At 57.6% G+C, this 127,799-nt stretch overlaps 15 protein-coding genes and 1 long non-coding RNA gene across 36 annotated transcripts in view; 8 read left to right on the forward strand and 8 right to left on the reverse strand.

The window, feature by feature from the left end:
- Positions 1-6,669: 6,669 nt before the first annotated feature.
- Positions 6,670-20,523, reverse strand: ZBTB7B (zinc finger and BTB domain containing 7B). 6 transcript variants are annotated; one of them, XM_033082875.1, is made up of 4 exons: positions 15,455-15,893; positions 13,847-14,857; positions 8,826-9,829; positions 6,670-8,083 (listed from the first exon to the last, which is right to left on the reverse strand). In XM_033082875.1, the coding sequence occupies exons 3-4, from the start codon at positions 9,818-9,820 to the stop codon at positions 7,663-7,665; spliced, it is 1,416 nt and encodes a 471-aa protein (XP_032938766.1). In that variant the 5' UTR covers positions 9,821-9,829; positions 13,847-14,857; positions 15,455-15,893; the 3' UTR covers positions 6,670-7,662. The 6 variants fall into 6 exon arrangements, with proteins under 6 accessions (XP_032938766.1, XP_032938768.1, XP_032938765.1 ...); XM_033082877.2 differs by lacking the exons at positions 13,847-14,857; positions 15,455-15,893 and adding an exon at positions 20,445-20,523; XM_033082874.1 differs by lacking the exons at positions 13,847-14,857; positions 15,455-15,893 and adding an exon at positions 19,041-19,120.
- Positions 20,524-20,620: 97 nt separating this feature from the next.
- LOC117008806 (mothers against decapentaplegic homolog 6-like) lies at positions 20,621-23,583 on the reverse strand. 2 transcript variants are annotated; one of them, XM_033082879.1, is made up of 4 exons: positions 23,482-23,583; positions 22,719-23,129; positions 22,491-22,589; positions 20,621-21,883 (listed from the first exon to the last, which is right to left on the reverse strand). In XM_033082879.1, the coding sequence occupies exons 2-4, from the start codon at positions 23,107-23,109 to the stop codon at positions 21,348-21,350; spliced, it is 1,026 nt and encodes a 341-aa protein (XP_032938770.1). In that variant the 5' UTR covers positions 23,110-23,129; positions 23,482-23,583; the 3' UTR covers positions 20,621-21,347. The 2 variants fall into 2 exon arrangements, with proteins under 2 accessions (XP_032938770.1, XP_032938769.1); XM_033082878.1 differs by having other exon boundaries at positions 22,476-22,589.
- Positions 23,584-24,876: 1,293 nt separating this feature from the next.
- FLAD1 (flavin adenine dinucleotide synthetase 1) lies at positions 24,877-28,637 on the reverse strand. 4 transcript variants are annotated; one of them, XR_004420383.1, is made up of 9 exons: positions 28,472-28,637; positions 27,624-28,383; positions 27,026-27,173; positions 26,734-26,832; positions 26,456-26,645; positions 26,007-26,080; positions 25,422-25,925; positions 25,228-25,314; positions 24,877-24,992 (listed from the first exon to the last, which is right to left on the reverse strand). XR_004420383.1 is itself a non-coding variant. In XM_033083007.1 (7 exons), exons 1-7 carry the CDS (start codon positions 28,631-28,633, stop codon positions 25,790-25,792), a joined length of 1,569 nt encoding a protein of 522 aa, XP_032938898.1. In that variant the 5' UTR covers positions 28,634-28,637; the 3' UTR covers positions 24,877-25,789. The 4 variants fall into 4 exon arrangements, 2 of the variants coding, with proteins under 2 accessions (XP_032938898.1, XP_032938899.1); XR_004420382.1 differs by having other exon boundaries at positions 25,228-25,925; XM_033083007.1 differs by having other exon boundaries at positions 24,877-25,925.
- Positions 28,638-28,939: 302 nt separating this feature from the next.
- Positions 28,940-29,822, reverse strand: CKS1B (CDC28 protein kinase regulatory subunit 1B). The gene is made up of 3 exons (XM_033082786.2): positions 29,715-29,822; positions 29,253-29,380; positions 28,940-29,182 (listed from the first exon to the last, which is right to left on the reverse strand). The coding sequence occupies exons 1-3, from the start codon at positions 29,771-29,773 to the stop codon at positions 29,130-29,132; spliced, it is 240 nt and encodes a 79-aa protein (XP_032938677.1). The 5' UTR covers positions 29,774-29,822; the 3' UTR covers positions 28,940-29,129.
- A 118-nt stretch (positions 29,823-29,940) lies between these two features.
- Positions 29,941-40,164, forward strand: SHC1 (SHC adaptor protein 1). Of its 6 annotated transcripts, none has more exons than XM_033082783.1 (13): positions 29,941-30,021; positions 35,668-35,829; positions 36,056-36,126; positions 36,432-36,495; positions 36,756-36,875; positions 37,305-37,358; positions 37,474-37,525; positions 37,699-37,825; positions 37,924-38,092; positions 38,284-38,344; positions 38,465-38,632; positions 38,718-38,980; positions 39,243-40,164. In XM_033082783.1, the coding sequence occupies exons 2-13, from the start codon at positions 35,671-35,673 to the stop codon at positions 39,369-39,371; spliced, it is 1,437 nt and encodes a 478-aa protein (XP_032938674.1). In that variant the 5' UTR covers positions 29,941-30,021; positions 35,668-35,670; the 3' UTR covers positions 39,372-40,164. The 6 variants fall into 6 exon arrangements, with proteins under 6 accessions (XP_032938674.1, XP_032938675.1, XP_032938672.1 ...); XM_033082784.1 differs by lacking the exon at positions 29,941-30,021 and adding an exon at positions 30,043-30,112; XM_033082781.2 differs by lacking the exon at positions 29,941-30,021 and adding an exon at positions 30,228-32,118 and having other exon boundaries at positions 38,468-38,632.
- Positions 40,165-40,496: 332 nt separating this feature from the next.
- Positions 40,497-42,342, forward strand: PYGO2 (pygopus family PHD finger 2). The gene is made up of 3 exons (XM_033082785.1): positions 40,497-40,620; positions 40,699-40,748; positions 40,824-42,342. Exons 1-3 carry the CDS (start codon positions 40,497-40,499, stop codon positions 41,895-41,897), a joined length of 1,248 nt encoding a protein of 415 aa, XP_032938676.1. The 3' UTR covers positions 41,898-42,342.
- A 121-nt stretch (positions 42,343-42,463) lies between these two features.
- On the forward strand, positions 42,464-46,028 carry PBXIP1 (PBX homeobox interacting protein 1). The gene is made up of 11 exons (XM_033083027.2): positions 42,464-42,538; positions 43,060-43,138; positions 43,357-43,465; positions 43,550-43,617; positions 43,711-43,855; positions 43,949-44,161; positions 44,245-44,268; positions 44,351-44,424; positions 44,506-44,631; positions 44,720-45,705; positions 45,788-46,028. Exons 2-11 carry the CDS (start codon positions 43,079-43,081, stop codon positions 45,843-45,845), a joined length of 1,863 nt encoding a protein of 620 aa, XP_032938918.1. The 5' UTR covers positions 42,464-42,538; positions 43,060-43,078; the 3' UTR covers positions 45,846-46,028.
- A 1,418-nt stretch (positions 46,029-47,446) lies between these two features.
- Positions 47,447-48,871, forward strand: PMVK (phosphomevalonate kinase). The gene is made up of 5 exons (XM_033082825.2): positions 47,447-47,564; positions 47,706-47,769; positions 48,321-48,473; positions 48,541-48,670; positions 48,767-48,871. Exons 1-5 carry the CDS (start codon positions 47,482-47,484, stop codon positions 48,817-48,819), a joined length of 483 nt encoding a protein of 160 aa, XP_032938716.1. The 5' UTR covers positions 47,447-47,481; the 3' UTR covers positions 48,820-48,871.
- A 1,053-nt stretch (positions 48,872-49,924) lies between these two features.
- On the forward strand, positions 49,925-71,870 carry KCNN3 (potassium calcium-activated channel subfamily N member 3). The gene is made up of 8 exons (XM_033082823.1): positions 49,925-50,759; positions 53,529-53,624; positions 56,704-57,122; positions 61,907-62,048; positions 63,671-63,781; positions 65,070-65,197; positions 65,369-65,438; positions 65,868-71,870. The coding sequence occupies exons 1-8, from the start codon at positions 50,043-50,045 to the stop codon at positions 66,162-66,164; spliced, it is 1,980 nt and encodes a 659-aa protein (XP_032938714.1). The 5' UTR covers positions 49,925-50,042; the 3' UTR covers positions 66,165-71,870.
- A 4,228-nt stretch (positions 71,871-76,098) lies between these two features.
- Positions 76,099-80,493, reverse strand: LOC117008686. Its single transcript, XR_004420340.1, has 3 exons — positions 80,472-80,493; positions 79,517-79,681; positions 76,099-78,385 (listed from the first exon to the last, which is right to left on the reverse strand). It is a non-coding gene; the product is annotated as an uncharacterized LOC117008686 (long non-coding RNA).
- ADAR (adenosine deaminase RNA specific) lies at positions 79,676-93,125 on the forward strand. 2 transcript variants are annotated; one of them, XM_033082672.1, is made up of 15 exons: positions 79,676-79,969; positions 82,544-84,049; positions 85,282-85,468; positions 85,546-85,703; positions 86,103-86,244; positions 86,428-86,633; positions 86,793-86,949; positions 87,890-88,061; positions 88,649-88,742; positions 90,079-90,207; positions 90,313-90,446; positions 90,903-91,085; positions 91,508-91,620; positions 92,064-92,191; positions 92,501-93,125. In XM_033082672.1, exons 1-15 carry the CDS (start codon positions 79,908-79,910, stop codon positions 92,739-92,741), a joined length of 3,612 nt encoding a protein of 1,203 aa, XP_032938563.1. In that variant the 5' UTR covers positions 79,676-79,907; the 3' UTR covers positions 92,742-93,125. The 2 variants fall into 2 exon arrangements, with proteins under 2 accessions (XP_032938563.1, XP_032938564.1); XM_033082673.2 differs by lacking the exon at positions 79,676-79,969 and adding an exon at positions 81,213-81,415.
- Positions 93,126-95,129: 2,004 nt separating this feature from the next.
- CHRNB2 (cholinergic receptor nicotinic beta 2 subunit) lies at positions 95,130-98,291 on the reverse strand. The gene is made up of 6 exons (XM_033082675.2): positions 98,155-98,291; positions 97,474-97,619; positions 97,329-97,373; positions 96,981-97,090; positions 95,902-96,862; positions 95,130-95,385 (listed from the first exon to the last, which is right to left on the reverse strand). Exons 1-6 carry the CDS (start codon positions 98,195-98,197, stop codon positions 95,215-95,217), a joined length of 1,476 nt encoding a protein of 491 aa, XP_032938566.1. The 5' UTR covers positions 98,198-98,291; the 3' UTR covers positions 95,130-95,214.
- Positions 98,292-98,758: 467 nt separating this feature from the next.
- Positions 98,759-106,546, forward strand: UBE2Q1 (ubiquitin conjugating enzyme E2 Q1). Its single transcript, XM_033082674.2, has 13 exons — positions 98,759-99,199; positions 100,338-100,442; positions 100,702-100,806; positions 101,111-101,161; positions 102,990-103,130; positions 103,672-103,756; positions 104,163-104,223; positions 104,743-104,833; positions 104,924-104,982; positions 105,231-105,279; positions 105,436-105,531; positions 105,655-105,721; positions 106,121-106,546. Exons 1-13 carry the CDS (start codon positions 98,774-98,776, stop codon positions 106,150-106,152), a joined length of 1,368 nt encoding a protein of 455 aa, XP_032938565.2. The 5' UTR covers positions 98,759-98,773; the 3' UTR covers positions 106,153-106,546.
- Positions 106,547-109,194: 2,648 nt separating this feature from the next.
- On the forward strand, positions 109,195-113,624 carry SHE (Src homology 2 domain containing E). The gene is made up of 6 exons (XM_033082559.1): positions 109,195-110,121; positions 110,729-110,855; positions 111,665-111,973; positions 112,406-112,556; positions 112,661-112,780; positions 113,191-113,624. Exons 1-6 carry the CDS (start codon positions 109,738-109,740, stop codon positions 113,375-113,377), a joined length of 1,278 nt encoding a protein of 425 aa, XP_032938450.1. The 5' UTR covers positions 109,195-109,737; the 3' UTR covers positions 113,378-113,624.
- Positions 113,625-114,116: 492 nt separating this feature from the next.
- IL6R (interleukin 6 receptor) lies at positions 114,117-117,593 on the reverse strand. 5 transcript variants are annotated; one of them, XM_033082809.2, is made up of 10 exons: positions 117,454-117,593; positions 116,535-116,780; positions 116,329-116,452; positions 115,813-115,997; positions 115,573-115,733; positions 115,359-115,503; positions 115,234-115,277; positions 115,035-115,113; positions 114,844-114,952; positions 114,117-114,766 (listed from the first exon to the last, which is right to left on the reverse strand). In XM_033082809.2, the coding sequence occupies exons 1-10, from the start codon at positions 117,539-117,541 to the stop codon at positions 114,577-114,579; spliced, it is 1,371 nt and encodes a 456-aa protein (XP_032938700.1). In that variant the 5' UTR covers positions 117,542-117,593; the 3' UTR covers positions 114,117-114,576. The 5 variants fall into 5 exon arrangements, with proteins under 5 accessions (XP_032938700.1, XP_032938699.1, XP_032938698.1 ...); XM_033082808.2 differs by having other exon boundaries at positions 116,329-116,470; XM_033082807.2 differs by having other exon boundaries at positions 115,234-115,503.
- Positions 117,594-118,309: 716 nt separating this feature from the next.
- The window catches only part of ATP8B2 (ATPase phospholipid transporting 8B2), a 9,509-nt gene continuing 19 nt past the window's right edge, over positions 118,310-127,799 (reverse strand). Inside the window, exons 1-27 of one of the 2 annotated variants that reach the window (XM_033082930.1) lie at positions 127,739-127,799; positions 126,923-126,981; positions 126,136-126,249; positions 125,890-125,988; positions 125,672-125,733; positions 125,483-125,555; positions 125,046-125,116; positions 124,820-124,899; positions 124,467-124,625; positions 124,300-124,388; positions 124,031-124,227; positions 123,102-123,310; positions 122,881-122,924; positions 122,640-122,805; positions 122,383-122,571; positions 122,060-122,175; positions 121,743-121,907; positions 121,554-121,665; positions 121,324-121,429; positions 121,069-121,210; positions 120,801-120,984; positions 120,388-120,611; positions 120,023-120,106; positions 119,596-119,841; positions 119,372-119,510; positions 119,162-119,292; positions 118,310-119,071 (exon numbers count right to left, since the gene is read on the reverse strand). The exon at positions 127,739-127,799 is cut by the window's right edge and continues 19 nt beyond it. In XM_033082930.1, the coding sequence (XP_032938821.1) occupies positions 118,784-119,071; positions 119,162-119,292; positions 119,372-119,510; positions 119,596-119,841; positions 120,023-120,106; positions 120,388-120,611; positions 120,801-120,984; positions 121,069-121,210; positions 121,324-121,429; positions 121,554-121,665; positions 121,743-121,907; positions 122,060-122,175; positions 122,383-122,571; positions 122,640-122,805; positions 122,881-122,924; positions 123,102-123,310; positions 124,031-124,227; positions 124,300-124,388; positions 124,467-124,625; positions 124,820-124,899; positions 125,046-125,116; positions 125,483-125,555; positions 125,672-125,733; positions 125,890-125,988; positions 126,136-126,249; positions 126,923-126,981; positions 127,739-127,769 (3,579 nt within the window). In that variant the 5' untranslated portion in view covers positions 127,770-127,799 and the 3' untranslated portion in view covers positions 118,310-118,783. Of the gene's footprint in view, positions 119,072-119,161; positions 119,293-119,371; positions 119,511-119,595; positions 119,842-120,022; positions 120,107-120,387; positions 120,612-120,800; positions 120,985-121,068; positions 121,211-121,323; positions 121,430-121,553; positions 121,666-121,742; positions 121,908-122,059; positions 122,176-122,382; positions 122,572-122,639; positions 122,806-122,880; positions 122,925-123,101; positions 123,311-124,030; positions 124,228-124,299; positions 124,389-124,466; positions 124,626-124,819; positions 124,900-125,045; positions 125,120-125,482; positions 125,556-125,671; positions 125,734-125,889; positions 125,989-126,135; positions 126,250-126,922; positions 126,982-127,738 lie in introns of both variants that reach the window. The other variant, XM_033082928.1, reaches the window with a different exon arrangement.

A 127,799-nucleotide genomic window follows, 5' to 3' on the forward strand; every position in this document is an offset into this window, starting at 1 on the left:
AATTTTGTCTGAAGCTCCCATCCTGCCTGTGATAAAGCAGGAGGCAGTTCATCAGTAATCAGTGTTATAAAATTAGAGCAGTTACTCTCAAATTTAAGGAAAGCTGCCCTGGATGTCCAAGTTAAACTTTCCAGGAAGGTACATGCCAGCTGCTCCATAGTCACTACTCTGAAAAAAAAATTAAATAAAATAATAATAATTATAGATTAGTTACAGTAAAAACCTACACACAAGTTTTTACATACTGTACTTGCAGAAATATACTCAAGGTATGTGTTTGCTGTGTGGCCTACAAAGCACAAGGAACCAGCTTGTGATAAGGGAGGAAAATAGGAGTGTCATCTCTGAGCAGTAATACATACAGTTTGTCCCAGTTCCTCCAGCTAATATTTTTCCAGGCTTGGGAACCTGATGTGGGATAATTGCCAACAGAGATTGAAGGGCTATGAATTGCTTTTTACAGATTGGACTTCAATTTCATGTTTGATTTGTGGCACCAATAACAGAGTTCCAGTGCTGTGCCCCCTAAATAAGGCACAGAAAATCATCAAATATACCTGAAATACAGGAACTTGAGAATATGATGCTAACAGAGGATGTAGAAGGGGAGAATGCAGAGTACAGAACCATACTGTGTTGTCAGGGATTGTTATGTAAATGGTCATTTCTAGGTTAATAGGTTGCACTCCCAGCACAGAATCCATTGGTGTAAACAATTCCACTTTTTCTAACATTTTGGAAGAGACACCATCTGGAAGAACTTCAGTCCTCACCATGTTTTATACTGGAGGTACAGTCACAGTATTATGGCTTGGAATTCTTTCTGTTTCTTGCAGTGCCCAAATTACAGCTTTAATTCATTTTTCCATTGGGTTGTGATGTGTAGCAGAGCCTTGTAATGCCTTGGACCAAAATCCTAGAGAATTTTTCTGACTTTTCAGCCCAGTTGTGTGCCACAATCCCCGAATTGTTACTTTCAATTCAAAAAGATTTCCTTGCCTAGGAGTGTGTAATTTGGCTTGCTCAATGAAAACATTTTTGCAGTTATCAGAGGCTCCTTCTTGTTTCTTTGTCCATTGCCAAACATCTTTCTTCCTAGTCCATTTTTACTGTTATAGCATTTGCCAAATATTATCTTGGTGTGAGGTGACAGGGGGGTTGAAAGAGAAGAATTTTTTTGCACAGGCATTGATTTCATCAATGATGAAAATTTTTTGCTGTGGAGTTCCTATTCATTTCTGATCATGGGACACTGACTTTCACAAGATCATTCCACATTTGTTTTCTTGTCACACGTGAGGTTTTTACCAGATGATTTTCATTTACCACCCGCACAGCTGGTTCTGAAATTAGAGCCCCAATTTCCCCTAAGGTATTTGCTAGGACTCCTATATTACTCTTAGCTCTGTGATGGCTGGTGTAATCAAGGTCTTCAGTGAAACCAGCACCTCTCTCAAAAGGTGTATTTTGATACTTTTAGCTGCTGCTGCCCCATCCAGACTAGATCCTGTAATTAGAGCATGAGCCATCCCCACCTGCTGCAGGAAACTAAAACCTTCTGCCTTGCACATCAGCTTCTGAGGGATGGCACTAATTCACTGGTGTCTGCATGTGCTGTTTAAACTGCTGCACACAGCTCTTGATGCAGCACAGGGGTGGCAAACAGGACCCCTGATACTTTGTCGCTGAGCACATCCCCTGTATATCTGATCCTTAATGCCTGTAGGGCTTCATAGATTTTTTTCACCAATTAATAAGTGGACAGACACAGTCCCACTATTCCAAGCTCACAAAATCCATATCAGCTTGTATTCTCCTCACTTCTGCTGATAGATCTCCAAAAATTCCATTTTGGAATATAAGTGCACCCCTCCATCTAACAGATCCCTCTGCCCTTCCATTTGTAGGAGGGGTTGTGCTTCTCCCACCTCCCTTTCTGCTGAATCTGGCTAAAGTTCAACCTTGGAGTCTGAGGACTCATTCAAGACATTTCCATCCCATTTCTAAAGATCCTGTGAATAAGATTGGGAAATGGAAATCTTATTTTGCCCGTATCTGTACAACTTTTGTTTGTGATCATTATGGGCCACCACATATTGCTGCTCTGCAGTCATTCCACACTGCATTGCTGCTCATAGCACCACTGCTCTGGAGTATAATTAGATCTTGTGTGTTTGCCTTTGCATCTTGTAAAGTCCTGACTTCCTTCTCCATCTCTCACATTGCTCTGCAGTGCTCTAACTTCATGGTCCAAAGATCTAAGGGCAGCTAGCAGCCATCTCTATCTCCCCTCTAACTTGCAAGGCTTTGATGCCCTTCCCCAGAGGGCACATGCAGTAAATACTCGTGGGCTGGATCTCTAAGGGAAGTTGCAGCCCATGACTACAGATGATCCATAGCTTATCCATAGCTTTAGATTGTGGCATTTATGGGAAATGTGGATCTGTTGCTCTTTGAAGTGTATCAAAGCAGGTGACTGGCACCTGGGGATTCACCCATCTCTGCACAGGCAGAAGAAACGAGTATCCTGACTGTGGATGTGATCAGTTCCAGGCACACTATGGGAAAAAACCACTTTGGGGACATTGTGGTGACTCAGATGGGGTGGCCATAAGGCCTTGCCTAGATCATCTTGCTGCCCCTGGCAATGGAGAATCAGAACAGACCAGACTCCAGCAGGCACCAGCCAGATGATCAGGGACTCCTCCAAATCTTCTTCAGCATTATGGCAGTGAGCAAATCCAAAATGCTCCAGAGATAATCAAGCAAGAGTGGATAGGTGGATGGAATTGTTGGATTGGCAAGTGCACTGTTGTTCCTTTTTCATATTGCTTTTAAAAAAGGTGTAGATTTATCAGTGTAACTGAAAATCTCCATGTAAGTCACAAGGAAACACTGGGCAGTGGGCCTTAATCAATCAATGGGATGGGAGCAGCATAACTGCTTAAGGGCCAAACTTTTTTACCATAGAAGAAAAAATATTGATGTTAAAGAAGGAGGAAGAAGAGGAATGGTCTGGAGATTTGGGCTCTTGGCCTGAATGTGTTATTTGTTGAGATTTATAATGGTGGAGGATTTTGACAATGAGGGAAGGAGACCAGGGGAAAATATCAGGGCATGCCCAGTTGATACTCTGGTTCCAGTAAAGCTGGGGAATGAAACACCAGATTTTTGTGTCTATAGTGGAGCCACACTTTCAGAAGTAACTTGCTGCAAGGGCCTGCTGAGGAAAGTTCCAGAACAGATTTTTTGGGCAGCAGGAAAATGAACTTTGTAGCCACTCCTACCACCCATGGCATGTATAGTTGGTGACATTAAAACAACTCATCTGTTTCTGTATATGCCATAATGCCCCCTTCGCTTTCTGGGATGAGATGCATTTTGCAGCTTAAATGCACAAAACCTTAAACCTTTTCTGAGAATACCATGCAACTTCACATTCCAACTGAGATAGGCTGGAAAGCTCAGATCTGCCTGTAAATGTGTAAACCATCAGAGGACATTGGAGAAAATATTCTGGATGCCATTTCAAATGCAGTGATCTGCATGGGCCATAGGAAAATGAGGTAAAGCAAAGAATATGTCTCCAGTTAGGAGAAAAAACTCAGAACCAAAAGTTAAACCATTAAGAATTAATAAATATCCTGTAAAGACAGAAGCACAAAATGGTCTGGAACCACTGAGATACACATTCTTACAATTTGGCATACTCAGACAATGTCAATCTGACTTTTAGATGCCTTTCTCCAGGTAAAGAAGCTTTGTTCTCGAGAGTGCAGATTAGTACAAGAGCAATCAATGAAATATGCACAGATATACACCGAACTGTACCAAATCCTTATGGCTTGTTAACCTTAGTGCTGGAAACAAACTTTTGTTTTACTGTTTTGGCTTTAAAGGTTGCTTTCTCTTTTATCTCAATAGATGAACAGAGCCAAATCATCTTTGCCTATGAATGAGAGAATCCTGTGGCTGGAAGAAAGATGCAGTTGCACAGTGCTCCCTCAAGGATTCAAAAATAAGCCCACTTTATTTGGTGTTTTTGGCAAAAGAAGCAGAACAATGGAAAAAAGGTAACAGTGTTCTTTTACAGTGTGTAGATGCAGAAACAAACCTTTTAGAAAGTGACCATAAGCCTGCAGAACATTTTGGGACTGTCCTGGTTTAGAGGACAGGTGTCTACTAAGAAAGGCAGGAGCCCCTGTTTGAAATGGAAAATGTAAACCCCCTCCCTCCAAATTATTATAATTTTGAAATTAAGGGGCGCTCAGGCAAAGATATGGGAAGAGGAATAACAGTTCTTTACTAGGGAAATTAAAATAGAAATACAGTATTGCAAAGAACAAACCCAAACACTGCCAGAGTCAGAGTACAACCTGACACCCCATCAGTCTGATTCACTGGTGACTGCATCCTCCTGCAGTGACAGACGTGGTTCTGTTTAAGCAGTGCTCCTGTACAAGGTGCAGTTTCCCTCCCAAGGTCCACTGATGATGTGGAAAGGCTCAGATTTCCTCTGGAATCCAGTGAAAAGAAGGCTACTTTGGTGTTCCAAATCTCAGTTTTTATCTAGGTAGGAAAGGTTTGGCTCCTGCCCCTGTCTGGAGCATCTCCCAATGGGATGATGGAATTTTATCAGTCATGCAGAGGGACTTAATGGCCCATTAACAGCCAATATCTTCCTGGATGAAGGATGGGTTGTGAAAAGATAAAGAACAATGCCCCACCCAATTTTAACAGATGGCCCATCAGCAGAATATCTCCCACAGAGATAAGGATCACTGTCCCACCTGGTTTCAGCAGATGGTGATAGAATACATACTTTTGTTCACATCCTGTATTCAACCTAAGACAGGGACTTTCTGGAATTTCCAGGAAAAAAAGGTAAGACCAATACCTTAGTTTTAAGGTATCAAAAGGACAATGCAGCTCCTAGGACTAAAAGACAACTAACAGGAGTTTTGTTAGTGGCAGGATTTTGCCCCATGCAGGTTCAACTTCATGCTTATGGGCTGTAGCACCCATCACCTTAATGATGGAGGAGGCCCAGAAATTCACTTTGGGATGATCACTAACTGTACTAGTCCCACATGCCATTGCTGGCTGTTCAGAATCCAAAGGGACATCACTGCATCTCTCCAAGCTGACTGGCAAAACACCAAGCTGTGCAAATGGACCAGGGAGAGAAGTAGTCATGTGTGTGACATCAACTTTAAGCCATTTTGCCCCCTACTGAAAAGCAAGGACCTTTTCAATAAGTCTGGCTGCAGACCACGAGCAGTCAAGATGCCAAGATTTAAGGGATGAGCCTTTGAAAACAAATTATGTTGATGTAGATTTGTGAATACAGGTAAGTTACCTCTGGTGGGATAGAAGAGATCAGTGGTATCCCTGGGGGTCTGTGTCAAGGACCCTCAGGATGGCATTGACCCACAGAGCATCACCCCATGCCCACAGGTCTGCTGCTGTCACCCACCCGACTCCTTGGGCATCTAGCTGCCTGACCTGCAGAGCAGCTGAGTTTCAGTGCCTACATCACACCTGGCTGCAAAGGTAGGATCCCCCACAGCTTGGGGACCCCTCCCTAGAACATTCCATGTCCTCCCTGACAGCCCCATTTTCCGCAGGGTTGTATTGCAGTGAGTGCTACAGAACCCTGAACAACACCTGCTCCGTCTGCATGGCCCCCCTGAGCTTCCCGGACTCTGGGGATGAGGAGATGTGAGCAGAAGGGTGCTGGGAGCCCACCCGAACCTGGGGGGCCGCAGAAGGTGGGGGGGGCTGCAGCTCACCCTGCCCTCTGCCCCTACAGGGACTCCAGTGACGAGGAGACACCGGAGCTGTGGGTGGGTGCTGTGCGGGCGCTGCGGGGCCAGGAGCGAGGGCGGCAGCTGCTGCAGCGCATCAAGGACATGATAAAGAGCAGCAGACCCCTTCAGAATGGCTGAAGGAGGAGGAAAAAGAGTGAGGAGAGTGACGTGGGTGGCAGATTGCTTTGCAGGTGAGGTGTGGCTGCAGGGGTGGCAATGTCCCCTGTCCCACCCAGCACTGGGGATGCTGGATGCCAACACTGCACTCGTCTCTCCCAGCAAGATTGCAACTACCAGCAGCAGGCCAAGAGCAGTGAAAGTGAGGGTGAGGGCCAAGTGACAACAGGATAGTGTCATGTGGCAGCAAAAACACAGGTCCAGGTGCTTGGATGTGGCTGGAGCCCCACCAGTGCAGCATAAGCTGAGAGCCACTGGGTGGGGAAGGGCTGGTGAATAAATCACCTGGTTCTTGAGGCACCAGAGTCCTGGTACTCTGAGCTGGCATCCACCATTCCACCGTGGTCCTGACCTTGTGATACCCCAGCTCCATGCTGTCCCTGGCTCCCTCCCTGCTGTCACCCCAGCCTCTCAATGCCCCGTATCCCCATTCCCACTGTGCCTCCAGCCCCTACACATCCCTGTCCCCAGCTTTATGGTGTCCCCATTCCCATCCCTGTGGTGCCCCCAACCCCACCCCTCGATGTCCCTCTCCCCACACATGGTGCCCCCCTCCCCATCCTTGCAGTGCCCCAGACTCTCATTGTTCCTGTCGCCAGCCCCACAGTGCCCCCAGTCCCGAGCTGCTCCAGGGTGGGCGTGCAGAATAGATAGACAGCTGGACACGGGGGAAGTCCCTGCTTCTCCGTTTATTACCAAGCAGCCTTCGTTTAAAAAAAAAAAAAAAAACAAACACAGACATACAGACAGGCAGAGGCGGCCCGGCGGGGCGGGGGCCGCCCGCCCATGGTTTGTTTGGTTCCTGACACCAGAGAGGTTCAAGTAGCCGAAAAGGTTCAAGTTCACCATAAGGCACTTTAAAGCCATGACGGGAGCAGAGCCCCCCCGGCCCCATCACCCCTCCCGGCACCCCATGGCAGATGTGGAGGCCGGGCAGCGCTGGTGGTTGGCAGCGGAGGGGCTCTGGAGGGGGGAATATATTACATCATCTTTTTAAATATAGATAAAACTCTTATTGTAGACAAATAGTGCCGGTCCCCTACACCCCCGGGGAGGCTGCGCCCTGCGGGGGGCATGTGCAAAGGACAGAGGGGTGACCGTGGGGGCCCGGCCACCCCAGGGAAGGGGGGTCCCACAGGGCCGGGGGATTTCGGAAGGGGGAAGGGTCCGGGGGGGGCCGGGGCTGCCCCACACCCGGGTGGGCTCACCCGAATAGTGCAACCAAGAGAAAGCAGCCGGGAGTGCAGGGGCGAGGGGGGCTCGCCGGGGGAGGGGCTGCTCAGAGTGGGGAGGTGGGGATAAGCTATGCACAGCGCAGGACAGTGCCCCCCCCCACTGGGGAGAGGATGAAGGGGTTCTCCCCACCTGGGGGGGGGGGGGTGTGGGCCTTGGTCCATGGGTACCCCTGCCCAGTCCTGGCATCCACGAGGGGTTTGGTGGGGGGACATCCAAGTCCCAATCCCCCCATCACCCACCTGGGCATGACCAGGTGGGCCCGGGCATGGTGGGGGGGGGTGGTAGGGGCCCCCCCACCCCCTTGTGCAAATCGGCCGAGGGGAGTTTCCCCCTTTGCATAACTAGGAATGAACCGTGACGGGAAAAACAGGAACAGAAACCCCAGTGGGCACGGCACAGCTCAGCATGGAACGGCACGACACCTGCCGTTACACCGGCCCTATGCCGTCTCCACCGGCACGGTGCCATCTGGCTGCGGCCCTTCCTCACCCTCCTGCTCCTCATCCTCCTCCTCGGGCTGCCCTGGAGCCCAGTAGCGGGCGATGGAGAGGCGCAGCCCCTCCAGCCGCCCGTTGGAGAGGTCGAGGCCAGGGGGCCCAGCGGGTGGCGGCGGGGGCTCATCGCGGCGGCGGCGGCGGGTCCGCACCTCCAGGCAGTTCTGGCCCTTGAGGTGCCGCTGGAGGTGGTCATCCTTGGCGAAGGCCTTGTGGCAGAGGTAGCACTCGTAGGGCCGGGCGCCTGTGTGCAGGTGCATGTGGTTCTTCAGGTCGTAGCTGTGCAGGAAGCGGGCACTGCAGTGCTGGCAGGAGTAGGGCCGCTCGCCTGTGTGCTTCCGCATATGGATCTTCAATTTGTCATTCCTGGAGTTGGGATACACAGGGAGATATTGGCATTGAGGAGCCAGCATGCCATCCAATCACAGCAGGGAGGGTAATGGTGAAATGCTGAAAAATGCTGAAAGCCCAGCAGCAGGGATGCTCTGCAGGGCACAAGGGTCTGGGTGCTGGACAGGGCAGGGAACCATGGTACAGCTGCATGGCTGAGATGCAGCTGGCTGCTGGCAGCAGGGATGCTGCAGGGAACCCCAGGCTGGTCTGGCAGCACTTACATGGTGTGGAAGACTCCCTTAGACCTGCACCATGACTATGCCAAGCTGGCAGATGAGGTGTTATGGGTGCCATCAGGTATCAGGCCTTGGCAGCACTCAGAGTGCAGAACACCCCACTGACCTGACTTCACCAGCAGGTATGGCACTACAAGGGGTGCTAACTGGGTACCTTAGGTCAGTCCAGCAGCACTCATGAGATGCAGAAGGCCCCATAACCCCACTGCACCACAACAGAACCTGCATGGAGGATGCCATTGGGTACCCTGTGTTGGTCCAGAGCACTCATGGGGTGCAGAAGACCCTCTGAATCTGCCTGCACTGGCAGGACTGCCATCAGCTACCCCAGTTTGGCTCAGCAGCACACAGGGGATGCAGAAGACCCCATGAACCATGCCAGGCCTGCAGCTAGATCCCAGCAGGACTGGCAGGGGAGTGCCATAGGGGCTGTCATTTGGTACACGTCAGGTGGGGAGAGTCCATCCAGCAGCACTCACCGTGTGAATCGGACTCCACAGACCTGGCAGGCGAAGGGCTTCTCGCCCGTGTGCGTGCGCATGTGGCGAGGCAGCTTGCCGGCGCCATGGATGACCTTGTGGCAGACAGGGCACTCCTGGGGCATCTGTGAGCGGCGCTTGCGCACCAGCTTGTCAGGGCTATCCAGCCCAGGCGCCAGAGACTCATGGTGCAGCGAGCTCAGATATGCCATCAGGTCGGGGTCGATGGCGTCATCATCAGAAGCAGCCTCCTCAGGGGACAGGGGGGGCTGGTAGGGGAAGGGGAAGGAGTGTGGGGGCAGCTCCTCCTCCTCAGGCAGCTCAAAGCTGTCGTAGGGCAGGGGCAGCCCCTCAGGCAGAGGGGGTGAGGGCAGTTGGGAGGGTGGCGGGGGGCTGCCAGAGCTCTCGGGCTCAGTGGGTGGCTCCTCGGCATGGTTGTTGAGACGGGCACCACGGGCTTGCAGGAACTTGCGGGTCTTCTTGCTGCGGCGGGGAGTGGGGCGGGGGGGTGGTGGGGCAGGCACCTCACCCTCGGGGAGGGTGGAGAAAGCCTCCAGGTAGCGGCGGGCGCGTTCGCAGTCGCCATCATCGGGGCCAGGTGCCTCCAGCCCACTGCCCTGCAGGATCTCCACACAGGCAGCGATGACACAGGGGATCTCCAGTAGCCTGGCAGCACGCAGAACCTCGCCCATGTTGGCGCTGCTTATGGTCAGCGTGGCCGTGTAAGCAAACTCCAGCAGTGCACCCAGTGCCTCTGGCCCCACGAAGTCCAGCTCACAGACCTCCTGCCCTGGGCCCGGCCCTGCGAAGAGCTTCTTGAAATAGCGGCTGGAGGCAGCCAGGACAGCGCGGTGGGTGCGGTACTCCAGCCCTTGCGTCTTGATGGTGACGTCGCAGAGCAGCCCCAGCTGCCGTTGCTCATTCAGGCAGCTCAGCAGCTCGCTGCTGTGCTCAGGGAAGGGGATGCCGATGAGGTCGTCCTCTGGGCTGGCCATTGTCCTCACCTGCAGGAAGAATAGGATGCTGCCTGACTGATGGAGGAACAACACTGCAGCTGAAGCATCACTGTCATGAAGTGAAGGCACAAGGAACCCTCCATGTGCACGCTGGTGGCACTGGGGTTTCAGTGGGACACTAAACTGGGGCAGGCTTGGGGCCCACAGTCTGCCCTCAGTTGCCTCCGTGCTATGTAGAGGTTGGCGGGCACAGGCCCCCCACCACAGGCCCCCCACCACAGGCCCCCACACTTCCTCCACTACCACCAGCACCCAGCCGTCTGCGCCGCCACAGCAAAGGGGGAAATCTCAGCGTGGTGCCTTTGAACAGCACTAAGGCGCAGCACTTCCTGTGCCAGCCCACCCAAAATCCCCCCAGCCCAGTGTCACAGCCAGGCGCACCCACTGGCTCCCAGCACCCCCATCCTGGGAGCGTGGGCCTCACTGGCAGCAGGCACAGGTGGGCGGGCGAACGCTGGGAAGAGCACCCTGAGGGCCGGGGGCCGCCCCATGGAGCCCGGCTAGGCTGGGAACAGGGGCCACACTTCCTGCCACAGCAGATTAGGATCAGCACCCATGCCACCGGTTCCTGCCCCCGCTCCTGGTCGGGACTGGGCCCCCTCCCTCCCCCTGTGCCCCAGCCCGGGGCCACTCCTCGCCCAGCCAAGCCCAGCCTGCGCCAGCCAGGCCTTTCCCACGCTGCGGCTGGCAGAGCTTGGCCTCAGCCCTAAACCCGGCACTGCTCGCATTCCCACTGTGGTCCCCAGGGTGCAGCAGGGACCCGTGCGTTCCTGTGGAGTCAGCACAGGTGAGAAGGGGGAGCCCATGCCCCTCACAACCTGCAGGCAGGGGGCAGGCAGCAGTGGCTGCAACCTGCCCAGCTATGGCCCTTGTGGCCAGCCAGGCTGCTGGGTGACACCGTCGCTGCTGGGTGATTAGCAACTGCAGTCCAGGGGAAGCAGAGCTGGGTACCACCTCTGGTTTGTGGCTCTTGGTGCTGCCAGAGTTGGGTCACGCCAAGTCAAACCATGGTGGACAGCGGCATGTGGCACTGGCCATCACCAAGCCATGCCAGGCAATGCTGAGCCATGCCAGGCCCATCCACCCCAAACCCATCGTGCCGTGCCAAGCCACACTGTGCCGTCGGCAGGCGGGCGTGGGGGACGTGCCCCCTCTTGCCCATGGAGGGGCGGCGCGGCCGACGGCCCCCGGCACAGGGGCCCATCCCCAAGCCGGCCGCTCCCTGCGCTTGGGCGGCTGCCAGCTGGGGCTGCCTCGGCAGGCAGCTGGGAACGGCCCTGGAGCAACCGGCTGTGGAGCCGCCCCAGCCGCTGCCGAGCAGGCCCAACCGGCATGGCAGGCGGCAGCCGCCCCTGAAACCGGGAGCCAGGCAGTGCCGACCGCCTGGGATGCTGGCGCCAGCACCCATGGCCAAGCCCCCCTCCTTGGCAGGAGCCCATCCCAGCACCAGTTGAGGTCCCCTCTGCCTGCTGAGGTGGGGGTGATCGGATTAGGGGTGATTAAACCATCAGGGCCCTGGGAGCCAACAGGCAGTGACAGCCCCCAGTGGGATTAGGCAGGATTAGCTGCAGGGGCAGGATTAAGCAGGGGGGCAAGTACCCCATGCCACAGCTTGGGCAGCTGGAGAGGGATGACAGGGATGTGGCACCTGCCAAGGGTGGCCCAGAGCCCCACAGACCTCGAGGACTGGTGCAAGCAATGGTCACAGGATAGGGTGGCACTGTGTCCTCCAACACTGCCTCCCCCTTAGCCATGGCACCAGGACAGCCACCCTTCTGCCCTGGTCCCCACAGCACCTCCAGCCCCACCTGGGCACAGGGCACTCACAAGACAGATGGCACCCACTGGCACATGCCTGAGGGGGAATCTGGGCACAGGGCAGCAGCTGAGACCCCGGCACATCCCAGCAGGTGGCAGGGTGCTCTGAGGGACGGGCACGGGCACCAGCCTCACCATGTCACAGTGCAGATGGACACAACCTCAGTGCTGCCAATGCCACAGAAACTGCCAGCAGAGGTCTGGTGAGGGAGTTGGGACCCCTGTGAGCAGCTACAGGACTCGATGCCAGCAGACACAGCCGCAGGGCTGGGGCAAGGTGGGGGCGAGGTGGTGGTGACAGGAGGGGGATTTTCCATCGCACCAAACCGCCCGTTACGGCTCCTTTGCTGACACCCCCACCCCCCCGCACATCCTCCTCACTGGAGCGAAGTCACATGCTGAGCGGGTGCTGCCGTCGAGGAGATCACCGCAGTGATAAGGAAATGGCAGAGGATGAGGTGTGAGGGGACTGGAGCCGCCCCCAACATTCCCTGGCTGGTGCTGGAGATGATGGCTGGGAGGGAGCAGGTGGAGATGCCCATGTCCTCCATGTCCTCGCCGTGCCAGAGCTCTCTCAGTTACGTCAACGCTGTGGCTGGGCACATTTCAGCTGCAGCAGCCGAGTGGGACTGAGGAAAGGGGGAATTGCTCCCCGTGCTGAGCTGGCTCCCGTGCAAGGCGGGTGGCAGCAGGAACAATGTCTGCCCAGGTCACCCTGACATCCCTCTGCCAGCCAATGCTACCTGGAACAACCAAGGCCAGGCTCCACCCAGCTGCCAGCTCCCTCCATCCTAGGAGTCCAGACACCCAGGCAGAGCCATGGACAGTGGGGTGGGGACCCTGCAGCACCCATCCTGCATAGGCTGTGCCCCACGACACCAAGGCAGGATGGCGCCCTGGATGAGGACACATTGCCAGCCTGCACTGAGCACTGGGTCACAGCTTGGGGATGGTGGGATTGTGAGGTGGAAAGGTGTGTCTAGGAGGGATCTCCCCAACTGTTCCCCCATGGGGAGAGAGGGCAGAGGTCCTGGGGAGCACAATCCCCCACCCTGGGCTGCTGCTTTCGGTCACAAGAGTCACAAATGCTGTCGAGGGACTTCACAGCCCCACTGGGGAGAATGAGTCATCCAGGAAGGGGAGCGCAGTGCAGTGTCACCCTGGCCCCTCACCCCATAGGGCCCCTCACCTTTTGGGAACTAGGACATGGACCCAGGAGTCCAGGCTGTGCAAGCACTGCCCCTGCTTCTGCCCTGCCTGAAGCCAGTTGGGAACAGCAGTGGCCCTGGTTCCGATGGCCACAGGGTGGAGGGTGGTGGGGCTGCAGGGCAGGGGCTGTGCAGCCCCTCTGTCTGCCCAGCAGGGAAGGTGGTGGCCAGGGTCTGACTCAGCTGGTGACCCTTAGCAAGCACATGCTAGGGGTCCCATTGCTGGAGGAAGTGGGGAAAGCAGCACTACCCTTTCAAAGAAGAAAAGAACAAGTAGAGACAAAAGGAAATGGTTTGGAGATGAAAGAGGATAAACAGCACTGAGAGCGAGCCCCATGGCACTGCTCAGGCCCCCTGATACTGGCCAGCTCACCCATGGAGCTCCCAGGCACAGCTGTGTGCTGTGCAGCCATGGGACATTCGCCATGGGCACTGAGAAGGGGGCTGGAGCGCTGTGAGCCAGGGCAGCCTCAGCACCCAGCCGGCCCTGCAGCCGGGGCCCAGTGCCAGCCCGGCACGAGAACTGCCACAGAGGCTGGGCACAGGGCATCCCTGTTACGGTGGAGCAGGACTAGCCATGTTGCCACAGCCACTCCTGGCATCTACGGCAAGGACAAGAAGCAAAGTCCCCATGCTGCTCACCCAGCCTGCTGGCGCTGTGCTGGTATCCTGCTGCCAAAACCCACCCCACTGCCACATCCAGTTGCCTGCTATTGCCACTGTAGGGTGTGGGCCCTGCGCTGCCAAACCAAAGTGACCCAGATCTCGCCACTCGTCCCATCCCATCCCACCCCATCCCATCCCACCAGCAGCAAGGGTGGCGTAGGGCTCAGGCAACACAAACATCCTACGGCTCGCTGGTGCCGAAGCGGCTGGCCCAGATCTCCTAGTGCCCAGTGGTACCACACTGGGTCCCCACCACCCTGGCAACTCCCTCCACCATACCAGGCAGTGATGGCAGGGTGGGTGTGTAGCTCACCTGCCCCGTGTCCTGGCGTGGCTCAGCGCTGTGTCGCGGCCGGGCTGGCGGCCCGCGAGTGGCAGGGAGGGGAAGGCAGGGTGCTGTGTGAACTTGGCCCCGCTCCCCGCTGCACTTGAGCTCAGGATCCCACCTCAAAAGGAGTCGACGCCCACACCCCGGGTCACGCACCTCCCAGCCCCACTTCCCAGAACACACACGGCATTAACTCTTTGTGGCCGGTACTGCGCCGTGGGGCGCCAACCCGGAACCAGGCAGGGGGCATCCCCTGGCCCACTCCCACGGGAGAAGATTCCCAGCACTGCCAGGACATGCACACCGTACCATAAGCATGCCTTCCCCTCTACTAGCATTGTCCCCAAGCCGTGTGCCCCTGCCCCCCATGCCAAGGCACCATTCAGGCCCTCACCTTCTCCTCTGCCGCAAGGCAGGGCGCTGGGTGCTCGCCACTGGCCATGGCCAGCCTGGCCGAGCTGGGAGGGCGCCTGCGCTTGGCGGGAGCAGGGCAGGGCTCGCTGCAGCATGCTGCAGCCTGCCCAGCCAGCCCTGGAGCCACCCCCCAGTCCCATGGATTCCTGTCCTGCTCTACCCTTGGAATGGGTTCCATGGGGAATGTGGGAAGGAATGACGGCCCAGCTGGACTATGCTGCCTGATCCCCTCCACTCCCTGGGCAGGGGCACTCGTGGGCTCCCCAGCCAGGCTGTAGATTCATGCAATCCCCCCCATAATTACACCCTCTGTGTCCCCAGCTAAACAACAATTAGCAGCCTGGAGAGTGCGCCCCACACCCCACCACCAGCACCAGCACCCGCCCAGGCCACCCACGCCAGACCGGTCGGGGGCACCTGCACTGCAGCACCCTGGCATGGCCCTGGATAGGCCCCAGGCACCATGCTGGTGCCGTCTGTAGCAGGAGGCCAGGCAGAAAGGGGAAGAGCCCCCACCAGCTGGACAGCAAAGGGCCTCTGGTGTCAGCAACACTGATGGGAAGAGCTGGGTTGTGCAAGAACCTGTGGGCACGCAGTGGAGATGGCAGGTGGGCAGAGGGGCATCGCCAGTGTGCCCTCCATTGCCAGTGTAACCCCAACCCCAACCTCTCCCATCACTGTGGCATGTGCTGGGCAGGAGCCAGCTGTGGTACCACGAGCACAGACAGCACACAGTCAGTGGCAGCAGGGCTGTGGGCAGAACTGCCCACCACACTGCCACAATGCTGCAGGCTGACCAGCTGCCTCAGCAGGGGGCACAAAAGAGGGCACAGCCCTGAACAGCATCCGTGAGAGGGAGGGAGGACAGGAGGGAAGGAGGAGGGATGTGGCACCTGCTGCCAACCCTTCCCCTGCCCTTTGTTCCCCATAAAGGAGGGGAATGGCGCCAGTCCCCCCTGGCCCAGGTGTGCCAGGTGCTAAGGGCGGGAGATAAGGTGGGCGAGGCGGGCAGGGAGGGGCATGGCACAGCATGGGCACGCAGCCCTGAGTCAGGGTTCCTACTGGTGGCCAGGATGGGGTGAGTCACCGTAGGCCCCCCCACCCTGGGGGTGTCGCAACCACCCAGGCGCTGGCCACAAACTGCTGCTTGCCCTGGCTGGGGGGCATCAGGCTGCCTACCTGGGGGGCCAGCTGGGGAGGTGCTGGCCTTTGGGGAAGATGGGCTAACTTCCATCAGTCCATCCATCCATCCATCCATGAATACATCCATCCTCCTCCAAGCTACATCCCTGGTGTGGCACCCTGACCAGTGGCACCAGTGATGGGACACGGCCTCATCCCAGCTCCTCTTCCAATAGCAGGATGGGCAACTCCATCTCCTGCATCACCTCCTGACACCCAGCAGCACCCTGACCTGCCAGGGCATCGCGTGCCATGGCCACATGCTTGCCCATGACAGAGGTGACCAAGGGCATGTGGCCTCTCTGTGTCACCTCTGGACTTCCTAGTGTGCCAAGGAGGTGGCTGAGGCACAGGCAAAAACCTGCAAGGGGGGAGGAAGGAAGGAATCCAGGAAGAAAGGGAGAAAGGAAGAAAGGAAGAACCGAAGAAAGGAAGAAGGGAAGAATGGAAGAAGAGAAGAAGGGAAGAAGGGAAGAAAGGGCTGTGCCAGTCATCAGCCTGGGACAGGCAGGCTCACCTACAACTGGGCCTGCTCGCTGGCCCCAGGGTGAGCTGGCTCGGGAGTTGCTGGCCCTGCAGCACAGTCACGGGAACCCCTTGGAGGGCAGCCAGACCCCCTGGGTCCCACTGTGCTGCACGGCCCCAAGAGGCCCCCCCAGCTGGTGGCACCTCCTACTCAATATGCAGGGTTCATGTCCTCACAGCACCTCGGGGACTGAGCATCGCCAGTGGCACAGGTTGGGTCCCAGCGCTCCATCCTGGCACCAGGGTGGTGCTGGTCCTGGTGGGGTCACCTGGCAAGGACAGTGCCCAGCCCACAGCCCCCCCTCCACATCCTCCAAAATAGCCCGGCTTCCGCCCCCACGGCAGCTGCCTGCTGCCAGCTCCCCGCTGCCCACGGCTGATCCCAGGGAGGGAAGGGGGGCAGGCGATTCTAATCCCCCCCAGCCCCCCCCCCGGCCCCCCCTGAGCCCACACAGCAGTGACAATGAGGCCATGCCCGCCACAGTCACTCCAACCCACACAGCGCTGCGGATGAGACCCCAGCCAGGGGCAGGGCGATGGTCCCATGGCTCCACAGTGGAGCAGGCATGGGCAGCCTCTGTGGAACCCCTCTGTGCCCACCACGATGTCCACACCACACCAGATGCCTTGTGCCACCCAAGCAGGACCCAAGGGTCTCTTACCTTCTCTTCCTTGGCCCTGCAGAGGGGCTGACAATCCTCCTGTCCACCCTTGCTATGACTCCCAAGCCCCGTGTCCTGAGGGCTGCCCATGGGAGGGGAATCAAAACAAAACTGCTGGGGTGTCACTGTACCCAAGAAATGTCAGCCAACACAGCCACACTCTCCACCCTGCTGGTGTTCAGTGTAGGCAGGCCTGGCACCCACCCTGCCCAGGACCCAGAGCCTGGCAGCAGGACCCCCTTACCCACTGCCCACTCCACCTGCTGCCCACGGGGCCTGGCGACACGGCAGAGACAGCTGGGCAGAGCGGAGCACACAGTGCAACCAGGGCTGCGGGGAGAGGCCAGAGCTCACCTGACCTACTTCTCCTTCCGCATCACCTGCTTTCATTTTCCCTCACCCTGGCTGGTCCCCCTGCCTGCCCATGGCTCCATCAAGTCGTGCCACTTGCTCTGGGGATACAAATCATCCAGGCACCATGGCTCCCACTGCACCATCCTGCATGCCACTGACCTCCCCAGCCCTGGGCACGGAGCATGGCCGGGTGCACCGGCCACAGCTCCAGCGCCACCACCCCCCCTCTGCCTGCACGGCTACCCAAGCACCATCTTCCTGGCACGAAGCGAGTTTGACGGGTCTCAGCCCAGCCCCTCGCCAGGTCCTCTGACCGCCCTGGGGCTCGCTGGGGTGTGGACATGCAGCTCTCGGGGCATGTCAGGGACGCCAGCGCTGCCACGGGGAGCCAGGCGGGCGCCAATGCTCCAGACGGGGCGGACGCTCCCACCGGCACCCTGCCTGCTCCCGCCGTGGAGTTACCATGGGAAGGCAGTGCCGGTGGCGCAGGGGGAGCGCAGGCTCCCGGGGGCTCCCGCCAGCAGCCCACATGCTGCCAGGAGAGATTTCTCCTTGGTTTCATCATCCGCTGCCTGCCCTGAAGGAGAAGTTCCTGCTTCACGCATGGGGCAGCAGCCACCCCTCGGGGGCTGGGGTGCAGCAGGGGCTGTGCTGGTCCCGCAGCCCCTGCCGTGCCCACTCCGCCCCCGTGTGCTCCGGCCTGTCGCGCTCGTGCCACGTGTGCACCGAGGGTGCACGGCACCAGCTGGCAGAGAGGCGCTGCCACAGCCTCGGGCTCAGCACCACAGCGCTGGGGGCAGCCTGCGCCCAGGCAGGGGGTCCTGGAGGGACCCCAGGACCCAACTCTGGTATGCCCCCCCCACATCTGTCACCTCCCTGTGCTCACCTCTGCACCCGTCCCCAGCATGGGCACTCCCAGTCCTGCTGCCCCGCTCTCTGCTGTGCCAGAGTTTGCCCTTCTCCGTGAACCCACTGTAAGTTCCTGAGCTCAGTCCCTCCCTCGGCACTCAGCACCAGCAGCACCAGCATCACCACTGAAGCCTTGAGTCGCCGCAGCTGTCGCCTGCCTCCGGCAGTGCTGGGGATTCCAGAGTGCTCCCCACTCCTACTAGCCCAACTCTGGTGGGGGAAACCGAGGTACAGTGCGACTCACCCCACGACAAAACTGGCACTGTGTACCCTTCCCAAGCGAACGCAGCCACGGATCGAAGGCGGCTGTGGCCCAAGACGTGGATCTGCTCCGGCGGGAGGGTAAATACCGCACCCCGCCCCGGGCAAACAGCGGCCGGGGGCAGCCAGCCAGGGGGACGAGGACAGGTACGGCAGGGCTGGGCGCACGGGGCAGAGTCCACCGGTGCTTGGCAGGTGCTACCACGACACTGATCCCAGGAGACCACTGCACAGCCGAGCAGAAGCACCCACTGCTGCTACCAGTGTGTCACGTCCGGGGCTCACCAGCGTGGTACAGCGCGCTGGGACACTGGGATACCCTCCAACTCTAACAATACCGGCGGAGAAGAGGCTCCCTGAGTTGCCTTCCTCCTGCAACTGTGCCGTCCCTACCCGGTGCACCCGGCATGCCGCCAAGCTGCTCACCATGTTAGGAAGGGCGGGGTGGCAGCACCCAGTCACCCGTGGGAGACCTGCGGGGGACCCTGGCTGCATGGAGCAGCACCGCAACAGGACCAGAGCGGAGCCTTGGCAGCCGCCCCGGCACGCAGCGGGCACCTGCCGATGTCACAGATTTCCCGCAGCCCCGTGCGCAAGGGAGCGGGAACAGCGCACGAGTGACACCCCCCGCCCCACGGGCGACGTGTCCACCGGCTCCGGCGGCGGGCGGGGACAGAGGGGCCGTGCAGCGATCCGCACGCCAACCGTGCCTACCCGCTGCCCGCAGGCGCTCAAATCAACGCGACTCACCGCAACCGGGCGGCAAAAGCGTTCGCCGCACCGGTCCCCGTCCCGATCCCGCTGCCGGTGGGTCGGTACCTCCGCGCAACCCTCGTCGGTGGGTCTGTCCACTCCCACCCACCGCCGCTCACCTGCGCGCCCCGCCCGAGCCACAGACCGGTCCCGGAGCCACAGCCCCGCCTCCGCCTTCACCTGCCGCCGCCGCGCCCCGCCCGCCCCCCGGCCACAGCCACCGCCGCCGCCGCCGCCGCCGCCGGGGCTCCAGGAAGCGCCCGCCCCCGCCTGCTCATTGGGCAGCGCGCCGGCGGTCACGCGTGCGATTGGTGGGATGCCCCGCCCATCATCCCCGCCACACCCCCCTTGGGGAGGGCGGGGGTCTTGCGGGCCCCCGGGACCGGGGTGCGCGGGTGGGGGGCAGCTGAGTCAGAGGCGGGTAACGGGATGGGGCGGGGGTCGGTCCCTGTGGCCTGGGGAGGAGAGTACAAGACGGCCCCGGTGCGGCCCCACCGGCGCCGAGTGCGGTGCCAGGCGCCGAGCGCGCCCCGCCCGCTGCGGCCGCCGAGTGCCGGGGCCGGCACGGCACTGCCCGCTCCGCCCCGCCCCGCGGACACGGGGGGGCGGGGAACCGGGCATGGGGGGGTAAGAACCGAGAAGTGTGCACCGATGGAGAGTTTCGAGGGCCGGGCACGGGAAACCGTGCATAGGGTGAGGTAGGAGGGTGGAGAGCCGGGCTTGGCGGACCGGGCACCGAGAAGCGGGCACCGGGGTGCTGGAATGGCGGGCACGGGGGGGACGGAGAGCTGGACACGAAGAACGTGGCATCGCGGGGTGCCGGGCAGGCGGGGGCGCGGCGCGGGGAGCAGCCCCCTGTTCTCGGCGGCGCTGGAACGGGGTGCGGCGGCCCCCAGCGGGGTGGCTCCTTCGCAGGTGCCTGGGCGCGGACCCCGCGCAACCTGTTTGGCCGCTGCCGGCTCAGGGAGGCAGTGGCGGCCACGGGGCTCACCTCGGCTCACCCCGGCCCCCCCGCGCCTGGCTCGGAGCGCGGCCACTGCCCGGCGCTAGCGGAAAGTGTGAGGAGCCACTGCCGCTCTGGGGCTGCCAAGGCAAACACGGCCCCGCGCAGACGTTATGTCAGTGGGTGGGGGGGGCCGCGCCGGGGCACCGCGCTGGGGCTGAGAACGGGACCCCCCACCCCTTCGCCAAGGCCCCCGGTACCGGGCACCTGCCGCCGCGCCTCGCCCAGCCACCCGCTTCGCTTCGCCCTGCTCCGTCCCTCTGACCGTGCTCCTGCATCCCTGTCGAGGGTACCGGCCCGCCAGGCTCCGGGATTCCGCGGGGCGGAGTGGGGAGCCCACGCCACTGCCTCCCCCTCCGCGCCGCCGCCACCGACCCCCGGTCCCATCGCTCCCCGCCCGTCCCCTCGGGCCACGGTTCGCCACAGCCGCTGCGCTCTGCTGCTGCCTGCGGCTGTGCTCCGGTGTCTCTCTCTCTCCCCGCTTCTCCCGAGGCGACTCCGACGGTGCGGTCGAACTCACCTCTCGCGACGGGGCCAAGACCGGGGCCGGGCAGGGGCCGCGGGCTCAGCCGGGCCGGCGGCGTGGCAGGAAGGACCGGGTGGTCATCGCGGCCCGCGGCAGCTGCCTGCAGAGGGCACTGCCGGTTCCCGAAGCCGAGCCCCGTGGGCGGCACTGATACGCGTAGGGACACGGGCGTCTCTTGGTGCCGGTGGCACCGTTTATTTGGGTTAAAAACAGCAGACACGATTCGGGCAATCGGGGATGCGGGGCTCCCCCATGCTGCCCGAACTGTTGAAGGACTCCCCCAAGGGGCCTGGGACTCATCTCGGGTAACCCTGAACCGGTCCCCACCCCAGGGGTGCTCACCTGCCCCCCGCCTCTCATTCCACCTGCCCCACACCAGATGCTCTAACCTGCCCCACGCTCCAGCTGTGCTCACCTGCCCCACCCTCCACGCGTGCCAGTTCACTCCCATTCCTTGTCTACAGTCACATCCAGGCCCATAGCTCCCCACCTCCTCCTCACTCTCTCCCACCTCCCTTCTCTCCTGCTCCTCCTGTCCCCACTGGCCCTGGCTTCCAACCCCCAGGCCTGGCCCTGACAATGGGGACTCCTGCCTCCTTCCTTGCCTTTTTTACAAAAATAGATAAATTAATATAAAGTTGAACATTAAAATAATAAAATTAAAAGAAAATAAAAAAGGTATTAAATAGTGTCCTGTCTCATGGCTGGTGGAAGCAGGTCCTGGTAAAGTGGTGAGCATGCAAGGGGGGCACTGCATCCAGTCAGCACTCAGACAGAGAGTCCCCAGAGCCAGGACAATCCTGCTTCAACACAGCCATGGAAGTACAGTAGAAGGGCCCCCCAGCTTGTGAACCTGCTTTGGGGGAAGTTCCCTGGCATCCCCCACCAGCCCCAGCCTCAGTGTGGCTGGTTCAGCAGGACCTCAAGCCAGCATGGGCAGGAGGTGATGAACTGCCGGGAGTAGCAGGGTCCCCAGCCCTTGGCAAAGCTGATGCGGACACTGTGGGGGTCACAGGGTCCCTCCCTAGGTAGCTGCCAACCCTCTCTGTCCCCCGCCCACTCGTAATCGAACACCTTTGCCGAGTAGCCAGGCAGCACTTTGAGAACAGTGAGCCTGCAGGCACCGGGGGGGCTCAGGGTGGGCGAACTGACAAAGATGGGGTGCTCGCTGCGGTTGTACACCCAGACACCACCTGGCTCCCGGCTCAGCAGCAGCCCCCGGCCAATCTTGCCACGTGCTCGCCGGACGGCGCAGCTGCGGTAGGCAGCTGGCAGCTGGGCCAGGCAGAACCCACTGCCCCACGGCAGCTCACAGAAGACATTCACTGATGCCTCATGCACGGCGTAGAGGCGGCCCACGCGTGTCCGGTACTCCCAGTAAGCCAGTTTACACCAACAGCCATCCTTGATGGTGCTCCATGACAGGCTGGTGTCTGGCAGGGGAGAGCAGAGTTGTCACCACCGGGACATGACTGAGCCAAGCAGCTGGACGGGCCAAGGGGAGTGGGCACAGAGGGCATATGAGGACAGATGGGTGGATGTGGCGCACCAGGGATGCCTTAGCACGGGGTCCTGCACTGGGTGTGAATCTCTGGAGCTGTTCCCAGTCCCCAAGTACCGTGCACAAGGGGTGGGGGAGGGCTGTGAGGGGGGCTGAGTGCAGGGGAAGGTGGGGCAGTGGCAGCTGGTGGCCTTGGTGGCCAGCAGCCAGGCGGGAGCTGGGGCTGTGTGCGTCAAGGCACATTGTGTGTGTCCCCATAGGCAGTGCTTCCTCCAGCAGGGAGCCTGGCGCTGCCAAAAATAACAGGAGCTTGGGGAGGGGGGGGTGTCTGGCCTCAGCAGGAACCCCTCATCCCGTGTCGGAGTCTTTTCCTCCTGCTGGGGGTGACTGCTGGCTCCATTCCCTGATTTTCATGTTCTGTCCCCTCCAATCTCTGCTTCTGACTCAGGGGTTCAGCCCTGCCCAGTGCCCTCCTGCCTGCTGGGTGTGGCAGAGGATTGTGGAGCGCGGTGGGCACATCTTACCACACCAGTCCCCACCGTTGTAGCTGAATTCCAGGAGCTGAGTGCTGGGGTGTTGGGGCTCATCTGGCCAGGAGGGCCCACAGGATGCCTTCAAGTAGGGGGGTGGCGGGGTTTCTGTAGGGGAGAGAGAAGGAAATGAGAGGCTGGGAGTGCATCCTGCCCCCCTGGAGCCCTCTGGAGCCCTGAGCCACCCCCAGAGCCTGGGTGGGCAAGGCAGCCTTGAGTGTTGCCACCAGCACTCACCAGGGACAGCCAGGCGGCTGAAATGATGGGGGTTGCAGCATAGCACAGCCAAGTCTCCACAGGACCCCTGGCCCCCAGCACAGTAGCAGAGGTGCTTGAGCTCATGGGACTGGTGAAGGTCAGGCCAGCGGAAGAGACGACAGAGCAGGACTTGAGGGGGGACCTGCTTGACCCCTCGTGGGTCCCCCCGTGGTGCCAAAACACAGCCAGACTCCCAGGCGCCTCGGCTCTCCACCACCTGCACCAGCAACTCCAGCTCCTCGTCCTTCAGCTTCTTGAAGAGGGCATGTGCCGCTAGTTTGAGGGCACTGGGGCCATCCTCGGGGCTGGCTGCCGCACAGCGCTGCCGCCACAGCCTCCGCACCAGCCCCGCACGGCGGGAACGGAACATGGGGTGGTCGTGGGGACCACCTGCAGGATGGAGACAGGCATCATCTCCCGTGCCCTGAGAGGGCTGTGGCTCCAGAGGGTCCCAATGGGGACCCTGCTGCACCGTCCTGTGTCCTCCCAGATCCCTGGCAAGGCTGCTTTGCCTGGGTTTGCTGCTGGCAGCCCCGCTATGAGGTGGGGTGCCGCTTCAAGGGGTACTGGCATCCCCAAGGTCACATCAGACACGATCCCAAAAACAACCCCCGCTGCTGGAGAACCTGCCTGTGCCGAGACAGGGGTCCATATGCTCCTGCCCACAACGCCCCCCCGCTCCCCTCTCACCCCCTATCATGGGGCTGGACAAGGGGTCCCTGCAGAAGAGGGTCTGACTCACGGTGGGTGGTGGAGGTGGGTGACAGGCTCCAGGGCACTGCATGGGGCTGTGCTCTCAGGGCGGCCGGCACTGCTCTGCCCGCCACACGTCACTGCCTGGACTTTTTCCTGTGCTTGGACGCTCTCCCCTCCCCCGGACCTTCCCGTTTGGGGAATTCATTGATTTCCCTCATCCCAGCCAGCACTGGGGCTGAGCCACCGCCAGGGCTACCACATCAGGGCTGCCATGCCAGGACATGGCAGGCATCAGATGCGTGGGCTCCAGTGGTCAGGGATACCCAGCACCAGGCTACCAAGGCAGCTGGGCACAGCCAGGAGGCCAAGCAGCACCACAGACACCAGTGCACAACCACAGGGCAGGGTCCAGCTGAGCGGCTGATGTGGGCAAGGGGAAGCTCTGATGCACAGTGGCAGGGCACCATTGTGGCAGACCCCACCCCTACTCGTGTCCTCACAGGAATCATCGCAAGGACCACCTAAGCCCCTCGTGGAATCTCAGGCTGGGGTTGCTGTTGCTCCTCAGTTCTCGACCGGGCCCCCCCGCAAGCAGTGGGTGAGGGTGGGAGCCTGCTCCATAACAAAGGAGCTAATGTAAACGGGACCCTTATCCCGCGCCAGGCCAGGCTTCCTGCTCCCGACTTCCCGCAGAGATAAGGGAGGCCACACTGGCGCCAGTGCTGCTGCCGAGGATGGGGCGTGCAGAGCTTCCCCTGTGCTGCAGCACCAGCACGGGCAGCAGTGGGGCAGGGTGGGCTTACGGACCCACAGCTACCCCCACAGCCACGCTCTGGTGCCACTAGTGTGTGGCACCACTCCCTTCCAGGCTTGTAAAAATAGAGCTAGAAAATGTGGATCTGACTCAGTCTCTCTGTGGAAAGCATTTCATAAAGTGTAGCATCTTCTGATGCCACCTCACCAGGTATTTGACCAAATGCAGACTTACATTTTTGGCCAATCTCCTTCCTGCCATGAGAGATATGTGCAACATATGCAACAGGAGAGTTTCAGAGGACCAAAAGTTTTAAGTAATAGAGGAGAAAAAGCATAGGGCAAAGAAACTAATTGTGAATTTTCTGTTATTATTATTTGTATTCACCAGAATTCTTTACAGATAGCCCTATTAAATGGAGCATGGCATCACATTTGCTGTAGCTCCCAGCCAGGCTGTGCACATTGGAAATATTTTGCTTTAGCTGCTTCCCACAAACTGAAACAGGAAATGGCCAGGAGTGGAGGAGCAGGCAGGAAATGCAGGCAGAACCCCAGCTCCCCACTCTTGTCCCTCAAGGGACATGGGGACCCTCAGTCCTGGACAGGAGCAAGGGGTGCACTGGAGTGCCTTAGTGCTACCCAGGGCTAGGATTGGGAGGTTTGGGGAATCACACAGACAGACGCATTCCCAGGCACTGCTCAGGTTTATTGGGGTCTCCGATCAGGGGGAGAGCAAGCTGGAGCAGAGTTTCAGCGCCAGAGGTCCATCAATTCCATCAGCACAGGGTAACAAGCACAGTCCTGGGGAGGGGAGAGAGGCACAGGGGGTAACAACCCACTGACCATACCAAAGCCACACCCTCTCAACCCCCAAAATCATCATAGCCAGGCTCTCTGTCTCCCCTCAAGCATCATGGCCGGGCCCTTTTCACTCCAGGAGCACCATGGTTGGGCTCTGCCACCCCCAAACACCACAGCCAAGCCCCTGTCATGTTCCAAGCACCACGTCAAGTGAAGCTGCAGGCAGGTCACTCACCAACAGCATCAGGGCAGGCAGGGGATGACAGGGTCCTGAAACACTGGGGAGTGCCTTCCCTAGTCCAGCAGCTCACGGATGCACCAGCTGCAGAGAAGGAGGAAGATGCATTCCCGCAGAAGCCGCAGCAACCAAGAGCCCAGGCGCAGCCCCAGGGAGGTGGCAGAGGGTGCTGGCAGTGCCAGTGCCTGTACCCGTGCCACTCGCTGGGGAGCACCACGCAGACAGGCTGCCATGGCCCAGGAGAGGTGCATGGCCCATGAGGAATGAGCAGGATCTGACACAGTGGGAGAGGCAGCAGTGGTGTCATGCCCTGGCAAGCACTGGAACCTGCTACATTCTCCACATTTCCAAAAATTCCCCAATAGTGGGTGCAGGGAGGGGGCACAACCTGGGGACCCTTTTGTTCCTCCCACTCCTGCCCCATGGAGCCCTCAGGGCTCAACAAAGCCACGTGCCAGTGCAGTGCAGACTGCAGCAGGTTTATTTAGTGCTGATAGCAGCAACTTTATTCAATGTCAGTCCCAGCAGCATTCCATGGAGCCTCCCAGAGCGTGGCCCTTCACTGGCGGGAGGTGCGCTCTTCTTCCTCATTTTCCAGCTCATAGGCAGGCCGGTAGCACTCCCGGGCCTGAGCATCAGTGTAACGTAGTGCTGGGTTCTTCTGTGTGTTGGTCATGCTCCCCAGGGATGTGTAGCTGCAGAGGGAAGAAGGAGCTGCAGGACTGCACCCAGGAGCACTGGCTGTGCATGTGAGAATGGCAGCACTGGGCACTCACCCCTTGTCATAGAGAATACAGTAGGGGACAAAGAGCTTGCGAAGGAACTCCCAGATGTCCCGGTACGTCCAGTCCTGCAGGCAGAATTGGGCAGGGATTGAGGCAGAGGCAAAAGGCTGTTCCCTTGCCTCCCAAGGAAGCAAGTCAGACCTTCCTGGAGAATACCTGGGACAGCCAGATGGTCATCAGAGTGCTACTTTACTTCCCAGCCCCTCCCCAAACACAGGGAAACCCCCCAGCAGGCAAGAATGAGCCCTGCCAAACAGCACCCTGCAGCAAGGGGCACCCACAGCTGCACAGTGGGGCAGCAGATACTCTGGGAGAGTGAGAATTGTGAGAGAAGCTGTCCAGGATGAGAGTGGATCACTGCTGGTTCCCAGCCCCATTGGGTCCCCCTGTCAGGCCCTGTGGCAACAGCCCCAGTCCCAAAGCAAGTAGAGGCCACGTACCAGCAAGGGGTTGACCCGCATGTACTGGGGCCAGTCAGGGTCTGTCACACACATGGGGGTCAGGGTGCATGAGTAGGGGTCTGTCCGCCGTGTTCCCATCAGGACAGCCTCCAGCTGTGGCTGCTGCTCCTTCAGGCGGGCCAGTGCCTCCCGGATGGAGCCCTCCACAGTGCAGAGCTGGATCCTGTACCTGCACAGGCAGGGTGGGCAGCTGTCTGCAGGCTGCAAGCAACACTGCACACCCTCTGCGCTGCAGCTCACCCCACTCTGCCTCCTACCTCTGGACTGTTGCCTGAATGAACTGCTCCATTTCAGGGAATGGGGACACAATGCGAATGTAGAGCACCTGCAGCTTCTTCTGCCTGTCTGGGAACCGCCTGCAGAGAGACCCAGTGCAGCTAGACTCTGACCAATGGCAACTGGAGGCAAGGCAGCATCCAGCCCCCACCAGCTAGACCCCAGGAATCCACTCATTGCCTCAGAGTCGAGCAATCAAGAGCCCCAGAGCCCTGGCCAGGGTCTGCAGGACCCCTCAGCCTTGCCCCAGCCTGGAGCCCCACGCGTGGGTACCTCTGCACAGCAGCATGGACGAGGTGCAGCAGGGCTGTGCAGTCCTTGCCCCCGTTGAAGCCCACGCAGAGCTGGACCAGGCTGTACTGGTCCAAAGCCTCCTCGATGGTTCGCAGGGCTGCTGCCACCTTCTGCCCCAGGGCTGAGCCTGCCAGGACAGGACAGTTGGTGCCTGCCCAGCTCATGTTCCTTGAGCATGGCCCCAGGGCCTATGGCACTTCACCCTCTGGATACATCTCTACCCAGGCACATAGCGCAGCCATTGTTGGTGCCACAGCCAAGAGTTTGTTCAACCCAGTGATCTGGGCCACAATGTGACAGGGATCATGAGGGTACTGGGGAGCTGTGGCACTGTTGCTACTGCTGTACACTGTGCTCTCAGCCCCTGCCACCACCAGCCCCAAGGTTACAGGTCCCACTCCCACCTGTGCAGGATGAAGCCCACTGCAGCCACAGCACCCCTCAAGCCTCCCAGCATAACACAACACAACAGGCAAGCTCTGCTCCCAGGCTGGTGTTCCCACTGCCCCAGCCCTGACAGGCTGCACAGGAGAAGCGTGGAGGCACAGAGCTGTGCTGCAACACCTCTTTCCGGTACCTGACTCAGCCAGGCCATAAACCTCCTTAGCTGCTGTAGAAACACAGTCTGTCACCGACGGCACAGCAACACCCGGCGGCAGCTCCCTCATCAAGAAGCCACACGCTTCCTCCAGGTCCTGCTCTGACTCTGAGTCCAGGGTCAGCTTCACACGATAGTAATTACTGGTCCAGTCTGGGTAGGAGCCCAAGCTGACGCGGCCCCGGAAGGCGGCATCAGCGCGGTCCAGAACGGGCGCAATGAGTATCTCATCGGATGCCACATAGATGGTGCGGGAGTGGAAGTGGGTCTGTTTGCTGTGAAAGAGGTGAGCAAGGCCATCCAGGGCACGCTCCATCAGTGCCGGGATGCCAGGGAAGATGTAGACATTGCGCACACTGACTAGCGGGTATTTGAACGTGTTGCCAGTGTGCCCATCTGTGCCATAGTTGAGGCGGGAGGACTCGGGGACACGAGCCAGCTTCATCTCAGGGCACTGCACCTCCGTCTTGCCAAAGAACTTGTGCACCAAGGCCACCAGCTCGGGATGAAGGACGACCTTCTCCCCAAAGGCCTTAGCCACAGCCTCAAAGGTCACATCGTCGTGCGTGGGGCCGATGCCCCCGGAAGTCAGCACGTAGGTGAAGCGGGCAGCAAAGGCGGCCACCTCACTGGCGATGGCCTCCACGTCATCGGGCACCACCGAGATCCGGGCCACACTCACGCCAAGGGCACGCAGCCGCCGGCACATGAAGAAGGAGTTTGTATCCTGCGTGTAGCCCTGAGGGGAACGGAGACGGCCATGACGGCGGGGGACCCCGACCCCAGCCCGCCCCAGCCCCGCAGCCCAGGCCCACCCCCGGCCGCACCTTGAGAATTTCGTCGCCGATGACGATGATACCGGCGGTGTTGGGGGATCCCCGGGCCACCGCCGCCGGGCCCGAAGTAGCCATGGGGCGACAGGCGGCGGCGCACAGGGGCCCGCCCACTCGCCCCGTAGCCCGCAGCGCAGCCCGCAGCACCCCCCACATGGAGCCGCCCGGCCTCCCCCGCACACCGCGACACCGCCCCGCGCGCTCATAGGCTGGCCCGCACGTCCATCACAACCCGTCGCCAGCACCTATTGGCCGAGAGGCGGGACCTGCGGGGACGGAACCATCGCGGGGGGGACGGGGATAGCGGCGCGGCTCCGCCTCCATGGCCGTGCGCGGCGGGCCGGGGCACGTGCACCTCCCTCTCCGGTGGGCACGGGGAGGGCCCGTCCGTCCGTCCTGCCCCCTTCCCCCGGGAAGCCCTCACCCTCCACCCCACCTCCTCCCGGCACTGCAGACACACAGTTGCCAAACATAACTTTATTGAAGCTTTGGAGGCATCGCGACGGGAAGGGCCTCCGAAACCAAGGCCGAGTCGCCAAAACGGCGCCCAGGCAGCATCGAGGGGCAGGGGGTGAAGCCCCTGAGAAATGCGGAGGAGGAAGGTGCTTGCTCAGCGTGGAAGGACTGGGAGCTTCGGCACACCAGAGGCCACTCACTTTTCTGGCTTCTTGGGCAATGGCCGTCGGAAGAGTAGGATGTGGGGCTCTGCGGGGCAAAAGAGGTGACGGGTCAGGCCGTGCCCCCTGGGCGCCACCCGCTCCCCCGCGGGGCTCACCTGGCTCGTGGATCATGTAGTGGACCCAGCCCTGGCTCTGCTGCACGCCCAGGTTCCGCCACTCCGACTCCGACAGCAGGTGGGTCTTGGGCACCAGCTTGGCGATGTCCTTGGGCAGCATCACGTGCCTGCGCCCCCGCATCTCAGTTAACACCGGGGCACCCCAAACAACCCCTCATTCCCCAGGACGGAGATTCCCTACCGGGGAATGGGACGAGCACCATGACCCGATACAGGACCATTATCGGGCCCGTCCGTGTTACCAGGGCAATTCCCCTCTTGATTCACTAGGGAGCCATGACTCGCCTACCACTCCCCTCCCACTAGCGAGCCGTTAATAGCCTCTCCACCCCACCGTTTTACGTTATCGAGCCATTTCCCTCCCTCGCCCCGGTAAACCTTAACCGAGCTCCCTGCATCTTTATCAAGCAGATGTTACCAGGACCCCTTCCCGCTCCGTACCGGTACTCAAACTCCTCATCATCGTACTTGTCGGAGTAGTAGATCTGTTTGTGCGCCATGACAGGCCCTCCCTCAGCGGCCGTTGGCGCCCCCGCCCCCCGCGGCGCTTTCAAACACCGCCGCCCCTCGCTCCCATTGGCTGGCGCCGCGCCGGGGCGGGGCGGGGCGTTTTCCCATTGGCCGACGCGCGCGCGACGCGGCGAGGCCGTGGCGCCGCTTCCCGCGGGCCGGGCGCAGCCTGTGATTGGTTCGCGGCGTCACGTGACATGGGCGCAGCGGGGCCACGCCGGAGGGGCGCGGGCCGGAAGTGAGTGGCGGCGAGTGTGGCGGGAGTGGGGGGGGCGAGCGCGGGAGCGGCGGAGAGCGGCGGGAGACCCGCGCGTGACCGATGGTGCCCGGTGAGCGCGCGCCGGCCGGGGCGGTGAGGGCGCGCGCGCGCGGATGGAGGAGGGGGGACCCGCGCAGGGCCCGGGATCGAAGGCCAGGCCCCGCGGTGCCCCCGCGTCCGCAGTGTCGCCGGACTGAGGCCGCATCGCTCGCCGCCGCCGCCGCCTTCCGCGGAACGAGTGGGGGTCCTGCCGTAACCGCCCCCGAGACGCCGCCTCTCCGTGTGCTGTGAGGGCCGAGCCGCCCTTCCCAGCTGCCTCGTTTGCCTAGCGTGGGGGAGCCTATCTGTGGGGCAGGCCCGGACCCTCCTGTATGCGGCCCCACGGGGGCTGGAGGAGCCGGTACCGTGCTGTGCTGAGATCTTGCGGTGACCCACCCGACGTGGCGGCTGGTTGTGTGTGCCTGGGGCTCAGGCTTGCATCGCCCCACCCCGTGCTGGTGTAATACACGGGAAGGAGGTGTAGAGGTGCTCCAGGGTCTGGGGAGATCCCTGAGCCCCAAAACTGGCTTGACCTTCGGCAGGGATGGGGCACCGGCTGGGTTTGGAGGGTTCCTCGATCTCTGTGGTGCTGGAGTCTGCCCTCCTGTCATCCTGCCTTCTGTGCTTCAGAGTAAGGCAGCAGTGAGTACCTGGAGTCTACCCAACTGTTGTGAACAGGTAGCTGTTGTCTCTTGCAGATCTGTGTCTGCTCTCCAGCAGTGTGCTGTGTCCATCTGTTCTTGCTTCTTCCCTTGAATCTCTTAGATGGGGTCATCCACACAGACCGTGGTTCCAAGGAAACGTGACCTGGGCCCTGCTTGCCACGTTGGCACTGCAGATGTCTGTGGGCAAAGGGCACTTCTTGTCAGTGCTTGCCAGGGCTGCCTTGGCATCAGCCTGCAACAGGGGCTGAAGATGCCATCTCTTCTCAGCCAAGCGGGGCATGAGGATCCACCCACTGCCCTTTGGAGGGGGAATGCCTTGGCTGGGCCACCTCTGGAGCTGTGCAAAGCCGTGTCCCATCCTCAGGAGGACACAAATGGGCTTTGGTAAGGCTGGGGACTCCGGCTCCAGGTCCAGATGCTCCTTCTCTGCCATCAGCCTCGGTGCCCAGTGTCCAAAGGTTGTCCTGGTTGCCATCTCTGCTTGGCAGTGGTGTGCTGCAGGGGTTGATCTCCATGGCCATTGCCAAGCATAGCCCTCCTTATCTCACTGCCTTCCAAGCTAATGGTGACAGCTGGCACAGGCTGGAGATAAAGGCACGATTGCTGCCAAGCAATACATTATGTCTGCTGCCCTGCACTGCTTCACTGGCCTGGCCTTGATTGCCTTAGCTGGGCAGTGGGAGTGGGATTGAGAAGAGCAGCAGCTCCTGATCTGCTGCTGCTTTGCTTGCCTTGTTTTTCCATCGCAGAGTTTCCTGTCTCTGCCAGCTCAACCCTTCTAGACTCTTTCCATGATTCCTGTCTTCAGTGGTCCCCTGGGAGGAAGGAACACAGCCCTGGGGGCTCTGTGTATAATTTTGCATCAGGGTGCCAGCTGAGGGCGTGGAGGAGGGAGCAGCTCTGCCCCACTGAGTTGCCTTCACTCTCCCTCCTTGTGTGTGGCTTTTCAGTCCTGGTTTTTTGGGCTAGGCAGGGATTGGTTCCGACACTTGTCTTGGGTCACAGAGTGACTCTTGGCCCCTGATACCATTTGCCAGTAGCAAATGGGGGCATGGCTCAAGCAGTGCCGAGCTCAACCTTGTGTTCCTGTCCCAATGCATCCCATCTTCATCTTACTTCCACTGGGAAGAAAGTGGCTTCCAGGTTTCTCTCGCTCTCTGTGTTAGGAGCACATTGCACAGCCCCATCCACCTGTGCATGGAGGAGCAGGGTCTGCCTTTGGCACCACGGCCCCCACCTCAGCGGGCTGGGACAGGGCTGGCTAACTCCCTGTTTGTCCCCGAACCGCAGGTCGGAGTGCCAGACGAGAGGGGCTGTGTCTCTGCTCCCTGCCCGGGGCCTGCCCTGCCCTCCGCCGGCGATGGAGTATGTGGTAAGGACTTCGGTGGAGGGCTAAGTGGCTTCGGTGGTGGATCCTGCCTGCTTCCTCTGCCTTCTCAGAGGTCTCCAGCCTGTTCCCCAGATCTCCACTGGCATCTCCTAATCCCATCTTCAGAATCAAGGGGAGGTTGCGTGCAGGAGTGCATAATTGTTGTTTGATGCTGCTGTGATGTGTGGGGGAAAAAAATCAGCTATTGGCTAGATTTGAGTGTTCTCCTTTGCTTCACCCCTGCCTCAGAGGTTCAGCATTGGCTGCAGTTGGACAGAGGGGGTCTCCTGCCCGGGGCAAGGTTTGTACGTGTGGCCACCTGCACCTTGCTGCGATTTCTTGCCAAACCACTGGTATGTTCCAGCCCTCTGACTCAGCTCCCAGTTTTTTCCAGAGAGGCTGTTGGTAGTGGAGCCCTGAGTGTCTCCACTCTGTTTCTCTTCCTTGCTCCAGGTAGTGTGTGAAGTCTCAGTCTCAGGTCCCTGAAAGTAATCCACATCCCTCTGTTTCTTATGATCCATTGTCTCTCTGTGATGGCAGGGCACATGGAGCAGCTGGGCCAGGACGTGTCCCCAGAGATCCTTGGGGGCAGTTCTTCCAGGTGCCCTGCTCCTACTCTGCTGCACAGGCAGGAGTTCCTGGCATCTGCCTGGCAAGGGGAAGGGCTGTAACCTGTGCTGTCGGGTTTGGGATTGCCTGTTCAGGCAGGGCCAGTGTTCTGCGCCTTTGCACATCTCCAGGTTTGCCTTCTGCACTCAGAGGTGACTGGGAGGGAGCTCTGATGCCCTGGGGTGGACTCTGGGGCTGGGGCAGCTACGATGGTAGCACCTCTGGTCTCTGAGGGCTGGGAGCTGTATCTTGTCACAGGCTATTAAGTGATGTGGATAGACTGGCCTCAAAGGTTCTGAGAAAATCAGGAGTTACTCTAGCTTATAAAAGCAGAGATGTGTCTGAGCAGGGGCTTCAGCTGGGAGGCTCATGAGCTCTTTGCTGTCTGGAGTTGGTGGCTGCCCCAATCCCTGGGGTGGTGGCCAAGGAGACACTCCTGCCTCTTTGCAATTCCCTCTGCTCTTATCCTGAGGAAGCACCAGGGCTCTCAGATCTGCCAGGCCAGGCGAGGCCAGGCTGGTATCAACCAATAGCCAGTCTGTGGTGGGCAAACCCCACTGCTTTGTGGCCACTTGATGCCGCCCAGACAGGCTCCCCTAGCAGCAGGGCTGCACTGGCCCCTCACCGGGCCAGCGACTTCCTGGCTCCGGGCTTCCTGCTTTTCTTCAGAGGAGTGGTGCTGCGGCCACAGGAAGGTCACAGCGCCGAGCAGCCAGCCAGGGGCCCCTGGAGGGGACAAACACTTTGTGGAACAGCCAGCACGGGCTCTCTGAGCCTGTGGGACCACCATGGCTGAGGTGGGGGGGCTGGCGTTCACAGAGCTATTGTGCATGGCCAAGGAGATGTTTCAGTGACGGGCCCACCGTCATGTGCCACATTCTCACATCAAGTAGGTGGCAATTTCTAGCCCTGTTCTGGCTTTCCTTTCCCTGTCCCCTGGCAGTGTGCCAGGCTTTGTGAAGTGGGGCAGGCAGCTGCCAGTACCAAGTAGGGGTACTGGGGAGAGTGGTACTACTCTCCAAGCAGGGAGAGCCTTTTTCTTGGCCTGGATTTACCCAGTTTTGGTTCGGTGGCCAGAGCACCTGGTGATTGGTAAGGGTCTGGTTTGTGGTGTGTCAGGAGGTTGAGTTCTGTCTGAACTCCTTGCCTCATCCCATAGGTGGTGGAGGGGTGGGGAAGAGCTCTGTCCCTAACTGTGGCCAAGGCAGCACAGTCGGGCCCAAGTTTCTGCTGCATGCAAGTGCGTCAGGGTTGGGGAACAGGGGAGACCTGCCCCTGAGCCCCCCGATCCACAGGTGGGAGCTTTGCCCAGCTCCCCGATGTTGAAGGGACCAACTTTGCCCCCGGCACGTTCTCGCCGCCCGCTCCTGCTAGCTCCGCCTGTGACCTTGATTTTTCTGCTCCAGATAAGCCCTGCGTCCCCACCCCTCGCCGGGAGCCCCTCCTGCGCAGCGCCCCAGCCCCAGCGCAGCGGGCAGAGCCTGCCCCGCCGCCTGTGAGTCAGCACAGCTCTTCCGATCAGCCGCAGCCCCTTCATCTCTTCTCCCGGGAGGAACAGCTGGGATGCGGGAAGCAGCAGCGATTAGCTGCAGCCTCTCCCACAGGCTCCCCACCACCACGGCTGGGGAGCCGTGCTGAGCCCTACCTTGCCCAGCGCACAGCCTACCTGTATCCTACTCCTGGCCGTCCTCCTCTTTCTCCCACCAGCCCTCCAGGCAAGATCTGTGCTCACAAAGGACTGCATGTCCCTGTATTCCAGGAAGCTGCGAGCACTGGTGTCATCTCAGCATCGCTGCTCCCCCCGGCAGAGCCCGGCAAGCCAACAGCAGCTGCTCATCACCGGCACGTGGGTTGCGCGGCGCTGGCTGCCACAGAAGGACCTTGTTCCCTCCTGGACAGTGCTCGGAGCAGGGCTGGGATGGGCTTGGATGTGCTCTGTGTCTGCCTCATCTCCGGGCTTTAAATATTCATGCTTTTGATTTTCTCTTAGCGGGCAGCAGCACAGGGGCTGGAGTGAGCTGTGGGGCAGAGGGTGGCCGTGCTGAATCCAGCAGCAGGGCAGAGGGAGCTGGATCTGGACTTGGATGAAGATAATGGGATTTGTTGCTATCCCAGTGTTGGAGTGGCGAGGGGCTTGAGGATCTCCAGGCTGGGGACAGAGCATTCTGAGCTCGCCTCCCTGTGCCAGCGGCTCCCCAGGGTGTCGCTGCGGCCCCATTTCCTCCCTGCTGTGGTGTGCTGCTCTCAGTCTGAACGGATCTGCACATCCTTCCTGACGCCGATCAAGATTGATCGGCCGTGCCTGCGCAGTGCCAGGCAGCCCCTGGACCCACTGCCCAGCATCCCACGCCCAGCTCTCCCTGCCAGCCATGCCGGGCTGGCGTGGACCTAGCGCAGAGCTCAGCCGAGGCTTCTGCTTGGGGGCAGCTTCCTGGCGGCTGCGGGCACTCGGACTCTCTGTGGGGCCCCTGTGAGGCCTGGCTGGCTGCATCCACCCTACTGCCACTCTGGACAGGGCAGCTGTGGCCCTTCTCACTTGTCTCCAGCATGGATCTCCTGCAAAAGAGCAAATACAGCCACCTGCGGAACGAGTCTGTCTCCTCTCCAGAGGAGGCTGTAGCGGGCCTGGGAGTCCCGCCCTCCCCAGTGGAGTCCCTTGCAAGCATGCGGTCTCTGCCTGGTTCCCTGTCCTCCTCCTCCCTCAGCCATGCTGCACCTCTTGGGGAGCTCTCACCTGAGCTGGAGGAGAGCCCTACCACCCTCTGCTCCTTCTTCCCCAAAATGGCCAACCTGAAGCTCTCCAATCCCGCCAACTTGCTCAGCTTGCGGGGCTCTTCAGCCAGCAGCAGCCCAGGGGAAGCTGGTCCCCTTGGGATGCCAGCACTGGTGCCAGGGGGTGCTGCCAGCCCTGGCTCAGTGAGACCTGTCACTGTCTGTTCCCAGGATATGAACAAGCTGAGCTGTGGGAAGAAGACGCGGGTGGAAGGCGGCCAGCTGGGGGGTGATGAATGGACCCGCCACGGCAGTTTTGTCAATAAGCCCACCCGTGGCTGGCTGCATCCTGATGACAAGGTTATGGGCTCCGGGGTCTCCTACCACGTCCGGGTGAGTGCTGGGGTGTGGTCACTGTGGGGATTTTGGGACCTCCTGGTGATGGGATGCACCATGCTCTTTGGGGAAGGGGTGGGGGACAGGGTGGTGTAATGGGTAGTGAGATTCCCAGGGAAGTTAACTGCTGCAGAGCTGGGATGCTTGAGGCCCCAGCCCCTTCCCTGGCTGCATGGGGGACAAACTCCATAGCTAGCCAAGCTCACCTTGCTCTCTTGCACAGTACATGGGCTGTGTGGAAGTGCTCCAGTCCATGAGGGCTCTGGATTTCAACACCAGGACACAGGTGACCAGGTGAGCTCTGCCTCTCCCCAGGGGCTGCTCCTTTTGGGGAGGGGTGAGGAAGTTGTCTGAGTCCCAGGAAAGCCCCTGGTAACATGTGGGGCTTTCAGTGGGGGCCAGGGGCTGCTGCAGCCCATCAAATACTAATTCCAGTGCTCTTTGCCCAGCCAAAGAGCCCCAGCTGGCACTGCCTGAGAGCTTCCACTTTGTCTCCCTGTCTCTCCTGTGCTGATCCCTGTGTCCTCAGTCCTGTGGCTGGGGGCTCTTGGGGCAAGGCAGGCACTGTGGGGACTGACATCTCACTGTACTCCCTGCAGGGAGGCCATTGGGCTGGTGTGTGAGGCTGTGCCTGGTGCCAAGGGAGCCGTGAGGAGACGCAAGGTGAGGCCTGGCTGGGAAGCTGCTGGGGGAGAGTGCATGGCTAATTTGGGCACAGGGCCAAAGACCACATCCCAGCCCAGCTGGCAGTGCTGTGCTGGTCAGCCCAGGGCTCTGATCTCACAACTGAGGCTTGGGCCATGGCCAGTGGTGAGGATAAGGTGCCCATCCCTGCTGTTGAAGCAGTGGGATGTTCCCTGTCCTCCTGCTGCTGGTCTGTTTGGTCTGGGGACCCCCTTCTGTACACTACTGTTTGCCCCTAGCCCTGCAGCCGCTCCCTGAACTCCATCCTGGGCAAGAGCAACCTGAAGTTTGCAGGCATGCCCATCACCCTGACCATCTCCACCAGCAGCCTCAACCTCATGGCCTCAGACTGCAAGCAGGTGAGAATGGGGAGGGGTTGGGTTGGCTTTGGACAAGCAGGAATCCTCATGTACCTCACCCCAGGTCTTGCTGGGGCAGGGGATGCCCTCAGCCTCCAGAAGAAATGTCTGGATGGGTTGTGTGATGAGTGCCCACCTCCCTGCAGTCCCTGGGGCTGAAGAGGTGGGAGGAATATCCCATGTGTTTTGTGGGATCTCTCCTGGAGATGGTGAGACCCAATTCTTCTTGCCTGGGGCCAGATCTCCTGGTTTTGACCCCATTCCTGGTGATGTCCCAGTCCTTTCCTTGGTGGTCTGTGGCTCATAACGAGGATTCTCGAGGATTTTGAATCCTCATGGCAGGCCAGCCCTGGGAGGGGAGGGATGTGCTACCTCTGGGTGAGTGACAAGAAATTCCTGGCTGTGTCCAACAAGCTCTCCACCTTGCAGATCATTGCCAACCACCACATGCAGTCTATATCCTTCGCATCAGGGGGAGACCCGGTGAGTACTCAGGGTCCCCATTCATGCCCTGTGTAGGGGCCTCTCCTGCCCTTTTCCTGAGGTCTTGGGCCCAGTGCTCCCCAGCCCTGTCTCACTGCTGCTGTCTCACCCACAGGACACAGCTGAATATGTTGCCTATGTTGCCAAAGACCCCGTCAATCAGAGAGGTGAGGGTGCTGCAAGGGTCCTCAATGCCAAAACCCCTCGAGGTGTTCAGCTCAATGCAGGGGGGGGAAAGTGGATGACCCATAAGAAAGCTCTGGGGTGTACAGGGCAAGTTCAGGGGTGAAGAACCTTAGTGCTGGAGTTCCACAGTTGCATCCCACCATTTTCTACCCAGCCTGCCATATCCTGGAGTGTCCTGAAGGCTTGGCACAGGATGTGATCAGCACCATTGGGCAGGCCTTCGAGCTGCGCTTCAAGCAGTACCTGAAGAACCCTCCAAAGCTGGTGACCCCGCACGACAGGTCAGAGCAGGGTTGTGTGACAGGGAGAAATGTGGTTTTGGAGAGGGGGATGCAGCTGTGGCTGCTGTCACAGGCTTATCTGTACTGTGCTCTCCCAGAATGGCAGGGTTTGATGGCTCTGCCTGGGATGAGGAAGAGGAGGAACCAGCCCCAGATCACCAGTACTACAATGACTTCCCTGGCAAGGAACCTCCCATTGGGGGTGTCGTGGACATGCGGCTGCAGGATGGGGCTGCTCAGACCCCAAATCACTTGGGTGCCACACTGGTGAGGCTCTGGGCATGTCCTCTTGGGGAGGCACCAACTTGTAAGGGAGATGTAGGGACCCTGACTGGGCCATGGGTTTTGCTGAAGGTTATTCATGTCTTCTTGGTGTCTCTGGCAGCCTGGGGTGTGGGGAGCAGGAAGGGGGATGAGCAGGAAAAGGGGTGGGGGCTCATCACTGCCTCTCCCTGCAGCCTGTTGGCCAGTTATCCAGTGGAGAGTATGACCCCCAGAAGCAGCATGCTCCTGCCCAAGGTAATGTGATGGGTGTGACCAGTCTCCATCCTCTTTCATGGATCCCACTTGCTCCGATGGTGGGCACTGATGGGGGTCCAAGGTGGGCTGAAGCCCTGCTGACCACAGTGCTCCTGCTAGCAGGGAGAGAGAAATACCCAGCTCCAGCAGGCACATCTGGCCGCACAGACCTGTTTGATGACCCATCTTACGTCAACGTGCAGAACATGGACAAGACACGCCAAGCTTCAGCTGCCAGCAACCCAGCCACAGCCAACGGCAGCACACAGAGGGACCTTTTTGACATGAGTGAGTGGCACAGTAGCTGCTGCCAAAGTAGTGAATAGGTGGCTGTGTGCTTGGTCATGGTTCCCCTGCTCCTCTCTCCTTGCAGAGCCCTTTGAAGATGCCCTGCGTGTGCCCCCATCTGTGCCTGTGGGGCTGCCCCCTGCCCAGGTGGTGGCCTCCATGGAGGAGCAGCTGAGAAGGGAGCCCTGGTACCATGGGAAAATGAGCCGCAAAGAGGCTGAGAAGCTGCTGAAGGTGAACGGAGACTTTCTGGTGCGGGAGAGCACCACCACCCCGGGCCAGTATGTGCTGACTGGCTTGCAGGGTGGGCAGCCCAAGCATTTGCTGCTTGTCGATCCTGAGGGAGTGGTGAGTCCATGTAGGGGCCTGGGGATGGAGCTTGGGACAGTGGGGGGAGATTCTAGGGGTTATGAGAACCACCAGAGCATTTGGGTTTTGCACTGCTCATCAGGGGACAACTCCAGGCTGAGTTTGGGGATGGAGAGGGCCTGGTGGAGCACGGGTTTGAGGCTGCAGCCCCAGGTCTGTGCCTTGCCTGTGCCATGGGGGGTGGTGACTGGCCTCAATGGGCACTGACAGCCTCCTGAACACTCCTTTTCTGGCCCATCAGGTGCGGACAAAAGATCATCGCTTTGAGAGCGTCAGTCACCTCATCAGCTACCACATGGACAATCACCTGCCCATCATCTCGGCCGGCAGTGAGATGTGCCTGCAGCAGCCAGTGGAGAGGAGACCGTGAGCGCCCAGAGACCCCAGTGCACAGCACCCCCAATGCACAGCCCTCTGGCCGTGTTCCGTGCCCCAGGGAGCCCTCAGACTCTTCTAGGTGCTCCAACCAGGACTGAGCATGGACTTGGCTGAGGACAGGGCCTCTCTCCTTTCACCACATGGAGCTGGTGGCCATGGGGGGCTCAGGCTGTGAGTGCCTGCAGGGTGGGGAACTGTTCTTGCAAAGTCCCTGCCCTTTCAGCTCCAGCCTCTTCAGAGCAGCTCAGCTCCTACCAAAACCCAGCCCTGCTGTCGTGCCACAGCCGTTCTTGTGCTCACCAGCACGGGCTCAGACTGGCAGGGCTGAGTCCCCCTGAGGCAGCCTGTCCTTCTCTCTGGCCCCTAGGCCAAGGAGGGGGCCCATGGGGGGCTCTGCTCCTCCAAGCACGAGGCCCTCGACTGTACCGGATCACTTTATGTGTTAACTCTGTGCCTTGACCCTGCAGGTCCCACACTCTTATGCAAGGGCAGGGGCTGGTTACAGAGCCTCCCCCATGCTCCCAGCACCCTGTACCCCATCCGTGACATGCTTGTGCTCCAGGACATGTGCCACCACGTCCCCTTCCTCCCTGCCCGTCCCGGCTGGGCACGGGCAACTCTTCTGCACTTCTGGCAGCCCCGGGGGGTTGGCGGGAGGACCCCCCCCTGCATGCACAGTGTAACTCCCCCCAAGCCAAAGCGCAGCCCTGCCCCTCGCAGCCCCAGGGCCCTGGCCCCGCTATACCAAAGGAACTGGCGGTTGTATTAAAGTTGGTATTTCTCTAGGCCCTGGCTGGTGTGAGCTGGGGTGGGGGTGTCACTGTGGGCGGGTGGTTCCGCCTTGTGCAACCCTACGGGCGGTACATTCGTCCTTCTTCTTTCCCTCCCCCCCAGGACCTCGTACGTGGTTTGTCCCGTCTGTTCATTTCACCGCCCTCTTCCCCCTCCCGTCGCGCTGCACTTGGTTAGGTCCGGCCGAGGGGTGGGGTGGGAGTCTGCGGTGATTGACACAGCTCGCGCACTTCGCTCCGCCCCCCTCGCGCGCGCGGTGTGATTGGCCCCGCGTGGCTTCCGGTTCCGGTCGGGCCATGGCGGCGACGCGCGCGCTGTGAGGGCTATGGCGGCCCCGCACGCAGAGAAGCTGGAGGGAGCGGTCCCGGCCCCGCCGCCCCCGCCGGGGCCCCCGCACCCCGCGGGCAGCGCTGCCGCCGGCGGGCCCGGCCGGAAGCAGGGGAAGGCAGGTAAGCGTGGGTGGGCCGGGGTCCGGGTGGGTGGGGGTCGCCCCGGCCCCGCTGACGCGGCCTCTCTTGTCCCCGCAGGGCTGCAGATGAAGAGCCCCGAAAAGAAGCGGCGCAAGTCCAACACGCAGGTAAGGCCGGGCTCGGGGCGGCGCGGGGGCCGGGGACAGGCTCCAGCAATCCTGACCGCCACCTTCTTCCCGCAGGGCCCTGCCTATTCGCACCTCTCGGAGTTCGCCCCGCCGCCCACTCCCATGGTGGACCACCTGGTAGCCTCCAATCCCTTCGAGGATGATTTCGGGGCCCCCAAGGTGGGGGCGGCTCCTGCCCCCTTCCTGGGCAGCCCTGTCCCCTTCGGCGGTTTCCGCATGCAAGGGGGGATGTCGCCGCAGGTGCCCCCTGGTTACGGCGGGGGTCCCCAGCCGCTGCGGAGGCAGGCCCCCCCTTTCGCCCCCGGGCAGATGGGCCCGGCCTTTAGCATGCCTCCCCAGAATCCAAACTACGTGCAGCCGGGGGGCTTGACCTTCGCTGGGCAGCCCTTCAGCCAGCCCCTTGGACAGAACTTTAGCCCCCCGATGGGGCAGCTCATGCAGGGGCCTGTTGCGGGCTTCGGGCCTATGATGTCCCCCACTATGGGGCAGCCCCCGCGGGGGGAAATGGGTCCCGGGCCAGCCCTCAACCCCCCCGGGGGGCCAGCAGTGGCTCAGCGCTTCAGCCAACCCAGCAACCTCTTTGGACAATCGCCCATGCAGCGCCCCGGGCAGAACATGCCACCCCTGCCCCCCACAGCCAGTCCCTTCCCTGGGGCGGATCCCAGCTTCCCTACTAGCAGCGAAGAGGGGGGCAAGAACCCTCCCCCCAGCACCTTCGCCCAGGAGCAGCACTCGGGATCCCCCGCCACTGTCAATGGGGCACAGCCTGGGTTTGCCCCCAACAGTGCTGGCCGCAGTGCCAGCACCCCCGAGACCAATAGCCTGCCACTGCCACCCCCTGGCAAGGCCACCAGCACCTCGGGGCACCAGCCACCACCAGGGCTCGTGTACCCCTGCGGGGCCTGTCGCAACGAGGTGAACGATGACCAGGACGCCATCCTGTGCGAGGCCTCCTGCCAGAAGTGGTTCCACCGAGAGTGCACGGGGATGACCGAGAACGCCTATGGGCTGCTCACCACTGAGGCCTCTGCTGTCTGGGCCTGTGACTTCTGCCTCAAGACGAAGGAGATCCAGTCAGTCTACATCCGGGAGGGCATGGGACAGCTGGTGACCGCCAACGATGGCTGAGCCACCATTCAGCTGCCATGTACAGCTTTCCCCCACTGATTTAGGACCAAACCCCCATTTTTTGTAGCTGTTGCCCCCCTGCCAGCCAGAGAGGCACTGCCATGCACTGGCTGTGGCTGCTCACCGGGCACTGCTTGCCACTGGGACCCACCAGGGGATCTGGGACGGTGCCGGCTCTGCCCTTGTCAGCCCTTTGCTGTGGGCAAGGCTCTGGCCCCGGTGCACCGGCTTTGTGAGGGCTGAGGCTTCCTGGTGCTCCACAGTGCTGCCCCCAGTTAGGTCATTGCCCTTGCAGAGGGCACCTCCTGGGCCATGCAGCAGTCCCGGTGCCCCTTGCTCCGGTGCTCGGGATGATCCCAGTACCCGCTCCCCACCCCACGTCCGTCCGTTTTAGCCAATCGTTAACGGAAATTTTTGTACCGTCGTTATAAAACTCTTAAACGCGCGTGTCGGTGTCTGTCGCAGGATCCGGGGGTGGCGGTGTCTGTGTGGGACCGGGCGGGGGTGCCGTGGGGAGGGGAGTGTTCGGTACCGGCGGGGCCGCGCCCGCTGTTCCGCCCCCCGCTCGCGTCACGGGCCCGCCCTGGCTCGGGGGCGGTGCGGCCCCGGCGAAAGTTCCGGGCCGGACGAGGAGGGTGCAGGTACCGCCCGGGGCACGGGGAGGCGGCTCCGCTGCCAGGCCGGGACCGCCATCGGGACGGGGCTCGGGGGAGCCGGCGCACCTCGGACGGAGCCGTGGGAAGCGGAGAAGAAGGGGTTGTCAGCGGCGGGGCAGTCACTCCCAGAGCGGGTCTGGGTCCTGGGAGGGTGTTGGGGGAAGAGAGGGGTGGGGGCTGCTCCAGACCCCCTTCCATGCTGCCGCTTTGCTGTGGGGCGGTGCGATCCCGACCTGGGCCCCTGGTTTCTCCACGCCAAGCTCTGCGTCTGCCGTCCACCTGCTGGGCGGCATCACCGGCTAAAAATACCCCGCGACAGCAGCTGGTGTCAGTGGGGGTGGAGCCGCAGAGCCGGTGCACCGGGACGGCTCCCTAAAAGCCCCCCAGCCACAGGCTGGAGGGACTGGCTGGTACCGGGACCATGGTTCTCCTGGTCACATCCAGCTGGTGCTGGGAGCTGGGTCATGTCCCACTGTCTGCGTGTCCGCCCGTCTGTCTCCTTGCAGGTTGCACTGGACTGACCCTATGGCGGAGAAATTGGATCCCCGAGATTCAGAGAGCAGCTGGGTGCTGGCAGGCAGTGAGGTGAGGGCTGGCAGCCCCCCAGAGCAGACCCTCACTGCTTGAGATCTCTAGGGCAACATCCCAGAGCTGTGCATCTCATGCCTTGGGGGCTTAAGGCTGCCCCCCAGAGCTGGAGACCCCTGGACACACCTCCAGAGCCTGCCTAAGGCTGCAGGCAGAGTGGGGCACATGGAGGTCAGAGCTAAAGGTGTCTCTCCCTGTGTCCCCCCTTCCCCTAGGGTCTGCCCATTGATACGGTGGGTCCAGAGCAGGACTCAACCTCCCATGGGTCTGACGATGAGGAACTGGAGGAGGAGAAGGATGAAGGCACCAATGAGACAATCACAGGCAGGCAGCCACCATGGGTATGGGGCAAACCTGGTGTCACTTTCCTGTGCCACTGTCTCATCCCCATGCTCTGCCTCTCCCCAGCTGTGACCACCAATGGTGCCACTACCTTTCCCAGCCAGACCTTGTGCCCTGAGGGCAGCAGGCAGGGGGTGAGTCGGAACCAGGAGACCTGGGGCTGAGCTGGAACTGGTGGGCTGCTCCCGACAGAGGGACACCCCATGTGCTGGTGCCTATGTCTGCAGGACCCAGAGGAGTGTGAGGACTCCAAGGAGTGGGCAGTGCCTGCCCTGCATGACTCTGCAGAGCCCAGCAGGTTGGAAGGCAACGAGCAGGAGGAGCCAAATGCTGAGGCTGAGCCACAGCCCTGCCCTGACACCCCCCAAGCAGGTTAGGGCCTCAGAGGGGACTGGCCTGGGGGAATGTGTGCTGGCTGTGTTTAGGTGTAGACCTTCCCTGGAGGTCTCCCCCATCTCCCACTAGGGCCAACAGTGGAGGACGTGTGCTGTACCAGCAGTGACAGTGACATGGAGGGGCTGCGGTGGCGGCAGGGCCACAAGCCCCATGCTGGGCCCCCCACTGTCACCCCTGCCCCACACCAGGGAGCACCAGACAGTGGTGATGATGGGCTCAGTATGAGCAAGTACCTGCTGGGTGCCTTGGCAGTGGTTGCTGTGGGGCTGCTGATCATTACTGGTAAGTGGGGGGTCCCAGTGGCTAAGGCCCCAGGGACTGGGTAGGGTCCAGACATCCCCCTCATTGTCCCCTCCTCTCCCCAGGTGGTATCTACGACGTGGCAGATGGTGAGTACAGGTGACTAACCCACCCAGGCAGGGGGACATCTTGCAGCACTCTGGATATTCAGACCCATGTCCTTCTCTGCAGACCCTGTGGAGAGTATGAGGAGCTGGGACTTTGCTGCTGGGGAGCAAGAGTCTCTGCTGTCCATAGACAGCAATGTAAGGAGGGATTTCAAGCCCTGAGTGAGGGCAGAGGGTGTCCTCAATGCCCTCAGGGCTCCCAACCTTCCTGTCCTCCAGGACTCTGAGCAGAAGCTCCCTCTGCCAGATGCTGGGGACTCACAGAGTGTGCAGTCCATGAGCCAACTCCTGGACAAGCTGGCCAAAGAGAACCAGGAGATCCGGCTCATGCAGGCAGAGCTACAGGTTGGTGCCCAGTGCCATGTCTCAGTGCTGTGTCCTGGTGCTGCTCTCCCGCTGCCACCTCTTTCACAGCCCCCCACCCCTGCTCTAGGCCCACAAGGAAGATCTGCGGGCACTGCTGCACAAGAGTGAGGGTGAGGCAGCAGCAGCCGGAGCGCAGCAGCAGAGCCTGGCCGCGGAAAACGCGCGGCTGCGCGCGGCGCTGGAGCGGGAGGTTGCCGCGCTGCGGGAGGCCCGGGCTGAGCTGCGGCGCCTGCAGGCTCCAGGGGCACCAGGCAGCCCCAGGGAGCCAACAGCAGAGCAGCCACGTGCCACAGGTGCACCAGTGCATGGCAAGGCTGCGGCACGGCGGCACAGCAGTCTGGAGTCGTTGCGGCGGGAGCTAGCGGACACCCTGGACCGTGCGCGGGGCTCTGGGGATCACAAGGGGCTTGTGGAGGAGCTAAGCACCCTGGAGCAGCACCTGGCCCAGGTGCTGGAGGCAGAGGGGTTGGGATCCTTCTCCACACCCTGGAAGAAGCCATTCAAGGTGGAGAAGGAGAGCAAGTGGCACAAGCAGCATGGCGCCAGGGGGTCCCCCCATGAGCAGGAGAGGAGAGAACATGGCAAACCCCACAAGAAGGATCCCCGAACCCCCCGTGAGCACAAGCCAGGCAAACCCTGGGGGAAGCCGTCTCACAGCCACCCCCATCACAACCACCCCCAGCATGGTTCCCATGAGTTGCCCTGGCTCAGGCGGTACCGGGCACCACAGGGCTGTTCTGGGGTGACTGACTGTGCCCACAAGGAAGGCCGGGAAGTGCTTGGGGCTGCACTGGAGCCAGTGCAGAAGGTGCAGTTCCTGCAACTGCTGGAGAGCTTCATGGGGCAGCTGGGCTTGGGGAGACAATTTGGAAGGCTGGCACCACAGCTTGATGGAGCCTTTAGAGCTGATGGTGTCTTTGCCCATGACCGCCTGCGGTTTGTGGATTTTGTGGATGATGTGGAGGACCTGCTTGAGGACGTGGCATGGCAGGAGTGGGGCAACAAGGAGGCAGTTGATGGCTTTGAGGAGTACATGCTGCGGCACTACAGCGGGTGAGCTGGGGTGAGTGGTGCTGGGGGGTCCCCCAGGGATTCCCCCCTCCTGCACCTCATCACACCTCCCCTTCTCTTGCAGCACCTCCGGGAATGTGTGGAGCCAGAGAGCCCCGAGGCAGCATGGCACACGTGGGTAGAGCCAAGGGGGCAGTAGTGGAGGAGTGTAGTGTGCCAGCACCCCCAGCAAGGGCTCCCCACATGCTGTTTGTGGGGGTCTGGGAGCTACCACTGTACCCTGTAGGGCCAAGTAGGGCCACATCCCCAACTAAATGCACTGTGTGATGCTGCACTGCCACCATGAATAAAGTCACTACTGGGCAGAGCTGTGTGGGTGTGGGGAAAATGGTGCTGGGGGTGAGGGGAAGGGAGGGTGCTAAGGGAAGAGGGCTGGGGGAATGGGGGTTCAGAGAAGGAATAGGCCATGTAACGGGAGAGCAGAGGGGATGAGTGCTGTGGGCAAAGAAGGTGCTTGAGAGGGAAGGAAGAAGTGCAAGGAGGAGGAAGGGCCGCTGGGGGAGAGGGGTGCATTTGAAAAAGGGGGACAGAGAGGAATATGGTGTTTTGGAAGTGAAGGGGATTGCTGGGGAGAAGAAAGGCTGTTGGGGACACAGGGAGAAAATGGGGATTTAGAGGGGGAATAGTGAAGAGGAAAGGGGAGTGCTGGAGGAAGTGATGGACAGTTGAAAAAGTGAGGTGCAGAGGGGGAATATGGATGTTGAGGAGGAAGGGTGCTCGGTGAGAAAAGGGGGTACTGGGGGAAATGGATGCTGGGAGAAAGTGGGGTGCAGAAGCAGAATATGGTTGTTGGGGGCAGAGTGCTGAGGGAATGCAAATGTTCGGAGGAAAGGGCATTTTGGGAGGAGCAGGGCGCTGGGGAAAGGGAGTTTCAGAGGAGAATGGAGGGTGTGAGGAGGAAGTGCGGGCGCTGGGGGAAAGGGAGGGCAGAAGGCTGCTGGGGGTAAAGGATGCTGAGGATACAGGATACCGGGAGGCACAGGATACTGGGGGTGAAGGATGCTGGGGGTACAGGATGCTGGTAATAAGTAGGCTGGGGATACAGGATACTGGGAGGTACAGGATGCTGGGAATAAGTAGGCTGGGGATACAGGGTACTGGGAGGTACAGGATGCTGGGGGTACAGGATGCTGGGGGTACGGGATGCTGGGGGATACAGAGTCCTGGCAGCACGGGATGCTGAGGGTGCAGGATGCCGGGGGTAGAGGATGCTGGAGGGTACAGGATCCTGGAGGTGCAGGATCCTGGGGGCTGCAGGATGCTGGGGAGGTACAGGATACTGGTGGGTATAGGATACTGGTGGGTACAGGATACTGGTGGGTACAGGACGCTGGGAGTACAGGATGCTGGGTGTACGAGTTGCTGGGGATACAGGGTCCTGGGGCTACAGGATGCTGGGGAGGTACAAGATGCTGAGAGGTACAGGATGCTGGAGGGTACAGGCTCCTGGGGGTGCAGGATCCTGGGGGCTACAGGATGCTGGGGAGGTACAGGATGCTGAGAGGTACAGGATGCTGGGGGGCAGGACCCGCCATGTCCCCGCGGGGATTCGCACGCACCCTCTGTGCGGTGCTGGCTCTGTCCGGGAGGGGGCGCCGTGAGACGGACGGGGGCGGGGCCAGGGGCGGGGCCAGAGGCGGGGCCGGTGGGGCCACCGGGGCGGGGCCGGGGGCGGGGCGGACCCAGGGGGCGGGGCCCGGGGCGGGGCCGGGCGGACCCAGGGGGCGGGGTCGCTGGGGGGGCGGGGCCGGAGCGCCCATGGCGGCGCCGCGCGTGGTGCTGCTGCTGAGCGGGAAGAGGAAATCGGGGAAGGATTTCGTGGCCGAGGAGTTGCGGAGCCGGTACCGGGCGGGGCGGGACTCTGCCTGGGGTGTGGGCGGGGAAGGCACGGGGTGTGCGGATAGTACCGGAGGACAGAAAGGCCGGGACTTGGACGAGCGGAACCGGTGACAGTGCCCATCCCGCTTACCCCTCTCCCACAGGCTGGGCCCCGATGTCTGCACCATTCTGCGCCTCTCTGGGCCCCTCAAGGAGCAGTACGCCAAGGTACCACGGCCGTGCCGAGCCTTGTCACACCCCGCCGAGCTGTGCCAGGACACTGCCGAGCTGTGCCGTCCCACGCTCACACCATACCACACCATGACGTACCGTGCCACACCATCCTGAGCTGTGCCGGGCACTGCCGTGTCCTGCCACATGCTGTGCCGTCTCACTCTCACACTTGTACCACACCGAGCCGTGCCATGCCACGCTGAGTTGTGCGGGAGCAGTTCTGTGCCTTCCCGTGCTCATCCCGTGCTACACCACAGTGCTGAGCCGTGCCCTGCTCTGCTGCTCTGTGCTGTGCCATCTGATGCTTTGCCATGCTGTGCTGAGCTGTGCCATGCTGCACCACACCAGACTATGTCAGGACATGCTGTGCCAAGCTGTGCCATCCCACAATCACGCTGTACCACACTGTGCCAAGCTTTTGCGTGCTGTGCTGTGCTGTACTGACCCATCCCGTTCCACCTGTGCTGAGGCGTGGCATGTCACAACACATGTGCCATGCCATGCTCGTTGGCCAGGCCATGCCTACTGACCCCCCTTCCCCACAGGAGCATGGTCTCGACTTTCAGCGGCTCCTGGATGCCAGCACCTACAAGGAGACGTTCCGTCAGGACATGATCCGCTGGGGCGAGGAGAAGCGCCGCACCGACCCCGGCTTCTTCTGCCGGGCAGCAGTCGAGGGGGCACTGCAGCCAGTGTGGGTGAGTTTTGGGGAGTGCAGAGGGGTGCTGGGGACAGAGGACAGGTGCTGATGGAGCCCCTGCGCAGGTGGTGAGTGACACACGGCGCCTCTCGGATGTGGAGTGGTTCCGGGATGCCTACGGGGATGTGGTGCAGACTGTGCGGGTGGTGGCTGCTGAGGAGACAAGGAAGAGGAGGAACTGGGTCTTTGTCACTGGTGAGCAAGTGAGGGGCAGCTTCGCCTAGTGTGACACCAAAACTGGGGTTGCCCAATGGGCACAAGTCTGCTGCCTCCACTACCGTTCCTTGGCAGTGGGAGCAAGAGGCTTTGGATCAAGGCCCCGAGCTCGGGGGGTGAGGTCATGATGGGGGTACAGACAGACATATCCTGACCATCCTTGGGGCCTCCCTGGGCTCTGTGCTGCCAGGGGTGGACGACGCTGAATCTGAGTGCGGCCTGGACCAGGGAGTGGCCTTTGATTGGGTGATCACCAATGACGGGGATGAGGTGGCCCTGGGCGAGCAGCTGGAGATGCTGGTGCAGTCACTCCACAGGAGCCTATAGCTCCATGTCTCTCAACTGAGCATCATCCCTGAGCTCTCCCCAGCCCTTCAGCATCTCCCCCTCCACCTCCTGCTAATGCTTCCTGCTCTGGAATAAAGCTCTGACACTGAGAACTGCTGCCACACTAAGCCTGTGTCTCATTTCTGGGGAAGGGACACACAGGTCATCCCGCCCCACCCCTGCCATGGGTTTCCCAGCTTTTGGGCAGCAGAAGTGCAGTTCAATACCTTCTGTCCAAGCAGAGGGTCACCAGCTGGATGTTTCATGGTGTCTTTTAATAAGGTTTCTAGCTGCCCTAGTATCTTTTAATACTGTTACTAGCAATTCCCTACAGATTATCTGCTTCCCAAACTCATACACTTATATCTGCTCCTCTCCAGCAACAGCTGGGCACAGCGGGGGGTGAGGGGTGGTGGTTCCTGGGTGGGCTGCGGGTGTTGAGGGGGGATTAGGGCCCCTTATACATCTGTATGTATATATCCCATAGTCTGGGTCTACCATTACCCTGACCCCGACCTTGGGGACATCCTGAGACACACACATCGTGCCCCCCATCCATGACCCACCCCCGGGATGGGAGCACCTGCTCCAGCTGCTGTTCGTAATCTCCAGCCTCTGTAAACGGATTAAGAGGGATTATATAAAAGGAGGGGGGATGCCCGTGGGGGAACCCAATGGGTTAAACAGACGAGGGGTCGGTCGCGACTTGCCCGTCGGGGCGCACGGCTGCTGGCGCCTGGTGCATCCCGGTGCACTACAATCCCGAACGACCCCGCAGAGATGCAGGAACCGGGGGTGTGATGGAGGGGGAGATACAAAGCGGGGAGCGGGCGGGGATGATGTCAGCCTGCGGGGAGCCCCAGCGTGGCCAATGGCGCTGCGGGGCCGGGCCAGCGGCAGCGGCGGGGGCGGTGGCGGCGGCGATAGCGGCGAGAGCACGGAGCCCATTCATGATCCAGCGAACGGGGCCGGTGGCAAGTAAAGCGGAACCGGTGCCCTGCAAAGCGGCGCCGGTACCGCCGTCATGGAAACATCGGGACATCTCCACGATTCGGGCGTGGGGGACTTGGAGGAGGATGGTCGGTGTCCCTGCCCGTTACCGGGGGATGAACGGTCCCCGCCGCCGCCCTCCGCGCTGCCGCCGCTCCAGCACAGCCTGTTGCACTCCTCGCCCGGGTCGTTACGGGCCCCTCCTCCTCCTCCCGCCGCCCCCGCCGCCCTCCACCCTTCCTCCCGCCACGGTAGCCAGCTCAACCTCGGCGACCACCCAGCGGGCTCTGGGGTGGCTAGCAGCAAGCACCGGCAGCCCAGCCCCTTGGTTCATCGGCGGGACAGCAACCCCTTCACCGAGATTGCCATGAGCTCCTGCAAGTACAGCGGAGGGGTGATGAAGCCCCTCAGCCGACTCAGCGCATCCCGACGGAACCTCATCGAGGCCGAGCCGGAGGCACAACCCCTGCAGCTCTTCGGTGCCGGTGAACCCCCTGAAATTGTTGTCTCACGCGAGGACAACCATGCGCCCACCACCCACCGTCCCACCCGCCCGCCTGCCCGGCCGGCTCCCACCACCTTTGCCAAGGGGCCCAAGCGCAAGGCGCAGAACATTGGCTACCGGCTCGGGCACCGCCGGGCACTGTTCGAGAAGAGGAAGCGCCTCAGCGACTACGCGCTCATCTTCGGCATGTTTGGCATTGTCGTCATGGTCATTGAGACCGAGCTCTCCTGGGGGCTCTACTCCAAGGTACCAAGGGGGCCATGGGGGTGTGTGTGGGGCTGGTGGCATCAGATGGTGCCTGGTAGGGTGAGCATGGAGCCATTTGCCCCATCTATCCCACGGGATAAATATGGAGCTGTTTGGCCCAGCTGGAGTGGATAGGCTGGCTGGTGACTGGCAGGATGTTCCCAGAGCTTTGGTGGATGCTGCAGCCACAGGTGCTGCACAGGGTGACACCTGGCTGGAGGTGCAGGGACTGTGCACTGCTAGCTGCTCTCTTGAGTCCTGCCCCATGCACTTGTAGCAGCAGGCACCGACCCACTGAGGACTGTGGTGCCTGTTGCTGGCATGGCAGTGCTCTGCTCAAAAGCACTGTGCCCCCGGCGGTGCAGCAAAGCACCCCCTCCCTCCTCTGCCTCCTCCTCCACACCCCTTCCTGTCCTTTTTTTCCCTTTTTTTTTTTTTGCAGGACAGTGTCTTTTATTTATAATTCTGCCCCCCCTCTCCAGTCCCCTCCCCCCGCCGTCCCTTTCAGCTCCTGCTCCCGGGCTGAGCTGGTTGGCAGCGATATGAATAACTCTTTGTATGTCATGTTATTTATACCTATCCAGAGAGGGGAAGGCATTGGCACCCCCACCAGCACCCATGGGCGTCACGGGATGGCACTGCCGAGGGGGCTGGGGTGCAGCCAGCGGGGGTCCCCGTGCCAGGATGCCGCCAGTGGAGGGGAAGAAGCGGGATGGGAAGGGGCTGTTCAACACTTCCTGCCATTATCCGGCATGGGCAGCGGGGAGGGCAGGGTGACCAGAGGAGGAGGAGGAAGGGAGGCGTGGCACTGGGGGGGGGTCCTGCGGTTTTGGGGAACCCTCTGCCTCCCCACCGAGGTGCCTGGTGTGGGGGTGGCTGAGCCCCATCTTTCCATGGCTGTCAGGGTCAGTGGGCATGCAGGGGCTGCGGGCAGCAGTTCCACTGCTCTGAGGCAGAGGCATGCCTTAGTACTAAGCTGGCATCTCTGGCATCCTTGCCGAGAAAGAAAGATGTTTCAATGCCAGAGCCTTTTTCTGGTGGTTCCCACTCCCCTTTGGCAGGAGCAAAGCCAAACCACCATCCCCCACCTGCATCTGCTACCTGTTGAGTTGCAGCCACCCTCGCAGGCTCCGTGTGCCTGCCTGCCTGGTGCCAGGGGGCCTGTCCACCCTTACCAAGCTGCCAGCAGCACTGCTGCCATGCTCGCTGGCCCCACCACGCTGAGCTGCTGTGTCAGCTGGGGAAGACCCTGTGAGTCAGCGCTGCTGCCATGCAGCAGCTGTGACACGCCGCTACGCCCCTGCCCCACTGTGACACAAACAATTGTGCTGACAACCACAGAGTGCAGGAGAGTTCCTGGCTCCGGCCTCCGCAGGCCCTTGGCCAGATTTGCAGCAGCTATGTATAAATCCCCCCCCCCCACCCCCAGCAGCCCCCAGTGAGAAACCAGAACTCACTGGCAGGGACATGACCGTGAGTGTGGGAGTGCATGTGATCAGGGCTGGCTGTCATTGTAGATGTGGGGATGTCAGTGCAGCTCCAGCTCTGCCCCATGGCCCCAGACATGTCACTGCATGCTCCCAGCCAGAGGAAGCCAGGGCTGAGCTGGGAAGCAAGGACACACTGGCCAGGGTTTGCCTGGTGGGCAGGACAGGGCCTCTCCTGCCCATGGGACAGTATTGCTGCTTCCCACACCATGTGCAGCACTACCAGAGTGAAGCATCCTGCCTTCCACATGGTGGGGCAGGACATATTCCAGGGGTGCCAAGGTCTTTCCCCACTTGGGCCAAGACCTCATGTTGTTTGCTGCAAGCATGGCATCCAGGAAGGGCTCTTCCTGACAGGTCTCTTCAGGCAGGAGGCATTGCCCATACAGGGTTTGTGCCCATGGGAAACACTGAGCCACCTTGGCACAATGCTGCCCCGGAGTTAGCCTGTCAATAGTAGTGTTTAGTCCCAGCACTTTTCTTAGCACCAGCCATTATATCCACACAATTGCACAGCCAGAGCCAAGTTGTTAACAATGCGGCACCGCCTCCACAGCAAATAGTCCCTTCTCTGCGTGCAAACACCCTGTGGAGACGAGGAACACTGGGGAGAGGGAGCCAAACAAGACCAAAACCAGCCCAGCACACTGGGGAGCCAAGGACAGCATGCCATGAGTGTGCCATGGGTCACCACGTGTGCCATGGGTCACCACGCTGGGGCTCAGCACGCTGGGGATGGTGTGGAGGTGTGGGATGGGTGCAGCAGTGAGGTGGGATGCTTTGGCAATAACATCTTGGTGAGGGGCTGCCATCAGTAGGGCTGGATTGTGGCTGGCACACACATGAGTTTACCAGTATCCAAAGGGAATGGTGAATCCCTGCTTTTCCTGGGGACCTGCCAGTTCAGCCATTTCCCTAATTTGCATAAGACCCATTAGCTGGGGTTCTAGTTAAATCATCGGTTTGGATACCATAAAACTGGGCTCAGGTTAGATGGGGCACTGCACATCTCAGAGGGGTGGCTGGGAACTGCACTCAGAATTAAATAAGCATAATAGAATTTTAAAAGAGTTTTGAAGAGAGGGCCCATGGTGCAGGTGGTACCAGTGGTGCCAGTGATGCTGATGCTACTGGTGGTGTCAAGCTGCTTAGGGGAGAAGCTGAAGCAGCAGAAGTGCTGTTGATGATGGGGATTTCAGGTGTTGGGGGGCAGTATTTTCTTTAGGGTGTGGAGTCCCACAGCTGTGTACCCCTAAATGCCTTTCCTGCTTTCACTCTGCAGGACTCCATGTTCTCCCTGGCCCTGAAATGCCTTATAAGCCTCTCCACTGTCATCCTGCTGGGCCTCATCATCGCCTATCACACACGGGAGGTGCAGGTAGGTCCTGGCATCATCAATCCTAGTGAGGGGCTGCTGGGGTGTGCTGTGGGGTTTGCCAACCACCTGAGTGGGATGCAGTACCTGTGCTCACATCCTGCTCCATCCTGAAGGAGCCTCCTTCCTCTTTGTCAGGGTTTTTTGGGGGGCAGTGAGGGTTCTTGGGGGGCAGTCAGGCCAGGCACCAAGGGGTCTGTCTGAGCAGATATGGTGGTAGCTGGGGGAGACTACAGCCAGGAAGGGCTCAGGCCAGTCAAAGTGCCAAGGAAAGCCACGAAATCCTTTCCTAATCAGGGCTGCACACTCTTTTCCTCCCTGGGAAGTTAAAGGACTCCCAGTTTGTTCCAGGAAGGCTGTGCTTCCCTGTGCAACCTAGCTTCGGCACAATGCCAGCCTGTTTTGGGCATGGGAAGAATGAATCACCAGTCAGGAGAAGGAGCATCCTGGGAAGGGATGTCAAAGCCCCTGGCCCTGAGTGCACCATAATCCCACCTTGACTCTCCTGGGGCTGGGGGATGTAGGAGCTTTGCCCTATAGGGGGCTGGCAGCAGCATCCCACTCCCTGCCTGCCTCTGTCCCTGCAGTCCCCACTCCAGCTCAGCCTGCCCTCGTGGGGATAAAGCCTGGGGGTGAGTTACTCAAGGCAAATATTTGAGAGCTTTGGTTCTTGCTGGAATAATATTTACCCCAGGATGACGGTGGTTGGGGTCAGCCGGGTGAGCCGTGCCCCCGCTGCTCGCTGTTTCCTCTGCTTGTTGTTCCTGGCAGTGGGTTGTGCAAACACAACATCCACCCAGGCAGCACACAGGTCATCCTACCTCTCCTGCCTTGACCAGAGCCAAAGTCTCAGTGCTGTCCCTCTGCCCATGGGGACTGAACCTCACCGTGGTCCCAGCTGCTCTGCCAGGCCAGTTACACTGCCAACACAGAGAATTAGATGAGTTTGACTTAATCTGCCCCAATAAAGTTGTGCTGGCTGCATGTTGCCCTGTGTGTTATGGAGTGTTATGAATTGCTGCTGCTCCAACCAAAACGGAATGGGGCTGCCAGAGCTGTAAATCCTCAACTTCTTGTACCTCTCGACCGAGGCTGGGGACTGTGCTCACCTGGCCATGGCACTTGTCAGACCTCCCAGCCTCTGGAAAATAATTACTTCAGCCTCTTCCCTCAGGATTCCCTCTTCCTTTCTTGCCCAGAGAAGCTGTGGCTGCCTCAGCCACTGGAAATGTTCAAGGCCAGGTTGAATGGAGATTGGAGCAAGCTGGCCTAGTGGAAGGTGTCCCTGCCCATGTAAGTGGGTGGAATGAGATGAGCTTTAAGGTCCTGTTCAACCCAAACCAGTTTGTGATTCTATCCTCCTACTAATTGTGTTAATTAGTCCTTTGGGGTACTTGAATGTCTTCCTGTGCCTCAGTTTCTCTGGGGCTGAAGCATCACTCAGCACCCCAATGATGGCTCTGGTGCTGAGGGCAGAACGTGCCATCCTCTGCCAGCACCACATCACCATCCCAATGTTTGGATAACAAAAGCCTGGGGGTGTTTATGCTTTTGGTGAAACTTTAGTCCCCATGAGGTATCTCAGTAGCTTTTCTTGGGCTTTGTTTTTCTGGAGATGTGGTGGCCAACACTCTTTTTTCCTTCCCCTGCTGGAGCCAGAAATGTTGGGGAATGCCCCCTTGGGTACCACTGAACCACACAAGGTTTCCATAGAAACCTGCATTGATGCTTCACAGGTACAGAACTGAGAGGGGCTGGCTCAGGGGAATCCTGCCCAAATCTTCTCTTGCTCCTTCCCTGGCCTATGCCAACCCCCCATCATGCAGTCAAAAGGCTCCTGCCTTTTTCCGCTTGCTAATTTGTTTATTTTAACACCCTTTTCCAGGAAGGAATAGGCTGTCAGCTTGCTAAATGCCTGAGGATCTCCCTTGACAGCTTGGAGCATTTTTGTAAACAATTTCTCAAACAAAGCAGCTAAAAGGAGCAGAGTTTTCCCTACAGAAAGGGAGGTGGCTGGGACAGCCACTCTGAGTCAGTCCCAGTGGCTCCTGCCATCCCCAGGGAGAGCCCCAAGTGCCATGCCGTGCTAGTGAGACGGCTGGCACAGGTGTACTGGGGACTCTGGCAGGGCAGGAGGGTTGTTCCAGGGCTCAGCACCAGCTGGGACCATGCTCCCCACCCACCTCTCGTCTGCTGCCCTGGCTGTGTGCAGCCCTGGATCCGTGAGCAAGCCAGCATCGTTTCATGCTCGCAGGATTGAGGACGCGGACAGTAGCACCAGCTGCCACATCCCCCTTGGATCCCTTCCTGGTGGTTTCTTTGCCAAGTGCTGCTTGCAGAGAGGCCCTGAGCACATCCCTGCTGTTGGGGGTGATACTGGTGTTCCTGTCACACCAGGCAGAAGCCGATGGCAGCGTCAGGACAGCCCTGCTGACAGGACAGGGTAGGTGACTCCCAGGGCTCTGGAGGCATCCCAGAGAGGCCAGCTGAGCTGCCATCTTCCCAGCTCCTGCAGAGACCCCAACTCCATCACTGATGATGAGAGAGGAGCTGGTGTACCCAGAATGAACCATCAGTTGCCATGACAACCGAATCCCATCTCTGCCAGCAGCTGGATGCTCTGACTGTGGCGTTCACTGCCCAGATATCACTCTGGCACTCAAGGTGTGATGACTGTCGGTGAAATCAGTGCAGCACCAGGAGCAGAGGGACTGGAGTGGCTCATGCTGATGCTCTGTGGCCTGGATGAGGGGGACATTCCAGGAGGTGGGCTCTGCCAGCAAGGTTTTGAGTGAACTGTCACCATGTTGTACCTGGGTGTGTGCTCAAGGCTAGGCACCTTAAAGCTTTTGGTGTCCCCTGCAATGTGACCAGCCCTGACACACACTAGCTGGGCAGCAGAGAGGTTGGTGGTGACTCATTCTCATGTCTTCCTTCTCCATCCATCCCCAGCTCTTCTAGCTGAGCCACACCCAGCTCCCCTTAGCTCTGGTGTCAGACCCTCACTGCTTGTGGAGGGAGGGATGCCAGTGGGCAACTTGTGTGGGGCCACTGGTAACGGTGTGGTTTTGCATCTTGGCAGCTCTTTGTGATCGACAATGGAGCTGACGACTGGCGGATAGCAATGACCTACGAGCGCATCCTCTACATCAGCCTGGAGATGCTGGTTTGTGCCATACACCCCATTCCTGGGGAGTACAAATTTTTCTGGACAGCTCGCCTGGCTTTCTCCTACACCCCTTCTCGGGCAGAGGCTGATGTGGACATCATCCTGTCTATCCCCATGTTCCTGCGCCTCTACCTGATCGCTCGGGTGATGCTGCTGCACAGCAAGCTCTTCACTGACGCCTCCTCACGCAGCATTGGGGCACTCAACAAGATTAACTTCAACACCCGCTTTGTCATGAAGACACTCATGACCATCTGCCCTGGGACCGTGCTGCTGGTCTTCAGCATTTCCCTCTGGATCATCGCTGCATGGACAGTCCGTGTGTGTGAGAGGTGAGAGGGGTTTGGGATGCGTGGTACTTTAGGATTCACAGTGGTTTGGGGTAGGTGGCAGTTCAGGATGCTCAGCAGCTCAGGACACTCAACACTTCGGAATGCCTGGTGGTTTGGAATGCTCAGCTGTTCAGGACACATGTAGGTTCATAATGTGTGGAGGTTTGAGATGCATGGTGGTTTGGAATGCCCAGTAGTTCAGGATGCACGACGAGCAGAAGTTTGGGCTGTGCAGAAGTTTGGGATGCTCCATGGTTCAGGATGTGCCGCAGTTCAGGACTTCATGATGATGTGCAGCAGTTTGTGTTTTGGGATTTGTGGCAGTTTGAGATTCTCAATGGAGATGCGATGTATGAGTGATGCTGGGCTCTGGGGCCTCAGCTCCACCAAGCCCTGTTATTACCAGATGATAAATTGTCAACTCAGGCAGGAAGCAGAGCAGTGCAGTACCTAGGCCAGGCAGGGTCCTTGTGGAAGAGCTCAGTGTGTGGTGCCAGAAGCCCCAGCCACATGGATGGGAGACATGGAGAATGGTGGGAGCTGTGGGGCTGTGTGTGGGGAGGGACCAGAGGTGCTGATGGTAAGTGACGGGGCCTGGCTCAGGCTCTAGCAGTACTGCCATGACAACACTGTGGTGACAAACCCACAGCCTGATGGCATCATGCCAGCATCAGTGTGCTCAGCACTGGGGTTGCTGTGGCGACCAGCCTGGTGGGTATCATTGCACCTCCATCTCTCAGGGACCTGCCACCACTCTTTGTCTGCTGAGGGAGCCAGGGGGCTGCAGTGGTGGCATCCCAGTGCTGTGCCAGGTTTTCTCCACAGCCATAGTGCGGGGTGCCAGCAGCACATGGGGAAGGGAGGGCAGGTCATTTTGTGGCAGCTTTGTGTCATCCTTCGAACTAAGGTGCGAGGGATCACACCTACAGGCTCCCCAGGGTTACCTGGGACACTCGGACTGCTTCTAGATTGCTTGCAAAGTGAGAGGAAGACCACACCCCCTCTTCCCCAGGGTGGGACCCGTTGCTCTGGTTATGCTGCAAAGGGATATTAGGGCAGCTGTAAGTGCTGTGGCAGTGGTGTGGGACGGCACACTGAGATTTTATGAGCTTTTACAGGCTGTGTTTGTCTTCCTGCCTCCCTTAATGATGCTCTCCTTATGAGCTGGATCCTCAGGCATTGCCTAATTGTGTTTGAGAAATTGTGGTTTATGGGTCCTAAACAGGGAGCAGGCAGACAGGCACCCAGGACACACACAGGAGGGCAATCCCTCACCTGCCGAGGCTTAGGCTCGAAAATGCAATGAAGAACTATTAGGGAAAAACAAAACAAAACAAAAACAACCAGAAATGATGCAGACAAGGCACTGCAGATCACTGGCACCGCAGTTGCCATCACCTCCCTGTATGTACAGAGAGGCAGGAGTGAGCCCAGGTGGGCTGAGATGCGTCAGTCCTGGGGAATGCACGGCTGGGGGAATGCAGAACCCCTAGGACACGCTCCATGTGCGAGGGATGCAACATCACTTGTGCATGCACCGGCCCTGGGGGTCACACAACTCCCACAGGAGCTACCCAGGACGTGTCTCCCTGTCCACACTGATGTCACTGGAAACCAAATTGCTGTGGTTTGCAGGATCATTCCCAACCAGCACCCGCTGGGGCCGGGCAGTTGAGAAGTGGTCGTGCCTCTCCAAGACCTGGTTCTCGGGCTGGGGTCATGGCACGTCGTCTCGGCGCTGAGCTGTGGTCCCCAGTGTCTGTGGGCGCGGCATCCTCCCGTGCGCCGCGGGGCCGCACCTCTCCGAAGGCAGGAGTCGCTTAGCAACCTCGCCTGCTCGCCTGGCCACCGCACACGGCGCCAGCGCTGCTCGGCCTGCCCGCCGAGGAGTGCTCACTCGTGTGCTCGTACTGCGCGCTCACACGGCGCGCTCACACGTGTGCTCACACTGCTCACACTGCGCGCTCATGTGTGCTCTCACTGCGTGCTCACGCTCATGTGTGCTCACACTGTGTACTCACACTGCACGCTCGCACTGCTCGCACTGCTCACACTGCACGCTCACTCGTGCGCTCACACTGTGTGCTCACACTGCACACTCACCTGTGTGCTCACCCGTGTGCTCACCCTGCTCACACTGCACACTCACCTGTGTGCTCACCCGTGTGCTCACCCTGCTCACACTGCACACTCACCTGTGTGCTCACCCGTGTGCTCACACTGCTCACACTGCTCATGCTGTGCGCTCACACGGGTGCTCACGCTGCATGCTCCCATTGTGCACTCACATTGTGTGCTCACACTGTGTGCTCTCACATGTGCTCACACTGCTCACACTGCTCACACTGCATGCTCATGTGTGCTCACACTGTGCATTCACTCTGCATGCTCACAATGTGTGCTCACACTGTGTGCTCACACTGCTCACACTGCTCACACTGTGCGCTCATACTGCACACTCACACTGCTCACACTGCATGCTCACACTGTGCGCTCACACTGCACGCTCACACTGCATGCTCACAATGTGTGCTCACACTGCTCACACTGCATGCTCACACTGTGCGCTCATACTGCACGCTCACACTGCTCACACTGCATGCTCACACTGTGCGCTCACACTGCACGCTCACACTGCACGCTCACACTGCATGCTCACACTGTGCGCTCACACGTGCTCACACTGCTCCCACCGCACGCTCACACATGTGCCCACACTACGCATTGACACTGTGCGCTCACACAGTGCGCTCACGGGTGCTCACACTGCTCACACTGCGTACTCACACTGCGTATTCACACTGTGCGCTCGCACTGTGTGCTCACACTGTTCCCACCACGCGCTCACACACATGCTCACACTGCACACTCACACTGCATGCTCACACTGTATGCTCACACGTGTGCTCACACTGCTCCCACCATGCGCTCACGCACGTGCTCACACTGCACACTCACACTGCGCATTGACACTGCACGCTCACACTGCGCGCTCACACTGCCTGCTCACACATGCGCTCACACGTGTGCTCACACTGCACACTCACACGGTGCACTCACACTACATGCTCACACTGCACGCTCACACTGCACGCTTACACTGCGCGCTCACACGTGCTCACACTGCTCACACTGCCTGCTCACACTGCTCACACTGCGTGCTCACACTGCGTACTCACGCTGTGTGCTCGTTCATGCACCCTGCCTGCTCCTGGGACGGGGCTGCAGCCAGCCCAGAGCCCGAGCTGGGGCTGCCCAGCCCTGTGGTGTCGGTTCTGCCGGGATGGGGCTGCCACAGTAGCATGGTGTGGCAATGGGGTGATGCTCACAGCAGCCACAGTGCTGAGGGTGGCTGTGGCCTTAGTGGGGGCAGGCAGACAAGGGGACAACAGAAAGCAGTGCTGGTGTCTGACTGATTGCAGCAACCCTTGGCGTGAGTAGGTGGCCCCTCTTTCTGCCCACACCAGCCATGACCACCTCTGGTTTATCAATTCTTGCTCAAAGTGCTACTCAGAAGAGAAAATGTCCCTCTGCCCAGTAGGCCTGTAACCCCCTTGTCCAGCATGATGCTTTTGAGGTTGTCCTCGTAGGAGATTCCATCCTGATGGATAAGGTGGGCTCAGCTCTTCTCGGGAGAATACACTGGATGGGATAAGTGTGTGTGCCCCACTGCTGGTGCTGGAATTTTGGGGAGTGCCACTGTGGTTACCAGCTCTAGCTCCCCTGGCCAACCCTGCCCAGAGTGAATCTCACCATGGCTGAGGGTGCTTTCTCCTGCACCAGGTCCTCATTTGAGTCTCCAGCTGAGGGAAAAACATTTCAGAAAGGGAGAAAACCCAACTGCTCTGCGAGTGATGATCTTGGAGTTGGGATTGCCAAAAGCTCCATCTGTTTTCCCTCTCTGGATTCTGTGAAGAGGCTGGGAGAAGCCTGCCAGGGAGGCAGGAAAACAACCATCCTATTCAAAGTGGGGTAAAGGCATTGCCTGCCCCTGCTGACTTAGGGCTGAGTCCCACTGCAGGCTGGGCCAGGCCATGCTCTGCTGCCAGGGGTCAGCCCTGCATCCCTCAGCAAACATACCTGCATGGCTTGGCTGTGCTTGCACCAGCCCTGGGCAGCTGCAGGCAGCTGGGGCCCCTGGTTGCTTGTTTGCTGGAAGAGCCACAGCCAATGTCTGGGACAGCCAGAGTGGTCACTGACCTCACATCTCAGCAGGGACCTGGAAAATCTGCAGCACTCCCAAAGCTGCAGCCACTCCACATGTGCTGTGTCTTGAATGTGTGAGCTGTTCCTTTGTTCCTGAAAACCAAGTGAATGCCAGAGGCTCAACAGGATCTATCCCCAGCAATTCTGCTGGGGCTGCTGACAGCTCTGTCTTCTGGGGCAGCACAGCCCAGGCTGCAGCAGCAGTAGGATGCAGGGGAGGATGCCAATGGAGCTGCTGTGGTCAGGGGCTTTGCACAGCCACAGCTCTCTCTCCCTCAGCCAATTCTCGCTGCAACACCGCATGAAACCAGGGACACACAACAGGACTGGGATGTGGTGACAGGTCTGACTGAAAGCAGAAGCCCTTTCCACTGAGATTTTGTTCTCATTTTGTCCATGTGGGTTTTCCAGTGCCAGAAATTGTGCAACCACTGCTACTATGGCACATCCTACTGTGCTGTTAATCTTGTACCCCAGCATAGCCCATGCCAGGGAGCCACTGTGCCCAGGTACCCCCATTTCTGCCACATCCATCCCTGTCCCCTGCTGTGACACTGATGTCTGTGTCTCCTTGGCAGGTACCACGACCAGCAGGATGTGACCAGCAACTTCCTGGGTGCCATGTGGCTCATCTCCATCACTTTCCTCTCCATTGGCTATGGTGACATGGTCCCACACACCTACTGTGGGAAGGGAGTCTGCCTGCTCACTGGCATCATGGTAAGGGCCATGCCAAGCTGATTGTCCATTCTGTGGGCTCTGCCTGTCTCCATTGCAGAGGTGGAGCCACTGGATTTTACAGGGAGCTGTTTCTCAGCTGTTTTGTCTGTGTACAAGGCCTAATGACTTCAGCTCTGAGGTCTCATAGCCTGGAAGTTGATGGAGTTGTCTCAGCTGATGAATTTGGGGTGGGTTTGGAGCCACATTCAGTAAGGGACGAGGGCCTTTGGTGGAGTCAGTGATGTCCCCAGGGAGCAGAAGGGCACCTTAGCATACCTTGGACATCCTGTCCACACCACCTGGCTTCCATTGCTCATCTGCCACGGGTTCATTTCCTTCTGGCCAAAAGGTCACCATTCCCCAGGGCCTCAAGCATACCTGCTCCAAGGAGCCCACCACAAGATCTCCTGGCTTGTGGGACTTTCCAGCCAGGGCTGCTGAAGGAGCAGCTGGGGGCCCTGTGGTCGTGGTTCCTCCACAGATCAGCACCCAGCTTTGCCCACCTCAGCTCCAGGCCCTGGGGATGGAGCCATCTCTCCTCCCAGGTAGGGCAGACCAAGCTGACACCCCATGAATATCAGCTGGGGAGGCTCCACCAAGAGGTATTAATTCTATAATATCCTCAAGTCTTTGATTTCTCTTGGAAGAGGTCAGACACAGCAAGGCTGGTATTATTGGTGAGAGCCAAGCAAGGGAGAAAATCCCTGTGGATGGGGATGATGCAGCAATTGCCAGCAGAGAAAAAGTTGCTGGTTCAGCTGAGGGCATCCCCGTGCTGCAGGCTCCCAAAGCTCTTCCCTTACCAATGGTTACTTTGAAGTGAAACATCATCTGTCAAAGTGTCCCTCCACACCCAGCACAACCCCTCACCCCTGGGAATGGAGACACCCATGACCACTGGCATTGGAGGCTTTGTTGGGCTTCCCCAGCCAGCCCCAGGGCAGCTGCTCTGCCAGGAAGAGAGAGAGGATGGGAGTCAAGAGTGTGCAGCAGGACCTTTGAGGATGCTGAAGGATTCAGGGTATCAGGTTAATTAATTACTCTAAGGAGAGCTCGTAGGGCTGACAGCACTCTGCCAGAGCAGTAGGGGGAAGCAACCCAGCTGGTAGGAGCAGCAGTGGGCAGGAGCAGAGCAGGGAGGCTCTGGAAAGAACACCTTGGCACAGATGTGCACAGATGAGCTGATGGCTGCCAGGCAGATCTGGCTCTAATTGCCAGGATGAGTGAGTTCCCTGCTGTGCAGTTGGGATACATGGCAATTTGAAGGGTCCTGGTTTGGGGCCCTTCTCTGTTCTCACCCATGTTGCCTGGTACTTCCCCACTGCTCTCCCACCCCAGACCTCTTGGGAGTGGAGGGCTCCCCATCCCACTGGGCTCTGGCACAGGGCAGATCTCTGCCCCACAGTGGCACAGGCTCACCCTGACCACTGCTGGCCTCTCCCATTAGTTACACAGCCCATTGTCAGCCACTCAAGGACACCCAGGCTCTGTAATAGCTTCTTTTTAGGATAATGGGGAGGACATGTACATTTAGTTAATTAGCAGATTGCAAGGATGAGGGTGGGAGAGTTGGTATTACAAGAGGGTGACAAACTATTTCCCCAACTAATGTCCCTGGACAGGGTGCTGGATGTACAGCACTGGTGGTGGCTGTGGTGGCCAGGAAGCTGGAGCTCACCAAAGCTGAGAAGCACGTCCACAACTTCATGATGGACACACAGCTGACAAAGCGGGTAAGGTGCCATGGGAGACAGCAGGAGCTGGGGGCATTGTTGTCTGCCAGGAGCTTGGGATTTGGGCTACCATGGCAGCAGGAAGTGGGTACCACAGTGGAAGAAGGTGTCAGCATCTCTGGGTGAGGCTGCAACAGGAGAGGAAGGTGTTGGCATCTTTGGATGTGGATCCTGCAGGTATCACTGCTGAGGAAGTTGTGCAAGTGCTGTGGATATAGTGCAGGCGTGAGTGTTATGCTGAGACAGAATCAGCTCTCTTCCAGGGATTTAGGTGATGCTCCCTCTGGGAGCATACTCTGTCCTCTTCCAGAGCATGATCTCATTTCCCTTGGTGTCAGGAAGACAACTGGATTTTGGTGATTCAGCGCCCAGACAAGAAACACACTGTGAGGCTCCCCTGAGGAGGGACCCAGAGCCAGCAGTGGGGCAGTGTCATACCAGGGTCTGGTGTCACATCCTTGGTATCATGCAGGAGCACCAGGAGGTTGCTGGTGTTGGCAGCCTCATCATGGCAAAGCATCAGCAAAACAACAGTGGTTGGTTGGTTGGTTGGTTGGTTGGTTGGTTGGTTGGTTGGTCATATAATGGGCTCTGCAGACTAGAATATGTTTTAGAGGGGATGGTGGCAAAATGAGCATCAGTGCAGCCCTTGGAAAGGCAACCAGTGGTGGGATGCAACCAAGGCACCCACTTCACCCCAGAGAGCAGAGCCCCAGACAAAGCCTTGACACCCTAGGAAAAGTCAGGACCTTGGTGTGACCAGGCTGGGAAAGCAAAACAGCTGGTCAGCCCTGCTCCACTGGCCATTGATATGGATCTGCAGGCTCCATGCCAGAGAGACAGCAGCCAGTTTCTCCTGGAATGAGCAGCCAAGCTGTGGTTTAGCTGGAGAGTCTATGGAAGTCATGTCCCAGTGCCGGCAGCAAAACTGGGACCTGCCAAGATTGGCAGATGGGTGCAGGAATCAAGAAAAACTTTGGGATTTTTTTCTTGAGTCTTATGGTACAACTTTGTGTGTAGGCAAAGATCCAAGAGCTTGAGCATGAGTGCAGAGTAGGACAGGGATGTGAGTGCACCAAGGGCCAATAGCACTGCCTTCTCTTACTCCTGCTTGAACTGCTCATCATCCCTTGAACAGTCCAGGAGACCGTGCGGGTGCAAAGCTGAGCGCCTCGCTCCAGCTGGGGCAGCTCAAGTGCTCTTGCAACATTGGTTCATGGCAGAGCCAGACCAGTGTCTCTGTGAAATCTCACATGGCTGGTGACCTGCAGCCACTCTTCCTTTTCAGATCAAGAATGCAGCAGCCAACGTCCTGCGGGAAACGTGGCTTATCTACAAGCACACTAAGCTGTTGAAGAAGATCGACCATGCTAAAGTCAGAAAGCACCAGAGGAAGTTCCTACAAGCCATCCACCAGTAAGAGGCTGTGCAGTGGGCTGGGGGCAGACTGAGCTCAAGATAAACCAGGATCCTGTTCCTGGCAGGGGCATGGGGACAGTTTTCCATTGCCCAGGATGCAGGCAGGTCTCCAGATGCTGTTTGAAAGAGGAAAGGGAGTACAGCCATGTGCTCTTTCCTTCTCCCCAGGTTACGGAGCGTGAAGATGGAGCAGAGGAAGCTGAGTGACCAAGCCAACACCCTTGTCGACCTCTCGAAGGCAAGTCCCACAGGAACCCTGTGGCTTGGCCAGACTCAGTGTTTTTCTTCACTTGGAAAAACTAAAGCAGACTTGGCTGACCGCAAAATGCTCCGACTCAGTAAATGTCAGCAAGGAATAGCTGCTGCAGGATGGCTGCCCTTGCAAAGCAGGAGGAGAAACACATACATGAGCCAGGGGTTCCCTGCAACCCTTTTTGCAAGAGATACCACTGCTCAGCAGCACAGGGCCAGCAGAGTTTCCTTGGTTTGATGGCCAGGGATGAGCCAAACTGCAGTCACAGAACCCTTGGAGAACTTGGGGTGGGCTGAGATGGGGCAGCTCTCAGGGCAGAAAGGGGTAAAGGGGTGAGCACTGCTAGTGGCAGTAGCACTAACCCCTCCAGCCATGGTACTAACCCTGCCACTGTCCCCTGTGTCCCCTCCCCAGATGCAGAACGTGATGTACGACCTCATCACAGAGCTAAATGACCGCAGCGAGGACCTGGAAAAGCAGATCAGTGGCCTGGAATCCAAGCTGGAGCAGCTCAGTGCCAGCTTCAACTCTCTGCCCCTGCTGATGGCCGACATGCTGCGCCAGCAGCAGCAGCGCCTGCTCACCGCTGTCCTGGAGGCTCGGGGGGTTGGTGTGCCGGTGGGCACCCCCCAGACTCCTCTCTCTGAGAGCCCCATCGGCGTCAGCTCCACATCCTTCCCCACCCCTTACACGAGCTCAAGCAGCTGCTAAAACGCAGCCCCTCAGCCCCGCCATGGACAGGGGAAGCATTTCCACACAGATCATGAGGTCTCTGTGAACTTTCTTCTGGTCCTTGAACCGCTGCAGGACCCTTCAGCTGGAGCCAGTGGGACCAGCAGTGCCGAGCAACGCTCGGAGCTTTGCCAACGCCTTGGTATCGGGAATTGCATCCCCGTTCAGGTGCCTCTACACGTGGTGAAGGAAGGGGACAGAAGGTGATGCCTTGGGCCAGCCTGTGCCGCGGCGTCCGGTGAGAGACAGAAAACCCACGCTCAATCTCAGGTCTTCACATTTGAAAACAAAACAAAACAAAACAAAACAAAACACCAAGTCAGAAGCACTGAAGCAACGGAGACACCGGAGGGAGAGCTTTTCTCCGTGGGGCACTCCCCTCGCCCCCCTGCCCCTCTCATGATTGCCAAACCTTGCCAGGCAGATGCCAATATGGGGGGTTCGTTATGCAGGCTCTGGCTGACTCTGCCGATGCGCCAATCCCATCTCCTTGCCAGGATCCACAGGACAGCCCCCTCACACTGACAGCTGGGTGACAATGTCTGGCTGTAACCTTCCTGGGGAGTTCTCTGGAGCTGTGAATGTTTTCTACCTAAAGAAGAACAATGGACACTTCTTCTTTCTGGTCCTTAGTGTCATATCCTGCCTGGAGACGCATGCCAGGGCCAGGAAAGCAGTGCCTACAGCGTGCAGGGCCACGCAGGGCTGCCCCCAGCCGATGGGGCTGGCAGGCCAGCCCGGGCGCTGAGGGGGTCTCCAGGTGCTCACATCACTGCCTGCTGGGACCCTCCCAGCATTTTGCAAAGCCAGTGGGCTCTTTGCAGCAGTCTCAGAAGTGCTGGATGAACACCCCATCAGCTCCAACTGTCTCCACTTGTGCTGGGAACATCCGTGCTTGAGCCCAGTTGGCACCAGGATCAAGCAGGAGCTCACTGGCAAGTGATGTGGTAGCAGGGGCAGGTGCTTCATCTGTTTAAAACAAAGCCCATCGCCTTCATGCCACTTCTGCTGGGTTTGGTGGAGGGCAGCAGCACTCTCTGGCACCATCTCAGCAATGGCACTGCTGCCCATGCCTGCCAAAGTGCAGCACCTCAGACTCCATTATACTTTTTTGCTGGTGTTCAGCTTCCTGAGGGCATCACTCGGCTGCTTCTGGAACCAGCCACTTTCTGTTTTGCTTTCACCATTTCTCCCTTTTTCCTCCTCAGTTCTTCCCCAGTGTTGTGTTCTGGCTTTCCTGGATCCTTGCATGGAGCTGCGCCAGGCTCCGATTTTGGGATTGGTGTTTGCTGCTTTCCATGAAAACTCAGCAGAGAATACTTATATATTTTTAAACAGATGAAGTAACTATGTAATTACTCTGCAATATTAATTACACCTCGCCCAGCAGTGTCAGTAATTGTAATCAGTCACTGTGTTACTCCAGGTATACTCAGCCTGTAATGCTCTCCTTTGTAACTTCCCTTCCATAAATAATGCTGGATTTTGTGCACACGTAGGGGCAGAGACACACCACCCTCCTGCACCACCACCCCTACACCCCCAATGCTGAAGAATTTCTTTGCTGCCAGTGGTGTGAGGTGGTTTCTCTACTTGTGTCCTGCAGCTGGCATTACATAGAAAAAAAGCAGTAGTTAGTGAGGAGTACTGCCCCCATGCTGGCCCTAGGAGGAGGAGGAGGAGGAAGAAGGCTGTAAGGCAACAGCAGGAGTGCTGCAAAATGAGATCCCTGTGTTAGTAGCAGGGGACCAAACATGGTCATCCCTGTTGCCTTCAGGTGGGCACATGCCCGTTGCTACTGGTCCTTGGCCAGTAGGAGATACACGGCTCCTGGGAATGAGCTGTTCTTCCAAGAGCTTGTAATTAGTGTCATTGATATCCCATGAATGGCTGGGAATTCACTGCTGCCTTGGAAGCCCCCCATGATCTATTCTCAGCCCAGCTGCTGCTCCCCGTGTGTCTATGGGTGCCCCCCATCCATCCTGCCCAGCAGAAGCTCCTGCTCGTCTCTGTCAGGAGGTTCCCAGCATGGCAATGGAGAATATGTTAGAAATTCTGAGAAAGAGTCTGAAATGCAGCATTTTCCCTGGCCTGCAGGCAGCTAGAGGAGAAAAATGCTTTCTGGGCCTCAGGTAGGAGCAAACTGCCCATGGAATGATGCTGTGCATGGGGCAAGGTGCGAAGACGTGTCCTGGGGCATCAGAGAGCCAGAGGAAGTATTGATTCTTAAAGATCAATATTGCCAGCAGGAATCCAGGAACCTCCCTGCCAGGCTCATGACCAAGTCTGGAAAATTCAACCAAGTGAGACAAGAGCAGGTACTGTCAGCCTGCAGGCCCCAAGGTTGGAGGTGGTAAGGACCACGGTGAGAGTGTGGGATTGCAACTGGAGCAAGAGACCCTTGTTCTGGGCCAGAGCAGCTACTGCTGCTGCAGTGGGATTTTGACACAGCTGGGGCAGTGGATTCCTGCGTGCCCCACAACCTCCCTCCCCTGGCCTCACCTCAGCACAACCTGCACTGCAACAACCTTTCAGCCTGGGACCTGGCAGTGCAGGGTCTGCACCCTACGCCTTGCACCTTGCACCCTGCATCCCACACATCCCCACACCCCTATCCCACCCCCATTCCACATCCCAATCCCCAAAACCCCTGTCCCACCCCTTCACCCACACCCCTGCCAGTTCTTCAACACTGGTTCCAGTAGCTCCATTATCCCCAGCGCTGCACTCCACTGTGGTCAGCACCAAGACTAAGCCCCTCCAGCCCTGCCAGGACTGCAGAGCTGACCCGAAGCCACAGTGAGGGCAGGCGTGGTGTGGAGCACCAGTGCAGTCCAGCCTGGCATGCCCACCCAGAGCTGCTGCCCTGCTCCCTGACAGCAGCTCTTGGTCACCAGCAGCCTTGGCTGGCACAGCCCCAGTAAACAACTGCGCTAAAGGCTCCCCAGCCAGTCCTGTCCACACGCCTGAGATGATCATTTTGGATATCCTAAGGGACATTGGGACAAACAGAGAGAAGAGCCAAGATCACCAAGCAAGGAGGAACAAACAGCACAAGAGGAAAATCGCTGAGATGCTGACCTCCTGCAGCTGCCAAGCATCTGATCCCACAGTCCAATGAGGCCAGTCCCCAATGCCCCTCCAGAACCCACCTAGCCCAGACAGCCCCATTTTTGGCACAGTCTTGGGGGCTTTTTTTTGCTCCACGACTCTCCTTCCTGCGCCACCTGCAAGGAACTATCCTAGAAACACCAGAAAATTCCACAGTCTCTCTGCAAACTCATGGATGTTTCTGTCCAGACTTAAGGAGCTTTGACCTGGGTTTGCATCTTGCCTCTGTACTGCTCGCTTCTTTTTTAATGATAGGGGAAAGCATAATAGTTTATTTTAACTATGAAATATATTGCTATATTATGATGGTTATGGTAATTTCAATTATGGTTTTGTACCCAACACGGTTGTTAGCAGGCAGCAACGCCAGGCTGCTGCCAAAAATGTCTGTTTCTGAGTACAGCTACTACTGCCAATGAGGATGGGAGACAGGCAGGCAGGGAGAGGTGCAGAACCCGAGTTGTTATCCTTTATCTCCCTTGTACTTATTCCCATTACTTGGAAGCTGACCTCTAGCAGGTCTGAATCTGTGTGTTGCCCAATGGTACCAGAGATTTGTTTCTCCCTAGAGGAAGGTCAGAGTCCCCATTTTTCCCAGGTTCTGGAAAGCCATTCCCCTCAGATTGTCTCCTCCAGCAGAAGGAGGGACTCTGCTCCCTCAGCACAAGCTCTGCAAGAGTCAGGACAGAGGCTCTTGAGAAAACAGTGGTGCAGAGCACATTTTCATAGAATTATGGAATCATTAAGGTTGGAAAAGTCTTCTAAGAACATCAAGTCTAACTGTTAACCAGCATGACCAAGCCCACCACTAACCCATGTGCCCAAGTGCCACATGCACAAATCTTCTAAATTCCTCCAGGGGTGGGCACGCCACTACTGTCCTGGGCAACCTGTGCCAGAGCCTGACCACACTTAGACACAAGAAATTTTCCCAGTATCCAACCTAAACCTCCTCTGGCACAACTTTCAGGCATTTTCTCTTGTCTTTTCACTTGTTACTTGGGAGAAGAGACTGGGACAGTTCACATTTCACACCCTGCCCTGAGGAGCTGCAGCTTTTGCTCAACCTCAGAGAATGACGGCATAGGAGGACAAAACCCTGAGCATGAAAGAGAAATGAGACAAGGATTCAAGGACTGCTTTGTCTCAGCCTTCCAGCTGGGAACAGGCTGCCCAGAGTTGTGTCTGCCCCATCCCTGGAGGTGTTCAAGGCCAGGTTAGATGGGGCTTGGAATAACCTGGTCTACTGGAAGGTGTCCCAGCCCATGGCACAGGGTGGAGCGAGAAGAGCTTTAAATCCCTTCCAACCCAAACTACTGTGAGATTCCATGATTCTGTGATTCTATGGACTCCTGGAGACCCAGAGAGCATCACTTCCTTATCTGCAGCCACTGAGCTGCTGGACCTGATCCCTACTGGATCATAAGTCTTAGACTGCTCTTTGGCAGCCACATTTTGTCCTGGCCAGTCTTCACAGAGCATGATGTGTACAGGAACTAGCAGCACCTATGGGACCAATTCCAGCTGCTTTTGTCCAAAGAAAGTCTAAAAGTTCCTGCACTGGCCCTTCCTGACCATAGCTGCAGCCACTGCCATGCTGTGACACTGTCAGACCTGTGCTGGTCTCACCCTTCCAGGCCAGTCCAACCCAGCAGAGCCCTAGCAGCAATTATCTGCCATGAGATTTGGATGCTCCTTGCTGGACTCCAGACCTGAAATCTCCCTGCAGAAACCAGCTCTGATGGAGGAAAGAAGCTGGTTTTTCTGAGAGGCCAGGGCTGAGCTCCTGCTGCTGCCAGCTAGGTCTGGAGCTGCTAGGGAATTCCTGGTCCCCTGCACCACTCTCCCTTGGGCTTCTCCTGCCCAGCATCTCCCAGGCAGCTCAGAGCCCTGTGCCATGGCCACCAGGTATGTTTGGTGGGGGACAATGGTGGTGGTTGCTCAGCAGTTTGGTAAAATTCTGCTGCCAGGTTCTGTACTGGTCTGAGCTCCCTCCTAAAAGTTATCCAAAGGGTTTGAGGTTGTAGAGAGGGGCTTTTGCAGGAGAGAGAAAAAGCTTCTCCATGGTCTAGTTATTTCCCTATGGGATGACCCACCTCAGAGCCCCATCAGGCACCAGGCAGGGCTCCAGAACCACCTGCCCAGTGGGTGCTCTTGGCTGAGGGCCCTGGTGCACCCAGCTCTGCTCCTTCTTCCGCCCAAAGTGTTCTTCCCCCTGCTGGGGTCTCAGCACTGCTGATGCACCTGTAGCAGGAGCTGCTTGCATGTCTGTGTGGTCAGGATCCAGTCCCGGGCTTACATTCCTCCTTCAGGGCCAGTCTCTCAGCTGGAGGACAAGAGTGGGGACTGGCCCGTGTGACAACAGCCCGTCCCCACAACATTGCCATAAACCCGAGCTGTACCCAGAAACAGGCATGTTTTAAACTATGGCTTTAACCTGTTCACTGTAAAAAGTGCCTTGGACTTTAATCTGAAGAGGTCAGTATCTAGAAGTATTTACCTGTGCGGGTGTGTAAGGATGCAGCTCTCTGTGCAGAGTTACACACACAAATATATGATCTATACGTACATCTATCAGTGCCTCAGACCCTCTGTTCTGCAAGCTGTGAGAGCTCTTTTCTTTCTACCAACACTTGGGGCCAACACTGGAGTGATGTCAGAAGCATTGCTGACACAGGGACCCTTTGCCAAAGTGAAATTTTGTGCTGGGTGCAGTGATTCCCCTCAACAGTGCTGAGCTGTCCTGTTCATCCCTGGGAAGCAGCTCTGTGCTTCTCAGGGTCCATCTGCACAATTTGGGAAGACCCCAGTGAAGGGGACACATCCCTGTTCCCTTGTGCAAAGGGAAGTTGAGGTCACATCTCTGGACTCCCCATGCCAGGAGCTGCTGGCATGTTTGGAAGTTTGTAAAACCAGGGGGCACCCCCAGATGCTTTGTTTTATGGGAGCAATGAGGGGTTTTCCAGACACACAAAAGGATTTTTGGTTCCCATGTTCTTGGGCTCAAAAAAGGAATGTAGCAGGTTGATGGGATGGCAGATGCTCTTTTTTCTGGCTCTGCACTGAGGCTCCCCATGCTCAATTCAACTCTACTCAAACATCAAAGCTGGGCTGTTCCCTCCAGTTTATCCCTCACCTTTAAAAAAACAAAGATAAAAGTTGTCTGGGGTGCAAAGGGCACACAAATAACTTTCCCAAAGTGAATGCATTGATTAAGATAAGGGGAAGCTGGATCCTTTCCCATTCAGCACCACTCTGAGCCTTACTCAGAGCCTGGCAGTGGGGCAGTGCTGGCTTCAGCTCACTCTGAAGAGTGCAGGTGCCCCAAATTCCATCTTTATATGCAGGCTAGGAGGATGCCAACAGAAACAACTCCCTTAGCTAAACATGGTGTTGTGGGGCCAGCAGAGGAGGAGGAGGAGGGAAGTGATGTGCAGTAGATTAATTGTGATGAATTGATAGACCTGAGCTTTTTTCGTTTTGAGCTAATACCTCTTAATCCTAAAAATATGAATCCTAAAAAATCCTAAAAATACTTTCTATCAGAGTCCAGGGGTCTCTCTGATAGGTGATTAAACCCTTGGAGCTTCATTTCCAGGATTAATGGCTTAGTGCCATTAAAGGCAGCTGTAGTTCTGATACTGGCCATGAAGCCAAGGCAAAACATGTTAATCTTTATGTGCAGCATTAAATCTGTTTTTATTAATGGTTCAGGATTAAAGTTTCTCCAAAGAGAAAGGTAATAATGGTCATAGGATGGATTTCCACCCCCCTGTTTCTGCCCTCTGCTTTCCCAGTCCCAGGAGTGAGAGGGAGGAGGAGGAGGATGCCGTTGGTGTGAAGGTCTGGGCATCTGGAATGTGCAGTGACAGGAGGGGAAATGCACTTCCAAAGAAAAGAGGAAAAAAAGGGAGGGGGGGAAAAAAAGCTATATAACTACATAGATAGATATAGATATAGATAGATATAGATATAGATATAGATATAGATATAGATATAGATATAGATATAGATATAGATATAGATATAGATATATAAAAATAAATATATAGATATAGATAAAAATAAAGATATAGATAGATATAGATAGATATAACTTTTATAAAGCTGTGGGGAGCTACTGGCCTTCCAGAAGGCAGAGGAAAACCCCAAGCAAACAGTTCCACAGGGCACAATTTTGAATCAGCATCTGCCTGCTGGGAGGGAGCAGGATGTGGGAGGTAACTCCTGGGGGCGAGGGAGGGGCAGGCAGGGAACAGGGGCTTTGGATCAAGGTTTGCCTCTGCAGGCAGGCAACTGCTCTGGCACTGAGCTCTGGCCTCTGAATGCTGGCATTTCCCCCGTCAGGAGCTGGGAGTCTCACTCCCTGCAGAGAAGCTTTTGCTTCCAAGGGGATGGGGTGGGTGGTGAGTGAGGAGGAGATGTGACTTCCAGCTGGGCAACCCAGATCTGGTCTCCAGCTCTTGAACCCAGGAAGAAAAATGTTCAGGAAACTCTCTCCTGCACTTGCTGCAGAGATAAAATGAGGTGGGGACCTGCCCTGTAGCTATTTCCATCTTGAATGTGTTCCTTTTCCAAGGTAAAATTGAGGCTCTGCTGCTGATTTATCTATCCAGCCTTGGTACTCCTGGCACCAACAGGCTCATTCATTACCGTTAATTATCAGCACAGTGGTGTGAGGTCTGCAGGCCAGATTGTGCCTTCCAAGCAGTGAGGGTAATATCAGCCAAACAGCTTGGCACCACAAAAACAGCTCCTGAGCCCTCAAAAACCCAGAGAGGGATGCTCCAGCTCCTGGGTCTGCTGGAGAGCCCCCACAGCCACCCTGCACCAGTGGAAGCCCTTGCACACCATAAGGACCAAAGAATTAAAACCATAAAGTGGCATTGCCAAAAGCACTTGAGATGTGACATGGGGATGAGGTTTGACATTGCCACCTAACCTGTACCAGCGAGTGCAGAGCCTATTTTCATGAAATGGGAGGGACCTTAAAACTCACCTTGTCCCACCCCCTGCCATAACAGGGACATCTTCCACTAGACCAGGCTGCTCCAAGCCCTGTCCAACCTGGCCTTGGACACTTCCAGGGATGGGGCAGCCACAGCTGCTCTGGGCAGCCTCTGCCAGGGCCTCAGCACCATCACAGGGAAGAATTTCTTCCTATTATCCCTTCTAACTCTGCCTTCTGGCAGTGGGAAACCATTTCCCCTTGTCCTGTACCTCCAGACCTTTAACCAAAGTCCCTTTCCAACTCTCCTGGAGCTCATTTAGGCACTGGAAGGGGCTCTAAGGTCTCATTGGAACCTTCTATTCTTCAGGCTGAACTCCCAGCCCATCTCCACTGCAGAGGTGCTGCAGCCATGGAGTGTCTTTGTGGCTTCCTGTGAAATCTCTCCAGCAGCTCCATGTGTTGGGGCCTTAGAGCAAGACACAGTCCTGCAGGTGGGGTGGTCCCCAATCCATGCAAAGTTTTGGACATCTATTCAAAACTGAAGAGGCAAAAAGCAGAGAAGTCATTTCACTGCAAATGAAGCTGAGCTCTTTGCCATTTTAAAAATAACTGGATTTGTGGGAGAAGCGGTGAGCAGTTCCCAAGTGAGGTCAGGCACAGGCACAGAAATCCCTGCAAAGTCTCAGTTACTCCAATTAATCCCAGCCAAGTCCCTTGCTGCAGCTCAGTGTGCAGCAGACACTGGCATGGTTGGCTCTCCTTCATCCTGCTCTTGCTGCCTTGAAGAAAGATGTAGGAGCTGGAGTTTGCCCGGATTCCCAGGTGTTGAAGAGGCACCGTCAGCTTCGCATGGTTCTGTGAGGTTCCTCTCCTCCCTCCATGCCAAGCTGTGCTGGTACAGGGCCAGGGAAGATGCTGCTTTCTCCAAAGCTGGCACTGAATGCTGGTTGAGTGCAACAGGTTTTGTTCTAATTAAAGAGGAATCAATTAGGCGGCAAGATATTCAGCCACCTGGTGCTTCTGACTATTTTTTCCTCCTCCTTCTCTTTTTTCCTTAATGTGCTGCTGCTGCCTCCAGGGAAGCCATGAATGAAGCAAGACTTGCTTTCTTTTAGATTAAAAAATGCTGTTTGGGAGGAAATCTGTGCAAGCCAACCAATTACAATGCTGTGCATGTCCCTATGATCTGCAACCGGCATCTCCTCTGTCATCCATTATTCCCTCCAGCCAACCCTCCTGTCTCCATCAGCACATGGCACTGACTCCATCAGCAGTCAGTTTGTGCTGCATGGAAAAAAAAAAAAAAAGATCTGCAGCAATCAAAGAAAAAGCAGTGAAAGAGGTGTAATGGGATCTCATGGGAGGCACGAAGGAGTTCTACATGCAAGGAAGTCATTGGGAGACCCAGCTGCACCAGGGTTTTCCCTGTGAGATTGTGCACTAGAATCTCTCTGTGCTCAAAAGCACCTAAAAAATAAAGAAGTGGAGAGCAGCAGCTGCTGCCTTGGGCAGTCCCTGGAGTTTTTTGAGCACTGAGCTTCAAGAAAAAGAGGGGGTCAGCAAGTACCTCAAGCAACACAGGTAAAAATCAGTCACTGGAGTGGTGATAAGTGGCAAGAGAGTAGTGGTGGAGAGCTCTGTCCAGGGTGCATGTGATGCTTTTGCCCTCAGGTCAGTGCTTTTCTCCTCAGGTCAATGCTTTTCCCACCCATGGCTCTGCCTCAGGGATGGATTGTGAAATCCTTTCGATTTTTCTGTGCACATGATAAAGCCCTCTTGCAGATAAATCAGATTTAATATTAAACATGAAAGGGCAAAAAGGGGAGCCAGGGCTCAGATGGTGATATAATGGTCACAGAAAGAATTATTAATGCCATGTCAACTGACATGTACTAGGAAGATCTTTGAATTCTGGATTTAGGAAGGATTTATTATTTCAGCTGATTGACCCTTTGGAAACCACTGCATCACATATGCTAAGAGCAGTGAAAGGAACTCCCTTCTCCTTGCTAGTCCCCCTCCAAGAACAGGCTGGGTGGTTCACAGCCTGTCTAGGGTCCCCATCTGACCTCCTGCAGCAATGCTTTGGTCATCACCTGAGTCAACACCTTGGTAAGGGAGAGGCTGACCAGCCTGGAGCCATGCCAGAGAGACACTGACATCTGAAATATGATTTGAGTGGCCAGTCTTCCCACAACTCCTTTTCAAGCTTCCCTGACCATCTTAACACTGGTGAGGGAGGAGCCCAAGGAGCCAACTTGGGAGCAGAGATTTGGCCACACATGCTGTGATGGCTCTAAAACCACATGAAAAGAGCCCTTGAGCATCCAGGAACTCAAAGTGAAGGCTGTGCTCATGTAGCATGTCCTGCCATACAGGTGGCTGAGCCACAGTCTGCCTTCTGCATTTTTCAAGGGTACCTTTTGTACCAGACAGAATAAAACTGTGCTGCTTCCCACCACTGCAGCTGCCGTGGGAGTTATCGTGCTGGCTCCTTCTGCTGTAGATGTGCCAGGCCTACCTGCCTTTCACTGCTGGGCTCCACTGCAGCTTTGAGCCATGGCAGCATATTGTCCACACTGATGCCTGAGGGGGATGAGTATCACATAGACAGAGGTGTCAGGAGTCCCCCTTCCCCTCTGATCCTCACTGGGAGCTCTCAAGATGAGTAATCCCTGCTTGATGTCTTGAGATCACAGACGTGGCAGCTGCTGGGGTTGTACCAAAGCTCAGCTTCACTCCTTCACTGAGCAGCAAGGCAAAAGCTTGTGCAATTCCCTGGATAGCTCTGCTAATTCCCCAGCTGGGAACCTGTCTGTTGGGAGCAGTAGAGAGCAAAGCAGGGGGAGAAATCCCTTCCTGGGAAGCAGCTCCTTGCTGTGGTGCCCATACCAAGGCTGCAGGCTCAGAGTGGGGCAATATTTCCCGTGCATTCCTGCTCCATGTTTATAGCTACCATACAAATCCATTGGAAGAAAAGAAAGCATTTTTAACCTTCTAGGGGAACTGATGCTCTGGAGTTATGAAGATTTTCCATGTCAGTTCCCAGCTGTACATCTGCAGCCAGACTGGAGGAAGTGCAACACTTGGAAGGACGTGGGAACCAGCTCAGCCCAGTTCCTCACTTCATATATGAGGAGCCTGGAGTGTTTGATGGGTGCTTCTGCAAGGAGGCCAAACCTTAATTGCACCTCTTCCCAGTAGTGTGGGAGCACAGCTTGGCCCTGGGGCAGAGGGGATCAAACACCAGCAGGGCAGGTGATAAACCAACACTCCCAGGGCTGCCTTCCCTTAGAAACCACTATCAGCTGACTAAGAAGTGCAAATCCCTCATGTAGGAACAGGCTGTCTGCAAGAGCAAGGAAGTGATATTTTAGAGTGTCTAATAAAGGAGTTTAAAATGAAACTCTGCAGAACAATAGCCTGAGCTGAGAACTGGCATCCAAGCAAAAAGTCAGGCGGGGGAGCTGTGCCACAATTTATTTCCTCTCTTTTCATTTCATAAGAGGGAAGCAAATCAAAGCAGACACCTGAGGCATCTCCAGCTGATGCTAGAGGTTTAGTGAATGCTGCCATCCTGCGGGGAAGCCTCTGCTCAGCCTGGGGAAAGTGGGAGGTTTGGGGCAGCCCCCAAAGAAGCAGGGGAGTGGGATGAAGCCCAGCATCCAAGAGCAAGTAATGGAGCTTTCTACACCCTCCATCAAAATCAGCTGGGCAGCCTCAGGTAAGCTGGTTATCAGCTCCTTATCTCCACCACAAATTGACTCGTTTTCCCATGACTGCAATCTCCAGAGGCTGCAGGAGCTTCTGTGATGGCCGAGCAGATGCCACGGCTGTGTTAATGCTGGGACTTCAGCAGCTGGAGGTCTCCTGGTCTCCCAGCCCATTCCTATGGAAACAGGTTGGGAGTCTGCCAATTTTCCATAAAGAAGGAGAAAGGAGAATGAGCTTGTATGGATGAAGTGCCTGTTTGTCAGGTTTAGGATGATGCAATTCTGAAGGATACATGACCCAACAATGCCAGCAACACAGGATTTCGTGAGCAGCCTATGTCACACCAAGGCAGCAGTGCTGGAACCTTCCCATTCCATCTTCACAGCAGCTGAGATGAATCACATCCACTGAGCCTGGAGCAAAGCTTGGGAGTGATCACCAGCAATTAAAACAGAGTGAAAATAAAGAAAAAGAACAGATTGAGGAGTTGGTAGTTGCGTACTGTGTGTGCTGTGTCATTTGTTGTTTGCTGAAGTGGATGGGAGATGCTGCTTATGTGGCCTGTGACCCCCATGTCTGACAGCTGGCCATGAGCCTTATCCCAGGCAGGAGTCTTTGTGCTCCCAGACCCTCCTAGGAACAAAGATGTGACAACTTCAGTGAGCATGCAGAGGTTCTTTTTTAGGCAAGAACTCTCTCCATTACAGAAAAAAACCCCACACCAAAACCACACTGTGACACATAAGCCTCAAAATCTCTAAATCCAGAAATCATCTGAAGAAAAAAAAACCCAAACCCTGAACAATCCACAACCTCCACTGAACACAAGCAGCAGCTGAGCCTGGCAATTCCTGGGTATGACTCACCATTTCTGCACCCTGCCACTACTCTGTGTTCATTGAAATGCCTTTGGAAGCTGCAGGGAAGAGGCCACGGTGGGTATATTGTCCCCACCTAAAGTGACATACAGCTACCTCTCCACTGGGACACAGAGCTGCTGGGGAAGATCAGGGTGCTCTGAAGAGCTTGTCTTTGTATGTTTTGCTCAATAATGGACTAATGTAGGCAGGTGGATCCCCAAAATTGATCCAGAACCCTTGTCCGTCCCTCCCAGCTCCCTCCACACCCACCACCCTGGCAGAAGAGGGTCTGGGAACTCCCAGATGATGCTCCTGCATGTGGTAGTCTCTCACTGGTTGTACCACAGCAGAATTATACAATTGCAGATTCGTTGAGATTGGAAAAGCCCTCTAAAATCATTGATTCCAGCTATCGATTCCCCATCACTGCCAAGGCCATCACTAACCCACATCCCCACATCCACTCCATTTTTGAACACTTCCAGGGATGATGACTTCACCAATGCCATGGGCAGCCTCTTCCAGTACTTGATCACCCCTTCCATGAAGAAATATCCCCTCACATCCAATCTAAACCTGCCTTTCTGCAACTTGAGGTCAGAAGCTCCCTGGACTGTGGGGTATTTTTCCTTTTTCTTGGAATTGTTAGAACCTACTCTGGACTGAAAACACAGAAGAGCACTGGGAGGTCATACCTAGCTTGGGCCACAGCATTTCCCAGCACCAGGGGGAACTGGAACAGATTCAGTGAGCCAGGCTGCAATCCACAGAAGGCACTCTTCTGAATTTGTCACCTCTTTGAAGCAATGAGAGGTTTTGCTGCGTAGTATTTTTAATTTTTGTGCTGGGAAGTGCTTTGCCTGTTAAATAAATAGGTTTTTTTCTACTTCTCTCCAAGGAAATATTTCCCCAAACCAGTGGAGGGAGGGACAGCTTGAATCTGTTTCCTGGAGGGACCCAATTCAGAGGTTTCCTCTAAAATTTGCCCTAAACCAGGACAATGACATCCAGCTATTGACGCACGGTGGAACAGCGAACAGGAACTCTTTGTTCTCTGCCAGTGGTTTCATAACTCACACAATCCAGATGGTGTATGCCCGAGAAAGGGAGGATCCAGCGGCAGCCGTGCCTGGTTTGAGATTAGGAAGGTGAATGTCTCTATTTGCCTGGGAAGAACCTCGGATAGGGTGGGATATGACCTGCTGCACTTCTGACATTAAAATGGATTAAACTGGGGGTAAGGGGAGTGGGAAGCTTGTGGTAAAAGAGGAGCCCCCATGGTGAAGGGCACAGAGGGATAAGGAAGTTCCAAGGGAGAAGCACACAGCAGAGCTCCAGCACACACAGAGCTCACAAGAAATAGGTGTCCCACGGGTCATAGGGGGCCCGTAGAGGAGGAGAAAAGCCCCCTAATCCTGAGGAGAGCGGGGCCCCGAGGGGACAGGGACATGCGGCGACGAGCAAGGCCCCACACGGCTGGGGGAGACGCATGGACAATAGCGCCTATGCGCGCCGCTGCCTTTCAGCCTGGGCACAGGGCGCTTGTGCCGCCTCTCCCACAGCGGGCGAGCCGAGCCGAACCGAACCGAACCGAGCCGAGCCCAGCCCCGCCGGGCCCACAGCGCCGGCACAGCCGTACCCTGCCCTCACCAAACATGGCCGCCGCTCTTTGCCCCGAGGAAAGATGGCGGCGGCGCAGATTCCCTGCGCATGCGCGTGGCGCTCGCGTGCGTCATCAGCGCGCGCCGGCAGCGGCGGCAGCGGCGAGGTAAAGGGGCGCGAGGGGGGGGGCGGCCGTGGGCCGTGTTCGGGCTCTCGTGGGTCCTTCCAAACTCGCGTGTTTTGCAGCCGCCGGACCCGCTGACGCGGCGGGCCCGGGCCGCACAGGCCGTGGTGGGGTTTCCCGAATGCGTCGTGATCGTGTCCTGGCTCCCCGAGGTTCCTGTTGGGGCCATGTTCCGTAGGGCGGAAGGCGTTGAATAAAAGCCTCGACTCCCGGCTTTCGGTGTTCGCCGCCCTGTATCCCAGCCTGCCTTTTCATACAGTGAAAGGCGGGCTCGTCCGGGCGAGCCCCTCGTGCTCGCGGTGCTGTCACTGCCGCCGTGGATGCGCGGGCCCGGCAATGTGGTTTGGCATTGATCCGGGTGGCAGCCGTGCTGCTGTGCTTCCCGCAGCCCCTTTGCGGGTGTAGCCCAAGGTGGCAGGTGTTATCTCAGCCCCTTCCTAAACCGGGAGAGCAGCAGCTCCTCTCGTGCGGACCACAACCCCGTCCCGGCGGCAACTCGCGAGTGACGGGGTTGCAGCAGCACAGACACCGGGGGAAGGAGCTGCCCTACTGGGTTCGCTTTCCCGCTGCTGGTAAGGAACCTGATGAGTGCTCCCAAAATTGTGTGGGAAAGCCCAAAATCCGGCCAGCCCCCGCTGCGAGCTCCCTGGGCGGGGCGGAGCGGCTGCTGAGGGAAACGAAACTGAAACGGAGCTCGCAGCCATCTTAGCGGTGTCCGGGTCCCCTTCCCGGGACCCTTCTCAGGCTCGGCGTTTCTTTTGTCCCTCTATTTTCTCATAAAATAATTTGGCTTACGGATGAGACTGAGGTAAGAGCGTTTTTTTCCAAACCCGTTTTCCTATTTCTTGGCTCAGGGAGCATATGTAAAACAGGGTCATTGAACAGCGAACAGTGGAGACTCGCTCTGGGTATTTAGGAACTTGTCGCGCTGCACTCAGGCTCTCCATGTTTATTGTAAAAATAAGTCCTGGTGATGGCAGCCGAGTGCGGTTGTTTAATGAAAGTGAAATTCAAGTTGGCCTTGAGGTGTTTGGTGACGATGGGGAGCTTTATAAAGATGAGGCTTGCATCGGAAAAATTCTTTGTGATGATAAGTGCCTTAAGGAGGTCACGGAGGAGCAGGCAGAACGGGGACCCGGCAGTGTGTATCGTGTTCTGTGTCTTTATCTTCTCAGTTTCGCAGAAAATGTTATTAGAAAATGCTGGGCTGGATTCCTTACTTTTAAAAAGCATATTAATAGTTTAGTCTTACCCGTGTACCCCAAGAGGGCAGCACGACTTTGTGTGATAGAGTGAAATTTGGGCTATAATTGAAAAAAAACTTGTCATACTATTGCCAGCTGCACACCTGTCCAATTTCTCTGCACGTTATCACTTTCATTCCCCTGGCGTGTGATGTTTTACCTCTACAGGTCACATAGTGTCCAGGGAGGAAAAGACACCTGGGGTTTGAGACTGTTTTAGCCATGAATCTGAAAATAATTGCCAGCCTGGTTCTGCGTGCCCATGCAAGCTTCTCCAGCTCACCTCCTTGAAGTCCTTTATATCCTTATGCCCCCATTTCTCAGGTTCCAAAGTAGGTCTGAGATTCTTCTCTCCCTTGGGCAGAGGAGTGCAGCTTGCTGTGTTCAGGAGTGCATCCTGAAACATCCTGTGCTGGAATCAAGCCTAGCAGGAGCAGAGGGCTGCTTGTGTCAAAACTGCTTCTTGTGATTGCCTTTACCTGCAGTTTGGGGCTGCTGGTTCTCTGCTGACAGCCATAGTTTACCATTTGTGTTTACAGGAATAATTTAGACTCCTGGAAAAGTAGAAAAAAAATTGGCAAGGGAGAAGATGTTCGAAATGCCTCAGTAGCTGGGAAGCTGTTTAAACTGCATTTCTGGAATCCTGTAGTTGTGTAAAGACATTCTGAGTTCTTGTGTTTTTTTCTCTTCAGGGTGGGAGAGTGTGGAGTGAATGAGAGCTCCTGTCCTGGCTCGTCAGCAGCCTGGCTCCCACGCGTGTCCCAGGAGTGCGCTATGATCAGAGGCACTGGCCGAGGCAGAGGCTTGTATCTTCCCCACTCGAGATATAACTGCCACAGCACTAACCGAGGTCTTTTTAACCACCCTCGTACCCCACAAGAAACCAATCAGGAAACCTTTTTACGCCAGCAGTTCCTAACAGAGCAGGAGGCTGAAGTCTGTGTGTTGCAGGGACAGGGATCACACAAGGAGCTGCACACCAGAAGCGGGCACGCTGCCACACCCAGATGTCAGCCCAGCTTCAGCAGACCTGGAGGGCGTAGGTTCCCCAGCCAGCATCCCCGGGTTGAGACTTTGCCTCGGTATTGCCCTCCGCAGTACCATCGTCAGGAGAACTCGAGGAGAGATTCTGACTCTGTGAGGCTGGACTTCCAAAGACTGTCTCTTGCTGGGCAAGACTATGAACGAGAAATTCTGACTGTTCTCAGGCAGCTTGGGGAAGGGAGGACTTGCACAGCTATTGAGCTGGCACGTAAGCTGAATACTCAAAAGAAAGAGGTCAACCGTGTTTTGTATAAACTCTTAAGGGAAGGCAAGTTGCACAAAGGGGGAGATACACGGCCTCTGTGGAGTATTGCCAGCCCTAGCTCAGGGAGGGAAAGAAGCCCTACTGACCACAGTGCCAGTTGCACAGGTCCAGCTTCTGAGGACAGAGGAGGAGAGCAGAGCACACTTGGCTCTGGAGACACAGAGATGGATGACACAAAGGAGAAAATCTGCAACTACTTGTTCAGTGTGGGGGAAACAACAGCACTAAATCTTGCCAAAAACATTGGGCTTTCCAAAGCCAAGGATGTTAACGCATTTCTTAGCACTCTGGAAAAGCTGGGAGATGTCCACAAGCAGAATGCAACTCCTCCACTATGGTCCCTGACAAACAGGAAACGGGAGAAGATGCAGATGAGGCAGAAGGCCAGCACAGTAATGCAGATGGCAGATCCCACACCTCCTGAGTCAGGTCTTCCCTCTTCTTTTGCCCCTCCATGTCCCCCAGAAATGACTACAGCTTTGCCAGCAGTGATGGCATCAGAAGAAGAGAGTGTAGAAAATGGGCAGCAGCCTTTGGGGCAAGCTGGTCAAGGCACAGAAGCAGATGCATCTGAGAACACTAAGCCTGATTTCTCCAGTTTGAGTAATTATGATAACTCAGAAAACAGCACGTGGACCACAGATGATATCCCAGATAATCTGAACGCTATCAACAAGCAGCCTGATAAGTCAGAATGCATCATGAATTCTCAGCCTTCCCCCAGTTATGCTGCCCAGTTTGAAACTGCTTTCCCATGTTCGCCTGTAGAGAAGCTGATAGCTTGTCAGGAGAAGAACCCAGTGAGTGGCCTTACTGAATATTCCCAGTACACATACCAACACTGTGATTTCATCATGCTGGAGCAGAATGGCCCCTCTCATGAGCCACGGTAAGAAAATGTTCTACTCTTTTGTTTCTACTCTTTTTCCATAGAATTATTTGGCTTCAACTAAGTTCACCCACTTGGCTGTCGTGAAGGGAGCTACTATTAATATTTCTTTCATTTCAGAAGAATTAACCCAGGTGATTCCTTGCATCAGCTTGAAAAATAAAGCAAGCCTAAAATTTAACCCTAGGTAGCCCAGTTTTAGCATTCATCATTCTGAGCAGCAAAGATGGGATTAATTTCTTCACTAGGTCCCATCTCAATTACTTGCCTTCAATTTGATCATATAGAAGGAAACTGGTATGTCTAAGCTCTCAAAGTGTTTGGGTGCAGGTGTCCTAAGTTAAACAAGGTGGCCCCACTCTGGACATTTCTGTGTTGTAGCAGGTCAGAGCAGATTCTCTGAGCTGAGCATGTGGCATGACACTGCAGTTGGCCAAGTCAGTCTCTGGAGTCCTGCTTCCCCTTGCAAAATCATGGCTGTGAGTCTCACCAGTGAGACTGTGAAAATCTCCATATGTGCCACACTGGAATATGTCAATAGACCCACTAGACAGGAAAATTGGCCTAATTTCTAAAGATGGAGTCCCAGGGTTTTTTTATTTTATTTTATTTTTTTTTTTAAGAAGGGATCTGAATGGATTCAGCACCATAATCCCTCTCCAGATCTGGTTTGACCCACTCTCCTTGGAAGCAGATTTCCAGGGCTGGAGGATGGAAGATCAACTTTTGTTAGAGTTCACAGGAATGGGGGAGGCAGAAATGTCAAAGGCAAGAGATTTATGTGAGGCAGCACCTTTCTAGGATGGATGCCCTGGATAGCCATGGAGAATGCCAAAGGGAGGAGTGATCCTCAAATGACCAGGTGCAAATGAAACAGTGCAGGCTGCTTTTGCACTCTCTTATTCCTGGAAGGAGCCAGGACAGAGCTGCTGCCTGCCTACAGCCATTCCCTGTTTCTGGCACCTGTGGTAGAACAAGACAATTCATCCTGTTCCTTCAGAGCAAAACGTGGAGCTGCTCCTCTGTTGTAAACAGCTCTGGAAATGTAGTGAAACAATGCCCAGATTCAGTGCTGCTTGGGTACCCTTGGTATTTTTGTTTCTGCACATGGCAGCCTGGATTTACTCTCCCAGCTGGTTGTTTCTTCTCCTTTGAATTCCAAGAGCAGCCTTGCTTGCTGTGAGAACACACTTCTACTTCTCATTATGCCCCTTTCGTTTTCTCTTTCAAAGGTTTAAGTTCCAGGCAGTGATTAATGGGCGCCAATTCCCACCAGCAGAGGCAGGGAGCAAAAAATTGGCTAAGCAGGAGGCAGCAGCTAATGCAATGAAGGTGCTGAGGAGTGAAATGGAGAATGGAAGGCCTGGTGGAATTAAATGTGAAGAGCCCTTTCCATCCAACAGCTCGGAACCAGAATTGGTGAGTCCTTTTTCTTTACTTTGTGAGGCTGCTCAGTGTTGTGTCTGACACTGATTTCCTTCATCTTCTTGCTGTAGTCTTTGCAGCTGGAGCCAGAGCCGTCATCTGCAGCAGCTCACCTCAACCTGCTTCCTGGGAAGCACCCTATCAGCATATTAATGGAGTATGGTCAAAAATCAGGGAACATAATTGAATTCCAGCTGCTGTCTCAGGATGGCCCACCTCATGATCCTAGGTATGGCATATTCTTGTCAGCTTTGAGGGAGGGTGGAAACATTCTTCACTGTCCTTCCCCTTCAGCATGCTGCCCACATCCCTGGACTTGTCACTGACCTGAGTGAGGCTGAGTGTTCCTCTTAGCCAGGGATTCTGGGCTCATCCAAGACATCTAGTTCCAGAAGGAGACCCAAAGAAATGCCCTTTCTGTTTCTTCTACCAGAGCAGGACTTGGTTTCAGTCCTGTACCCTACCTAGAGATGCTCTACTGGAAGTGTTTAGGGCCATCTCAGTAGATTTCAAATACAGATAGACTGGAGGTAACCCAGAAGGATTTACCTGAAAGTAAGAGATGGGGATAATAACCAGATTGAGGCACCTTGGTTAACACTTTTCATGTACTATAATATCCTGTCAGGTTCAGCTACTGTGTGAAAATGGGTGACCAAATTTTCCCCGCTGTGGTAGGAAACAGCAAGAAGGGAGCAAAGCAAATGGCAGCAGAAGTTGCTGTGAAGATTCTTTCTGGAGAGTCTGTACCCCATGTCTTGCCTGAACAGGTATAAAGAGCATCTTTAGAATACCCAAGTGTTTTGAGTTGGGTGTTCCTCCCTTTTATTTCCCATTCTGCTGCATTTCACCCCACAAGGTCATGTGAGGCAGAGGTTTGCTGCTGCTCTTGGCCTGCACTAAATGCAGCTGCTCAGTGTTTAACAACCTTCTCTTTTCTAACTCTGCTCTAGCCTGTTGTGAAGCCTTACAGTGACCAGTCCGTGCACAATATTGCCACTCCAGATGAATCCAAGGTGGTGAAAACGAAGGGTGTTGGGGAGCTCATCAAATACCTTAACGTCAATCCTGTCAGTGGCCTGCTGGAATACGCCCGTTCCAATGGGTTTGCTGCAGAGTTCAAGCTCATTGACCAGTCAGGACCTCCCCATGACCCCAAGTAAGTAGCAGCATCTGGCAGGAGGAAATTTTGTGCTGCTGCTGTTGTCCTCAGAAAAGGGCAGAAAGCTCAGAATTGCTGATGCCTTTTGAGGTGGCAACAGAGCTAGTTGCTGCCTCTGCCAAACTGAAACCCACAGGTTCCTTGGTTCCTTTGTAGGTTTGTCTATCAGGCAAAGGTTGGTGGCCGTTGGTTCCCAGCTGTAACTGCCCACAACAAAAAGCAGGGCAAGCAGGAGGCAGCTGATGCAGCACTCAGAGTCCTGATTGGGGAATCAGAGAAGACTGAGCGCATGGAAGGGACGAGTGTCACTGAGGTAAATCTTCTGCCAAAGCTGGGGTTGTGTTTGTAGTCTTGTCTATCCTTCTCCTTTCAGTCCAGAAGAAAAATGCTTTCAAAATCAACTGTGATGCCTTTGTTCTCTGCAGCTGTTGATAACCTGATGTGGTTTTCCTGAAGTGGGTTAGATGTTTCCTTAGGGCATAGGCCTGTCCTTCTGTCCTATGGGCCTCTGCTTTAGGGCTAAATTATTATTAAATTCTTCCACAAGCTACTGAAATATGCTCCTGTGGTAGAGTAGGAACGTGCTTATGTTTAATGATGTGATTTTTTTTTTATTACTTCTTCCAAATTTCTTTGTGCTGCATTAAAAATCGTGTGACAGCTCAGAAAATTCGTACATCAGATAAACACAAAGCCCTGGTTGTGTCAGGATGGCTGTCCCAAACTTGGGCTGATTTAAATCACACTTAGTGTTGTGATCTCTGAAAAGCCTCATTCCGGGCAGCACAACTGGGCACTGCAGCTGGGGCTCTAAATAGCAAAGCCATCAGGAAGGATTTGTCAGTCAGCAGTGCTGGAGGAGGTGAGCTGGTCTGCACTGGGAATGAGCGTGCTCTCTCCTCACAGGCAGCCAGAGAAGGAATTCCTCCAAAACCAGGAAGATTTCCTTGGCTGAGTCTCTGGAAATAGGCAGATTTGTTTTGTTCCTTCTTGCTTGGGGTTTTCCCTGGCATTCTCAGGAGACCATTCCTCAGCCTGTGTTGCTTGCTGCTGTCTCTGATGTGGCTGAAACAGAACTCAAAGCCTTGGATGAGGTTTTCCCAGAAATATTTAAAAACTTCACCTGCCCCTGGATGCAGCACTGCCCAAAGCTCAAAGTTTTTTGTGTTCTGCCTTCTGCTTGGAGAGGTTAGCTGGTTCTGGAGCTGTCCTATGACCTGCTCTCACCCTGTGCTGTTGTGTCCCCATCCCAGCTCCCTGTGAGTGGCAGCACCCTGCACGATCAGATGGCCATGCTGAGCCACCAGCGCTTCAACAGCCTCACTGCTCGCATCCAGCACAGCCTGCTCGGCCGCAAGATCCTGGCTGCCATCATCATGAGGAGAGGAAATCAGGGCTTGGGAGTGGTGGTCAGCATTGGGACAGGTATGAGAGCTTCTTCCAGCACACTCTGAGCTCTCACTTCCATGCTAGATTTCCTTGTTAACCACGGTTCAGAAGTGGCTGTTGCTGTAGGCTGCTTTAGAGAGGGTACAAAACATTCCCAGGACTCACATGGTGTCACAAGTGATCTGGTTAGAGAGAGAGAGGACAAAGCAAATGTGCCTGCAGCGATATTGCTCTTAATCTTTGCTTGCATTGCTGCATCCTACTCTGTGCATCAGAGCATGGGTTCCTTATGTGCTCCAGCACACGATCTCCCAGTTTCTCCCAGGCACACAGAGCTATTCTCACTCCTTGCTTTGCTGACAGGCGTTCTAGCAGGAGTGATGGGCTGAAAAGCCCTGAGGAAGGTACAGTCCCCCCAAACTCATGGCAATTTAAGTCTGTCTGTCCCTAAAGTGGTGTCCTTTTATTTTCTTAACTGCTTGTGATAGTGATTTAATAGGCAGGGTGCTCGTGCTGGTGCTGCTGGTCAAGAGCCCAAAGAAATAGGACATCCTCTCTCTGAATCCATCTTGGCTTTGATACCTGCCCTATTATTTGATTCCTTATTTGTTTGTTTGTTTCAGGTAATCGCTGTGTGAAAGGAGAAGAGCTAAGCTTAAAGGGGGAGACAGTAAACGACTGTCATGCAGAAATCATTTCTCGAAGAGGCTTTGTGAGGTGAGAAAAGGGGAAGCTCAAAAGGGAAAGGAGAAGGGCCTACCAGGAGCTGCTCTCCCATTCTGGAGGGGTGTAGCTGAAACACACCCCTAGTTCTTTATTATGCTGAGAGATGCTGTGGTCCTCAGACACTGTTTACTCATGTGTTGTTGAATAGAGGGAAGTTATTTCTGATAAGAAGGGGCCATGCCTAAAAGATTCCCGAATAAATACTGAATGAGGGACTTGCCAGGGCTGCATCTGCTGTACTTGATATTAAACCTCCTGCTGAAGCAGCTGGGCTGATGTGCAGGGCACTCTCCAGCCTGAGCACAGCTCCTACCACACCAAGCCACTGGAGGATTGGTCTCCTGGCCTTTCTGGGTCTGGGTATAGAAGGATTTAGGAAAACATACTGCATATGTTTGCTTTGGTATGTCAGCAACCCTTTTGCAGAGGCTGGAAAGAGTTTTGCCAATTAAACTGCACAATTCTCTCCCTCCCCGCTGCTCCTCTCCTCTTCCTCTTTTCTCACATTCACTGTGGCACTTTATAGTTTTTAAAACCTAAAGTGAGATGAAGCTGAAGTGCTTGGTTAATGTCTGTCCTTGGTTATGAACAAAAAAATCAGCTGCTTCCTTCAAGCCTTTGTGTGCTGCCACTGTGCTCTGCATTCCTCAGCAAGGGAAAGGTCCCTGGGAAGTGATGAATCAGGATTGCATCTTGCTTACTGTTTGTTTTAGCTGTTAATCTTGACAGCAGTGGCTGCTCTGGCACAGCAGAGTAAGCTCTGCCTCTCCTTGCAAAATCAGTCCCTGCACAGGCTCTGCTCAAGGACTGTCTGGGAGGCTGCAGTTTTTCTTTAGTCCTTGACATGATGTTGGAGATCTCAGGGTTTTCCCTGGCCAGAAGCAGCCATGAGAGACCCCATCAGTGTAAACAGATCATGGGCTCATTCTAGCACAGCTTGAATTCAGCTGCCTGCAGGGTTGTTTACTTTTAATGCAAACTGTCTGCTGACTAAAGGTGCTGGTTAACAACCTTGAAGTCTTCTCCACACTGGGATCAGATGCATGCAAGCAGCACCCAGCCAGGCTCTTTCTTTTTTCCTGCCACTGCTTTCCGGACAGGATACTGCTTTTTTACTGTTTGTCCTCTGCATGGCAGGAAATCTCCTGGATTCTTTGCCCTTTCTGTGCATTAAGCATTGTTTGTTGGCTTCCCAGGCATCCTCAGCCACAGCTCCTGGTCTCTGCTCTTCCATGTGGCAGGAGTGGGTGATGGGGGACCCTGTCAACTGAAGCATTCCTTGTCTGAGAAGCAGAGCAGCCTTTTGACAGGATGGTGTTATTTTCAGGTTTCTTTACAGTGAGCTCATGAAGTATGACCCGTCTAATCCTTCCTCTGCAGAAGAGAGCATTTTTGAGCAAGCGGAAGGAAAGAAACTCAAAATAAAGAGCAGTGTTACCTTTCACCTCTACATCAGGTTTGTGGAGGGGGTTCAATGGCTGGCATCAGCAGCACTGTCCCTCCCCTGGCCCTGACTGTTTCCTTTACAGTCAGTGCTAACCAGGGAGGGTTTGTTTTCTAGCACAGCACCGTGTGGAGATGGAGCACTCTTCGATAAATCCTGCAGCGATCAGGCAAACGAGATGGCACAGCCCCAACACCAGCCTCTCTTTGAGAACCCCAAGCAAGGCAAGCTGCGGACCAAGGTGGAGAATGGTGAGTGCAATCACACTTCCTGCATGATGAGGTGGCTTCAGTCCTCTCCTCTGAGCCTTCTGGTGCTCCAGAGCTTCCTTACCTCTCTGTGTGCTGCTGTGGGATTTGAAGCATTCAGGAATCAAAGGAGGTACGTGGAAGGTTTTAGGAAGAGTCCCTTCCCAGCTCTGCTTGTTACACTGCCACACTTGTGAAGTTTGCAGCTGAAGTTTGATGCAAAGCTCAGATCTAGATCTGAGTCCCCCCTTTCATGCAAAGTTCTATTCTGCCTCAGCCATGTTGAAAATTGCATGTTGAAAATCAGTACTCAACACTGAATTCCAGATTGTTCCCTGAACCTGATGTCAGACTCCCAAGTTCGCTCTGGGTATCCAGAAGTTTCTTGTGCAGTTGCTGATGGGTTTTGATGTATTGAATATCTGACACTATACAGAAAAGCTTTCTTCTCTTGTGCAGGGGAAGGAACCATTCCTGTGGAGTCGAGTGACATTGTGCCCACGTGGGATGGGATCCAGCACGGGGAACGGCTACGAACCATGTCCTGCAGTGACAAAATCCTGCGCTGGAACGTACTCGGCTTGCAAGGGGCACTGCTGTCACATTTCCTAGAGCCAGTTTATCTCTGCTCTGTTACACTCGGTGCGAAACACTCTGTCCTTTTGGGGTAAAACTAGGCTGCAGTGACAGCTCATCTCACTCCCCAGTGTGATGGCAAAGTTCGTTTATGGAGGGTGTAGGAGTAACAGACTGAAATGACTCTCTTGGCAGAGCTGTTTAGAAATACAAAGGGAGTCTGTGGATTTTATGCTGTGGGTAGAGTCGGTGTCTGATCAAAGTTCTGAATTTTTAGGAGGCACGTGTGATCTAGGAGAGTGAGACAAAAACTGCATGTTGTGTCTTCAGTGAGATGTGTAGACCTTATGAGACCTTGTCTTATAGGATACATGTAGCTATGCTGATCTGCATGCTGTGGGCTTTTGGGAGTCTGAACAGTGCTGCAGTTCCTGGGGTTTGGCCAATCCATCACCTGTTTGCTAACACCTTTATTTCTGTCTCCACAGGTTACTTATACAGTCAGGGTCACTTGACACGTGCAATCTGCTGCCGCATGGAGAGGGATAGGAGCACACTGAAGGAAAAGCTCCAGGCTCCCTATCACATTAACCATCCTGAGGTACTGCAGCTGTTTCACCTCTTCTTCTTTCTGTTCCCCATTCCTTTGCCTGTGGGTTTGGGGGTTCCTGAGGTGCTCTGCAGGGAGGGTTGTGGTGCAGCAGCCTTCCAACCAGGGGCAAGAATTAGTGACCAGAAAAACAGAATCATACAGTCAAGGGATATCCTGAGTTGGAAGGGACCCACAAAGTCTTATCAGGTCTAACTCCTGGCCCTGTGCAGGACAACCCCAAGAGCCTGACCTCTTTGTGTCACCCCACAGTTTGGGGGTTACTGGCAATGTCTTAGTCTGGAAAAAAGGACACTAAAGTTGCCTCTCTAGCCTTCAACTCTGTAAGAACCTTCTTATAGCTCTGGAAAGTTTGAGATGAGCTAAAACTATGAGGGATGAAAGGGGCAAGAGACTGACACAGCAGGACCAGGTTAAGGATCCCTCTCGTGCAGGTTGGGCGAGTCAGCGTGTATGACTCTGCAAGGCAGACGGGCAAGACGAAGGAGTCCTCGGTGAATTGGTGTCTTGCTGATGAAAGCGAAGTTGAAGTCTTGGATGGCACCAAAGGGAAAGTAGATGGGTAAGAAGAGCCTTTCCTGACACTGCCTTTTCCTCACAGTGTCTGGGAGAAGGGGGGCAGCTCTGTGGTGATGAGTGCACGCTGCACTGTTACAGCACCCTATGCTTGGGGAGGGTTGGACAGAGGAATTTCAAGCAGACATAAACGAGTACTGCTGAAGGAAAACAAAATGTTACCCAGCCTGGACTCTACCACAGAGCCCTGCCAAGCCCAGAGCTCCTCCATCATGGGGTTTTACCTGAGCCCCCTGCTCCTCTTAGCTCTTTTCAGTGTCCTATCCTTCATTGCTGCCACTGTCTTCCTTCTCAGTATGAAGCTGGAGGTGTCTCGAGTGTCCAAGAGGAAAATGTTCACCCTGTTCCAGCAGCTCTGCGCGAAGAACAACCGCCAAGACCTGCTGAGCTTCTCTGTGTACTCAGATGCCAAGGAGGCAGCCACATCATACCAGGCAGCCAAGCAGTGCTTCTTCAGCACGCTGGAAGAGCTGGGCTATGGCAGCTGGATCCGCAAACCCCAAGAGGAAGAAAATTTCTCTGTCCTTGATGCATAAGGAAGAACTCTGCAAGGAGTAGGGAGGGAACGGGCACAGGCATGTGCATGGCTGTGCTCATCCTTCTTTCACCACGTTTTTTGGAGTGGATTTAGGACTGTGCAGCAGTTTCCTCATAGGCCCAGCTGCCTTGTCCCTGTCACTCAGACCCTGCGTTTTTAAAATGAGCATGTAAATGTTTCTCCTTTTTTTAAGCAAGGGCAGGTTCAGTCCCCATTTGCTTTTTTATAGTTTTGTCCCATCTATTTGTTTTTTAAAGACAGCATGAGAAACCAGAGGAATTTTCAAGACTGTGAGCTTGAAACCTTTGGACCATGTACTACAAATCCCTCTGGCAGGTTTTGAGGCAAATTTTCTCCTTTGAGATTAAAAAAAAAAAAAAAATCAGGCTGTTTGACTGTTTTTTTATGTCTCTGTTGGAAGATGTCTGGCAAGCCAAGCTAGGACCTGAAGCTGACCTCTGCAAGGTGCAGCCATAGGACCAGCATAACATTCTGCATTAATAACAAAAAAGAAAGTTTCAGTATTGTTGGCCATGGGGTGTGTTAATTTCTCCTGAGGTGAAGAGGGGGCCCATGGTGGGATTTGGAGAGGGACAGAGATAAGTTAGTATTTGCTAAATGATGAAGGGAGCCAGGTAGAGTTTGGAATTGAGCCTCTTGGCTCAAGTACAGGGCTCATTGAGCAGAGCTGAGCCTGTGAGGGCTTGGACTGGCTCTGAAATGCTGGGGCATGGCTCTCCCAGCTCCTTTCCTCAGTGCTAGCTCTAGAATGGGGTGTCTTGTCTCTGGTCTCTGAATGCCAGTGGTGACTGCAGGCCCTGTCCTGTGTCTGTTTGTGTCTGAGCTGAACCACATGCCAGAGATGCTGGTGGAAGGTGAGAATTAGTGCTGTTACCATCCAACAGCAAGTTTATTGGGTGTTGTTGGAGCAGCCCCTTTCCCTGTGCGAGTGCTGCCTTTGCCTGGGATGAGAGCTCTCCGTCTCATGTGAGACAGAGTAAAGACCTGCTAGCAGGAAGCACAGCCCAAAGTGAGGAGCCCTAAGGCTGGGAGCAAGACCCTGGCTCTGGCTGTGGATCTCCACAGGGGGCAGCCGGGCTGGGGCCAAGCACTGTCACCACTTGGCAGTCTGGCTGTCACAGGTTCACCCTGCCTGCAGCTGCTCATGGACATCCACTGCCATGCAGAGCTGTCAGGGGTAGGAACTGCCTTGGCACCCAGCCCAGAGCAGGGCTGGGGGGCTTCTCTGTCAGCAGCTGCTCAGGGAGCTGTTCCTGAGGCTATGGGGGCTCCTGTTGTACTTCCCACACCTTCCCAATACTCATACATCTCCACTCCCCACTGGGGTGCAGCGTGACCCCTCCCCCATCCTGCACTCAAGGTTGGACCAACAGCAGAGGAGACAGAGATGGGATGAACTGGGACAAACACCTGCCCTAGGGCTGCTTTAGGAGCAAAGTTCTTAACATTTGGGTATTGGGGTGCACTCCTGAGAGCAGGAGCTCCAGGAGCAGCAGCTGCAGCAGCTGGGATTTCTCTGGCTGGGTGAAGTGCTGGGATTTAAATTAATTTCTAGCGTGCGGCTTCCCCTGGCCCTGTGTGTTGCCAGGCCCTGCCAACACCACTCCCCCCAGCCCCGGGGATTAGTGGTATTTATAGCAAACACTCCATTTCAATTTTCCCCAATGAGGCCAATTCCTGCTGGCCAAGGGAGTGCAGGGAATGCTGCTGGCCGTGGCTGTCAGCCCAGTGACCCACAGTGTGGCCCAGTTGCCAGCAGCTCCCAGCTTGGGTTGATTAATTGTGTTTTCCTTTTCCTTGTGCAACTCATCTTATGCCTGCTCTTGGCTCCAGCACGCCGAGCCTGGAGTGGAACAGAAGACGATAGAGCTGGAGCAGCCCCTGGCACTTGCTGCCCTGGCCCTGCCTGGAGGTAGGTCCTAAAAATAGCCTCCTCCTGCTTGGTCCATGTGTTTGCCTCGAAGCCAGAGCTGAACAGCTCTGTCCTCCTCCCCATGCCTCTGCTCCAGATCTGTCATCTTCTAGGAGCCCCAGAGCTGGCACAGGGGTTGGCAGCACCAGCTGGAGCCAGGAGCTGCCCACTGAGGCTGGGGCTCTGTCCCCACATGGCACGAGAGGAGATGCAGTGAGTGACAGGTGCTCCCAGGAGCAGAGGACAGAGCTGGGCACATCCCCATGGATCAGGTTTCATGCTCCCATGCTCTCTCCCACACCAAATGGGATTTTATTTTTAGAAATCATGCCTTCCTAGCCTCTTACCTTGGTCACAGCGAGTCAGAGTCCCCCCAGCCCTGGCTGCATCCTGCTCTCTCAGGCCTGCAGAGCATAGTGTAGGATGAAATGACACCAGATGGAACTAACCCGGTCCTGTTGTGAGTATTTATTGGTTTGCAGGGGCTTCCTGAGCCCAGTACCCAGCTCTCTGGCCCTGGGACCAGCCATTCCCCATGCTATTTGGAGGTGGGGGTGCCCTGGCCAAGCTGCAGCAGGGAGTTGGTGGTGTAGTTCTGGAAGAGGGGCTGCAGGAACATGCCAATGGTGCCAAAGACACAGACAAAGACGAAGATCCACAAGAAGAGGCGGTCGATAACCATGGCCACGTACTTCCAGTCCTCGCTCACCTGCATGGGGCCAGGAAAAATGCTGGGTCAGGCTAGGGCCTTAGGTATTACCTGACACTGCCCCAGTTGGGAATTTGGCATAGCCTCAGAGCCTTGAATCTGCTCCCTCAGCACTGCAGCTCCTGGGGCTGCCTGCCAGCCTGCTGTGGGCCTCACGGGGCTCACTCCCCCTGCTGTCACCCGCACCGCTGAGCCCAGGAAACATTTCCCCAATGAGCAGAGCCTGGGGCTCTGCAAAATCTGCAGCCTGACAGTGCTGTGCAGGGCCAGGCCTCCTGGCAGCTTCCTGGGTTTCCAGAGCAGCTGCTTCAGCCTGGGACTGCAGCAGTCGGTCAGGGATCAGTGCTGGACCTACCCCTACCCAAGCAGAAGCTGCAAGACCTCACTGGACACAGAGTTAGGCAGGGACCCCCTTGGTGTTTGTGCACATCACTTGCTGTGGTACAGACATCACACAGCTCTGGCCACCCCTGAGCACTGCCCCCTCCCAGTTGCACCCTACCCACCCCAACTTACACTCTGATCGTCATCCTCACTGCGCATGTGGTCGGCGATGAAGCGCACGCCATCCACCGCTTCCTCCAGCCCGCAGCTGCAGCCAGCTGCAGGGGCTGCTGCCTGCCCCTGTCGCTCCCTGTAGCCGTTGAGCCCCTCAGCCTTGGCAGCCCCAGGGTTGGCATAGCAGGTGCAGGTGCGAGCACCAGCCTGGACGAAGAGAGCGGCGGCGGCGGCGCGTTCCTGGGTGTGCCGGCGCTGGCGCAGACGCTGGCGTGCGCAGCTCTGCCGCGGCTGCTTCATGAAGAGCAGCGCTGGGAGCTTGTGGAGGAACAGGGTACGGACCCAGGGCGGCATGGTGTGCGTGGTGGGCGAGCGGTGGTGCACATTGAGGACACAGACACTGGTGACGATGGAGAAGGTCACCAGCACCATGGTGAACATAAGATACTTGCCCACCAGTGGTACGTCCAGTGAGGTGGGTGGCACAATCTTGGAGATGAGCAGGAGAAAGACGGTGAGGGCGAGCAGCACAGAGATGCAGAGTGTCATCTTCTCGCCACAGTCAGACGGGAGGTAAAACACAAGGATTGCCAGGGATGTAATGAGAATGCAGGGGATGATGAGGTTGATGGTGTAGAAGAGCGGCTTACGCCGAATGATGAAGTCATACGTGATGTCCACATAGGTGGAGTCATCAGGGTTCTCGTTGCGCCGTCCTGGCAGCGCCACAATGTCCCACTCGCCGCTGGGTGTGAAGTCATCCAGGCTGGCCACCTCACTCTTCAGCACCAGGTCAATCTCGGTGCGGTCGTAGGTCCAGGAACGGAACTTCATGGTGCAGTTCTGCTGGTCAAAGGGGAAGTGCTTCACCTCGATCTTGCATGCACTCTTATAGATGGCAGGCGGCAGCCAGAAGATGCTGCCATCGTAGGAGATCACAGCGTTGGAATAAAAGGAGACCTCATACATCCCGTCGGCGCTGGGGTGAAGAGAGGTGCTGTCAGTCCTGCTGTTGTCAGCCCCAGCAGTACAACAACACAGTCCCCTGCCCTGGGTGGGGTTGGGGAACACAGAGCCCCCCTCAAAAAATGACCTACTTGTTGTAGAGCACCACATCGGGCAGCCAGATGTGCTTGGAGGGCAGGCGGACCTTCTTCATGTTGTCAAAGTCCTCAGGCTTCCACGTGAGGCGATAGTCCTCCCACTCCTGAGGACAGGTGGGATCAGGCCAGCCCAGCCACAGGATGGGGGCCTGGGGCAAGGGGGTGGGTCAGGACAGGGGGACACAGGGGTCCCACACAGGCTTTATGGAGGGCTATGACAGGACAGAGCAGACATTAGGGTCCCACACAGGGTGAATGATAGGGATGGGTCTCAAGGCAGAGGCTGGGGAGTCTTGAGGTGGACAGGGGTCTCAGGGCCATGTCAGAGTCCAGGGTGCCCACCTGGGTCAGCCAGACGTTCGTGGTCATGATCTGCTCCCGCTCATGCTGCAGAGAGAGAGAGGGGCCAGTCACTCAGGGTGCTGGGAGGGCTTGGGGCCCCCATGCTTGCCCGGTAGGTTGGGGAGAAGAGTCCTGGCCAACTCACCACGCTGATGAGCTGCGCCAGCGACACCATCAGCTGCACGGTCACCAGCTCAGAGCCATTGGTCGCCGGCCGGATCAGCTTGTTATAGCGTGCAGGGTCCAGCAGATACTCAACCAGTCGCTCCTCCGTGTCTGTGCCCAGGCTCCCTGGGGCATGGCGGATCCTGAGTACCACGGTGGTGGGCAGGGCCCCCCACGAGGATCTGGGGACCCCCCAGGACAGAGCCCGTGCCCAGCCTGGGGCTCTGTGCCTGGCAGCCCGAGAGCAGGAATGATGGGGGCCATGGTGATGGGGGGTGGGTGTCACAGCCGGGCACGGAGCAGGGAGGGCCGGGGGGGGAATGGGGGGTCTGAGGGGCTCCATGACTGGGGTCGAGCAGCTGGACAGGACTGGGGGTTCCTCTCTGCCCTCCCCTGCCGGTCCCCGCGATTCCCTGCCCGTTCCTGACACCCCCTTCCCTGTCCCTGTCGATTCCTGCCCACTCCTGGCACCGCCTCGGGGAGCCGGAGCCCACGGCGGCCGCAGAGCCCCGGGCGGGTCGAGGAGCGGCGGAAGCGCCGGTGGCACCGGCACCGCAGAGGGCCCGGTACCGGCTCCGCTCCGGATGTGTCCCGTGCAACAGGCGCAGTCCCCGGGCCCGGTCCGGTCCCCTCCCCATCCCCCCCATCCCCCGACACTTACGTCTGAGGGCAGCGAGCAGGCAGAGGACGCGGAGCAGCGCCATGGGGGCGGCCCGGTGCCGCCGCCGGTACCCGGCACTGTCCGCGGTTCTGGCCGGGCGCTGTCCGAGGTGCTGGAGCCGGCGGCGGCGGCGGCCCAGGCGGGGCGGCCCCGGGCGGGAGGCGGTGCCGGGCGCTGCGCCGGGGCCGCCCCGTGCTCCGGCTCCGTCGCCGTCACCGCCGCCGTCAGCGGCCCCGGGGCCGCCCCCGCCTCCGCCCCGCCGCGGCCCGGGGATACGGCGGAGGGGTCTGAGCTCCCCCCAGCTCGCCGCTCCACCGAGGTCCCTGCACGGTGCCAGAGGGGCGGCGGAGCCCCGGGCGGGGATCAGAGCGGTAGGGCGGGGCTGTGGCAGAGCTCTCGGGTGGAAGCCGGGACCGGAGCGCCCGCGGCTCCGCCGTACACCAGTAGGGGGGTCTCAGAGCAGCACTGCCGGGCCTCAGGGAGCCTCGTCCCCGCCGGGCTCCAGCCGTGCCCGGTGCCCCCACCGGTGACCCCACGTGACCCCTCCGGGGCACCCCCCCGCTGCCCCCCCGCTGGCCCCGCCCTGCTTCCCCCGGGCTTACCGAGCGTCACTTCCGCTATGTCGCGAGACGCTTTCTGCGGGGCGGCCCCGCCCATTCCGGCGACGGCACTTCCGGGAGCGGGGCCGTCCCGCCGCCATCTTGGGCGGGCTCCGGGGCTGCGGCGGCGGCGGCGGCGGAGCGGGTCCCTCCATGGGAAGATGCAGCGGGCGGGGCCGGAGGAGGCGGCGAGGGCGCAGGCGGCGGCGGGGGGACCCGGGCGGAGCGGGGCCGAGGTGGCGGCGGCCCCCGCCGGGCGGCTCCTGAGGCGGGAGCTGCGGCTGCTCGAGTCCATCTTTCACCGCGGTCACGAGCGGTTCCGCATCGGCAGCGCCTGCCCGGACGAGATCAGCTGCGAGTTCGTCCCGGGGGCTGGGGCCCGCGCCGGTGCCTCCGCCTCCCGGGGGCCGCCGCCGGGACCCGTCCGTATTCACTGCAACATCACGGTGAGGCCCAGGGGATGCGGCGGGCCCGGCTCTGCGGGGGCACCGCGAGGCGGCCCCGGGACCCAGTGGCTCCTCCGCGCGTACGGGGCAGCCGCCGTTGGGGCTCAGAGTGAGCTGGGCCTGGGCCCCAACGTCCCCGGCGGCGGCTGCGGGGCGCGGGGGGCTTGGCTGTCCCCGGTCCTCTCCTCCGTGGGGCCTGCGGGAGCGCCGTACAAACCACCGCGAGCTCCTCGGGGCAGCGGTTCAAGCAAAGAAAAACCTGGGGTCAGTGCCCGGCAGCACTCCCGCCATCCCAATGTACGAGAATTGGCCATTCCCTGTGCTATTTGGAGCCTCCAGTCCTGTCCAGCTGCTCGTCCCCAGTCACGGAGCTCCTCAGACATCCCTGTGTATGGGAATGCCCCGGTTTTCCCTGCTTTCCCCGGTTTTGTTTTGGAGGGTTTCCCAAGGGGGGGGCTTGTTCTCTTCTGGAGAAGAGACACCTGCGGCAGCAGCGTCGGCTTTTCCTCTCTGCTCTGGCTCATTCGCACCGGAGTTTTAGAGATCCTGGTGCTGGATGGCTTGGCACTGGTGTGCTGATGCCCTCTTTGATCACAAGTTACGACTGGTGTGTGTCTCCAGGCAAGGAGGGCCAGCAGAACAGGTGCAGATTCTGAATGGGACTAATGATAAAGCTTTTCTGGAGGGGCATATTGGGAATGTCGCCAGAGGCTTTGTTCTGGATTAAAAGTGCCTGTTTGGCTTCTGCCCTGCGTGGGTGCTGCCAAGTTCTCCTGCAGCTCCTGGTGCAGAGCTGTGAGGGTAGCAGCCCATGGGTAAAGTGGGATGCCCTCAGTGCCCTGCCTCTACTGCCAATGGCCCCATGGCCAGAGAGGTGGCCAAAATACCACTATGGTTCCTTCATGTTCAACCCTGGGCCAAGGGTGCACAGCACAGAGCCAGCCCAGCATGGTCAGAGCAGGAGTTTGTACTGCCCTCAGCCCCAGGTTTATGCTGGAGGGTGGATCAGTCACTCATGGCCTGGTATCTGTAGTCCAGAGGGATCTGCTTGCAGAAGACACAGGGCTTCACCCCCACCCTGTCTGCCTCACTGCTCTGTGCCTCCATCCCACCAACATCACCTTCTCCCCCTCTCCAGGAGTCTTATCCAGCTGTTCCCCCAATATGGTCTGTGGAGTCAGACGATCCCAACCTGGCAGCTATCCTGGAGAGGCTGGTGGAAGTCAGGAAAGGAAATACATTGGTGAGACACACTCTGCTGCCTGGGAGAGGGGAGGGCTGGCAGCTCTGTGGGGGTGACTCCCTGCTTGCATGTCCACAGCTGCCTGAAGTGGGGATTGCCTCTGGTCTCAACTATTGCAGATATTTGGGATGAGCTTCTCTGACACTGATGCTGGGGTGGGATTTAGCAGCCCTGGGGCCTTTGCTTGCTGGCTGCAGTGCTGAGGCTCAGCTTGGCACAGAGGTCCCCACACTTCCCTGACCCTCTGTTCTCTGGACAGCTTTTGCAGCACCTGAAGCGAATAATCTCTGACCTGTGCAAACTCTACAACCTCCCCCAGCATCCAGATGTTGAAATGCTGGATCAGCCTCTGCCAGCAGAACAGGTGAGTGGCTCAGGGAAGGGCTCCCAAAGCTCAGAAAACAACTTCCCTGATGTTTGCTCTGGAGGCTTATCGAGGTTTCCAGAGGAGGAGCACACTGGGTGAGGGGTTGGATTTCTGTCCTAGGTGATGCCAGCATGCTCTGCTGGGCCTTGGTACTGTTTTCTGTAAAGGCTCTTGGCTACCTCTTTGCTTTTAATTTGGTTCTGTTTGTATATCCTTGTTTGACCTCACCTGGGAAGGGAGGAGAGCATTTTCCCAGGATGCTGACCACACAATCTCCATCCTTACCCTTCTCTCTTCCCAGAGCACCCAGGAAGAGGTGTCCTCCGAAGAGGAAGATGAAGAGATGCCAGAGGTGAGTGCCACTGCAGTGTGTGAGGATATATGCCAGAGAGCTGAGCTCAGGGAGAAAGGTGCTAGAAGGTGTGAGGGTACAGGGATCATGCCTGGGAAAAGCTTGTGGCCTCCAGACAGGGAAGTTTGGATCAAAGGCATTTTGATGCTGAGGATTCTGAGGTGCAGCTGGATGCCACATATTCACAAACCCCAGGAGAGCACAGAGGCTGAGCCATGGCCTCCAAAGGCATGTGGATGAGCTTGTGAGCAGAGCTGCTTGGACAGTATGTGCTGTTCTCTAAAGCCTGAAATTGCTGTGAGAGAGATGGATTTCTGGGTTGCTGCTGCTGGCAGGGAAGTCACCGTTGCACGGGACTCCCACAGAGAGGATGAGGTCAGGTGGTTGAGTGTGCAAGTGAGCTAATTGCCAGCAGTGGTGGAGGCAGCCACACTTCACTGCAGGCTGAGGGCACCTTGCTGCAGAACCCACAGGCTCTGGTTGTTTGGTTTGCAGTTTAGAGATCTGTGGAAGTGGGCGGAATAATCTTGGATCTCCATGGTGACGTTTAGCAATGCCTCACACACGAGAGCAGCACGGGCACTGAGTCAGCAGTGCTGAGGAGCCTGGGGGCAGGTCACTGAGCAGCAGCACCCCAGCACTGGGGGGGATTTAGCAAAGTTAATTGCTCGCTAAATTAAGGCTGGGCTTTGCCAGGGTCCGCAGAGAAAAGGGGAGGGTTAAACTGGTACCAGCGTAACCTTGTGAATCTGTAAATCTGCTGCTTCATGGCAAATCAGTGTGTGCAAGGCCTCCACTCCTGTGGGCTGGAAAATAAATCCCCAGGAGCTGAGCATTCCCCCTTGTGCTTTTTTCTTGTGGAGGGAGAACGCTCTCATGTAGAGCAAAGGTTCTGTGCTGAGTGGTGGGATTTGTTCAGCTGTGTGGAGGAGTGGAGTGGCAGAACTGTGCCCTGGCACAGAGATTCATTATGCAGGTTAATCTACTCGAGGGATTTTCTAGGAGGATCTGTTTTCCTGTGCGAGTCTAAAAATGTCAAAGCCCTTCCAAAAATGCTGCTCAATAGCCACCACCAGCCCAGAGAGGCCAGAGTAAATGCTTGCTCAGAGGATTTAGTGCCAGTGCTGGAGCTGAGCACACCCACAGCCATTTCCAGGCAGCTGAACCCTGTGTGCATGGGGAGAGATTTCTATAGTGGGCCCAAATGGCTGCAACTGTTTTTTCTCCATCAGGTTCTTGCATTGTTATGTGTTATTGTGAGAAACAGTGAGGGGCAGAGGCTCTTCTGGGGTCAGGTACTACACTTGGGGTGTACTGAGCTGATCTACAGAGAGACATGCTGTGAAATACCCACTCTTGTTGAGGGAATAGCATCCCATGCAGCTGGGTTTGGGTGCAAGGGTCTCTTCTTGTGGTGCTGGTGACCTGTGTGTCCCTGTTGGGGTTTGGCCCAGGTGTCCTGGCAGCACTGCACCAAGGGGCTGTGCTTTGTTCCAGCCATCCAGCAGCATGGCACAAGCTGCTGAAGCCATGGGTGTGCCAAGATCCAGGGTCACTCAGTGACATGGGGCTTGTTGAGGAGTGAGAGATTAATGGCTCGTTATATAAACAGACATGAGACATGGTGGGGGTGAATCCAGCAAACAAAGAGCCTGCATGAGCCCAATTGAATGCCTAGACCTTGTGTCTTCCACTCTATTTGTACCTCAGATCAGGAGCTGGGGTGAAAGTGTTGGATTAGGAATCCTTCCTGGGTCAGGGCAGCTCAGTACTCAGAGCAGGGAGGAGCAAAAGTACATTTCTTTGAGCTTTCCTCTTCCCCTCCCAGGACACTGAGGACTTGGACCACTATGAGATGAAAGAGGAAGAGCCAGCAGATGGGAGAAAGACAGAGGATGAAGGCATTGGAAAAGAAAACCTGGCCATTTTAGAGAAAATAAAAAAGAACCAGAGGCAAGATTACTTAAATGTACGTGTCGCCCAGTGGGCAGGTGGGCTGGGGAAGCAGAGGGACTCAAGGGCAAGAGTGATGGAGGCCCTTGCCAGCCCTCCAGCCCTAAATCAGAGGGGCTGTCCCCAGCCAAAGGTGCAGCAGTACCAGTTCTCTAGGGCTGATGGGGCTGAAGCAGAGAAGTCTGTGAACTGCCTCTGCAGCTCAGGGAAGGCATTGGTGCCTCATGGGGCAGTCCTCCTACAGCAAGATCTGGGGCTCCCTTCTGTCCCTGGAGCTGTGCCTCCATGATCACCTGAGGCTGTGGAGGTGGGTTGTGCTTTTGTACCCATGGCCTGGGATTCTAAGACAGTAGAGAGGACACAGAGGTGTTTCTGCTGCAGCTGTGCTGCCTGAGGTGACATATTTGGGGCAAGGGACAGACTGGGATTTGATGTAAAGGATATTGTCTGGTGTGGAGGCTGGACTGAGTTGTAGCTCAGGTGTTGATCTCATAGAGCAATAGCCATGGTTGGGTGCAGCATAACAATACAACTTTCCCCCTCCCTGTTCCTTGCAGGGTGCAGTGTCTGGGTCTGTGCAGGCCACTGACCGGCTAATGAAGGAGCTCAGGGATATTTACCGATCACCAAGTTTCAAGGGCGGTGAGTGCTGCCAGGAGCTCCATGGATTCCTTCTCGTTCTGTGGGTTATCCAGTGGCCTTGGAGCTGAGCTGCTCAGCTGAGGGGGAGGATCTCTGGTGTTTGATGGCTGTGGCTCTGTCAAGAGTGAACAAAACCACCTTAACCTCTCTGTTCCCTTCCACTGCTGGGTGGAAGTGAGGAACATGCAGAGAGTTATCTGACTTTGAGGGGGGTGGTGTTCCTACTCATTTCCTGAGCCCAGGGACTTGGAGAAAGAAATTGCTGCCCTCAGGGCTGTCCTGGATAGGTGCTACTTTTCATGGAGGGACAGTGCCCAAGTGCAGTTGTGCTGGAGGGCCCAGGGGGTTTGAAATCTTGGCAATGGCTCAGCCCCACAGTGACACCCCCCCTCTGTTCTCCTTGCAGGATACTATGCAGTTGAACTAGTGAATGACAGCCTGTACGATTGGAACGTCAAACTCCTGAAGTAGGTGGCTCAGCTTGGGATCGTGCATGTGTGGTGGGTTTTGGTGATGGGACCAGAAAGTCCCTGTGAGCAGAGGAGACATGAGCATGGCAGGGGAGCACCAAGCAGACCTTGAGTTAGCCCTTCTCAGGCAGCTGGCTTGCTGTCTCCAGGACAAAAAGGAGATGATATCTCCAGACAAGATGAGGTAATCGAAGGACTCTGCAAGTCTCTGCTGTTCCTAGAGTCCGGAAAGAGGTGCAGCAGGCAAACCCTGAGCTTTCACACCCTCCAGACACCAGTGCTGCCTTTTCCTTGGGCCAGGCAGCCTTTATATTTAAGCTGGCAGCATGGAAAAGGGGTGTGATTCTTCTCTGCAAACCCGAAGCAGAATGCTGGCAGCCCGTGCTGTCGCTGCCCTCACGAGAGCCTGAGGGCCCATGAGAGCGCAGGTACGGCAGCTCTGGGGTGTGCTGGCAGCGAGCACGGCTGGCCCCGGTGCGCGGCCCTGACTGACCCTCGGGGCTTTTCCTCTCACAGGGTTGACGAGGACAGCGCTTTGCACAACGATCTCCAAATCCTCAAAGAGAAAGAAGGAACGGATTTCATCCTCCTCAACTTTTCTTTTAAAGTAAGGCTCCCCCTCCTAGAGAGACACCTGGCTCTGCCAGGCATCAGAGAGCACCTTTGTCAGTGCTCTGCTTCCCTTCTCTCGTTCCAGGATAACTTTCCTTTTGATCCACCATTTGTAAGGGTTGTATCCCCGGTGCTGTCAGGGGGGTGAGTAACTATCTGTGTCTCTCTGCTCTGCAGTGCTGCTTTCTGCAGCAGTTTTCACTGGGTTTATCCAGTGCTGTGCAATCCTGTGACTTCATTGACATGGATTTGCCATTGGGAAGCAGACAGTGATGATGAAGTTTTTAGTCTATCTTTTCCATGGGAAATCTAATCAGAGAAGATGTTTCACCTCTGAAGCAGTGGGTGGGTACAGTCACATCTATCTGTGCAGTAACTTTGATTCCTTCCAGGTATGTTTTGGGTGGTGGTGCCATCTGCATGGAGCTGCTTACGAAACAGGTGGGTGCTGGTCCCCGTGGGAACTGGGATAGCTGTTCTGCCTACCACACTCTATATTCCTGACAGCTCCTGCTGTACCTCAGCCTGCTAGGGCTGAGGAAGGCCCTTTGGTTGCACTGGGATGGGTCTAGCCTCACCATGTGTTTCATCCCTCAGGGCTGGAGTAGTGCCTACTCCATCGAGTCGGTGATCATGCAGATCAGTGCAACGCTGGTGAAAGGGAAAGCACGAGTACAATTTGGAGCCAACAAGGTAGAGCCTGGACAGTGTAGGATAATGGGGGGTGGTGGATGGGGGTACAGCACAAGAAAGGTCTGTGGGATGGCTTTCCCAAGGTTCCTGCTGGACTGATGGTCTCCTTGCCTTCCCTTGCAGAACCAGTACAGCCTGACAAGAGCACAGCAGTCCTACAAATCCCTGGTTCAGATCCATGAGAAAAATGGTAAGGGCTGAGGGAGATGGCTTGCATTTTCCCTTGCTTGTTTGGGCTCCCCAGACAAGCCACTCGAGTTTTATCCTGTCTCAAGTATGGAGGGGACAGCAGCAGTGTGGCTGCAGAGTGCTGCTGCCCTCTCTGCTGCCTAGTGCTGGTCTCCAGTGGCTGTAACTAGAGGCAGCACCTCACTGATTGCTTGGACTTTATCTGAGATGTCTTGTCCAACCTAAATGATTCTGTGATTGCCTGTGTGGTGTTGGGAAGTAAGCCAAAGGGGAGGCCTCCCAGTAATGGGGGATGTGTGGCCCTTTGGAAGTGGGACTTGGCTGCTTTCAGCAGGTTTTCCAGGTGCAGATTCTCGCTGCCAATGCAGTTTCCTCCCTCACATATCTCTCCTCATTTCAGGCTGGTATACACCACCCAAGGAGGATGGCTAGTGTGGATGCTGCAGGACCAATCTGAATATCTTCTGGATGCTGTACTTGGATCTTAGTGATGCCTCTTGGCTTTCTCCCAGGATGTAATAGCTCTGCCTGTTGCAGGACAATACTGGCTATTCAAAACTCTACATAACTGTTTAAGGAGTTGGACTGACCCAGAACACTTGCTGGGCCCATGCTAGCAGGCATTCTTGTTAAGACAAACTCTTGAGCCTCTTGTATTGCTGGAAACTTTTGACTCTACTCCAGTCTAGAGCATCCTCCTTACCTATGCTATGGATTTAATTTATTTTCTTATTTCATGTACACTGCTTTTTTTTGTTACGGTGTATGATGGATGTGTATGGAAAATGTATCTTTGGAGAAAAATTACAGTTTGTTAATTTGAGAATGCTGGTCTAACTAATTTTTCCCAAGCTCCTGCTGGGTGGGTTGTGCCCTGCAAACCCTGCTGCAGTCCTGGTCCCACGGTGGGGCGGTCAGTGGAGCTGTGGTGGGCCCAAGCCCTGCAGGAAGACTTGGCACAACTGCCTTGGAAGAAGAAAAGCCCTTTTCATTTTTGGCATTAAGGGAGCAGTGTTTCTCCCCTATCCTCCCTGGGCAAACCCAGCTTTTCTCTGTAAACTGCAGACTTAAAGCTTGAAGCACAGAGTTCTGTGAGGCTGTCCTCTCCTCTGCAGCACAGGAAGGGTTTGTGGGTGTATCACAGGGCTGCCAGCTCCCACCCCACACTTGTCCCTGTCCTCTTGCCAAGCAGTAAGCTGAGCTGAGGCCTGAGCTTTGTTCTGTTTCTCCTCACTAGCCACACATGGAGGCTGAGCCCCCTGTCCCCATCCCTGTTGGGCTGTGGCTGCAAGCTGCTGCAGGGAGTGGAGTGTGGGCGCTGCTCTGTCCTGCCACTGCTCCCATCCCTGACCAGGACCTAGTCCAGCAGTGAACACCCTGTTCTACGGGGTTTTATTTCACTTTCCTGAAGCTATTGTTCCTGCTCGCCTTTGTGCTCCAGCCCTCTATGGATGGGGTTGCTGCAGTCGTGGCCTGTTGTCTTGAATCCCCACAGCCCTGTTTTGAGTCTGCTGGAAGGAGATATGGCTGTTGGAGCTCCTCTAACTTGGGCCGTGTCCTCGTCTGGAGGACAGAACTGACGCACTAGTGTCAAAGATGGAACCATGCGTATTAATTCACTGTGTTTGAATAAAAGTCATTAGAAAATCAAAGAGCCTCAGAACTCCATTATCTACTTCAGCAGCTGCTTCCCTGTCCTGCTCAGAGCCTTGGAATAAAAAGATGCTGTTAGGAGAGGGATTACTGACGGCTGCAGGAGTGGCTCTGGCCTCATCTTGGGGACTATTTTTAAGTGCTTTGCTGAAGGACCAGAGGATTTATGAAGCTGAGCGCTCTGCCCTGTGTCCTCCAGCCCACACCAGCACCTCTTGGGGTTCTGTTCATGGTAGCTGGGGCTGGGGAAGAAGCAGAGGTAGCTGCACCCAGCTCCCACCTTTAGCTCAGGATCCTGCTAGGTAGTGGGTTAAGTCAGCTTAATGAAGATTTAAAACACTTGTGGGGCTTCCTCTTTGGTGAAAGAGGGGCTGCTCTGCATAACCCAGTGATGGGCTTGGGTTGGGATTGGTATGCCAAGTTCGTTAGGAGAACTCACGGCACAGATCCCAGGTCGTGGTGGCTTTACAGGCTGGGATGGGCAGAACTGAAGAGGGCCCTGCAGGACACTGCCACCAGGATGCTGACCTGACAAGCACTGAGGCTGAAAGTGCAGCAGGAGCAGGTGTCTAGCAGGCATCTGCCATCCTGTCTGTTCACACCTGCCCAGCAAGGACCCATCCCACTCTGAGATGAGCTTGGCCTTCACTGCCACCAGGCTGGCTCAGGGAAGGAGCTGTGCCATCTGTCACCACTGCCAAAGGCACTCCCAAACCTTCCCCTGTGGGAGCTGGCAGAGAACAAGGATGGGGGAAGACTTCCTGAAGGGGACATGTGGCACAGTGGAGTGAACACCACAGCAGCACAAAGCTGCACAAAGTACTGAGAGAGTGCTGCCTGCATGTCTGTCCTATTGAGGCCCCATAAAAATTGAGGGGGACTGAAGTCTGCCTTCTGAAGGAAAGAAAAGGAACTAGCACTTGAGTTCACTGGTGAGAAAGCAGAGTTTTCCTGGGCCTCAAAAAGGCAAAGCTGAAGCCAGACAAGATTCTGGTGGCAGTTCGGGCACCAGCCTGCCAGTGGCATCGCACCACTGCAAGGCACATCCTGCCCAGCAGCACAGCAAGGTAATTACCATCACTTCCCATGGCGCTGCCAGCACCCAGCACCTCCCCCTGCACAGAAGAGGAGCCTGTATTCTGCCACAAACTCCCATCCTGGGGTCTATGGGAACAATTGTGCCACAAATCCCTCTCCCCTTGCCGTGGAGGGATTGCTGTTGTCTGGGGCCCCCGGCATTGCAGCCCGACAGGAAAACAAACCATGGGCTCTGCCTCGCTTTTCTGGCAAGGTGACAGCACGGCCAGACTAGAACTTGGCTGGTGTGGTGTGAACCACGGCCGGGGCAGCAGAGAGTGCCCTGGCTGCACACAGAGCCCGTCGGGCTGTGCACGGGGGGCTGTGCACCACGTCCTTGCACAGGTGGTTGGTTGTGCACAGGGAGCTGGCGGGGTTGTGCACAGTGTCCACACGCAGGGAGCACAGGGTCCATGCCCAGGCTCTGTGGAGGGCCCCACGCTCGTAGATCTGTGCTGTCCTTGGAGTCTCTGCCCCGGGTACGGTCCATCCGCGGGATCCATCAGCCAGGCAGGGGCACGAGGTCTCTCAGTCCCACTGGGGCGCGATCCCCACCGCAGCTTCCATCTCTTCCCACGCTCCCCGGGCCCGGGGCTGTCTGTCCGGCTGCTGCCGCGCCGCTCCCCGGGGCCGCCCCTCCGGATCTGGGCGGGGAGCGCCGGCCCTGCCACCCCCTCCGGCCCCTCCGGCCCCGGCCCGGCCCGGCCCCGGCCCATCCCGTCGCCGCTGCATGGGGCCCCCCGGGCCAGCCTGACCCCTCGCCGAAGCCCCTCTGCCCCCGGAGACGGGCCCCGCCGAGGAGCCGCGACGGGACCCCCCGGCTGCCCGTCCCCGGCCGGGCCCTCCGGAGCTGGGAGAGACCCCCCCGTGCCCCGTGCGACCCCTGGAACCTCCCCGGGACTGCCCCGGCCGGACTCCTCCGACACCCGGCGAGACCCCCCGGCTCAACTCATTGCTGGAGCAGATCCCCCGGCCCCCTCCGAGACCCTTCCTCGGGGCAAGGGATCTCCGAGGGCACGCGGTTCGCTCCCCGGGCCCCGGGAGCCGGCACCCCTGGGGACCCACCAGCTGTCCCCGCCGGGGCCAAGGACGCCCGGAGCCCCCCAGGAAGGCCCCGGTCCCCCGGCCCGCATCCCCGCTCCCGGGCTGGCCCCAGAGCGCAGCGGATCCCGTTTCCAGGGCTGGGGGCAGCCGGGCTGCCCAGGGACCCCCGGCTGAGTCGGCCCCGAGCCGGGGGGTGTCGGGGACCCCCGGGGGGGCTGCGGCACCCGGCGTCTCCCCAGCTCCATGGCGGCCAAGTGGTTCAAGGAGTTCCCATCCAACCTGAAGACGGTTTCAGAGAGGGCTCGGCCGGGAAGCGGGAGCCTTGGCAAGAGCCGCAAGAATTCAACCGCTGAGCTGGGGGGCTACCGGGCAGCTGGGGGTGGCAAGGAAGGGGGCAGCCGGCTGTCACGGGACAACCTGCAGGGTCTGCTCCAGGCTGCCACCGGGAAGATGCGGAAGAATTCCAGAGTGGAGGGAGGCACAGCAGAGGGACCCTCCAAAACCTACATCAACCGCCTCATCAAAGTGGAGGCTTCCGAGAAGAACGGGAAGGGGCACCCTGGACCCCTGCCTGGCAGCCTGCCTGCCCCCGAGCAGGACAAGGGGAAGCCCCCCAAGACAGAGACGGTAAGGCAGGGACTGGGAGCCAGGGCAGAGGGAGAGATGTGGGGAGTGTGAAGCGCTGCCAGCTTTAACTAATTTAGTCTCCGACTCATTAGCCTGGCTGACTTCATCCTTTTATCCTGCCCGGCTCCATTGCCTTTAAATTCCTTCAAAGCTGCCTTCATCACAACTGCCCTTCATCACCCATGTGGGGGTGGGGGGGTCATCGGGCATCCTCAGCATGCTCTGCGTGTCCCATGCCAGTCTGACCCCAGAGCTCAGCTGGTGGTTGAACAAAGGCTGTTGTAAAGCTTTTCTGGAAAGCTCCCTGCACAGCCTTGGGAGGACTGGGAGCCAGTCGGGGGGTTGCTGTCACCCAAAAAGATTCCAGAGCTCCCCTCAGGCTCCTCACCACCACTGAGGTCCATAGGAATGGTCTGAGTGTCCCCACCCAAAGGTGCCAGTGGGTGCATCCTCCGGGGTTGTGGCATAGCTCCATTAACCCCAGATAAACCACCATCCTTCCCTGGGGATTCCAGCGTGCCTGTTCCCTGCCTGGCTCTGTGCTGGTGACATCTCTGCTGGGACTCCTGCAGCCCTCTGAAGCCAGCAATGCCTATTCTCTGCTCAGGTCATCATCCTGGAGGATTACGCAGACCCTTACGATGCCAAACGGACCAAGGGGCAGCGGGATGCCGAGCGCCTGGGGGAGAACGATGGGTACATGGAGCCCTATGATGCCCAGCAGATGATCACAGGTAGGTGCCATTTTGAGCCATGCCACAGCACCACCGCTGGTACCGCTCCCCAGCCGGGAGTCTGTGCCTTTCCTTGGAGCCACCCGGTGCAGGAGGCTCCGGGAACAGGAAAGCTGCTTGCCGCTTCCTGCGGCTGCGCAGGGCCAGATAAGGAGAGGGAGCAAGGCCGGACACTGACCCGTGCTGGCCGGCCCCTCAGCCGGTGCCATGACCTGCTGCCAACATCCAACGGGCACATGTGGCCAATGCAAAGCCCTCAATGCCCCAAATCATCCCAGGGTTCCACCCCTCAAGAGTTCCCAATGGCCATGCCCTCCAGCCAGCGACACCCCGGCTGGCGTGGCGACTGTCCAGCTGGCCACAACAACAGGAACTGACTGGGCCGGAAGCTGGAAATAAAAGATTTGCTGCTGATGTTTTTTTTCCGTGTGGGGCAGCCCAGGCTGTTAGGCAAAGACTGGCGCCGTGGGGAGAAACAGGGGGCTGGGAGGGGTGAGCCCCTGGGGTGGCCTCCCTCCACAGCTGAGCTCCAGCTTGGGGTGTAGCATCCTGCTGCCGTGGAGCCCAGCTGGCCCCACTGCCGTGGGTCTGTGCCCGTGGCGCCAGCAGCCTCAGGGCTGGACAGCAGACCAGGCGCCATGAGGATGGGCCCCTTCCTGCTCCAGCTCCTCCCAAGCTGGTTCCCAATTGGGCGTTGCCGCCATAGGGTCCCCAGCACACATCCCTCACTGAGGGCTGATTGTGGGAGTGGGGGGGGTCTCAGGGGACACACACACCCATCCCTGACCCATCATCCCTTTTCCCCACAGAAATTCGTCGTCGTGGCTCCAAGGACCCCCTGGTCAAAGCCATCCTGCTGCTGGACGGTCCTGGAGAGCCTGGGGAGGGGGGTGCCAAACTGGAGCTTGCCAAACGGCCGGGGGGCAAGGAAGTGGCAGGGAAGGGGCCACAGCTCTATGACACCCCTTATGAGCCTGGGGAGGGGGTGGCTGGGGGGACCCCAGAGCGCAGGGTGAGGGCTGGTGATGGGCGCCTGCCTGAGAACGACGAGCGCCCGGCGGGGGAATATGAGCAGCCCTGGGAGTGGAAGAAGGAGCAGATTGTCAAAGCACTGTCAGGTAGGGGACAGGGACAGGATGGGAGTGAGGATGGGGGGAAGGGACGGGCATGGAATGGGGATGGGGATGGCAACAGGGGCAGGGACGGAACAGACTTTCTATCAGGGTTTGTCACAAGAGGACAAGATGCAATGGTTTATAACTGTGAGGGGCACTTCAGATACAAGGATTTTCTTGAGCTGAGGGTGGCAAGGCATTGGCACTGGTTGCCCAGAGAGGTCAAGTTGGATGGGGCTCTGAACAACCTGATGTAACTGGAGATGTCCCTTTTCATGGTGGAGTGTTGGACCAGATGGGGACAGACACGTGGTTGGAGAGGGGGTTAGGACTGGCAATGGGGAAGGTGCTGGGGCTGGGGACAGGGATGGAGCTAGGGATGGGGATTGAAAGTGGAGGTGGGGCTTTGGGGGGCTCACATCTTGTCCCTCCCAGTCCAGTTTGAGGGCTCGGAGCGTCCTAAGGAGGAGACACAGCGGCAGCATCTCCGCCAGAAGAGCTGGACCCCCAAGATGCTGAAGCCGGCAGGCACCGAGCACAGCGAGGGGGAGCGGGTGGACCCCGCCCTGGCGCTGGAGAAACAGCCGTGAGTTGCGAGGCCGATCCGCTGTGGGAGACACGAAACGAGGAGGGATGGAGTGCCTGATGTTTTGCCACGGCTCAGCGTCCCCTCCCGGTGTCCCCCCACAGTTGGTACCACGGGGCCATCACGCGGGCCGAGGCCGAGAGCCGGCTGCAGCCGTGCCGGGAGGCGGGCTACCTGGTGCGCACCAGCGAGACGGGCAGCGGAAAGTACTCCATCGCGCTCAAGTGAGTGTCGGGGTGGCCACAGGACGGGGGGAGGCTCGGCCCCGGGGGTCCCACCCTGGGGAGATGGGGAGAATCCCCACTCTGGGGTGATGCTGCCCAGCTCGCCCTGGCTGTTCACATCACAGCGCTGATGGGGATGAAGCACCCAGATCCCAAGGGACGGCACCCCCTGATCCACGGGGGGTGACCCGGGCATCCTGGTGTGGAGCTGGGGCGGAGCGGGGGGTACGGCGTGTCCCCCTCCCCGGCGCATTGTCGGGAGCGCCAGTGGCGTTTCCTTCCTGAGGAAGTGCAGCCCCTGGAGCCGAAACAATCAGAGCGGGACGGGAACAAACAGGGGTGGATACGGCCGCGGGGCAGGCGGGCGCCGGGGGGGCTGGCGGCAACACTGATGCCTGCTGGCCGCCCAGGACCAGCCAGGGCTGCGTCCACATCATCGTGGCCCAGACCAAGGACAACAAGTACACGCTCAGCCAGGCCAGCGGTGTCTTCGCCAGCATCCCTGAAGTTGTGCACTACTACTCCACCGAGAAGCTGCCCTTCAAGGGGGCTGAGCACATGGCCCTGCTGTACCCTGTCCACTGCAAGCTGCATTAGCGTCTGCGACCCCCACCCCTGTGGCGTGAGACACGGTGCAGCCACAGCGATGGGCGTTTTTCACGTCTCGAGTCCTGAAGGGACCCCACTCCTGGACTCCAGCAGGGCTGTCCCCCTTTTGCTGGGACAAATCCTGACCACTCTGTACCAGAACCTACTTGTCACGGGGCTACCCACATGCCCGAGGTGGGAGCACGCAGTGAGACTGGGACCTGTAATGATCTAGTAAAATAAACTTGTTGGCTGAGAGGAAGCAGTGGTCCTGGGGGCGGGCCTGGGATGTGTCTTGTGCTGGCAGTTTTGGGGGCCAGAGGTACTGGGGCTCTCCCAGCAGCACATCTGCATCCTGCCAGGCTTTTTATAGCGGGAGGCCAGCAGAAGGGAAGCAGAACACTGTCCCATGGGTGCCCGAGCACCCTCTTCCCTCGTCCTGTGGTTTCCTGCCTGGGTGCAGCTGCAGCTCCCCGGGGTGTTGCACAACCCAGCAGTGCATGACAGAGGAGGCATGGCCAGGGGCTGCAGGGCCGTGAGGGTTTGTGGCATGAAGGTCTGCACAGCATAGGGGGTACAGCCTGGGAGGCACCAGTGAAACGGTGCAAAGCATGGGGTACATGGTGGGGGGCATAGCTACAGGGCACAGCCAGGCTGGGGGTGAACAAAGTGAGGGTGCAGCCCTCACTGGAGCCACTCCTAGGCTGCAGCAACCACTCTGCTACACCACTCCCAGCACCCATTCCAGTGTAAATCCAAAGCATTTATTTGAGCCACATTGTCTTGTTTCCCCAACATGCTTTGAAAAGGAGCCCCGAGGGGGCTGAAGCAGAGGTATGGGGGGCTGATCCAGCCAGACCCTCCCTCCCTCCCCAACCCCCATGGCACTGTAGGAACCAGGCCCTTCCCTGTGGGACCCCCGAAGCCGGTCCCGGGCGAGCTCCACGCTCTGGTGCAGCCACGCTTCCAGCGCTGTCACTCCTGGCCACGCCAGCTTGGCCATGGTGCTGAAAGTGCCCCCAGGACTCAGTTTGGGGCCATTGCCAGCTGCTTCTCCATGGGGGAGTGGCACTGATTCCCCTCCTCAGAGGTTTGTCCCAGCCACAGAACCACCGGATAGTGGGGGGGAACTGCTCCCAGAAGCCACATCACAGCTGTGGGGACCCACATCCAACCCCCAAGCACCTACCAGCATATTCAGCCCCTGACTACTGCCCTGAGGAGGAGAAATCTGCCTGAGTCATGTGGAGCACTCCAGGGGTTGAGGGGGCAGGATGTGAGAGCAGAGGAGTTTCACTGAGTGTGGGCAGGGGGAGGCGTAGGGGAACCAGCATATGCTGCCCCTCGCCCTCTGGCTTGGTCGTCTCCTGCTCGCTTGTCCACCATGTCTGCCTGTACCTGCAGGGGAGAAGAGGGGATCCAGGTCAGGGAGGAGAGCAGACAGAGCCCCCTGGATCAGCCCCTCTGGCACTCACCTCACCACGATGCCAACAAACAGGGCGATGCCAAGGAGCAGACTCGCCCCGGTGACCAGGAAGGCATAGGGGGATGCCACAGGATGGGTGTTGGATTCCATGACAGACCCTGAGACAGAGAGAATGGCTGGGCTCATTGTGAGGATAAGGGACCTTGGTGTCCCACCCCCAGCCCAGGAACCCTTCCTCACCACCAGCACCATCAGTATCATCCTCCCTGAAGAGCCTGGGGAGCAGTGTCACCCCATAGGTGCCATCTTCCATGGGGACCTGCAAAAGGTGGAGGGGCACAATGGGACAGGTCAGCCCTCGTGCCCTGGTGTACCCTTGTCTCACACAGAGATCCGTTCAGGTGTGTGTGATGCTTCCCAGGGCCAAGACCATTGTTACCTGAGAGCTGAAAGGCTCCATTTCAGGGGTGAGGTCCCAAGGGTCTGCACGGTGAGTGGGGAGTATGAGACTGGGAGACCCCATGCTGACCCCCCCAGTCTCAGGACCCCATGATTTCCTCCTACCTGTCCAGGGGGTGCCCAGAGCCTCCTGGCTCCACTCGCTCCACGCACCATGGCCGAACTCATCCTTCGCCCTCACCTGCACCACGTGCCTCGTCCCACGCCATGCGTCACGAATGTCGAGCCAAGTCGTTGTCACCTGATCCACCTGGAGGGGACACAGGGCTGGGGATAGTCTGGCCAGAGACAAGCAACATGCCAGCAAGCAGGTCCTCACCTCCACGAAGGTTGGGGCAGGTTCAGGGCGGTAGCGGACTTGGAAGCGGAGCCAGTAGAAACGGGGGTCCCAGGATGGGGGGTAGGACCAGTGCACCTGCAGCCGCTGCGGCGCCTTCTCCAGAGCCTCCACTGTCACATTGACTGGGGGGTCTGGCTTCACTGCCGGGGAAAGGGGGGCTTAGGGCCTCACACTGTACCCACAGCCAGCCCAGATCCCAGCAACAGGGGCAGCACTCACGGACACTGCTGAGGGTGATGATCTTGTCTTTGCCAGCCGAGCCACCAGCACTGTTGCTGACGCACGTGGACACCACAAGGTGTCTGGTGTCATCAGTGCCAGGTGGCACCTTCACCCGGCAAACAAACTTTCGTGCCTTGGAGAAGTAGCGGCACCGCTGCTCTGTGGCATTCTCAGCCGTGAACCTGTGAGGTCACAGCTCAGGGCAGGCTGCAGTATGCCCTAGGCACAGGACAGCTGTGCAGGACATGTGGGGTCCCTGGCAGTGTTAGGGAAGGGTCTGTGGGGAGGGATACACTCTGTGCCATAGGAAGCAATGGGGAATGGAGCCATGGGGAAGAAACACGATGTGCTGTGGACTCCCAGCTACCAGTAGCTTCTAGGGATAAAAGGGTCTGCAGGGAGGCAAGCATCCCGAGCAATGCGGTCCCAGATGGCACCAGGGAAAGGGTCCATGGAGAGGCACATGTTCCCGTTGGGGTCCCAGCCCATGGTGGAAGCAGGGACAGCACTCACCTCCGCTTCACCCAGAGCACTGCCCGTGTCCCTGGGGATGGCTTCTCCTGCTGTGGCCACTCACACAGCACATCCTTGTCGTGGCTCCGCCGGTAGCAGAAGACCTGGGGAGTTTCAGGGGGCTCTGCAAGGCAGGGAGGTGCTGGGGGACAGGGGCCATCACAGGCAGTGCTGCCAGGGACATTCCCACTGCAGTGTGGACCCACCTGCCACCAGCAGCCGCAGGGAGCGCAGCAGGTGGCTCCCCACAGAGCAGCTGTAGTGCCCAGAGTCCTCGTAGCGCAGCCGCCGCAGGAGCAGCGTGTTTCCCTCTGCCAGCTGCCGTCCCCAGCCCCCTGCTGCCCCCTGCTCCTCCACCCGCCACAGCACCGTGGCGTTTGCAGGCACCTCATCCTGGCAGGTCAATGTGATGTTGGCTCCCAGGCGGCCCAACACGGTGTCCCGAGACAGTCCTGGAGGGACAAGAGGGGACCAGGTGATGGAGATGAGACCCCAGGCCCAGTGGGTGTCCCTGGAGATGGAAGGCACCCCGTCATCTGCTCCCCATGTCCAGTGGGGACTGCTCCCCCGTGTTCTGGTAGTCAGGGCACTGAGCTGGAGAGCGGCAGTGGTTTCTCACATAGTGGGGTACCGGACCCCTGGCACCACCATAGGGATGGGCACCACAGCACCTGGTGGGCTGCGTATTGAGGGGTCTGCTGGTGGGGGGCACAGCTCAGGGAAGGTGGCAGATTAGGATTGGTGGTCCCGGGAGTCCCTGGGCAGGGATTCAGTGCCAGAGGGGTTAACGACTGCACTGGCTGGCCGGGTCAGGCCCGGGCAGCGCTCCCGGCTCCCTCCAAAGGTCAATGGCCAGTGTGAACCTGCTGTTCCCGTCGGCTCCTGCTGCTGGGAACGCACTCAGCAGCCGGAACACAGCACCCAGCACCCCAAACCGAGGTCCCAGCACTCCCAGTGATGTCCCGCACCACCCGCCCGTGTCTCCGGGCTCCGCTGAGCTCCTCCGGGGCACGCAGAGAACCGCATGTGTCCCCTCCCCGTGCCCGGATCCACGAGGCCCAGGTACCGGGACGAGCTCAGGGCCACCCCCGTGTCCCGCCCTGCCCGCTGCCCGGTTGCACTCACTGGCGGGGCCGCAGGGCCGCCCGGCGGCGGCGAGGCGGAGGAGGAGGCGGAGAAGGAGGAGGAGAAGCGTCCCAGGCGGCCGCGCCATGCGCCCGGTGCCGGGGAGGAAAACATCGGCGGCGGCCGCCGTTGTGAAACCGGGCAGGGCGGGGCGGCACGTGCGCCCGGGGGCCGGGCCAGCCCACACCGCCCTCCGCCCCCCTGTGCCCTCCCCCGCTACGGGACAGGATCTCCTCAGAACATTATTTTCTTTTTTTTTAAATTTAAAAAAAAAAAGTGGTTTTTTTTTCTTTTTTTGTTTTTTCTTTTTTTTTTTCTCTTCAAGAATAATAAAATTATACTATTCTGCCAGACAGAAACGCATCATAAATTATCCACCCCGATCCGCATCCACTCCACTGAAAAAAAAAATAAAAGCCCCAAATCCCCTCCAGCCCTCGCCAACACCCTTAACAAGCTCCTCTTTGGTATCGCGTCCCTGGGACCCCAAGAGCCCCAGAGACCCCGCGGGGTCCCCACTGCCCACCCACACCCCAGGAGCACTCGGTCCCGCAGGAGCTGCAGAGGAGGAGGATGAGGGAGGAAGCAGAGACCGAGGGTTGCGCAAGACCACGCGTGGGAGTGAATCACGGCAGCCGCCAACACCCAGCCCCCCTGGCACAGACCGCTTCCCCTTTCACATCTGGCACCCGCTGTCCTGCTGCACCCTAAGGCAGGGGGACAAGGAGGGTGACCTTCCTCCCCACTTCTCCCTGCACCCAGTCAAGGAATGAGTTGCTCTGCAAACTCAGAGGGTTTTTCCTTACTTCTTTTTTTTTTGTTTGTTTTGGTTGCTATTTTTCTTTTTTTTTTGGAGGGGGGGGGGGTGTATTTTTTTTCCTTTTTTTGTTTATATAAAAAAAAGACACGTGGGTGAAGGGCACAGAGAGGCCACAGTCCTCCCAGAGCCCTGCACCTCTGGCATGATACATTCATGTGTGATGGGGCATTTGCATTTAGTGGAATTGAATACTGATGGAGGAGCGAACGGGAGGGGGGCTGATGGTGATGACATCCATCCATCCATCCATCCATCCATCCATCCATCCATCCATCCATCCATCCATCCATCCATCTGCCATCCATCCATCTGCCATCCCCAGGGAAGGAAAGACTGTATTTTTGGCTAGAAGGCAACAGTCCAGACTCCTCCAAACCTCACCACTGGCCCCCACATCACCTCTGCTCCTACCATGGGACCCTGTTGACAAGGATCTTTGCCCTCTCCAGGGTCAGGGGCAGAGGAGGGGAGCCCCCAACTGCACTGGAGGGGATGTGACCCCCTCCAGCCTCACACCTTGAGAGTCTTGTCGGCTGCACCACTGGGGCTGCCAGCACTGCTGCCCTCGCAGCCCTTCTTCTTGCGCAGGGTCTCAATCCAGCTGCTGCTGGGGCGGGGGGCAAAGCTGGAGAGTGCCAAGGAGCTAAGCCTCATGTTCTTGCCAGACATGATGAGCTCCCCAAAACCCTCCTGATGGGAGAAGGCATAGCCAGAGCGGCGTGAGCCCACACGCCCCGCGTGCCGCATGCACCGGTGCTGTGTCTTCTGCTTCTTCCGTACCAGCTGAGTGTAGCGCACCTGGGGACACAGGGCAGGGTCAGGGACCTGTGGAACCACCTCTCTTCAGGGCTAGGACCCTGTGACCACTCCTACAGGAGCCACTCTCACCGTATCCGAGAGTTCTGGTTTCAGATCCAGCTTAAGGAAGCGAAAGGCAACAACAGGCACGATGCAAACTACAGTGGTGAGGGCAATGGTCAGCCAGACCGTGGGCTGGGCCAGCGTGTTCTGCGCGTTACCTGGGGGGAAAGAGTGAATCCAGCCAGGGCTAGACTGAGGTAGCACCATGCTGGAGCACAGGGCACCACAGGGACTCACCCACAAAGCGGAACTGATTGGGGAACATCCGGAAGAGGCCATCGCTGTGCATGGTGAAGAGGATGGCGAAGTAGGCAGCCAGGCTGCCCCAGATGAAGAAGTGATTGATGGCTGTCCAGAATCCTGTGTCTAACCCAATCTAGCGGGGGAGATGCAGGAGGAGACAGGGTTCAGGGGATGCCTGAGGTGCCCTGAGGGTCTGGGGCTGAGTACCACGTCCCTACCTGCACACTGACGACAATCACCAGGGAGGTGGCGACAGTGACGGCGAAGGACTGGTAGTCGGCCAGCTGGGCACCGTCATCACGGGTGGCATCAGCAAAGACGCCGTAGGGGATGAAGAACATGAGGATGGAGGTGTAGATGCCCTGGGCAATGCAGATGAAGAACTCCCGCTTGTTGAAGAGCAGGTTCAGCTGCCCAGGCTCATAGAGTTTAGGGTACTCCATGCTCCGCTGCTCTGGCACATCCTGGAGGCATGGGCACCTCCCTTTAGCCCTGGGCAGGAGCAGCCTCCACCACAGCCCATGGAATGACAAGGACAGCCTGACTCAGGCACTCAGGCAGCCCTTCTTCCCACAGGGTGGGCATGAAGGGAAGTGCTACAAACTGCTCACACACCCAGGGATCTCTCATTACCCCCTGCCATACCTGGTCAAAGACACCCATAGCGAGCACAGGCAGCGACGTGTAGACAATGTTGTACAGAGTGATGAAGTACTGGTCATACACTGTCTGTATGGAATAGAGTACTCAGCAGGACACAAGACCTGCCCACCCTGTGCCCCAGCCAGCCCCCAAGTCCCTGTGCCCACAGCTGCAGGGACAGGAGAGCTGTCTCCATCCCTCCAGCCTGACCACAGGCTCCTCACACACTGCATGCTGAATGCCAGGCTGTGCCTCCTGGCTCAGGATGAGTCCCCATAGGGAGTCCATGAACCTGAACACGCTTCAGAGCCGAGGAACCCTGCAGGAAAACCCTCCCCAGCTCCCAGCGTGAAAAGCCACCAACCCACCTGTGCTGAGAAGCCACAGAAGAAGCCAAACCAGAAGTGGACCATGGTGAAGGCGAAGTTCTTGTAGAAGAAGTAGCAAAGAAACTTGCACATGCGCAGGTAGGACCAGCGTCCATGCACCAGGAGCAGGCGCTGCAGGAACTTGAACTGGGAGAAGGAGTAGTCGGAGGCCAGCACGGCCTGGATGCCTTCCTGCCCACTGATGCCCACCCCAATGTGGGCAGCTGTGGAGGGAAGGAGAGATAGGTAAAGAAAGGGCTGCCAGGAGCACAGGGGATGAGAGCAGCACCCCCAGCACAGGCACTTTGTTCCTGTAGGGCACAGAGGGGTGAGCACAGAGACTCTCATGGGCCCCAGGATGGTGCAGGGGGATGGCCTGTCTCTCCTGCGGTCCCCCAAATCCCAGGCCTTACTCTTGATCATGCTGACATCGTTGGCCCCATCCCCAATGGCCAAAGTGACAGCTTTCTTGTACTTCTTCACCAGCTCCACCACCTGGGCTTTCTGCAGGGGTGTGACACGGCAGCAGATAACAGCCTTGCAGGCACATGCTGTCTCCAGGAATTCCACCTCCATGTCTGCCTCCAGTGCATGGGCCTGCAAGAAGAGCAGGGGACAGCTGGGGTCATGGTGCACAGCCAGACACAGGGCCTCGTCCTGCCTGGCACTCCCAGGGCGTACCAGGCTGTGCCCATTGATGACCAGGGCGTATTCGCCCGCAATGGCTTCGAGCACAGAGGTGAGTTTGGAGGGGAGTTTCTCCTGGTAGGAGAAGCCATTGCACACAGAACGTGATGCATCCATCATCTTCTCCCGGGCTTTCCTGAGGAGAGAGGGGGCACAGGGTTCTATCTCAGAGCCCTTTCGTATCACTAGCTCCCCCAGGCACAGCTGTGCCCCACAATGGCACTGTTGTGTGTCCTCCAAAACCCTCACCTGAGCTCCTCTCGCACCTCCAGCACAGTGTGGCCTGTGACCACAAACACCTCTGTCATGTCATCTGTCAGCATCTTGCAGGAGTAGCCAATGTTCACAGCTGTTTCTGAGGACAGGAAACCAGGGGCTGAGCCAGAATCCACTCAGGAGAGAGCAGTAGGGATCCCAGGGAAGTGGAATCCAGCCCACAAACATTCTCATCTCAAGCCAGCACCTCAGTCACGCCTCACCCTGTTTGTCCCCTGTCAGCACCCAGATCTTGATGTTGGCCAGCGTCAGGATGGCAATGGTTTCAGGGACCCCCTGCTGCAGTTTGTCCTCGATAGCTGTGGCTCCAAGCAGCTTGGGGACCCAAACAGGTGGGAGGTAAGCAGGAGCTGTCCCCAGCCACCCCCAGCCTCAGCCTCCAGCCCACCTACCATCATATCATGCTCCACCTCATCGTAGAGCCGAGCCAGGTGATCCTCACGGGCCTCAGGGGCACTGCCAGCTCGGTGCAGCCGCTCAGACCAGTCCCTGTAGTAGCTCTCCTCCAGGTCTCTGTAGGCCAGCACCAGTGTCCGCAGCCCCTCGCCGGCATACTCCTGCAAGTGGGCAGAGCTGGGTGTGCTGGAAAGACACTGAAGGCGTCCCCAGTCCCCAGTGGTGTTCCTAGGACAGGGCACAAAGCCCAGCTCAGGCTCCTGGGCAGCCATTCTTTCCTCCCCCCACACCTGCAGGACCCTGTCTCACGCACATTGAGGTGGTCAGTGGTGATGCTGCTCAGGTCCTGGTTGATGGGATGTAGCCTCTCCAGCAGGATGGTGTCAGCGCCTTTGCAGTAGAGCCGGATCTTGCCCTCAGGGCTGCGGACTGCAGAGAGGGGTGGACAAGATGCCTGGCTTAGTGGGTCAGGAGCAGATCCCACTCTGACCCCCAGCCATCAACCTGTCAATGCCTCCACAGTCACATCCCCATCAGCACTGGACTGGTCCCCCAACACACCACAATGAGCCCCACGCTGCAGCCCCACGTGGCCTTCCCAGCCCCACAGCCCCTGTGCCACAGCCAGGACCTTACCAATGACAGACATGCGCTTGCGGATGTTGTTGAAGTCCAGGATGGCCAGCAGCTGGTAGGTGATAGCTTGACCCAGCTCATGCACTGTGATGGTCTTGGGCGTGCGGGACCGGAACACAAAGCCGAAGTTTCTGGCAGCTGTGACCAGTGCTCCCTCATCTGGGGACTGTGCCTTGTACAACAACTCCCCTGTGGACAGCATGGAGTCAGTGACAGTGTTGTGTGAGCCACAGGAATAGATCCTGCCCCATGCCTACCTTCACTCTTCTCTTCAGACATGACAGTGTGACAGAGCGAGAGCAGGCGGAAGAACTCGTGCACGTGGAGGTCTCCCAGCTTGACGGCCTCCAGCAGGCTGGGGTCCCAGAACTGGAAGCGTGGGTCTGCCAGTGGGTTGAAGGAGAAGTCTACTGGCTCTGGCCTCTGTGAGGGGCAAAGTTGGGGTTACCTCCAGGTGGCATTTGGCACGGGCAGGCATCAAACTGACAGCACCCTTACCTCTCCCAGCTCTGCCTTGTGACCTAGCATGTCCTGCACATCACCTGCAAAACAGGGTAATGGAATTAACCACAACAGAGACCCAACACCATGGCAGCTGCTGCTGCCCATCAACGCTCTAGCTAAGCCCCCCTGTCCCCTGACTGCTCCAAACAGAGGTGGGGAGCCAGTGTACCCCAATCTGTGGACAGCCCCAGCCAGCTCTGGCAGCTGGCACTCACCATAGCTGTGCCCATTCACAGAGCACTTGCTGAAGACCATGATATTCTGGGTGAGGGTGCCAGTCTTGTCAGAAAAGATGTACTCCACCTGCCCCAGCTCCTCGTTGAGGGTGGTGGTGCGGGCTTCAGCTGGTGTCCGACGCTTGGCACAGTACATCTTCTTGTCCCAGTTGATGAAGTAGCTGTGCCCAAGCCGGATCACCTCAACGCTGCAGGGAGGATGGTTGGGTGTCACTGGGGCAGGGTAGCACGCTCTGCTGAGCCAGTGACAGGCATACAAATGCCCACCCCAGACCCCCAGTGTTCTGGGCACTCCAGCACCCCGCAGCACACCCCCCATGGCTTGCTATCTCCCACACCCTTCCCGGGGCATGGCCTGCAACCCATTCCTGCTGACAGCCACCGCTAAGCCAGGGCTGGGGACAGAGGCAAGGCACCCAGGGGGCAGCCCATAGGGCTCCTCAGGCATCTGATACACCTATGAACCCTGAACCCCTCCCCAGTCCCCAGGGCAGAGAGCAATGAGCTAGTGGGAGGGGTGGGGGTGACACATTCTTACCTCGGGGCTAAGGGTGACAGAACCCATGCTGGGGAACGAAAAGAGAGAGAAATTAAAAGAGAGAGAGAAGGGGACAGTGCAGGAGCCTGAGAGCTGTAGGAGGGCAGAGCAAAATAGCCAGCGTGCAGCCAGGGCAGGGAGAGACAAGCAGCCAGACAAACAGAGCCGGGGGGCCCTGAGGGACCCGTGGGGCCCTCAGGTCTTGGGGAATCCCTGAAGGCAGACATGGCCTGTCACCAAGAGAGCAGCCCACACCCACCCACAGAACACACCGTTCTGCCTGTGGATCTCCATCCCTGAATCCCCTCCCCAGAGGGCACCCCTACTTTCCCATACACCCCCTGCCCAGCCCCTCTGCCCCCTGCCCTACCTCACATAGAGCGAGATGGGCACCACAGTGTTGAGGATGATGATGTAGGACCAGAAGGAGAGGAAGCCAGAGAAGAAGGCACTGTGCACCCCCTCGTCCCACGGCAAGTAGATCTGGAAGCAGACGCCCACCTCATGCTCCCAGATGGCATTGCCAATGGCCAGGATCACTCCCATGCACACCAGGAACCCAAAGATCTGGGGACAGGACAGTACATCAGAGCCCTGACTGGGTCAGAGCCAGGGCTCCCAGGTATCCCTCCTGCATACCCAGAGCACCAGCGTGTTCATCAGCCGGTCGATGCTCGTCCGCTTAAATTTGGTCCGGCCGCTGTTCTGCATCAGTTTTGTGTCGGGTCCTGGGGAGCAGGAAGGCATCAGGGGGTGTCTTTCCCTCCCCTCTGTGCAGCACAGTAGAAGCTGCTGCCTCAGCCCACCTGCAAAGATGACGAGGCCAAAGCACCACTCGGTGTTGCGCAGGACGCAGCCCCGCAGCAGCATGTTCTGGTTGCTCAGGGGGTACTTGTTCTCCTTCCAGTACAGTGTCCCACCAAACTTGTCCAGCTTGTTGTTGGGGGGTTCACAGATCACCTCACCTGGGTGCACAGTATGGCTCAGCTGGGACTTGCCTTCTCCACATGGCCAGCTCCATCCCAGTGCTCCCAGCACCATCCCTGGCTCCCCAGAGATCCGCTTTGAGTCACAGAATGACAATGTCACGTGGCTGGTACTTGTCTGCCCAGGGTGATGGAGGAAAGAAGGTGGGGGCTGCCTCATGGCAGGCACTCACCATCAAAGTGAGCCAGTTGGCTGGTGTCCCCCAGCTCCGCGGTGACGGGGATGGCTTGGCGCACCTTCATGTTGGTCTCTCTGCAGGCAAGAAGGCACCACATGTGGATTAGAGACAGCCTGGCAGGAAGGGCCTTTGCAGCTGCTGCACAGCAGCTCCTGCCCTGCCTGCAGCCCACTTTCACTCCCATCTCCTGCCTTCCCCAAGGTGAGCAGGGGGCACTTACCCATCCAGCTCTGCAGTCTCTATGTAGCATAACCCATGGGGCTCGCTGCTGGAGAGGAGGAGGAGGTCAGCCTGCTGGGAGAGACTTGTGAAGGGTTGTGCCAACACTGGGGCTCCCTATTGCCTCCCCCAGTGAAGCTTTCTGGCCCTTGGATGTCCTTGGAACTCCCTGGAACATCTGCAAAACCCAGCCCTAACCCCCTGTGTCCTTTGCACCTGAGCCTAGGCACCATTGCTTCAAGTGCCCAGCTCGTCAGAGTTCAAAACATGGCTCCACCATGGTTCCAACCCTCTAACCTAAATGCAACTTCCAGGTTGGAAGTCCTTAATGTCCCCACCCTGGGAAGCATAAAAGCAAAGTGGGAGTAGCACCACACCCATGGTCCCTGTGTGCCACCCACCCTGTTGGAACCATACTTGTCTCAGGGCTGCACTCACCGCCACAAACTGGTTGTTCTCCAACTTGATGATGTCTCCAACACGGACGTTCATCCACTGCTCCTGCCGAAGGCTGTAGAGGGACAGCCAAGTGTGGTCAGGACAGAGCCCTGTCCTGCCCACTGCCCTGTGCCACGGCCCACAGGGTTCCTGGCTCCCCCTCCACTGCTCTGTGCCCATGACACTCACACTCCACCGATCAGGACCTGAGACTGCCGGTTGTTCACCTGGTTGTCGCTTTTATGGCGGAACTGGGAGCAGGGGGAAAAGACAGTAGCGTCAGCCTCTTGGGGATGGGGTTCTGCACTCCCCCACCATCTCAAATGCCATAGCCCTGGTCACTGGCCCTCTGCACAGCATCCCAACCCCTGCCCTGTGGGCAGAGGGGCACAGGGGGAACCACTCACATAGTCATCGGTGGCGTCTTTGACAGCTGTGATGGTTAAGACAAGAACCAAAGGCACGATGGTAGTAAACCAGGAGAGCGAAGAGATCTGAGGGATCAGCTGAGGACAGAGAACAGGAATTACAAGGGAACCAGCCAGCCCCAGGGCCATGCTGCCATGCTCGAGGGCACCAAATCTCCCCCCTTCCAAACCATGACACTACTCGGAGCCCTCCTCTATACCCAGTCAGGGAAGGACTGCACTCACCTGCAGGATGAGGAGGAAGAGGAAATAGGTGTTGGCCACTTCCTGGAACTGCTCGAAGAGGTTGACAGGCAGGAAGGTGACAATGTTGTACTTGGAGGTCTTGATGCAGTTGCTCTGGGGACAGATGGGACAAGAAGGGGATTTACAAGCCACCAAGGCCCTACAACTCCCCAAGATGAAATCACTCTGGAGAGCAAGGGCTGTGGCTCACCACAGGGGCTGTGTGCTCTTTTGGGGAGGGGCAGGGTCCTGCTCCTGTGCTACCTCTGGCAGCTTCCTTGGGAAGCCAATTCCTCAGTCTGTCACCAGCTGGTACCCTGGGACAAGGTGCAGCAGCAGCAGCACCTGGCCCCCACAAGGGTGACCACAACCCAGACCTCCTTCTCCCCTCTCTGCAGATGGCTCTGGAACAGCCAGGGATAACCTCCAATGTGGGAGGAGGTCAAAGTGAGCACTGCCCTCCTCTGGCACCTTCAGAAGCTGACCCATGATCCACCTTGGGATGTGGGACCAGGCTGGGATCTGGGTAGAGCCAGAGGGTTCTGGGCTTTAGCCACGGATGGCGGGGTTGAATCCTCCACACAGAGTACACTGTGCCCAGCCAGCCCCACAGCTATATTGGCATTGATGTCAACAGCATCATTTTTTCAAGGAAAAACCTCTATTTTGTAGCCATAACACGTCCCCCCACCCCCCTCCTCAGTGAGGTGTGGGTGATTCAGACCCCAGCCCCACAAACCTGCCCGAGGACCCCCGGGAAGCAGTTCAGCCCCCACCCTTCACTCACTGCGTACTGGAACTTCTCGTTGTACTCCCGTGCGTTGGCTCGCACTCGACGCTCTTCCTCTGCAACACAGCACCCTGTCAGCCACAGCCCTGACACTCCCTACATCTGCAGCCACACAGCCCCAAGACCTGAACCCTGACACCCCAATCTCCTCTCCATCCTGAGAGCCAAGCTAGTCCCAGAATCGCAGAAGGCAGGGAATTGGGAGTGTCCCCAGCTGTGTCATGCGGCTCTGTGCTCCCCCATGCCAGGACCTGCACACCTACAACCCCATCCTTGCTTAACCATACCTCCACCCCCAAATTCTGCATCCCCAGATCCCCCCAAGCCTGCACTGCTAGACCCCCAGTTCTACACACCTGTACTCCCAGAGCCTCAGGTTCTGGATCCCCTGTCTGACTTATCCGCCCCCCCAGCTCGGCACCAGGAGGCCACCAGACCCTTCCAGCCCTGCACCTTCAAATACTGCACCCCAGATCACACTTCTGCTCCCTCAGCCCTGCTTCGCTTCATTCCTGGACCGCCAGTCCCGCACCCCCAACCCCGTGAACTCTGCAGTCCCAGTCCCGCTCAGCTGCAGCCCTGCACCCCCGGCCCCCATTTCTGCTCCCCCGCAGTGCCCACCCCGCACCCGCCGGGGTCGCGGATCCGCTGCCACTTCTCGGACATCTCCCGGGACGCGGCCCCGGCCCCGGCCCCCGCCCGAGCTGCCTCAGCCGCGGGCGGCCCGGCCCGGGCCCTGCCGCCCCGCCCCGCCGCGTTACTGGGGCAACGGCCGCACCGGGACCCACCCGGGCCTCACCCGGGCCCGCTTACCCGGGGCTCGGTGGGCCGCGCACCGCTCCATGTCCCGCGGCCCCGCAGCCCATGGGGAGCG

The sequence above is a fragment of the Catharus ustulatus genome, chromosome 30 (assembly GCF_009819885.2).
Source record: "Catharus ustulatus isolate bCatUst1 chromosome 30, bCatUst1.pri.v2, whole genome shotgun sequence".
NCBI lineage: Eukaryota > Metazoa > Chordata > Aves > Passeriformes > Turdidae > Catharus > Catharus ustulatus.

Bases quoted from the DNA above. Each gene is read 5' to 3' on its own strand.
- PMVK (XM_033082825.2), top strand. From the start codon at position 47,482: ATGGCGGCGCCGCGCGTGGTGCTGCTGCTGAGCGGGAAGAGGAAATCG. The intron at 47,565-47,705 runs GTACCGGGCGGG...CCTCTCCCACAG, and splicing joins GCCGAGGAGTTGCGGAGCCG to GCTGGGCCCCGATGTCTGCA. The intron at 47,770-48,320 runs GTACCACGGCCG...CCTTCCCCACAG, and splicing joins TCAAGGAGCAGTACGCCAAG to GAGCATGGTCTCGACTTTCA.
- CKS1B (XM_033082786.2), bottom strand. From the start codon at position 29,773: ATGGCGCACAAACAGATCTACTACTCCGACAAGTACGATGATGAGGAG. The intron at 29,381-29,714 runs GTACGGAGCGGG...GCGGGGGCGCAG, and splicing joins GATGAGGAGTTTGAGTACCG to GCACGTGATGCTGCCCAAGG. The intron at 29,183-29,252 runs GTGAGCCCCGCG...TTTGCCCCGCAG, and splicing joins CTACATGATCCACGAGCCAG to AGCCCCACATCCTACTCTTC.
- PBXIP1 (XM_033083027.2), top strand. From the start codon at position 43,079: ATGGCGGAGAAATTGGATCCCCGAGATTCAGAGAGCAGCTGGGTGCTG. The intron at 43,856-43,948 runs GTTAGGGCCTCA...ATCTCCCACTAG, and splicing joins CCCTGACACCCCCCAAGCAG to GGCCAACAGTGGAGGACGTG. The intron at 44,162-44,244 runs GTAAGTGGGGGG...TCCTCTCCCCAG, and splicing joins GGGGCTGCTGATCATTACTG to GTGGTATCTACGACGTGGCA.
- UBE2Q1 (XM_033082674.2), top strand. From the start codon at position 98,774: ATGTCGCGAGACGCTTTCTGCGGGGCGGCCCCGCCCATTCCGGCGACG. The intron at 104,834-104,923 runs GTAAGGCTCCCC...CTCTCGTTCCAG, and splicing joins TCCTCAACTTTTCTTTTAAA to GATAACTTTCCTTTTGATCC. The intron at 105,532-105,654 runs GTAGAGCCTGGA...CTTCCCTTGCAG, and splicing joins TACAATTTGGAGCCAACAAG to AACCAGTACAGCCTGACAAG.
- SHE (XM_033082559.1), top strand. From the start codon at position 109,738: ATGGCGGCCAAGTGGTTCAAGGAGTTCCCATCCAACCTGAAGACGGTT. The intron at 112,557-112,660 runs GTGAGTTGCGAG...GTCCCCCCACAG, and splicing joins CTGGCGCTGGAGAAACAGCC to TTGGTACCACGGGGCCATCA. The intron at 112,781-113,190 runs GTGAGTGTCGGG...CTGGCCGCCCAG, and splicing joins AAGTACTCCATCGCGCTCAA to GACCAGCCAGGGCTGCGTCC.
- IL6R (XM_033082806.2), bottom strand. From the start codon at position 117,541: ATGGCGCGGCCGCCTGGGACGCTTCTCCTCCTCCTTCTCCGCCTCCTC. The intron at 116,471-116,534 runs GTGGGTCCACAC...CCTGTCCCCCAG, and splicing joins CCTGCGGCTGCTGGTGGCAG to CACCTCCCTGCCTTGCAGAG. The intron at 114,767-114,843 runs GTGAGTGCCAGA...TCTCCCCTGCAG, and splicing joins TTTGTTGGCATCGTGGTGAG to GTACAGGCAGACATGGTGGA.
- CHRNB2 (XM_033082675.2), bottom strand. From the start codon at position 98,197: ATGGCGCTGCTCCGCGTCCTCTGCCTGCTCGCTGCCCTCAGAC. The intron at 96,863-96,980 runs GTAGGTCATTTT...TCTTCACCCCAG, and splicing joins GATGTGGTGCTCTACAACAA to CGCCGACGGGATGTATGAGG. The intron at 95,386-95,901 runs GTAAGTTGGGGT...GGCCCCATGCAG, and splicing joins GTGAGGATGACGATCAGAGT to GTGAGCGAGGACTGGAAGTA.
- PYGO2 (XM_033082785.1), top strand. From the start codon at position 40,497: ATGGCGGCCCCGCACGCAGAGAAGCTGGAGGGAGCGGTCCCGGCCCCG. The intron at 40,621-40,698 runs GTAAGCGTGGGT...TTGTCCCCGCAG, and splicing joins CCGGAAGCAGGGGAAGGCAG to GGCTGCAGATGAAGAGCCCC. The intron at 40,749-40,823 runs GTAAGGCCGGGC...TTCTTCCCGCAG, and splicing joins GGCGCAAGTCCAACACGCAG to GGCCCTGCCTATTCGCACCT.
- ZBTB7B (XM_033082871.2), bottom strand. From the start codon at position 18,663: ATGCAGCCAGGGTCCCCCGCAGGTCTCCCACGGGTGACTGGGTGCTGC. The intron at 9,830-18,594 runs GTGAGCAGCTTG...TTCTTCCTGCAG, and splicing joins ACCCCGCCCTTCCTAACATG to GTGAGGACAATGGCCAGCCC. The intron at 8,084-8,825 runs GTGAGTGCTGCT...TCCCAACTCCAG, and splicing joins TGTGGAGTCCGATTCACACG to GAATGACAAATTGAAGATCC.
- KCNN3 (XM_033082823.1), top strand. From the start codon at position 50,043: ATGGAAACATCGGGACATCTCCACGATTCGGGCGTGGGGGACTTGGAG. The intron at 50,760-53,528 runs GTACCAAGGGGG...TTCACTCTGCAG, and splicing joins CCTGGGGGCTCTACTCCAAG to GACTCCATGTTCTCCCTGGC. The intron at 53,625-56,703 runs GTAGGTCCTGGC...GCATCTTGGCAG, and splicing joins ATCACACACGGGAGGTGCAG to CTCTTTGTGATCGACAATGG.
- ADAR (XM_033082672.1), top strand. From the start codon at position 79,908: ATGGTGTATGCCCGAGAAAGGGAGGATCCAGCGGCAGCCGTGCCTGGT. The intron at 88,743-90,078 runs GTGAGAAAAGGG...TGTTATTTTCAG, and splicing joins TCTCGAAGAGGCTTTGTGAG to GTTTCTTTACAGTGAGCTCA. The intron at 90,208-90,312 runs GTTTGTGGAGGG...TTTGTTTTCTAG, and splicing joins ACCTTTCACCTCTACATCAG to CACAGCACCGTGTGGAGATG.
- FLAD1 (XM_033083007.1), bottom strand. From the start codon at position 28,633: ATGTGGGGGGTGCTGCGGGCTGCGCTGCGGGCTACGGGGCGAGTGGGC. The intron at 28,384-28,471 runs GTGCGGCCGGGG...CGTTCCCCTCAG, and splicing joins TCGGCGACGAAATTCTCAAG to GGCTACACGCAGGATACAAA. The intron at 25,926-26,006 runs GTGAGTGCCCAG...TTCCCTCTGCAG, and splicing joins TGTATTCTCTATGACAAGGG to CTACACATCCCTGGGGAGCA.
- LOC117008806 (XM_033082878.1), bottom strand. From the start codon at position 23,109: ATGTTCCGTTCCCGCCGTGCGGGGCTGGTGCGGAGGCTGTGGCGGCAG. The intron at 22,590-22,718 runs GTGAGTGCTGGT...TCTCCCCTACAG, and splicing joins CAGCCGCCTGGCTGTCCCTG to AAACCCCGCCACCCCCCTAC. The intron at 21,884-22,475 runs GTAAGATGTGCC...CTCCCCTGCCAG, and splicing joins CAACGGTGGGGACTGGTGTG to ACACCAGCCTGTCATGGAGC.
- SHC1 (XM_033082782.2), top strand. From the start codon at position 35,272: ATGGATCTCCTGCAAAAGAGCAAATACAGCCACCTGCGGAACGAGTCT. The intron at 36,496-36,755 runs GTGAGGCCTGGC...GTTTGCCCCTAG, and splicing joins GAGCCGTGAGGAGACGCAAG to CCCTGCAGCCGCTCCCTGAA. The intron at 38,633-38,717 runs GTGAGTGGCACA...CTCTCCTTGCAG, and splicing joins GAGGGACCTTTTTGACATGA to AGCCCTTTGAAGATGCCCTG.